Raw genomic sequence first — 108,110 nt, forward strand, 5'->3', positions numbered from 1 at the left:
CAATCATTAATTTATTCTATATGCTTTGTGTGTTTCATTTCAAACATGCATCCATGCCTTTCATGTTTCAAAGCTGACCATCAGAAATGCTGTAATCACATGTGTTTCCAGATAGTTTGCGGTTCTGGACCTTTCATGCATCCGTGTGTCATTCTCTCAAAAATGTACATTTCATCTTCACAGGGTTTTATTAAGCGGTTATGAATGCTGGAGGTAAATAACGACCACGCTGTACATTCACGTCAACTGTCTTGTTTTTGTCCACGTGCCTTCAGAAGTTTACAAATCTGTGATTTGACGAGATTTATAGGCCTAAAATTGTATTATAGCAATACTTTGGACTTGTGTCTGTGAAATAAATTAATATTTAATGTTTTTTTTTGAGAATCAGAATTTTGTCTAACACACACTCACACACACACACAAGCACATTTATACAACATATGTAATGTTTTTGCTTCATCATAAAATAAACAAGTGTCACAGAAGAACAAATAATGGAATAATGGACCTTACTGGTTTGTGTTATTGCGCCCATTAAGAATGGATATTGCAGCACAAACAGAACAAGGAGGACGTGAACTAAGAAAGAAACAGGCTGCCATATTTGTGTGTGTTTAATCAGAAGACAACTCAAATCATACACTCATGACTCTGATATTACCAGCAAACAGCAAGTTTATTCTATGAAGTGTTGCTGGAGTCGAGAGATTTCCATGGATAAAGGCTAATATGGATCTCCTACGTGTCATCTTTAATTTAGACACAAGGGGGCGCAGCAATGATACAGCTGATTTAGTCGATGGCAGTAGTGATGGGAAGGTTTGTCTTCACTTTGCATGTCTGCCTGTGGGCCCTGTCCACTACGATTAAAGGATGATCAAATAAATCTCTTTGGTTCACAAGGTCAACTTCTTTCTGGATAATATCAAAATCACACGGAAGATAAATATATTTCCTGCATCCAAGTTTATTGAATATCAATCTCTCTGATTGGTTGAATTGAACAGATTTTTTAATGTGCAGTAATGTTCTGAGCCTGTCTGGTGGTTTTAGAGAGCAGAGTGTGAAGCGAGCCCTGCAGGTTTAGAGGATTAAGGTTAATCTGACTGGGATGAAAACATCTGCCAGAGGTGGAAATGAACAAAGCACATTTACTTATTCTCTGTTTTCTAATGTGATTTTTGAAGCAGCAGTCACTTTGGTTTGGAATTTACACTTTGTGAAAGTTTACAGTTGGATTTTGAAAGCGTCTCTCTCCTCAGATGGCTTTCGCTTCACTTGTTCAGATGACACAGTGGCTGTTGTGAGGATCAAAGCCGAGGCCTCAGCAGATGTTACCTCTCTGCACTGAGCTCAGGTTCATTATGAAAATGACAAATTGCAGTGTTACCAGCTTTTAGGCTTTTCCACCATCAGCCGTGCCAGAATGTCTGAACCTGAACAGGTTAAACCAGTCAGACGAGAGGCAAAATCACATCCTGCTGCTGCTTTTGTGAAAACAGGACAAATGTGTGCAGAGCTGGTTTTAGAATATTGCTGTGTGCTTTGATGACAGAGCGTATTCACCATTTTATTCTTTGTCAATCCATACAGGGGCCTGCAGTCTGAGAGGCTGGAACACTGAGGTTTTACAGCTCCACTGTCACATATTTCATTGGCTATTCGTTCGTTTTGCTTTGGATACACACCCTTGCGATGAAGCACATGTGGATTTATCACATGTAAACATTGTTATCTCATTATCTTTCAAGGTGACTGAGCTTTCGCCGTCAGGGCCCCTCGGCTTTGGGAGCCATAACAACAGTGTAAACTCCATCAGAGAGGAAGACTGTGACATGGAGTTGACAGCTTGACTTTTTTTTTTGTCAAACATTTGACATGTTTAGCATATGTGGGACACCGTGTGTGAGAGAGAGAGATTGTGGTGTTCTGATGTTTTACGTGTGATAAATTCACATTATATCAGCATGTGACAGTGGCCTGAAGAAATCACATGCAAAAAAAATGTATTTATATGTAAATGACGCACGTGAAATACACCTAATAAATTCACATATACGCACACATGGTTTATCACATTTATTGCTGATATCTATTGTTATAATGTATCATGTTTATCACTGACTGTTTCATGTCTTTTGTTATAAACCCCTTTGTAATGTGACCTTGGTTATTTATTGATAGGTTAATACAGTATAAACATTTTTATTGTCCATTTCAAGACTGATTATAGCAATTAATAATTTTTTTTATCCATTTATTGATGCTTTTTTGTAATGTGTAAAATCATTTTGCAATTACTGTGTTTTTGTCTAATGCTTTCTATCCATTCACATGACACCTGAGGTCCTCCACCTGTCAGTCACACCTCACGTGTAAATGGACTGCATTTATATAACACTGTACAACACGTCAACATTCACCCATTCACATATGCTCACCCATTCAGACTCACTATCTTGCCCAGGACAGTTCGACATACACACCAGAGGGGCCAATGGATGACCTGGTCTGCCTCCAGAACCACATGTGAAAACTTTTTATTTAATTATTGCACGTGTAAACGTTAATGTGTAGTTTTATTGTTATTTCATTCAATTTTTGATTAGGCCCATATATCAGTTTTGGGGAGCCACAACATGCTTGGCTGGGATCTGTACAGACAGGGGCCATCAGCCCATCGTCCCCATCAGTCTCACGTGAAGTTGCTCACTCTGAACACCTTCACGCCTCCATCGATCTTTGCTCATTAGCTGATGATTTCGAGAGTAAACTGAGTCATCGTGTCACAGGTAACAGGACGTGTGATTCAGCAGAACGACACCACCTGCCGCACCCAAGGTGAGACCACATGCGAAACTGCTGCAGAGCTGCAGCCCTCCACAAACACACCTGCACTTTCTAAACCACGCCCACATACCTGCGAGAACCAGGAAATCATTATCAGGACCCGACGAAGGCAAAATCCTCACTACAACTCGGTCCCGTTGAAAGTGTCCTCGTCCTCGGCACCCCTGACGTCCACTCCCGCCTCGGATTCACCTGCTGCGGACACTTGAAGACATCCAGCAGACGGAGTCTCACCTGGTGAGTGGATCGTGTGTCGTTGCGCTGAATGTCGTCATGTTTTCACCGCGCCTCAGCGCTCACTGCCATGTTAGGTCATTATACTGATGCCTACGAGTCACAGCGGGTTATTTTGGCTGCTTAAGGTGAAACATTTCCATCGTGCTCGTGAAGGCAGCAGTCTGCGATCTCCGCTTCAATCTCATCGGTGCTTGTTGGTCAGACGTGAAGCGTGAGGCCTCAGTGCTGCTGTGGCCGCCTGCGTTGTGTTCATGCACACTGGCCTCAGTGGGAATACCGGAGGCTCAGAGTGGGGCTGGGCTGCCATTGTGACTGTTACTATTGTTTGCAAGCCATTGTATTCAGTGTGTGTGTTTACAGGTCAGTAGCCAGTATTTTGGCCTGCTAAATGTAGTTCGGAGGTGTGATTTCTGATTTATTTTGAGTGATTAAAAACAAAAAACCAACTGCAGACATGTTAACTACTTTTGCTGTGTGGCTGACTCATCACACAAATACTGCATTTTTCTATTTCGTAAGACCTGACCTCCTCCATTACATTTCATGGAGTAATAGCTACAGTTCTCCACTACACATATTTGACTGTAGATACACTCTGTTGCCAGTTCTTTAGGTACACTTGGCTTTGACACAGGCTAAATCAGGTCAGCATTAGGCTATGTTGACTACTGCCTTCATGTAAGAGGGTTATAAAGGTAGAACTTTTGTTTTGAACCAACTTAATGTCATTTCAGAGGCACTTTGTGGTGCTGTTGATATTTTATGTGAAGTTTGAATTGTGTTGTCTTTATCTGAGGGGCATTTCTATTATTTGCCCTATCCTAATATACATTCAGTTGTCAGTTTATTAGGTACACCTCGCGAAAATGAATGCAGTCAAATACAGTACAACCATCTTGCAGTAAGTCCTTTCAATAGTGCCCTATTAGAATTCAACTGTATGAACTGTAACACAGATTACTACCGATGAGTCTGCCAGTGCCTTTGTGGGAGTTTATGGGGCAAAGTGGAGATCACTGCAAAGTTTAAAAGATGAATGTGGTTCATGCTGTAGTTCTGAAAATGCAGCAAAGCCAAAAAAAAGAAAAAAAAAAAAAAGAAAAAAAAAAAGCCAAGAAGCTTGGAAACGTGTTGTTCAAATCTTGGAAAGGAAACGACTATGAGTTACTATCATGCATCTGTGCAAATTCAAATTGATGGCACTGCTGTAAAAGGTGTGAATGTCTGAGATTGTGTATGAAAGCATGCAGTGAAAGATTTAAAGGAAGCTACTGATGTGCAGTGGAATGATGTTAGCCACTCTCAATTCAATTTTCATCAGGTTTGATGTTCTTGAGTGTGCAGACTGAAGCAGACTTCTGTATTTATTCAGTAGCTGAGAACAACTCTGGCTGTGTTGAAACGTCTATTAAACACTATTATTGATTTATAAAGTTGTTAATGTCATGTAATGTTTCAGATTTCTCCAAAATGCTCACACAGTTAACATGGTCACCACCTCTCTGAAACAGTTTCAACAGAAATAACCTTTCACACCTTCATGATGGTAGGATTGGTTGCAGAACTGTTGTATTAGACTGCTTTAGTTTTAGCTAGGTGTACCTAATAAAATGGCAACTGAGTCTAAATTGGGCGGAGCTTTTTTTCCATTTCCATTTTTTAACGTGTGGTATGAATCATACTATGATTAGAGCCTTAGAGAGAGTTTTAGAAATGCTCAAGCTCGGCTCCTCCCGTCCACGTGTCGAAGTGCTCCTTGTGCAAGGACCTCAGAAACATCACAAATAATCAGAATCAGCATTAAAAAAACACAGTAGAAATCCAGATCCATGCAAACTCTGCATCAGGTCGTTGTTTGGTGCAAACTGTACTATGTCATATTTTCCTGGTTTCTAGTTTGCCTCTCCAGGTCACTTCATGCTCCCCGATGATCCAGATTATACCTGGGGAGGGCACGTGCACATGCTGATTCTCCCTCCTCTGTCTGTCACTCTCCTCCTCTCTCTCCCCCTCCCTCCCTGCACACTCTCATCACAGATTTGTGAGTGGCATGTGTCCCTCCATCTGGCTCGCACATGCATTGCATATGGGCATTGCATAATGGCCTTGGGCCTTAGTAATGCAGCACTACAGCGCTACTCCAACACGTGGGGGAAGTGACAAGGGGCAGAGAAACAAACCGCTTATGTAAAAGCATTAAGACGACCAAACAACTCCAGCTACATTTGCTTGCCCTGTGGAAAAAAGAAGAAAAAAAATAGAAGGCAGTTCTCAGAGTTCATTAAATACTGAAAACATGCAGCGACAAGGAATTAGCTGGAATAGTGAATCCTTCTCCTTCTTCTTTCATTATTTAAATCTGACCCTTTTTACAAAAGCTCTTGCCGGCAGGTTTGATGCACATTCATGTTATTTGAGCAGATTTGACAGTTTTAAGATGGAGAAAAAACACACCTAACACATAACATCCATATGTTAGTGTTCCAAGCTACAAAATGTCCTGAATTTTTTTTTGTAAACTAAAATAAAGTACTCAATTACGGTACACAAGTACAGTTATATGCTCCATGAATATCATCCAGATTGCTCCCGATGAGTCTGCCGAAGCCTTTGTGGGAGTTTATATGCATGGGGGGAGAGTGGAGATCACTGCAAAGTTCAAAAGATTACAGTGGTTCATGCTGTAGTTCAGAAAAAGCAGCAGCTGCAGAGCCATCAAAGCCAAGAAGCTTAACATGTTGTTCAAATCTTGGAAAGGAAATGACCAAGAGTTACTATCATGCAACCGTTTGTGCAAAGTCAATCGAAGGCACTGCTGGAGACTATCTTGCTGTGTAAAGTTGTTATGGTGAATAAGTTAGCAAATAACTGCCTGCATCCACTTCCAGCAGACACAGAGTAACATTATCACTTGTTTCAGTTAAGTGTGTGTACCCCTGATGAATGTAAGTCCGATATTCAGTCTCCCTGCAGCTCTGTTTCTCTTCACCGACTAATGAGAACCAATATGTGGCTCTTAGCTGCTCAATGCTTGACTTTCTTCACTAGCTAGTGAGACAGTCGCTAACTTCTAACTAACTAGCAATTACAGTCAGTGTGTTTAACTTCCAGGCTTAATTAAATGTGTCCAAGATGTGCGTTGATATCACAAAGGGTTCAATTTTTTCACTGTAACAACTGCTATAGTGGACGTTGATTAGTCGTAAACAACAATAAAAATAAAAATGCACGTGCAGAACAAGTGTGGTTGATGAAAAGAAAAACAGAGAAACTTTAGCAGTCTGTCAGTTGTGGATTGTTGACGCCTTCATTCATCACATACCAGGTGTGTGCAGGTGTCATTGTGTACCTTTGTGTGCTTGTTCATCTCTGCTGTGTTATGTTGTATCCCAGCACATACACAGGCACACTGTGTGGATGCAGTTCGAGCTGGATGAGTGTTCTCTGTGTGATTAATGCAGGGTGTTGGAATATGATAAAACAGCCACTGAGTGTCATGCTGCTGTGTGAAGTCTGCACATCGTAATGGTTTGGCTTCCTCGGTGCTTTCATCCCAGACGAGACTCTTAATCTGGCCTCCTTTGACAAAGACGACACCCAGGGTGAACTTAAAAAACCCCTCTCCTTCTTTTCCTTTGTGCTGTTGTTACCCAACCTCTTCAAAAATAGATGCTTATTACATTTGTGCCTCCCCCGCTGTGCGCCTGGTATTTTTCGGCCACCTTGCAGTGCTGCGGGTTTTCTGCTGCTCGGTGAAATCTGCAGCAGCTCTCATGGCACGACCATTCAGAGCCGTAATCTGCTGGGATATAAATCCTGTCCGGAGTTTGCATTGGCTGGCAGTTCATCAAGCGGCCGTGGAGATTATTTATTTATTTCAAACCTCTCAGGACATGGCGGCCTGCTGTCAGATGGTGACTCTGGGACTACCAGATACAGACATTTAATCCGTGTGGCGGTGTGACATGCACGCAGGGGGTTGAGCTGGGAGTGAAGAATGCATGCAATGCATTATGGAAGTTTGCTAATGACAAACTGTTGAGTGAGTGCAAAAAACGTGTTCAATTGTTAAAAGATGTAAAGATTTTGAAGAGGTCCTTATTAAGTAAGAACAGTGATATTAATGGCTCAGTTTCTGATATAGCTTCTTCCTCTGTACCACAGAGCTCCGTTGTTGTCCAAAAACTATTAAAAACACGGTGAGCCACGCTGTTGCACTGGATGTCATGTTCATATTAGATACTTACTCGAGCGCCAAATGTGTATTAATCCGCAACTAAAAATAGTGCCCTACAAAATACACTCTTTAATCCTGTTTGAGTAACGTTTGTTTAAAACCACAGCGTCCAGCTGTTTGAGGAAATTACCGAGCGTATTTTGAAAAGATGAAATGAGGACAGGAAAGTGAAAGTATTCTTAGATTATTCTGACATAATTGGTCTTTCCTCAGTCATTGGAAATACTCTGATATTTCATGGCACCTCTATGATAATGATATTCTTGACGATATGATAATATGCTGAAAATTATTTTTGGCATAGAACTCACAGTAGCACTGAGCTGCAGGATTTTTGGCTCTCCTCATACCGGATGCTTCTGCTTGAGGTTGTGAAATAAGTTTGTTGTATTGTCCTCGTGTTGTTCGTGTTCTTGCACGTATGCATAGAACTGTGATTTGTTTTACATCAGATCTTTCATGACCGATCCACGTACACAATATTGAAGTTGCACCTCCACCGTGGAGCTGATAGCAATGTTGCTTTCGCTGTCAGCCATGCTTTCAGTCATATTTAAAAATATCCCGGTATTATCCTGAACAGTATGATATGGCACATGCCTAATTGCAGCTTAAATTTCTTTAGTAGTAGTTTTGTCATCCTCCGTAAGGGGTTAGCCCTGGTGGACGGGTGTGTCAGGGTGAATTGGATGGGTCTGCCGGGGTGTAAATGGCGAGAAGACTAAGCCTGGATGGGGGATTATAGGAGGAGGGGGTGGGGAGCATGCATGATCTGTCAGGGCTTAGTACCACAATTATCCCAGCGGCTGCAGCAGCAGCAGCAGCAACAGCAGCAGCAGCAGTGGCGGTGGTGGCAGAGGCTGCGTTTTCATTAGTGTAATGTCCAGAGAAGCTCCAGAATTATGTAAGAGTGACGTGCTGTCATCCCCTCACGGCCCGGCCCTCCGCCTGGCAGGAAGGTGGCCGTTTGTTTTCTTTTTATCCTCCCTCGCTCAGAAAAACCAAAAGGACATCTGTCAGATTCAGCGGTCGAGGACAGCACTCGTAGTAGCCACGCCAGGGGGACCTCGCCACTCCGGGTGCCGAAGCGGTGGCTCGTTGTCATGGAGAAACTGATGCGCTGAGGCGGCAAGAGAGGACAAGTTTGTAGTCTTGACGATGCAGGCGGGGATGACCCAACATGGAGTTGCTGGATTTGCTTGTGGTGTTGCACTTTGTTGGGAGATGAGCGATGGAAGTGTAGCAGCGCTCAGAGCGGTGTGGTGTGTGTGATGCCGTCGCTGAATTAAGAAGATGAAGTTTAAGAAGTTTATCACGATCATGCAGGCGGCCATGGGGATTGTACCGCTGAATAAACGGGAGCTCCTGCCACCCGGCAGGAAACTGTGGAGACCCCCAGGGTGAGTTAGATCACTGCGTGTGTCTGTGTGTCATTACCTCTAACACGCATACAGAGCTTGTGCATAGTAGTAGTAAACTGTGTGATGTAACAACGGCTGCAGCTGTTTACGTCTAACAGACCCATTTGTGAATCCTGATAACGTTTCTGAAATATGGTTATCCTCTCGTGTTTAACTCGGGGAAGCAACAGATGGATTTTGGTGGAATGTAAGAAGTGACCTGTAACATTTCACTGAGACGAGGTTTTGACTTTCTGTCAGTACAATGGAGGTAAATGGTTTTTGGTTCATGGGCCTCACAGCATTGACAAATGACATCACCCGCAGTCTTTCCAGAAACAATGTCCGAGTTATTGTGGATAATCCAGGGTAGTAGAGGCACAAAGCTCAGACACCTACATCTCCAAACCTAAAATAAAAACAAAGCAATCTGCATTGCTACGGACCAGTAGAAGTAAATGAAAAAATAGATTTTTAATGCCCTCATTGGTGGTGGTCCAAAAGAAATTGACTTTTTTTGATCATTAGATCCTTCTGATACATTTGTACATAAAGATTTCAAGAATTTATGGAACTGACTGCTTTGAATATGGGGAGGCACCACATTTTTGAGATTTGAGTTGTGTACTCTGCTGTGTGTTACACCTGGATTATTTTTGTCAGAGGACGTACTTTTTTGCTTCTTGTTTATACAGCATATGTCACAGCCAGACTCATTTTACTGCATATACTGTATTACTTGAGCTCATATGGTTCACGTACATGCTGTAGCTGCATTGACTCACAGCGTACATTTTGTATATTGGGTTGTTGAGATTCATTGTCAATTCAATGATCTTAACTTGATCAAGCCCTGAGGCAGCAAAGCAGCCCCAAACCATGACATTGCCACCGCCATATCTTACAGTAGGTATGAGGTCCTTCTGGACTCTTTGGTTTTCGCCAAGCATGTCTCAGGGTGTTGTGGCCAAACAACTCTCATACCTCCATCTTTGACTCATGTGTCAAGAACACTGTCCTTCCCCAGATAATCATTGGCAAACTTTAGTCTTTTGCTGGGCCGGCCTGGCCTGGACAAGTTGGAAATCTTCTTGATTTGTGTATGATCTTCTGAACAGTTGAACCATTCATTTCAAATAAATAAGATAATTTCTTAAAGCCCTTGCCAGACTTCTCCATGTCTATGACCTTTTCTCTTAGGTCCTCAGAGAACTCCTTGGATTTTAGTATTATGACAGCACTTCAAAAAAAAAGCACCAACCAGACTAGATGTGTCAGGTTGAAATGAGACAGAATAGTCCACTTAAGTCTATAATGATGATCTAATAATTTGCACCTGATCTAGCACACCTGATTTTAATGTTATATCATATACTGTCATGATGGGAGTCCACTGAAAGGCATTAGGCTTTATTGTTGAATTATTGCCCAACTCACAGGCAAATGAGCATTTATAGTAAGTGGCATTAGTTTAATGAATTGCATCACCTGTAAGGCAGGTAAGATGTAATCCTTTATACCTCAGAGTGACTGAGTAGATTCCTAATTACAGCTGAATGAACAGAGGTTTGGTCTCACTAGGATTGGCTATTTACTGAAAATACTCGTGTCAATGCAGCACCTGAGTTTTGGTCCTGAGGTTACCTCTCTTGAGACTGAATTTATAATCTCTAGAAACAGATAAGATTTTGTTATCCGAAACGTTCTGGTTTCTGTTTGTAGTCCAGGTGGTATTGACCAATCCCATTTCAGTGGCCTTAGATTGCAGGCAGATTGGCTGAAATGTAAATCTTGGACTGTTTTTTTTGTTTGTTTGTTTGTTTTTTATTATTATTATTTTTTTGGTAAACTGGCTACTTGAGAAGCAATCCAGTCACAGATGTTTTCTCTCACCCCCAAGTCCATTCTTGTGTCTCAGTTTGCTGATCGGGCTGTAAACGGTGGCTGATACATAGCAGAGGAAGTCTTTGCCCGGATAACCGTTATACAGATATCCAGATGTCCACTGGCTACATGGGAAGCCCCGAAACATTGGCCCAACAGCTATCCTCAGGCTAGAGCTGATGGGTTGAGAGATTGTTGAATTAATCACAGAAAGCCTGCATTACAAACTGTGGGAGTGGACTTTAAAATGTGTTAACCAGGCAAGCAGGGACTAGTTAAGGACACTGTTGAGTTTTAGCATGTAGGATTTGGAGCTTGACTCATACTAGAGACAAAAGGTCACCATAAATTGGCCTCTTGCTGCTTGGATTTTAGCCTTTTTTATATATGTTTCTTATGAATCTGCCAACTTTATAAGAGTGTATTCCAAAATTTCTTGAGTAAACCTTTATGACTTGGAGTGAAAAGAGTTAATCATTGAACTGCTTCAGGTGATACCAAGCCCTTCCTCATTTCACTGAACCTACAAGTCTGTTCTTAAGGAGCCGCAGGTTTAGTCATGTAGAGGCACCACAGTATGTGACAGTCGTCTGAATGGATCGGATACTTCTTTTCTGACTTGCCGCCATGAAGTGGAGAAAGAAAAAAAAGTTGTTTCAGCTCCATGGCAAACACCACATGTTGAGACATGTTTTCAGCAATCAGGTCAGAGATGCTGTTCTTGAAGTGAGACTGCAGATTATAGTATTATAGTCAGTAATATCAGTGTGAGCTTGGGCTGCTTTGGCTTTACTCACAGCCATACATGGATGGCTTAGTTCCAAGAAACGGGGTATTTTATTCACCATTTAAAGCTCAACTTTTTTTCTTATAACCATCGGATAGATTGCCACACGAGTTGGTATACACATGCATGTCCTCAGGAAGAATGGTAGTACCTTTGGAGATCTCTTAAGCACCATTAGCAGGTTTATGATTGTCCAATAATTTGGTTTATGATAAATACCTGGAAAAGTAACGACTTTCACATTAGCTTCAGCTGTACCTTCTGCTTAGTGCTAATGAGTAAATTTCAGCACAATGGTGAACATGTGAAACATTACCTGTTCAAACATCAGGATGTTAACACTGTTAAAATGAGCATGTTAGTCTTGTTTTACGTAACCATTTGGCTCAAAGCATAGCTGTGCTTAATTACAGCCTCACAGAGCTGCTAGCATATAATATTTTATAACATTTCACTCTGTAAGAAAGAGTCTATATTGCTGAATTTGAACTCTAAGGACTTATGAACTTTTCCCATTGATTTCCATACAGTAAGAAAATAAATTGGATGACTCGTGACACCTGCTACAAATGAGTAATACATCCCAGTGATTCAGTCTTTGTCAAAGTTTTAGCATTAAATAGCAGTGAAGTTTCAAGGGCAGATTGATTTGAAAAGTCTGCACTGCAGATTTTCTTGCATTTTCATCCTCTACAAGCATTCATGGAAGCTTTGAGGCAGACGATTCAGAAAGCTTACAGATGTAGTTGTATGGACCTGGCAAGCAGGTGAAATAAAAGTCTGTTGAAAAGCTTGTATTAGTTGACTTGTGTGCCAGCGTAAACGTCTTTGCCCAAACCTGCACTCAGAGTGGAAGGCCAGTGATTCAGTGTTCCTCTTTCATAAAGTCGGGGGACTCACAGGAGACGGATTAGAAAAAAAAGAAGGGTCAAAACTGAAGCAGCAGAGGCTGCGACATCCTCACTTTTAGTCACCAATGGAGCTTCAGCTCCAGAACAAGAACTGAGTAAACTGAACACTGCATCCTATATTTTCCACAATGCAGCTGGTCAGTGTCTTTCCTGAGATGCTTTCTGCCATCTTTCAAACAATTTGTAACTCATCTTTCTCTTAAACATTTATTTGTTTATGTTGAATAGTGCTTAACGCGGTGAGTAGACTAACCTTTATGTGTAACCTTAGCTTTAATAATTATAGAGCTACAATTGAAACATAAGGTCTCAGCATGTATGTATGGGTAATAATACTCGGATCCCATCATCTGCTGCTCTACAGAGTGAATGTACTGAGCTTCGAATGATCTTTCTTTGTGGAACACACTTGTTGGTAAAGCGTGTGTGTGTGTGTGTGTGTGTGTGTGTGTGTGTTTCTCTCTGTGTGCACAGGGACCAGCCTGGCTCTGACCAGACCAGCACTGACCTGCTCAAGTCCAACCGCAAGTTCCGCTGGTCCAGAGAAGCCCAGTACTTGTACCTACGCCGCCTCTCTTCACGCAGCTACTCGGCTATTATGATGGTACGTTGCATACATGATGCATACACTGGAGTTTTTTTAGGGTGATGTAGAGTCTGCTTTGCTGCCGACTTTCTCCACACTGCATGGACCTGTTGACACCCACCTGTGTGTTTTAGGGTTTAAACTCAACATGTCTGCACTCATACTTCACCAGTTTTTAATATGTAAGTGAACATTAGCATACTGTAGACTTTGTAGTTTGAAATCCAGTCACATAGAGGCATGAAGCAGCTTTATTCATGGTGTAAATTCTTTTTGCACACTCTCATAAGTCCATGTAGCTTTGGTGATTTTCATGCTCTTGGTCATGTGTTTCTCCCTGGTTAAAAATTTCACGAATTTTAATCAAACGAAACTCTTTGATTAATTCCGTTACTTGCATCCATTGTTGACTTTTTTTAAGTTAATCCAAAAATAGTTGGTGAACTGCAAACAAAGCTGCCTCTCTCCTGACAGGCTGATGGTTTGGATATCTGAGGTATAGTGAGTCACTCTTTCCCAGACCTCTTTCCGTATTTGAATGCAGCTACGCTTTAGTGACCCCTCCTGTATCCAGGATGATGATTAACCAGAGAGACATGTCGTGTCCCGGAAGCTTCATTGTTTTAATGACTTGGTCACACAAATTATTCAGGCCAGTGAGGCTGTTTTGCATGAGGATGGCCTATTTTAAGGCATATTTCGCATTTTCAGTTTAGGTGAAATGTGGTGATTTTACTTGATTGACCCTAATTTTTTCTGACATTTAGTTGTCATTTCCTCACTCTTAATGCATGGCTGCTCAAAAGTTAAACATTGTGGATAAAGTGTTCTCTTTTTTTCCGGCAGAAAGGCTTTTATCATTTGTTGAAATGGTGGCTGTTGAAAGGAAACGGTTACATTTTATGTGGTATTCGGGATTTTGGACATTTTCGGGGTCAGCTGGCATTCTTATCTGTGATTTGTCTCGTGCTGATAAAATACCAGATAAGGGCAGGCTTGGATGGATTGAGGGGATAGTGTTACACAGACACACACACACACACACACACACACACACGCACGCAGAAACAACAGTAGGTTATTGTGGGACAGCAGCACATGGTTGCCTAGTCGTTCCACACCTTGGCTTCAGCTGCTCACATATAAGAGCCTTACATTTTTCAGTTCTTTAGCTCTCTATGGCTAAACCTCATGAGTCCACATGCATTCGTGTTGTTTTGGTTTAAGGCTGTTTTTGTGGTTTGGGCCCCTTAGTTCCAGCGAAAGTAAACATTAAAGCTTTAGTTCAGTGATAATTTAAACAATAGTGCCCTGCTACTTGGTTGCATTCGTCTGTTGAAGGTCCTTTCCCATTTAAACATGATGATGCTTGATGGTAAAGGCTCATGCACACCTTCAGTTTGTTGTGGACAAGTGGATAGGATCGGCATAAAGAAATGCTTTTCTCAGTTTGGTGTACAAGAATTTGACAGGCCTGCACAGTCTTGACCTCAGCCTCATCCTGTATCTTTTGGATGAACTGCTGCAATGGCTGAATAGGTGGAGAATTACAAGAAAAAGACAAAAAAAATGAAACTTTATTTTTTGCCCTGTCAAAAGGATTTGGTGGTATAGGATGCTTAGGACTATAATGTATGGGTTTCATCTTTTTTGCAATGCTATCTTTAATCTTGTGTTTTTAGTATTCTAAAAACACTAACCTTATATTGTTTATTTTTATTGTTTAAGTATATGCTGTCCAAAAATATGTTTTATACACCCAGAAATGCACTTCCAATGAATGTGCTCAAACGCTTGTTTAAAGTGCATGTCTTCCTCTGGAGTGTGCTCTGCAGTTTGCCATATGAAATGTGTTTTTGTGCTGTCTGTCTGGGAGCCTCACAGCAGGCTCCCTAAAAATCAATGGGAATTTTGGACGGAGCCATTTCAGCGGTATCACAGGTGCTAGCCTCCTCCACACACGTACCTATAATGTTAGCACCGATTCGTTCTTAGTGATAACAAATAAATTTTTGCTCACATTTGAACAAAGTTGAATTTAAAACACGTGGCTTTAGTTTGCTGTCATCCATCGTAATTGTTTTTAAATGTAATCCGCACCTCTGCCCCTGCTCTCAGTTGGTATAATCTGACCAAACTAGCAGTCGTCGGCGCTAATTTTTGCCGTGAATGACTAATCTTAATGCCTTTTGTAGGTGGTGAGGGATATTTAACGTAAAGTAGACGAGACTTTTACAATTTCTTTGCTTCGATACTCTTTCTGTAAAACGGCGGTGTGCGTCCGACCAGAAACATTTCAGTAGTTATAGTTTTTTTTGTTTTAATCTTTAGTACCAGTCCGGGACAGTTCAAAGTGCGTGATGCCAGTTAACGGAGGGGGGCTGCTCTCTCTGAGCAGATATGCGACTCAGTATTTCACCGTAAGTAACCTCCATAGCTTCATTCAAAGTGTTCATAAACACCAAAGATGTCAGATAAGAGCACTGATACACTCCTGTGACAGCCTGTTGATGTAATGCGTCTTGCGAGGAGAAGTTATTCATGACTCCCTGTTGAAGCCTGTTGCATCCTGCTGCACCTGCTCATAGCTGTCAGCTACTTTCATTAATGGTTAGTTTACTTAGTAGAAACACGTTTAAAGTCATTAAATCTTGTTTTTAGACGTTGCTCTAGCTCAGTAACTGTTATTGATATTTCTACTTTTCCTGTATTAGGTCGCCTGGTCTCATTTACAGACCGCTTAACGGTGTTTGTCAAAACAACGTTTGACTTCCCTGCTTTGTTTTTAATTAACGTTATCCGGTTCTAAGAGAAACAGTAAACATTACTGTGGTTCAAAGTACATTACAAAGTACAAACTAGGCTACAAATGTTATCGTAAATGGCTTTATTTTTAAGATGAATGGTGCAAGTTGCTGGTGTGTTGCTCATCTTGTGCCTCGCGGTGTAACTCGGTGGTGTCTCCAGCAGGGGGCACACTTGTTCAAGCTTGCTGTTGTCAGTACACAGAAGCTGTGCTGCAAGAAAGTTTGTTGGGCAGCTTTGACTTGAAAATTATTTACACTAACGTCCTCCTCAAAAAAGTTACAGACTGCTTTCTGACAAATAGATACCAAACAAAAAGTCCAGACTTCATATGTACATCTGGCTGAAGCCAAAGATTTACAGTTGCACAGCTGAAACTGGCATTCTTCCTCTGAGGACTGAAGTTTGGTAGTCATTTATTTCCTTATTGTACATGCTATGACTATTTAAGCATTTTATGTTTTCTTTAATATTTCCATTTACTCGCTGTCTTGTGTTGGTACTGAAGCTAGTACTGAAAAACGTCTGCAGTACCAGCTTTACTTGAGACCTGAGCTCAAACAGTTGGGTAATTGATTAGTTTACAGAGACTTCATTTTGAACAATATGAATGATAAATCATTTGTGTTTTTCAAGGAAAAATAATTAATGTTATCCATTTCCAGCATATTCTATTTGAGAATTTGCTCCTTTTCTCCATTAAATGTTATTGTAACCTTAATATTTTTGGGTTTTGAGTTGTTTGTTGTACAAAAAAGGGCTACAGGTATAACGTTGGCCATATTTTGCCATTTATTGACTAAACGATCGGTGAATTAAAAAAAAATCAGTAGAGTAAATGATAATAGAAAAATAATACACATTTCATTTGCAGCTCTACTGAGTACCAAGACTGAAGATTATTTGGCATAAAAGCTTTTTAATTATAGTATTTGTTATGAACAATGTGGAGAAATGAAAAGCAAAAGAGGAAAAATATGTGAAAATACATTTATACTGTGTACATGCTTTTTCTTTTTTTGATCTTATTCAGTAATTCATCTCAAAATCCCCCAAATTTATCTCTCCACCCACGAGAACCACCAGAGATGAAGAAAACAAATACCAGCAGGGAATTTCAATAATATTTTAATCACAGAGACTTTGTTTGAATCCAGTTGTACATGTCTGTTTTTGAAAAGAGTCGACTCCTTCTCTAAATAATTTGCTCTCAAAGTCACGTCCTGCGAGGATGACCCAGTATTTCAACCTCCCTCCTCATTAGTAGGAAAGTGTTTGTGTTTTGTTACGCAATAGCCAACACTCAGGAGGCTACGACTTATCCGGCAGGCTTCCTGCGAGCATCCGTCACAATCGTATCGCATATTGCAAGGAGACGCTCTGATTAAAACTGCTTTGGCGTCGCTCCAGGCACTTTAATTGGCTGCTTCTGCATCATTTATCTGACTTTCATGAGTTTCTTCTGTCCAAACATGCACGAGTAGTCTCTGCTGCAGGTTTTTGTTTGTTTGTTTTTGGCCTCTCGGGTGGAACGGGATGTCAAATAAACAAAAACAGGAATTAGTGCTTCTTGGTGCTTCTTTTGTTTATCGATACAACACATTTTTCACTCTGGTTGAAAATATATACAATAAACACCTGCCTCAGTCTTCATACACAACCCTGACAATTACTTGGTATCACATTTGAAAGGTGCGATAGTTTTTTCTGCTGTAGCTTGATATTTAGCCTGACAGAGACAGAAACCAGAAATGTGCATTGATGGAAAAAAATTCATTTATGCAGTATTAGAAATTATGATTTTTGATTGAGCCTCCAGATACAACAAGACCATATATAGAAAATAATTGTGCTTTTCAAATTGCTGTCATTTCAAGCCTGCCGTGCTCTGAGGAGAAGTCACTGGTTTCAGGAAAATTGTGCGAGCAGATTCTTTTCCCCCTTGGTTTGATGAGTTTAAGATGAAATCCCTCATGGACATTTCAGAAGGCACTGCCAAAACAACCATCATCTCTCTGTCTTTTCTCTGGAGTCTACAGAGCCGCTGTGTTTGTCCTGTTTTCATTTAGACGGTCCTATCGGCTCTCTGCAGCCTCCCTGCTGCTGCTGCTGGTCATCTGGTTTGCTCTTGTGGGCCAGAAGATCAAAAAAGTGGGTTATGATGGGTGAGCTGCCAGCTCGAGTCGTGCCCCCGTTTCACTAAGCCTGGGCATGAGATGTCAGCGCCACACAGATTTCACTTTCCACTTTAGTTACCAAAAAAAATACCCCCAACAACTTCAAATCCCAGCCATTGTGCTGTCACACACTCCAATTTGCACTCTGCGCACGTTTAGTGTTTGTCTCTGGTGATGTGTGATTCATCTCTGAAACTTTGATGAGTGTCTAATACATCTCAGGGGGCGATCACACATCAAACCCAAAATGTGGAGTGAGATTTGTAGTTATGCGTATGGATGAACACACCGCGTGCCCGTGCAGGAGTTGGTGTGTCTGCATGTTTATACTGTCTGCAGACGGTGGGATTTGTGCTGAATGTAGGCCAGCAGAATCCCTCTTACGTCAAAGGCAGGCAGGCGGGCAGATGCAGGAAGAGAGCTGCTGGTGGTTGTGCAGCTGTGACCATGGAGGAGGCTGTGGCGCACATCAGTCTGCCAGAGCACCGCTGGCGGTGAACAGGGAGAGACGCAGATAGGAAGAGACGGAGAGCGCCAGCGATGAAGACCGTCCTCAGCCTGCACAGGAAATGGGCTCATGCGGTCAAGACCATACGTATCCTTCAGGGACTTGTGAGTGCGATTCTGTACCGTGGTTCAAATTTGATCATATCTGTGGCAAGCTGCTGGACCTGACTAGTCCTGTTCTTTTTTTATAGACTTGAGTGTTTGAGAAATGGGTTAAGTTGAGTTGAGTCAAGTTTGGTTTGGAAATGAGGGATCCAAAATTGGAGAAAAGTGGTGTCAGCTGTTATTAAATGATGACTTGGGATCAAAATGAATGAAGGTGTTTTCAAAGGGAAACAGCTGATGTGAGTAGACAAAGTCAACCCTGATTTAAAGGTACGTGTGTGTAGAGAAGCTGAGGTATGATCAGGGTTTTCGGATTCTGGAAGTCAACTTTCACTTGGTTGTAAATGATGGAATACTTCTGACAAAAGTTAGTTTGTGCTTTATTAGGACTGATTGGATTATTGAATGGTCAGTTAACAGGAAACTAATGACATCAATTAAGGTTGTTAAGTTAAAAAGATAAAAATCTGTTTCATTTTCCCAAATGCAAAGATTTGCTTGTTTTCTCTGTATTATATGATTTCATACCTTTTGAGGTTTTTGACTGTCGTACAACAAAACCAAGTTCAGGACATTGGTTTGGGCTCTGTAATTTCTCACTAGTCTTCACAGATTAACCATGAATAGTTCGTTGAAGCCCCAGACTTGAGGTTTAGCAGGTGTGTATCTCCTGCTTGACTTAGTTAACCTGTTGGTGGTTTCATGGAGAGTCTCTCAGAAGAAGTGCTCTCATCCTGAGTTATTTTAAGTGCTTGTTAAAGAAAGCTAACTTGTGTTTAATGTTCTCATGGATATTTGATAAACCACAGAAGTTTCTAGCTGAACTTGTAAACAGGCCAGCAGAGGCCTGTCATTGTTCTCCTGGGAGCTCCTGGTTGTGTAACGACAGCAAAGGCTAATGAACTGGCTTTGTTGTTACATCACGTAATACATTATTAATCTGTTCAGTGAAATGAAACTACCCATGGTAATCTTCCCTTTCTCTCCACAGAACCCGGTCATGGAGGAGACCGTGTGGGAGCAGTACACCGTGACCCTGCAGAGGGTGAGTCCATCTGTACCGCAGCACACCAGAGCTCATCTCATTTACACTGTTTCCATTTTCACCGTAAATCCAGGCTGTTATACCCGGCGCTTCACAGGGAGGGCATTTAAATGATTAGTTTGACATGTTGCCGTCAGCTAATAGTTCAGAAAGTATAGAGCACCCACATTAGAGATGTGACAGACATTTCCCTGTCTGCTGACTGAGATCCAGAGTAAACCAACTATGTCATTTTTTTATCTACGTCTGTATATAACTATGATGAATGAAGTGGAGCATTTAGCAGCTAAATAGCCACCTTTCCCCTAAGAGCTGGTGAAGAGTGAATCTCTATCGGCCAATGATATGTTTGCTCAATGGCAAATAATAAGGCACCATTTGCTTACAAGTTTGCTGTAGTATCAACTTTATGAGGTGGTAATATATCATATTATATACTTTTTGAGAACAAACCCCCTTTTTCTATTCAGAGTTAGAATTAAAGGGACGTATATTATTTTAAGTTAGAATATATGGCCTACTGATGAAAGAATTGGAGTATTTGTGTGTTTGCTGTATTACAAACTGGATGTCTAGTGACATCTCTAGATAAAATGCTTTATTAAGTTACTGCTACTCTAAACTGAACATTTCCTACAGCTGCACCTTAAAAGCGTTTAACTGGCGAGACACAAGCTGATGTTTATTATGAAGCAGTCACAGGAAATGCAATGTTTGTTAGTGAGATTAGCACTGGCTACTATCATTCATCAAAAATGAGCCTACAAAACAAGACAACAGTCATTTTCGGCAGGCTGCACACCTGCAACTTCTCTGTCTGCAGAGTCCTGCCATGTGCAGCATAGTATCCGATCACTGTTGCTCCCAAAAAAAGGCCAATTATTGCTTGATTTGTTTATTAATATGAGAATAGTTTGTTTTGCTGCCCTCAGAGTCCTTCCATGTTAAAATGGATTTGTATTTACCACCAATAATTATATTTCCAAATCTTTGAAATTCCCACTTAATCAAAGAGGCCATAGTTCTCAAATGTTCAGTATTATCTGAATGTAAGCAGCTATACAAGAGCTTTGCCTAAATAACACGCAGTCTAAAATGGCAAAGTTAAGGATTTAAATCATGAACTATTTGATCAAATAAGTACATAAGATTACAGATCTGACCGCTCAGTGCCAGCTTTTGGTTCTTAACAATTTAAGTTGTCTGCGCTGCTGACACATTGGAGTTAATAGTAGAAATAATCACTAGTTACATTCATGTAACATCTCCGTGATTCACGGCTTTAATGCTTTGTTAAATGTGTCACTTTTCGCCACCAGCCAAGCCAACCAGCTTCTACACTGTGGTTCATGTTAAACACGTGTACGACTGTGTGAGCAGACCAAACCAGTTGAGCTTAGGTAATCATCATGATGAGCTCATTGTCTCGTGCTAAGGTTCACTGAAGCCAGAAAAGCAGATTTAGTGCTGAAAGGTCCTCTGCTGCGGGCTGTGACCCCCGACTCTCCCACTCTCCACAGCCAGCTGTCACACTCCGCTCTGTACATCGACTTTTCATTCCCAGCTACCGTTTGTTAACCGAGCAGCATTTTTAAATATGTCGTCTTTACTGCTGCCTCTGTCTCCCAGAACACCTCTCACCCCGTTTAAGGAAAATTACCATCTGTAAAAGTCTGAGACCTCCGTGATATTCACAATAATATTCATGCCATAAAATAATATTCATCTGTTAATATGCGACATTCAGCCAAATGTTATAGAGGAAATATAAGGTGCATATGGTAATTTTACAACAGACAAGCGGTACCATTACAAAGGACAGCAAAATATAGTGGTATTAGTTACAACAGGCACAAAACAGACAAAATCACAAAATACGCAAGGTAAACAACATTAAGCATCATATACAGCAGACGGGTCAATGAACTGTGGGTTTTAATGTGTTTTCTGTTTGAATGTAAAGCAGCTGAGTTACGCTCAAATAGGTAACACTCAAAATGTGCGCCTGAATAAACAGATAAACTTCTCTTGTTCATAAATATGTGTACTGTACGGTCAGATAACCAAATGCATAATGAAAACAAACATGGAGGATATTAACACAGAGGGAGATGTGAGAGGTGCACTTTGAATCCTGCCGCTGCAAGGCTTGATGTGATAATGTCACACTGCTGTTCATCATTGAAAGTCACATTCAGCAATGAAAAAAGAAGCAGAAATCACAAAACATTGTCAATATTACACAATCACCAGACTTCAAAATAGCAGCACGTGTCATATTTGAATAATCATGCAGTTAAGAGGAAGTGGCAGCAGGTGAGAGTCACTCTCTCACTGGCTTTTTTAGGAAGGCGTCTCACACACACACACACACACACACACACACACACACACTTACACACACATTCACAACCTGTTTCACACCATTGAATCCCATCATCTCTTGCCTCAGCTACTAGTGGAAACAATAACACAGTGGCACATTTCCTTGGATTTTATGGTCTTGCTGTCATTTTGAAAACCCTTTTACAACAGTGTGGTGATTTTCCTGGTTTCACCTTCTCTGTCAAACTGTATGTCTGGGATTTATTTATTTATTTATGTTTTTGCTTTGTTTTTTGGTTGTACATTCTGGCCTCTCGGGCTCATAAAACCTTTTCAAAAGTCTGATCATGTCAAACGTGCTTTGTTGTCAAGTGGAAAACATCAGGAATCGTTGACATTTCGGAGACATCTGACAGCAACGATCTATTTTCCGGTGAATTCATTTCAAGTATTTGATTCCTCATCAAACACAATTCATGTTTGGTAAAGATGTCTTCATGTCTCATCCCACTGTGCTCTGTTTGTTTCTCTGCTCGCACTTTCTCCCTCCCTCTGCCTCCACGGCCATCTGCTAGAGATGGAGGGAAGTGGTGAATTGTAGGGGTTTTTTTTAAGTACAGATGGAAGGGAGGGGATAAAGAGACGGGGTCATCAAATCTCTGACCTAATCTCATCTGGGCAAACTGGAGCAGCGGCAGGTAGAATCATTCAGAGATGAAACCAAAGCAGCGAGGAGCCTTTAAAACATGTGTGTGCATGTTAGCATACACTGCACACTTTTTCCAAGGAGTGATTTTAATTTACAGACACTCACACTCATTCATGCTCAGGACAACATGAAGCCAAGGATTAGAATTGTTGGTAATCGCACACGATACCCAAAGAAGATGGACATGCAGGCGCTGAACTGCTGTACAGTCATACATGATTCCAGTATGTACAACTGTAATCACAATCCAAGTCAAAATCTCTTTAATCGCCATGCACCATACACATATACAGCCATGATAATACAGTGTGAGCCTACATACACCACAGGGATTACAGGACCTCTCTCTCTCCCTCACACACACACACACACACACACACACACACACATACACACACACACACACGCACACACACACACACACACACACACACACACGCACACACACACACACGCACACACACACACAGTGGCTCAGGATAGATGGAGACTCCACATGATTTACATGTTTTCTTCTTCCCTTCTCAGGATCCTAAGATGGGCTTTGGAATCGCAGTGTCAGGGGGAAGGGACAACCCGAATGACGAAAGTGGCGAGACATCCATTGTGGTGTCCGACGTCCTGCAGGGGGGACCTGCTGATGGCTTGTTGTTGTGCGTACTGTTGTTGCTCATAATTTCAGTCATCACTTATACACGACTGTGTCTCTCAGTGAGGACAGATACTGTCTAAAGCATCTTCTGTTTTGACCAAGTCACATCACCTTGCAAATATCTGAACAGAGACAACAAGGTGCTTCAGTTGTCACTTTGGGTTCATATGAAAAGATACAAAGTTAGATCTTTATTTTTGGAAAGTGCATTTACATTTAGCAGCTGGAGAATACCTTGATTAACTAACCTAGCTCACGTCTGTGTGTTCGATTTCAGTGAGAATGACCGAGTGGTGCAGGTGAACGCCATCCCCATGGAGGGGGCCATCCATTCCTTCGCTGTCCAGACCCTCAGGAAGTGTGGCAAAGTAGCAAAAGTTGTAAGTCAAGCTTTTGATTTGCTGTTTGAACCTTTCATATTGGAGAAGTGTTCTTTTAAGTTGCATACTATGTGATTATGATGTGGGTTTGAAATGTAATCACATTTATTGATCCTCCTCTCTCTACTCTAATTTTTTCTATGTCTCTTTAACATTTTCTCTGAAAAAGGCTACAAACGCGGAAAAATAATCTGTAAAATGATGTTTATTGACTTTTTTTATTGACTTCTTTTTTGTTTTCATCGAAAATGTTTTTGTCCCTCTAAACAGACAGTGAAGAGGCCCAGGAAAGTCCCAGTCAATCTGCTGAACCGCCCACCGTCGCCTGATGACAGAGTCTTCAACAATGACTATAATGAAGATTACAACTACGAGCAGGACCGCCGCAGTGTGTACAGCGGGCGGAGTGGAGGCGGGAGGGACCACAGCCTGGAGAGGGAGCGAGGTGGAGGAGGCTATATGGACTCCGGCTACCAAACACGTGAGCGTGACTATGACAGGGACTATGACCGACGGGAACGCGGCAGGAGCATGGAGAGGGACCTGAGCCCGGACCGCCAGCACAGGAGAGACGGCAGCAGAGGTCGCACTTTGGACAGAGAGCGCAGCCCGGATCGTCCCTACAGGAGCGACCACATGCTTGCCCGCGACTTCAGCCCAGACAGAAGGTACCGCAGCGAGCGCGCACTAGACCGAGACCACAGTCCCGATCGGCGCTACCGCAGCGAACGAGCCCTCGACCGGGAGTACAGCCCAGACAGGCGCTACCGCAGCGAGCGAATGCTGGACCGCACCAACAGCCCAGACCTACGCCGCAGACATGACAGCCGCAGCCCGGCTCGAGGCCGCGGGCGTGACCACAGCTTCGAACGAGGACGCGACCGCATTCCCAGTGACCCAAGGAAGTACGACGAGCCACTGAAGCGGAGTGGGAGCAGAGACCGCCTGGACCGCTCACCGTCACCTGCCGCCATGCCCATTCCTCTGCCCCGCCCCGCCAGGGACCTGGAGCCACTGGAGAAACCTGTGAATGTGCTGCTGCTGAAGAACCGACCGAACGAGGGTGAGAAACTAACAAACGCTGTTATCAGTTACTACTGTCAGAATCCACTCTGATCAACAAAATGTGTGCTTGGTACTTTTTGGAACAAGTAATGTTGTTATTAAACGTACTGAAGTCATTTAACACTGAGATTGGTTCATGCCATCATTTCACACTAGGTGACGCCAACTAGAGCACAAAACATTCACTCTAATGAAGACGTGGTGGGAAATGCTGAGCTGACCTTTGATAGAAATTACAGAGTACAGAAATGAATCTCAGTTTAACCTTAAACTAATTAGAGTAGAGTTAGGAATGATAAATGTAGGTAGTATAGCCTGTTTCTGTGTCGGTACTATGCAGAGAAGATCATTTTATTTACCATCTTTTCCAGAGTATGGCCTTCGTCTGGGCAGTCAGCTCTTCATCAAAGAGATGACCAACACTGGACTTGCTAGCAGAGACGGGAACCTGCAGGAAGGAGACATTATATTAAAGGTGAGGTCAAGGTTTAAAAGCTTCATGTCATAATAGGATTGCAAATAATTATCAGTCTCATTACTGATAAATAGAATATTTTAGTTCTGTCAAGAATTCTGAAAACTGCCAATAACAAGTTTCCAGAGGCCTAAGGGATGAAGTCCTCAGGTTCAAGAAGCCTGAATGAAGCAAATATTTTGTGTTTTTACTTTATAAGTGACTCGTTCTATCATTAAAATTGCTTTTGATAACTTTCCCCTTGCTGCTGTGGCCTCTGAGGCTCAACTCAAACGTGTAGTGGCGAGGTTAGTCATTTCGGATGCTCTGAATCTCATCTGAAGAATAAATCAACAGAAGGGAAGATTTGTCACTTGTTTTTATTGAAGTGTCAAGGCTGTCTCACAGTATTTTGGTATGACTACTCTCCCTTTCTCCTTACTGTTTGAATACATAACAGCGCTCATCCTGTTGCATCGTTGCACCTTCTCTCTCTTTCAGATTAACGGCACGGTGACAGAAAACCTGTCTCTCAGCGACGCGGGGAAGCTGATCGAGAAGTCTCGCGGGAAGCTGCAGCTGGTAGTACAGAGAGACAGACGGCAGGTGCTGATCCGCGTCCCTCCAATGGTGGACAGCGACTCGGAGCTCGATGGTGAGAGACACTTGAAACTGAAAAGCAGCAGGTCCTATCCCGTGTAAAGGCAAACCTGGCGAGTGGCCGCCATCATCATCATATATAAACCCACCGCGTGTCAACTTCACGTGAATCAACTGTGGAAATGTTGTTGTTGTTGTTGTTGTACTTGTCCACCAATCCTGTTTTCCCTTCATAAAATAAAAGTTTTACTCACACATCAGTATTTAGTATTATTTGAATATTAAACCTTAATGAATATTTAATGCATATACATATTTTACAAAGCAGTACTAGCACTGTGAGCTAACCACAGATTCACCAAACTGTCATCATTATTCCCCCACCAATGATTACTCACTCCTTTATACCTGTTTTTAATGTCACATGACCAGATGGCATGCTGTGATTGGTCAGGACCAATCTAGATAAGTGGTGTGAGTGGATTGTTCACTGACCAAATGTTTGCGGGGGGGGGGGGGAAATAGCCAGAAGACTTGTGACCCACTTTGTCTGGTTTTGGGACTCTGTGTGTGTGTGTGTGTGTGTGTGTGTGTGTGTGTGTGTGTGTGTGTGTGAGTGAGAGAATGTGTTTGTGCATGTGTGGAAGCGCTCACTCGCCTCAGGCAGGGTGATCTAATCTCCCATCATAATCCTACTATTGGATATGACAGAATTTCATTATGTTAAGGTTGGCACCGCAGCGTCCCCCTCTGTAACGATCTCTGAGAACAATAGGGTCTGATTATGTGCGTGAGTGAGGATTTTCAGCCCTGCGAGATTCAAATCACCTGAAGTGCATCTGCCTCATTTGCTTTGTTGGATGTTGCCATGCTTCATCACACCCCTGCCACGCTAAAGAGCAGCGACAAGCAGTCTCTTTTTCCAAGCATCGAGTTTAAATGTCCTGTTAAGTTTCAGTGTCATGATCAAGATCCTCAGAGCTGCTAATACGTATAGTTAACTGGGTATACTCCAGTTTGTGTTGTGATGTGACCTTCATTTGTGCGGCACCTGTGCGTGCGTGCGTGCGTGCGTGCGTGCGTGTGTGTGTGCCTGTTGCTGCTTCCATGACCTGAGGGCCCTCTGAATCGTATTACAGCTACGTTATGCAATTCAAAGGATACCAGCACATCAAGGAGAAATGAAACATTTTACTCTTTCTCACACATTTTTACTCTTTATTCCCTGAACATGAAAACAGTACAGAACCCGAGGACTGCATAGACAGGTTATGATATTCATCAACCTGGTTGTTTCTGTGTGTTACAGATATTTCTGAGATAGAGTCGTACCGCTCCTATTCTCCGCAGGATGACAGGCGGAGCCACCACTCTGACCTCTCCTCCCACTCCTCCAACGAGAGGCTTAGAGATAAGCCAAGGTAAGATGCCATTAAATACGGAGCCAAAGGAAGGAATTACTTAGCGCACCTTTCTTGTGGTCAGGAACTGCAGAAATTGTAACCGCATCCATCAACGATTAATCCAGCTACTGAGATATCCCCAGTGATTTTATTGTCTGTGTGTTGTTCGATGTAGCAGAAAATCAGGATAATGCAGGATTATGTAGATTTATGCTTCATGAAGCTAAAACAATCCATCACATTAAATCAATGTGGAGGAATTTATCTGCATCCACTAACATTTGACTTGCTTGTACGTTTGTTCTTCGTCAGCCTTGATATTGGTTGACATGACAGAAGCTTTCAGGCGTCGGGTTTGAGGGGTGTTGAGGGGTGACATGCAAGAAAGGTGCCCATGTGTTTTATGGTCACCAGAATGTCCAGTCAGAGATTAGACATATTCTAGTTTGACTCACAGAAAGCAAGCTAAAGGTAGAAGCCTGCTATTGGCCAACCATTTCATATAGTCTCTTCCCTTTCTGCTGTGTACGTGTTACCCCTCATAGTTCTTTTTGCTATGGGTAACAGTAACAACAGCCTTTAAGATAGCAAAGTAAATTTGGATTGTGCATTAAGGCAAGTCTGCATGGTTCTTCTGCTTTGTCTGGCAATGCAAGACGACACTGATTGCTTGAATTTGTGACATCACCAGAGAGGACCCACCCAACAGGCTGGCAAAAATGGGCGCCATGCCAACACCATTCAGAGGTTCTGACAGAGCTGTAGACGACACGCCCCCTTTGCAGGCAGAGAGGGAGGAGCCACGATCAGAAACGCCACCAGGTAAACACCTGTGTCCTTCTGAATATGTAAAGATCTGATCATTCTTCAGTTTTTAATTGATGAAAGTAAACATGTTTTATTATTCTGTTTCTGCAGCACCAGCAGTCACTGTTGCCCCAAAGGTTCACGCTCCTCCCAAGGTGCCAATGAAACCCAGCATAGAGGACCAGGAAGTATATGGGTCAGTATAGCCAATAAATATTCAGGGTTTTTGACCACACATCTTTCTCTCTGGGCTGTTAAGCCATTGAGCCACAGTTAGAGCAGTATATGCCAATTTTCTGTGGCTACGTATAATGAAATTTCACTTTCATCGTCCAGGCCAAACACAGTGATGGTGCGCTTCCAGAAAGGCGACAGCGTGGGTCTGAGGCTGGCGGGGGGGAATGATGTCGGGATCTTCATCGCTGGTGTTCAGGAGGACAGTGCAGCTGAGCAGGAGGGGCTCCGCACAGGAGATCAGATCATGAAGGTGAGACTTCCTTTATTCCATCTACTGGTCATGTATTTAAGTGTGTTGTATTCTAATTTAATGGTTTTTCTTGTCTGTTTTTCAGGTAAACAACGTGGACTTCAGAGGCATGGTGCGTGAGGATGCTGTCCTCTACCTCCTGGAGATTCCCAAAGGAGAAGATGTAACCATTCTTGCTCAAAGCAAACCTGAAGGTACTGTCCTGTATAGATAATGGCTGCTAATAAAGCTAACACAAATATTTATTGTTATTTATTGTTCAGATGTTGAAATGGTGACACTAATCTTGGGCGTCCACCTTGAAATTGTCCTGATTGTGTAGATCTTTTGTGCTGCCTGGTTGAAAATGTGTGTGAAGCATGCATCTTTTAACAGTTTATAGCTTCTGTGCAGCATCCATATTTGAAGCACCATAAACTCATTGGTTCTACTGATAATTAACTGCTATTACATTTCTTCAAAGACTTCACCACATATATTCTATGAGTCTGGACAGACATGGATGTAAACCGCAACTGGATGGTGGAGGCATACAACCGTAGTTGGCAGTAATTCTAATTGTCTATTTATTTTCTGTTTCAGTGTACAAGGACATTTTAGCATCTGGCAGAGGCGACTCCTTCTTCATCAGGACCCACTTTGAGTATGAGAAGGAGGCTCCTCAGAGCCTTCCTTTCACCAGAGGAGAGATCTTCAAAGTGACAGACACACTTTATGATGGCAAACTGGGCAACTGGCTGGCAATCCGCTCTGACAAAGACAACCAGCTGCTGGAGAAAGGAATCATCCCAAACAAGAGCAGGTGTGTGCAGGGGCCGTGGTGGTGGTGGTTATGTATGTAGGGTTAAGTATTAAATTATTTGGTGTAGTATGTGTGTGTCTGTGATGTCACTGTTGGCCATGCTGGCACAAACGCTGGTCATTCACTGGCTTTGGGGCAGCTGAATCATCTGATCAAATCTACAGTCCATAATTACAAGGCTCTGCGTCATCAAGAGTCATTACAAACTGTGCAGTGTGGAAAATTAAAACTTTTAGAAAAAATCTGAGTTGTTTATTAGTCAGGATGCTGACTAAAGCATGTCCTTTCAATTTGTCTCACAGAGCAGAGCAAATGTCCAACGTCCAGAATGCTGCTCGGGCTGCATCAGGCAACGACAGGGGAGACTTCTGGAGGCTGAGAGGTCAAAGGGCGGCAAAGAAGAAAGACTTACGCAAGAGCAGAGAGGACCTGAGCGCAGCTCCAGTCGCCACACGATTCCCCGCCTACGAGAGAGTGGTCTTACGTGAAGGTACCCACAAAAGTTAGCAATTAGCCACTGAGCAGAAATCATTTTGGCCGTCCGGTGTCTTTCCTCTCTGCTTGTGACTGAATTTCTCTCCTGTTTACTGTTTCATTCAGCTGGTTTCAAGAGACCTGTGGTGATATTTGGGCCCATTTCCGATGCAGTGAATGAAAAACTGGCCAACGACATACCGGATGACTTTGTCATCGCCAGTAAGTGCTGACATCATCACCTCCTCATCAAAGCTGTTTTAAATTATACTGAAGCACATTTTGTTTCACAGTGTTATGTAACATAGACAGTGCACATTGTGAATATTTAGGAGATTTTAGGATGACAGATTCTTGCACATTCACCTCATCCTGCTATGTGAATTTCTTTCCTCACTCAGAAACAGAGCCCAAGGATGCAGGAAGTGAGAAATCCTCGGGAGTGGTGAGGCTAAACACCATCAGGCAAATCATTGAACAGGTATGGTACACTGAAAAAAATGCCGCTTCGTGAAAACTCTGTCACATCATCTAACGTTAACCACCTTCTCCTCTTTCCTCAGGACCGTCACGCTCTGCTGGATGTGACTCCCAAAGCTGTGGACACTCTGAACTACACCCAGTGGTATCCCATCGTCATCTTCCTGAACCCAGACAGCAAGCAGGGTGTCAAGACCATGAGGAACCGCCTCGTGCCCGGATCCACCCGCAGCGCACGCAAGTTGTATGAGCAGTCTGTCAAGCTGAGGAAGACCTGCTCACACCTTTTCACCGGTGGGTTTCACTCTGAATTACCCAAATTAGTCAGCTGATGTACGAAAAAGATTTTTACACAAATGTTTTGCATGTGACGATACAACAACGATGATGTTTGCTTATTTGTGCATGTTTAGACAGCATCGACCTGAACTCAGCCAATGATGCATGGTACGGCAGCGTGAAAGATTCCATTCGGGAGCAGCAGGACAGAGCGGTGTGGGTGTGTGAGGGCAAGGTGAGTCTTATTATCTGTGAGGAGGACACACTGCTGCTGTCAGCCATTTTTACATGAGTTTAATTGCCTCCAAGAAAAGACAGTAATGACACAAACTGTGACTGAGCTGTGTGAGGAAAAACACATCCAGCACTGAGTCTGTATTGTCACTTGCTCTCCTCAGTTGGACGGTTCGGAGGAGGACCTGGATCTCCATGATGACCGCATGTCCTACCTGTCGGCAATGAGTTCAGACTACCTGAGCATGGACAGCCGTCTGACCAGCGACTACGAAGACACAGCGGATGAGGGCGGGGCTTATACTGACAACGAGCTGGATGAACCGTTGGACGAGCCCCAACCGGTGTCGGCCATCAGTCGATCATCAGAGCCCGTACTGCCAGATGAGGTGGGAGCGCCCGCTGACACGTCTCCACTAGTGTACAGCATTTAGACTGGATACCTACTAACTCTCTCCACCACTGTGTTTTAAAACTTGCCTCCTGCTCTGTGTGTGTGTGTGTGTGTGTGTGTGTGTGTGTGTGTGTGTGTGTATAGAAGCCTCACCCTGAACCCCGGGCTCGTATGAGGAGGTCAGGGAGCAGAGAGATGCTGAACAGAGAGCCCAGCCCTCCCCCTTCTTTTGTCCCCGAGCCCCCGAAGGTGAGATCCTCCCCCTCCTTCCTCCCTAGAAGCCTCTTCCTCATGTCCCTATATCTAAACTTTCCTGTCGTGGGGACAGAAAGATGCCATATAGATACACCAGAAAAAATATAAAGCAATAAAATGAGGAAGGATGATTAATAATAATAATAATAATAAATCTAGTCAAACATACATCATCTTAATGATAAAGTTAAGCAGATAAACAAATGACAGCATAAATATGAAAATATGCAGAAGGCTCTTACTTAAATCTATTTGAATAAATCCTGAAGCAGACTGATTTGATGTGCATATTTCTTAATAGTCAGTGTGATTTCAGGATTTATTATGAACAATAACAGTAACTGACTGCAGTACTGAGTTCACATGATCTGTTTTCACCTGCTTCCTTTGAGGAATATAAAGATGTTTTTGCACAAAACCCCATTTTTCATTTATCAAAAAGAGGCCAAAGGTCTCAAAAATTTAGAGTAGCTGCCGCACAAAAACGTTGCCAAAATAAAATAGTGTAAAATTGCCAAATTTTGGATTTAAACATGTAAATATCTGATCTGATCAGAACTGAGTCAAACTGATAAAAGCTCAAACAGAATTTCTTCTGTACCAGTTATATTTTTGCCTCGCGTTACCCTTCAGTTGTTCCATGTGAAGGTGAACTTGGTTATTAGTTTGAATCTCTGCGCTGGCCTGTAAGATGCATGAATAAGTGCAGAAGCAGCAAATCACAGGTCTGAATCCACATTTTAATTTGAAGGAGCACAATGCTGAAGCTGTCCAAAGCATCCTGAACAGTCTTCTGTCGTGACAGGTGCGGGTTCAGACTCGGACTGACTCATCACGAAGCTATGACTCACACTCCAGCAGCACCATCAGCAGCGACGCAGTGGGCGGAAACAAGCCGCCTCCCCCTCCGGTGGCCCTGAAGCCCAGCATCGTCCGTCTGAACCAGCCGTCAGAGGAGCAGAGCCCGGAGAGGGAGGAGGAGGACCCCGCCAACAAATCCTTCCTGGGCAAGGTTAGTGTCACCGTTATTTCTTTGTTTATTGCATAAGTACTTCCTATTGTGGCCTGTTAAATCTCACATTTGCCCTTTAAGGAACACTGTAACATTTTTCTTTAGACTTCTTCTCTAATGTTCAACACAGAGGCTTTGACTCAGTTGATGAGTAATTTTTATTCCACTTTCTTCCTCCTTTGCTTTCATTGCTTCTATTTCATAGAAAATGGGTGACCAGGTAACTCAATGTGTGTGCATTCATCTTGCCCTTCTTTTAAATCCGTAATGACTCATCATCCATCCTAATGGTGTTCTTCCATTTTCATTTATTTAATGATCACACTGAAGTGCTTCATGTGACACTTTCATCTGAATCATGCCATGTGGATGTGCAGTATCTGCTCTCAGTCGTCAACACTGGAGCGTCGTTAACATGAATGATTTTCTCTTAGATAAAAGCTTTTGAGAAGATGGACCACCTGGCGCGAGCTCAGAGGATGCTGGAGCTGCAGGAGGCAGAGAGCGCTCGAGTCAGTACTGTTTTTATTCATCAGAGCTCGAAGCAGTGACCCTTCATGTGGACTGTAGCGGCAGAGCAGACCTGTAGACATTAAAAAGATGTTTTAAATGTCTGGATATACAAGCCAAATTCCATTTACAACCTTTAAGGATACAGTCGGCTCACATTTTTAATTGAAAGAGTTATTAGTTGGCCCTTAAACCACAGGCAAACCAAGCACTCTTTCAGTGTAGACGTGGGCATGTGAGCAGTGTTTAAAGTAGACTTTGAAGAATACGAGCTTCTCCTTTAAGCGAACCGAGTCGGAGGAAGCTGCACAAACACTTGTAGCCTCATGGGGTCCGTGTAGAGTTAGCATGTCTTGCGGTGTTTTCTTAAATTTTGTATTAGTTCTGACATATCTGGGTCTGCTCTCCTTCTGTCCACACAGCTGGAAATCGCCCAGAAGCATCCAGACATCTATGCCGTCCCAGTTAAACTGCCAAAACCCAACCTGAACCGTCCTCAGCCAATAGGGTGAGAGCACCACTCTGTCTTTGATGCTCATTTGTTAGGATGTTACAGGTTAAGAGTTTTATGAAAGGAAAAGCTAAACTGCTGTATCATTGCTGTGTGTGCGTGATCAGTTCCAGCTCCAATCCCGAGCAGCAGACTCCCTTCAGGCCACCGTACTCTGAGACCAGAGGACACGAGGACGACGAGGACGAGTACCGCAGGCAGCTGGCCGACCAGACCAAGAGAGGATACTACAATCCTCAGAAATACAAAGACACTGAGCTGTAACCAGGAAGTGACGTCGTCACTGCACATGGCTGGATCCCTCCCATCATTGCTATGAACAGACAGCGTTTGTTGCCTTGGTGACAGCTGATGTAAACTCTCAGAACTTCGTTAGTAGTCCTGGAAAGATGTCAGTTTGAACGCTTCAGCACTGCACATGTGCGACTTCACACAGGTTTGATCTGGGCGAAGAGTATTTGGCTCGTTTACATCACACCTAAAAAGGCTGATTTTTCTGACACACCTGATATTTCACTGTATATATTCTTTTTATGTGTCTGAAGAGGTTTTTTTGTTACAAGTTAGCTTTTAATTTTCCCCTATTACACAAACACGTAGCCCCAGTGTTGGTGTTACCGTTGCAGTTCAGTCACTCAGCTGATTTTCCTCAAAGATAAATACCCTGCGGTTTTTGAAAAACAGGTTGTAAAACTATTTTTTTCCAGTTTCGTTTGAAGGTATTAGCAGAATGCAGAAAGACTCTTCCAACCATCCGTGTGGTCACTCTGTTTCTTATGCATGCAGCCAGAGATGCCAGATTTTTTTGGATCATTTCGTAGGAAGAAGAAAAACCTGAAACGTGTGGTTGTGTGTAACAATCAGAAAACTTTGGAAAGTAACAACATCGAGCAAACAGCTGTTCCAGCAGCCATCTTTGTTTTGGTTAGGAAAGACTCGCGGCTGGGGAAATAGGCTAAAAATCTTGATCTTCTTCGCGCAGCAGATTAAATAACTGTCCATCTGAGGGTTCAAAGAGTCTTTGAGGATTCTGGAAATACCTTCAGAACATCAGTAAGAGCTTTTAAACACAGGCAGGTGTGTATTTATCAGAAAAACAGACGCTTCGCTGTGACTGAAATGTAATGGTGAGGTAGAAGACCTAAACTGGAGCCATGCTGCAACCAAACCATAGATACAGTACTGTAGCCTGTGTACAGTATCCACACAGTTGGCTTCCACATCCTACTCACGAGCAGTTTCGTGCATTTTTTGTGCACTGACAGTGTTGTAACTCTGCATCATGAACTGGCTTGTTTCGGACCAGTGTGTCAGTTTGAGTTATACTCTGTCAGCAGCTGCTCTGACGTCAAATAGGTGTTAGTCTTCCTGTTCTTATCCCTCTCCTGCCAAGTGTTGTCTGATGTATGACTCTACATTCCTGTTTTGTATATACACTACACTGTGTAATATGTGTGCATTCTGGGAAGCAGCATATTTTCAAGTGCCTTGTAGCTCTGATGTTAGCTCAGAAAAAAAAAACTATCCACAGACTTCATAAACTATTACCACCTGCTGTTTTACTGAAATGGACCAAACAACAGAGGGTTAAAAACTGGATCTCTTCACTACATTTTTCTGTATTGTCAACCTTTGGACCGACACACCTATTAACACTGACAACATTCAAGCTGTAGATTGAAGCAGCAAGACAGAAGCACATCGCCTTCATCAAAGAGATAATAGACTTTAACTTGCAGAATTCTGAGATACAGAAAGATCTCATGGCTGCAACATCTGTATCATGATTAAAATATCTGCACCTCATGCAAATTGCAACACAGGGAAGTCAGAATCACATAACGTGTCCTTGGGAATGCAATGCACTTCCATAAAGTAAGGAGGTTTACAGGTGAAGCATTTGTGTTTGAGTCAGCTGGAGCAGATAAATGATGTCACAGATTTCACGTCACAAATGCTCGGATGACGGTGTGAAGAATTATTAAGGCTCCAGTTAGATTTAACAAGTGCAACAGAGTGTAAACCTGACTTTGCTGACGGTTTGTGTGTTTTACTCCCTGCTTTCAGCCAGAGACGATCACATTGTTGTTGCATGTTTTCTTATTGAGCACACGCCGAACTCAGTCAAGTCTTTGTACACGGGAGCGTCTGAAATGTGGTGACGACAATCATGTTTGTTGATCAGTTTCTTTTAAATGTTAGTTTGTGATTTTTTTTTTTTTTTTTTTTTTTTTTTAGTTTGTGATCTCCTTGGTGTCACAGAAAAAAAAGACTCAAATTCAATAAATAAATCTCTTTTTTACAGTTTTTTTTTTTTGTTTTTTAATGTTGCGTCTTCTTGGAAGTTTCAGGTTCTGCTTTTCCTCTTGGGGCAGCAGCACCTGTCACTCATGTCAGACACACCTCATTTTAACAAGCAGAACAATCCACACCGGCGGCTTTTCTTTAGAGTTTATTCAGCAGAATTGTACATGCACTCCCCTTTCACTTGACCACTTCAGTTTCAAAGCTCCCTATCATCTGAGTTGCCCTGACTATTTATAGGTCCAACATGATTAGAGTACATTCAGATATTACAGCTATTTTAACCAAAGGTAATATTTACTCTGTTTGCCACCTAAATATGCACAATAAAACCCACAAGTTCTCTTTGGTCAAACAGAACACGTCACATGAACACTCGGCCTAGTGAGATAATCTGTCCTCTGCTGTCATACTGTAGATGTACATGTTTACATGACAGTGCACTGTACAGATTAAGGCAAGTCAAGTGATATCAAACAGGATGCAGAGAGAAGAAAGCGGTTTAAAACAACTGAAAGATGGAAGGACAGGAGTGAGGAGAGAGTGAGAGACGTGGGGGAAAGAGTGAGAAGTGTGTGTTCAGATGTAGACGGGCTGCTCCTGCGCTGTCAGCAGACGGTACATGGCTGCAGGCATCGTCTTCATGTGGATCTGGAGCAGAAACAAACCCAGTGACGAGAATTTAACACAGTTATTTCCAGTAGTGCAGCTTAAAATGTAACATCTGTCTTGAGTGTGGAGCTAGAGGAAAGGTCACAGGGTCATGACGACAAAAAGGGAGCAGGAGTGTGACCTGAAAATCACAGGGTGTGAAATAATCAGGGCTCCTCTGGAGAGTGTGAATGTCTATGAGGAATCCCAGAAATGTTAGGCTGAGCTCATGAACCAAAATGATGGTTCAGGGTCCAAACTCCCTCTGAATTATCTTCTGGATCAGAAATAGTTTCAATCATAATCTCTATTAAGCTTTGGTCAATGAAACTAAAGACTTCCTGCAGATATTTCAAACTAAAAGCTCAACAGGAAAGGGAGGAATTACATCCTTTGAGAGGCTGTAGCGCCTTTAATGTGAAACATCTGAGCAGGAAGTGTTGAGTTTCATGCAGTAACAAAGGTTTTAGTATTCTAACTTCAGAGAGAGACACTGAGAGCTGCTCCCACCTCTCCCATGGCGTTAGACAAAATCTGAACGATCTTCTCGTGAGGCGTCGCCACGACACTCTGGCTGTTGATCTCGATGATGCGGTGACCGACGCGGACGCCCCCTCTCTCAGCGATGCCTCCCCTCATCAGGCTGCAGATCTGCACACACACGGTTCAAAACACAACTCAGAGGTTCATATTTAATCTAGCAGAGACAGTAACTCTGAGGCTAACCACCTAGCTACTGTTAGCGTGATCTTAACGATCACTGATACAGATCTGTTACTGAGAGACAGACAGCAGGACCACAATTCACCCACCTCTTCTGCATGTGCGTGCGTGCGTGCGTGTGTGTATACTCACGATGCCGTTCTGGACGCTGAAGCCCAGCTGGTATCTGAGGTCCGGCCTGCGGATGAGCACCATGGTGACAGGAGGACACCTGACGATGTTCATCTTGATCCTCGACTGAGACTTGAGACCCTGAGGGAAGACGGAGTCTGGTTAGCAAACATACATTATCCATAAAACACAGGAGACGTGTGATGGATCAAAACTAAGCGGACTTTTTAAAACTGTTTTTATGAGTGCATCGTAGCTGCTACATTTAACCATTATTAAACATGTAAAATGGAAAAATTAGGCAAGAGAATAAAAGACTAACAACTACCAGGATATACTTTAAACATTAATGAAGAACAGAAAAGAGGAAGTGAACCGAGAGCAGCAGCTCACCTTGATGATGCTCTGGCAGGTGCTGAGCGGTAAACCCACCAGACTCGTCCCGTTTATGGTCATGATCTGGTCTCCGATGTTGAGTCGGCCGGACTTCTCAGCCGGCCCAGCGTGCATCATGCTGGCGATGATGACGGTGGGGAGGATGGACCCCCAGCCCGACTCCACTATGACCACACCCAGGATCTCTCCTTTCTGCTTCTCGATGTAAACCTGCAAGGGGACGCGTCCAGCTTTACTTGTTCAGCCTCTCAAAGACGGGCTGAGCTCCACGTCTTTAAACCTCTGCTAGTGAAATACTGCGGTCGTCCCGTCAACGTGAACTTTGAGAGTCTCCCGGGCAACTGCACGAGTCTGAATGATGCGAGATGACAGCAGGCGTTCAGAGCAGCGGGAGGAGGGTCTGAGGTCAGACCAGGTTGAGCGTCTCAAATTCACCTTCATACTTTTTGTTTTTTAACTGAATGACATTTTTCAGTCGCTGTCACACAGCTGTGACTCCAGAAGCAGCTGCTCGCTTGAACCACCGGAAGGAAAGCAAAAGAATAATACACTGGCTCAACTGTGTCCAAACATTCATTATAACATGAACTGAAGGGCTGTGATGCTCGAGAAAAGTTGCAAAAATCATGCAACGCATAAAAACTCAATGGATAGTAAAGTGGAATATTCTATCAAATACCAGCAGAAGTCTAAAATCAACTCAGTTTAAGGATGACAAGTGAATGGAAAACTCCTGTGACTGTGCTGCCACCTGCTGGTTCACTTACGTCTCTGCAGTTCTCTGACTTGGAGAAGTGGATGAGGTCGTCGTTGTACATGTCCTGAGTGTTGAGCAGGTCGCTGTACTCCCTCTGGCTCAGGTCCTCGGGGTCGATGCCGTTGGCCCTGAGAAACTCCTGGTAGGCGACGCTGAAAGACTGACCGATGGACTGAGCGATGAGCTGGGCCTGATAGAGAGAGAGAGAGAGAGAGAGAGAGAGGTGGAGAGAGAGAGACGGGGGGGGACGAGGGCTCGTGATTGACAGTAACATTTATCTTCCCATGGGACAAACTGAGCACAGACCTCATGTTAAAAAGGCTTGTTTACATCCCACTATGACACACACACGCGCGCGCGCACACACACACACACACGCAAACACACACGCATTGCACTACAATACTTGTGAGGACCCTTACCGACACGAAGCATTCCTTACTCATACTCTGCTTATCCTGACCTACACACACTCCGAAGCATGTGTGATGAGTCCTAACATGGTGCAGCACACCCACACAGAGGCAGATCAGCTGACTTTTTGAGGTTTACGCTCGTAATGAATAAAACATTGGAAAGCTTTTTATGTCCCCCATAACTTGGCACTTCTTTCTAGCAATGATCTGTGCTCACAGATCTCAGCAATTAACTTTGTGCATTCTTTGTTATTATTACTGACAGGAATGATGGACAAACCTACAAAATAATACACCAGAATGATCATTTAAATTGCTCTTCCTCTAATGGTCTTCTGCTCCAGGTAGACTGAAATTAACTTTTAACTAACCAACAACAGCTGGGCTCAGTGACAGCATGCATCACCTCTCCTTCACTCTCTAACTCTAATCAATATCCAGGTGATTCCTTGTCCTGGACCTCACTCTGTTCTGAACACACACACACACACATAGAACTCTTCCCTGCTAACTCCCAGCAAGACAACAAATTCCCATCATCCCAGAAATGTCAGAACGTTGCTCTAAATAACACAATAAGATAGCCGGTGACTACAAGCTCCAAAACAGGGTGATTTATATGACAATAGATTTAAGAGTAACAGATTAACGATCAATAACTCACGTCCTCTGACTCGAAGACGTGGCAGATCATCCTGTAGAGCCGTCTGTCATCGTGGTTCAGGGTGGTCTGCTCGGCTGTGTGGTCCAGGTTCTCCTGCGCGCTGCGGGAACGCACCATCTTCCCCCGGGCCATCAGCACCACCATGTTACCAATGTCGGCTATGTAGGAGATCGTCCTCAGCGGCAGGTCCATTAAAGACTCCTGGTGATCCAAACATGGCATGAGGCACTTATCATTCGGTTCTCTGCGGGTCCCTGGTACTAACATGTTAATGTGACGTTACACATGCTATTTAAGGTATTTATTGATACTGTTAGAAAGGGATGCATATTATCCTTTTTGCACCTGAGTGTCTGCATTGAGGACTTTGATCCTCTGCGTGGACATGAACAGGTCGACCTCAGCAGTGGACGGAGCCTCCCCGTCGGGGCTCTGCACAGCCGGAGAGACACGCAAGAAAAGTGAGCACAGGAGGCAACAGGTTGATGAACAGCAGCCAAGGAGAGCAGAGCGAGCGTCACAACTGTCAAAAGCCATCAAATCGAACAGCTACGAATGAGACTCTAATGAAAGCCAAGCACCAACGTCTCACGCAATCTGCATGAGGCATGGGGGAATGAATTCTGAACAATCTGCGCTGACGGTCTCCTCGTCTAACGTTAGCATTCGAGCTCACATTTCCATGACACGTACACAATCACAACACAAACGTACCTTTTTCCTGTTCTTTGCCTGCTTCTGAGCAGCCTGCAGTGATCAGAAAACACAACAGAGGTTCAGAAATCAAGACAACAACACAAGAAAACAGCTTTTTGGATGGACCAACAAAAACCCAATCGCCTCATTCACTGTAGACTGTCTTCATTCCAAATGCCAAATTAAGATACAAAAGGACCTTAAAGGTGTAAGCTTTGTTTGTGTGTGTGTGTGTGTGTGTGTGTGTGTGTGTGTGTGTGTGTGTGGGAGGACAGTGATGTTGCTGTCTATCACATCTGACAACAGCAGGCTGCCAGAGGCCTTCACAGCAAACATTTATCAAAAGTTTCCTCTTCATCAGTGTGACACCATCAACCCCGAAGAAAGACAAGCGACCTCATGTGTTTGTGGCAGACGCCTCATCACGGCTCCAGGTTTGCGTGTCCAAAAGTCGGCTTGTGCCACAGTTTGCTCTCCAAACCCACAGGTTTAACACCCTAACCGGTCTGCTCATCTTCATTAGTGGAGGTGTGATTAAGGTAAAACTAATGGAGATGGCTGTATGTTTGGGTTCCATTAAACCATCTTGGGATCTGTGAAAATGTTGTTTTGTGTACTATTTTTCTGACATTTTATAGACTAATTAGTTAATCAAAACAATAACCTGCAGATCAATCAGTAATGAAAATCATCACTAGCTGTCATTGACCTATACAATGTGAAACTGTGCTTAATAAGCTCTCTGCATGTTTCTACCATTCACTCTCAGGCAAAGACAGTTTCTTTAAGAAAGAGACGCCACTCTGAATCATTTTGAGGTTTGAATAGATAGAGTGGACTGTGTCTTTGTACTCCTTAAAAATACCAACACAATGGGGAGTCTGTTTCCAAATAAATGACCTAACTAGTGGCAGCGTGTTATTTCAGACGGGCAGTTAGCACCTAGCTCTGCAGAGTGATGACAGAGGGGGGTCATGAACGCAGGCTGGAAGCTCTCCAAGCCTTTATCATCACGTCTAAAGTGTTAGTATAAATCAACAAACGAAAAATAAAGTGTACCCACAGAAATCAATGCATAGCCGTTCATATTTACTTCGACTGTAGGTTTGATCGAGATTATTTAATGCCTCCTAATCTCGACACCAGGAGACAACAAACAAATACGAAGGTGGGATCGTTTCATTTCAAATGTTAAAATGTTTCTTAACTACCAGGCTGCGTTGAAAATCAAACTTTTTTTTTTCCAAGGAGTTTATTTAAATTCAAGCATATTTTTAATCTTGAAAGCATGACGCACGAAGTGCTACAACACATCATTTTGCAGTTCCTGTGAGTGACGCAGCAGCAGGTCCCGTTTGCCTCATGTTCCATCTAAAAAAATCTCACTTCTATAAATGGTGGTACTCAGGCCTCTGCTGAAGCTGACACATACTGCTAACGCGTACGTTACTGCGGTCAGAAAATGCTGTTTTGTAAACTGTGTTTTTGTAGAGGCCCTGTGTGACTCTCTCTGAGCCCACAGCGAACACGTCGCTGCTCGCCAGCTCCTCGGGCCACACGTCACATCATCATCACCAGCTCCGATCTGACTCCTGACCTGTGGTGGACGTCACCATATATCACTCTGTTAAGAGCCGTCGTGTCACCTCCAGCGTTTCAGTTGGTTTTATAATCAGCAGGCGTCTCGTGTGATAGTCAGCGTCCGTCTTTCTCTGTCGTCCTGGACCGTCCCGCCTGTGGAGCTCAGGCTGCTGAAGTCAGTGTCTTCCTCATAAAGGATGATTTGTCCATTTGTACAGTTGTCCATTTCACTCTCTGTGTGTTTTCCTTTATGTTGCTGTTTTAGGTTTGTGTTTTTGTCAGTTTGTAAGCTTAAAATTATCAACTTCCTTCTGGGCTATTTCAAAGATGGCCGTTCAAGAATAACATAAAATATAAAATATACACAATATTACTGACAACTTCTTTATCTTCATATTTTCTGAAGTAAATGTGTATGTGTGAGTTTTTTAAACCCTTACACATCCTGTGAGGAATGTTCTTATATTTTTGTTTATCACACCTTTACTCTTATGTTTTTATCACTATCTTGTTATTATTTACAAACAAGTTGTAGTGCTGTGAGAAAATACAGTACTACAGCACTACATAGCAATTTTTTAAGTACTGCAAATACTGACATGCAATTAATCAATTAGATAAATTCTTCATCCGACGTAACAGCGCGCTCCTGAATCCAATCATCAGATGGGTACTGACCCCGATCCTGACCCCATAAAGCGGATCAGGTTCCAGCCAGATGTGACTGATCCACAGTAAATACAGTTTTCTCTTCACACTGATGCATGACGCTACTGTGGTACTAAATCATCACTTCCTGCTCGAGAGACTTCACAATAAAAGCATCTTCCTGTACATAAGCGGGGTAACTGTGTGTGTTCCATCCATAGGTCACTTTGTAATGATGCAATTTCTCAAACCTTCTAAACAGTACAGTTCAAATCTGCACGAGCCTGCACAGGATGTTGGTGTATGAACGCCTCCGCTAGTTATGAACTGCTGTGAAGTTCAAGCTTCATCTTAAAGGCCAATGTTACTCAGCACGCACGGACATTTTTTAATTTGTGAAAAAAAAAAAGAGCTCTGCTATCAGATCAGTACTCTGCATCAGCACTACCTTCAGTCAGATCGGTGCATCCCTAAAAAAGAGACGCCAGCTCACTTAGCCTGTTAGACAGTGAGCCTCCATTCTGTCTTTTCCATTCTAAAAAATAAAATGATTTATGTACCCCCCCCCCCATCATTCTACAGCCTAACTACAGTCTAACCTTCTCCCTCCCTGTAGGTATCTCAGACCTTAAAGGACTGATGTCCTGGAACTGTCAGTCAGCCGTCCAGAAAGCACGGACGGGCTCAACTCCCGTCCTCCTCCCACCTCTGACTTGGCTCGTCTCTCTTAAATGGCAACGTCTTAGCGCTCATCTCTCACGCTCGCACAGTTCTGTGTTTGAAGGCCACGCTGTCACTGCGAGCTATCTTTCCCACTCATTCGCTGACACCACCTGACTCCAACTACATTCACACGGGGAGCGCAAATCTGTTTTTCAGTGCAAAGTCATGACTGTTCTCGTGTGAGCACAAAAACAACCCACATCAAATCATGTGAGATACACATTTCTATGTACTGCTGCGCTGAGTTTAATCGCTGTCATCGAAGTGTTTTTCCTTTGCGTGTCTGAATTCATGCACTGCGACCGGGGCAGAAAGCAGGGTTTACAGTCTCCAGGGCTTCGCAGCCTTGATCAAGAGTTTATGTAACATGCAGTGGAGCTGAGGAGAAAAAGCCAGTGTGACTGCGGATCAGGAGCAGTGATCTGTGGATGATGCATTGAGCAGAAACCCAGGGACTTTTCGCCCGCTGGCTGTGCTGCCTGCCGAGGGTTTCTAACTTTAAAAAGATCCACATATGAAGCGAACCTCGGTTACATCACTGACGATGAGTCCGAATGTGCTAGAAAAATGTATCTCCGTACGAAGGAGCTGTGGATTTGATCTTTGAGTAAGATGTATAGTTCTAGTGTAATTGGAGAAGTTTGTATTTAGAAGTACTGATAAAATTAAGAATTAAATGTGGGCTATTTTCAAATGAGTTAAGCTACTGAGAGTCCGTCTTGTAGGGAATAGTGAGGAACGAATGAGCGATTTCAGGCGCAGTCACATACTGTCCTGTTCTTCCTCCACACTGCAGAATGAAACGAGGGAAGCTGTAGCTGACTCACCCGGACTCTGCTCATGGCCTCCTGGGCCTGCTGCATGCGGGCGCTCTTCGTGGGTGTCCTCTCTGACAGCAGGTGGGTGCAGCCCAGGTAGGTCGCTGCAAAGATGATGCCATCAATAAGGTCTTCGGGGTCACACGGCCCCGGGACTGCACAAACCAAATGCGCTCGTTAGGCACATGTACACACACGCACATACAGTGCATGCCAGCACACAAACATGCTGCACAAAAGTATTCATCTTTATGTCCACAGATGAAAAGAACAGAGAGGGAGCGGAGAATGATATTGATTTCTGTGTGAGCACACTCACCGTCCACAAATGTTGGAAACTGAGGAAGAGACCTGCGGATCTGAGAAGGCAGAGAAAGGAAAAACTCACCATCACCATCCTTCTTATTTCTATTCACATAGTGCAGGTCTCTCCTATCTCATTTAAATTCTGCGACATGTTTATTGCTGTCAGCCTTTCAGCTGCTGGCGGATAAACACCTTGTAAAAATATGCCTGCCTCAATGCCTGAACGCCTTTGCAGGATTTATCATCCGTGTTGCCATGGATTCAGCGAGGGACGCTGTGGTCCGCCACTTGAGCCCAGTTTTTTTTAAGCATGTATTTGTTTACATTTTGGAACATGGACAGCATAATAAGTACACTGAATTAGCTATTACATGTTCCTGTTTGTGTACCCACGGACGTGCAGGCGACTGTCACTGGATTATTCTGCGCATCTTTTTTCTGTATTTCCAGGATGTATGGATGCCTATCTGTGAACTCTCACCTCCTGAACAGACGGCTGCTGTGGAGGCGACAGCGGCTGAACTTGTGGTCGAGGCTGCTGAGCTGGAAGCTGCTGATGGTGTTGTTGATGCTGAATCTGTTGTTGATGCTGATGTTGACGTTGCTGATGCTGATGCTGATGCTGATTCGGCATGTGTGTGTACGGTTGCGGCTTTGTGTATGTCTGCGGCGGCCTTGTGGCGTCCCTCTGCTGTGGGTGGTGTCCTTGGTGGTGATGGTTGTGTTGGGGCTGTTGTTGGTGATAATGTTGAGGATGAAGCGCTCTGGCTGACTCAACTCTCAGGGGACTAACTGGCTCCTGAGCTGGAACTGAGGCGTAGCGGGACGGAGAGTCAGACACTGACTGCGGGGATGAGTGAGGCGAAGACTGAGAAAAGGAAACAGGGTGAAAGGACAGAAAGAAAATTTAGAATCAGCCGACTCCTTATTCTGGCAATACGTTATTCAGGATTCGGGCATTAATCCAAGTAACACAAAATGAAATGAGAGCCAGGGATGTAAATCTTTAGTTTGCTTGCTTCCTGAAAGCAGTGAGATCTAATTTAATCAATGCCAACACAGCAGACTCATATCCTTCAACAACGTCCATCATCAACAGAGTCGTAAAGGTATATTTCACCATTTTGGGAAAGAAACAGAAATTGCACCGAGAAATAACAAAAAGAACTCTGCATATAGCTCTGATATTGTCCCTTTTTAGATTTCTGTTCATGTTGATGCATATTACTCCAATTACTCCAGCTGATCTGCAAAATAAACAACAGCACTTTATATTTCTCTCCCCATTTTTCTGTTCCACCAACATGACAGAACACTGTAAACAGTATATTAAGCAAAAAGCAAATCAAAAACAGAACTTGCTACACTGCTCCCATTCCCACGTTTGCTATTTATTACTTCATGAATAGAAGTGCAACATCTGCTGCAGAGGAATCAAAACTGTTCTGATCAGCCACTTTGAGCTTGAAAAATTGCCATTTTTTATGTAACGCATGAGAAATTTTAACAAGAGCAGATGGCAGCGTTGTGAGTAATTTGCAAGATAGATTTTTTTCAGTAAAAAAACAAACTGAGCATTAATGATGAGTGAAGTCATACTTACATGGCCAGCTGTAGTCGGCAGTGGGTAGACATCCTCTGTTGGGCTGACCTCCTGCCTCATCACCCAAATCGGCTCCACAGGCTTGTCAGGTGTGTAAGGGGAACGTATCGTCTTCGTCTTCACCTCCTCAATCGCCTCCTTAATGTCTTTAATTGCCAGGCTAATGGAGTCCCTTGTACCTTCCTCCCCTTGGGGACCCACCGTGTTCCCCTCTGCCTGGGCCTCACCTGAGCTGCTCTGCCCGGACGAGGGGCTCTTGGCCTGCGTTGCTGCCTGTTTGGGTGCCTGCCTGTGACTTTTGGGAACGGGACTTTGATCGGCGCTGTCCCCTTCACCGTCAGACTGTCCGTCGTAGTGGTGCAGCCGGCAGCCAACAGAGCGGTCAAGAGGGGAGTGATGTGAGCCGCGGTCTCTGCCCTTTCTTGGCGCATAATGGGAGCCCTTGGTGGGGGAGGATGGAACCCCTTTTTGTACATTCTCGTGTCTATGGCTAGTAAAGGGCTCTTGGCGGGACTCCTGCTGGGCCTCATTTGACTCAGTCCTCCAACCAGATTGCCTGCAAGGTTCTCTGTGTAACTCGGGGTAGGAGGTCTTAAGCGGTTCAGGAAAAGAGTTAGGATGGGATTTTGGCTCTGAGTACGACTCATAAACATGCTTGGGGTATGACTTTTGGTGGGACTCTGAATAAAATTCTGCATAGGTTTTTGGATAAGACTCAGAGCAGGAAGTGGAGTGAGAGAGCGAGCATGACTCAGAGCAATCCTCCTCATCATCCTCTTCTTCTTCTTCTTCTTCTTCTTCGTCTTCTTCTTCTTCTTCAGGTAGCATGTCACTATCAGGCAGAGGGCTAAAACTGGTTTCCTCACTGAAATGGTCCAGCTGGGGAAATGGTGGAACGTCAGGAGATGAAGGAGGAGTTGGTGACTGGAGGGGCGGCGGGCTGTGGAGAGGTCCGTCCATACTGAGCGAGGCGGCGCTCTCTGTGTCGGAGCAGAGATCAGTGATTTCACTTCCCTGAGCTGCAATGTCCTCCACTACATCATCCATCACTTCTTCTTGATCCTCCTCCACCCTCTCTGCAAGTTCTTCTGCTTCGTCATCGACCATCATGTCGTCGTGGCTGCAGCTGGAGTGACCTGGGGTTGAATGGGGGTCTCCATCATTTTCCACCTGTTCTTGTTCTTGGTCCTTCTCCTTAACGTCCTCCAGCTCCTCTTCACACTGCACTTTAAGCTCCTGGAGGTCCTCCTCTGCCTCAGCAGGAGCAGTGTGTCGGGGGCGAAGTTGCACGTTATGGGTTGCGGGACCAGGTGAGAGGTGGGTGGGGGTGACAACAGCAACGGGAGTCTGGTGAGGAGATCCCCCGTCCTGTGATTGGTGTGTTACAGCATCATCTGATGGGGGCTGCTGTACCTGCATATCTGCTGGACCCTCTCTCTCATCTGCACCAGGTGAAGAGTCCTGCATCTCTCCGATTGGCTGCCTCTGTCTGTGACCTCTGAGTCTGGGGTTAGGGTCACCATGACGGCGATAACGGGCAACAGCAGGTCGGGGCTGATGGACAGGACGAGGCTCATTGTCTTGACTCTCCCCAACATCCGACCTAGAGGGAGTCACCGCCGGGACCAGACCAGGACTCTGGGCCTGGCTTTGGCCCTGTCCCTGTCCCTGTCCTGATGGGGGCCGGCGGCGATGTCGAGGAGGTCCGCGACCTGTGGGTGGGTGGTGGTGGTGGTGATGAGGGTGATGATGATGGTGATGATGATGATGGGGATTCGGTTCCCCATCCTGGTTGAGCATCTGACATGGCCTCCAGGATCGACGTACAGGAGGATCCCTGGGTGCGTTCCCGTTGGGCTGCCTGCTCCTCGGAGGCACCTTGTGCTCCTCGCCCGCTTCCCCAGACGCCTCTCCCTGATACTTGTGGCTCATGGCCGGGGTGTGATCCGACTCCAATTTTCAGAACATGCTCCTCTGGTCTCCAAGAAAACCCCGCTCATAACACAGCCTGGGAGAGACAGAGACAGGATATGGACAGGAAATCACAAACAGAAGAAGTCCAAGGAAAGGTTTAAGTTTGCATGTAAAACAGAAACCTTGTTAGGGCTGGATGCTGAATGTCTGTACTTTCACAGACTTAAATGTTTCCATAGTACTAAAATGGCACTGAATGGTGGCTCAGCAGATATTTTCTTGAATTCATTCTGTCAATTTTTGACTAGCTCATTTAGGAACAATTCTTTCTCTTTGTTACGACAACTCAGGACTCAACTAAAGACTATTCCAATTATTGATCTGTTCAGTATGGAAAAAAAAAGAAAAATCACTGAATTTGTCATTTATAAAACAAAAATGGGAAACAACACTTAGTGTAAATGTGAGCATTCACTGCTTTTCTTTGTTTTATATGGAGTATCCATATAATACCAGACAAAATGAGCAATTTAAAGCAGAGGTTGACCAATAGTGGATTTTTAATTTTTAATAAATACCTAATAAATTTCTATAATTGTGATGTACAACCCAGCGTGACTGGTGGAGGCTGCTCAGCCATCAGCCACGATCAGATCCAAGTTCCACCAACATCAAGAGTTTGTCAAATGTCCTATTGGCCAAAACAATGAATCAGTCTACCTCTTATATAAAGCTGTGACCTTAGGGTCCGGGATAAGGTCCTGGGATTAGGTCCGTCTTTTTAGGACAACAGAAATTCACTTAAGCTCCACTTATTCAGTATTCACATGACAACTTCTTCCACTGTCCCTATGTGAATGTCAATGTATAAATTAGGAAAGAAATTGTATATATTGAGAAAACAGCTACAAAAGACACAATTCTTTCAGCTAGATCAGGGACAGGCAGTGCAGCGGTGTAGTGGTTAGCACCATCACCTCAAAACAAGAGGTTTCTTACTCAGGGACAGGTGACTACTCTCAATTGCTTGCAGGTGTGAATTTAAGCATTGATGGTTGTCCATCCCTCTGTGTCATTGTGATTATCTGGTGCCCTGTCTCTTGCCCTATGCCGGCCATTCCTGAGAACCTCAAGGACAAGTGGGTATAGCTAAGGGATGGCTGGATAGATCAGGGAGGCACTGGGTTGCAGGCAGGAGGAGCCTGTTGACAGCAGGCTTTTCAACCCACCCTACTGAGTGCGGGCATGGAGATCAGGACTACCCCGTGGTCCATGTTCAACCAACCTTCCACTAAACTGAAAGTACACACACAGAAACAGGAAATACTACAGGGGTGTTCAATTTCAGGCCGGGGACTCCCTGCCTCTATATTGCTAATAGCAAAAACCTAAATCCTCTGGGATTCATCTGGGTGTGCAGTGCATTTTAATCTGCACTACATTCATCCGTCCACCAGCAGCTGGCAGATGGCAAAGGGCAGGAAGAGAGAAAAGGAGGAGGAGGAGGAGGAGGAGGCAGGGCAGAAGGACAAGGAGGGCCATCGCTCTCGTATCAGATAAGACATGACAGAGAGAGATGAATAGGGCAGTGATCTGAATAATAAATGGCCTCTGTGAGAGAGAAGCCCAGTTTTGATATTTATTTAATATGACGAGGCTATCAGGGTATCCATCACTTATCTCTTATCGCAGACTTCATCGCCACTGAGGTCAACAAGCTGAGAAAGGACACAGAACATAATCCTACTAAATATTTCAGGAAAAATAAACTGCTTCCAGAAAAGATCAACAATGGTGACAAATGTACGGTCTGATCTGAGGAAAGAAAAAGTCAAAAGCTTGTTTATGAAGGCCCACATTAAAGCTTAAAAGCATCATGATTGCTACTCCATATGTTTCACTGAAACACGGCTTTCATGAGTTATTTATCTGACCTTAATGATCAGAAGACTCCACTAATGTGTGATGTATGTCTGTGTGAGACTTCTAGATTTTTCTCCTTGAGATTCCTTAACTCAGCTCTGTGCCTGACTGTGCTGAACAACTCAAGTTCTCAAACAGTCTTGACTGGAGTCCAAACCATCACTGTTGTTTTTCTATTGAGATTGTTATAAATGTCTGGCAAACTTGGAGAAATATGCAGGATTATTAATTTTGGAATATTACTTAAAGAACGATTTCTTGCATGGAAGTTACTATACAAATAAAAATATATTAATGATAAACTCACTCCAAACTGTCAACTAGTGCAGCTCCTCTTGGATCAGATTAGATGAAAAGGCAACAGAAGGTTTACTGATGTGTTTGTCATCTTATATGTGCAGATATACAAATTCTAGACCGTTACAATCAGACACGTGGACAGAGAGAAGTCACAGGGGACAAAGGTTAATGTTGATCCTGTAATCTGAGCACAAACCACAACTGCTGGGATGGGAACATGAAGGGAAGCAGCAGGAGCGATGGCAGACTCCCACAGAGAGTTTAGGACTAGATGGCAATGGTTGGGTGATTTGGTGGTGGTGGTGGTGGTGGTGGTGGTGGGGGGGTCAGTCGGAGAGGAAGGTTTTGCCCGGGTCACAGATGGCCCTGGCAGCCCGGCAGTGAAACGAACAGGCCTGCAGAGCTGTGAGCCGAGCACTGCACTTCCATCTGTCAGGCTGCAGTGAAAGCCGCGGGGTGGAGGATTTACTAGCCCATTAACTCACTGATCTTATACTGACAGACAAGCACACACTGACAACAACACACGTGTACTATACGTACTTGCAAGGACCTTCAATAATTACATCGATTCACTGGCCTTAAACTTCCTCCACTTCATGGCTAAAATTAGGGCTTAAAGATTATGAAATGCAAATATCACAATACAACTGAATGAAGGCAGCAACATGTCGCAGGTCTCTGGACAATTTCAATATTCTGTTAATATTTTGGGCTGACTAGACTATTGTTGATTCCAGAAGATATTTAAATCAATTAAAATTTTGAGACACAATTATCAGTTCTGTGTATACAATGTTCTACAACGGTAGAAGCATTCACTGTTCATTTCACTCCCTCTAAACAATCAAAAAACCTCATAAAATGGTCACATTACTAAATATGGACCTGTTTAGTTTGATTTATTGCTTGTTTATCAAGGACCGTGTAAAATTACCAACAGCTGCACCTGAGTTAGCTTCAAGCTGCGCCTCCTGCAGTCCAGGTGAACACAGGAGCCAAACGCAACACTGAGTTTCAAACAGATTCAATGTGACAAATATCCAGGAGCAGTTAAAATGAAAAATCATCCTGCTGAATCTTCCAGATTAAAAACGGATTTTGAAAGCAGGGTTTAAAAATGATCATGGAGGTTTCATCTTAAGCAATAATTTCATTTTCAAAAATGTTACACGACTTCGACAGACTCGAACACTGGGTGGAGCAGCGATAAGAAGATGCAACATTAAAAGGTACACCCACGAAATTTACAGCCCAATGCTGTGGGTGGTGTTTAGCTTCATATCACAACATTGTATTGTACTGACACATTCAATTTTGCACCCAACTCAGGCCCTAATACTGCACTTTATCGAATTTAGCCTTTACTCTGCCCTAAAATCCAAACAAGTGCTGAAACAGTTCGCTGATTGGCTGTTTAATCGACAAGTCAACCAACAGAAAATTAAAAAACAATTTTGATTTACGTAATTCAAGCAAAAATGGTATGCAGTCCTACCTTCTCGGTTCTGCGGATTTGGTGCCTTTTTTGAATTATGTAACAATAAACACCAGAAAACTGATCTTTGTGTTTTGGGCTGCTGGTCAAACAAAACAATTCTGATGTTTAAGATGAATGAATCAGAGAGAAAACAATTAAAAAAATAACTGTCCTCACTTTGGATGATTCTCCTCATCTTTCTATGCTTGAGAGGATGATCCATCCCCTCTCTCTCTCCCACTCACTCACTTACTCACTCACACACACACACACACACACACACACACACACACACACACACACACACACAGCACGCATATGTTCCATGTTAGGATGCATCAATAGTCGTGTTACTTACATTGTGTTTACATGGAGACTACGCCATTGCTCCAGGGGGATTAATCCATGAACAAGTGCCAAACTGGCAACTGCTTTTATTTTGAAGGCTTACTGGCTTCTTAAATCCCCTCCCATGGCCTTGAACGATTTTATTATATTGAAAGGGCAAAAGCCTTCATTTTGGGATTGGTGCTCATTATCAATTTGTGATCAGTCCTACACTCCATCTCTTTGAAACGCATTTCTTAAGGTACAATTCATAAATGATTATCATGTTATTCTGGATCTGATGCAACTCAATCATGGGAATCACATACACGTTGCGTCTCAATGACTGAAACACATCACATGTTTTTGTCAAAAAAAAAAAAAAAAGTGCAGCAAAGTGTCACCTGTCTAAAAGCCTTCCTCCTCTCCTGATGGTCTCGAATAAACCTCCGCAGGTGTCGGATCCGCCATCAGCGAAAACGACTTGAACACAATCTCATCCCTTCTCCCTGCCCCACACCGAACCTGCCTTCCGGACATGACATTTACTCACTTACCTGCATGTCAGAGGAGGACGAGGAGGAGAGGCCCAGGTCCGGGTGCCGCAGTACACATCGTCCCTGTTCCCAATGCTTGCTCGCTTTGCTCGGCTTGGTTTGGCTCGGCTTGTCCCTCCAGACAACTTGCTCGGATTAAAGCGGAGCTCAGCCCCTCCTTCCGCACCGTGACATCAGAGCGGATTAGCGATGCACAAAGCGCCTTTACAAACACTGCTGATGCTGTTCCCGCACACACAAACAGTTCTTTCTCGGCCACGAGTGTAGCCTCATCCCACCTACTCCATCAGCAGCAGCCTGCAGAGTGCTGCTGTGGCTCTGCCCGCCCACTGCAACACCGTTAGCTGGTATGTTTCCTGGGTCTGTCGGTGGCGTCGCTGTTATCTAGCTGTGTAGATCGTTCTGGTTTTAGTAAAACCTCACGAGTTACTACAACACCTGTAAAAGCTGGACAAATGGGATCCGCCAGCCCTTCTTCTTGCTCAGCCATCGTTTTCAGTCTCTGTGAGCTAAGTCTGAATTCTTACTTGTCAGTTAGCTCATAGTTAGGTAGCTCTGATAACAGTTAAGCTAGCTATGAACTGCCCCAGATAAGCTAATGTTAGCTAACAGTAGACTTTTTGCTACCCCCCCCAAAGACGAGTGTTGACTAAATTTTAACAAACCCCACAGGTGTTTTAATAGCATGGTTTGGGTAAATTTCCAGCTTCCTCAAAGACTAAAGTTGAGACAAAAAATATTCCACCTGCTGTTAAAAAAAAAAATAAATAAATAAAAAAAATAAAATAAAAAAACATAAATGACAAACATCAACACCACAGTAATCACTTATACTATTCAAAGACGGCAGCCGGAAGTGACATTTCCTCGTTCTTTAATGAAGAGAAAAGCCACTTATGACTTTTTTTAATAATTCACTATTGAATTTAGAAAATATTTGAAGTCTCTTAAACTTATCTGTAATAAGAAATGTGTACATGTAATTAGCTTCAGGAATTACTGAAATATACTAAGGTCATTATGCCCTATATTTTTTAAAATCAAAATAATGTCTTTTTTTTTTTTTTTTTTTACATTTTATGGCTTAATTTATTATACATACAGAGATTATACTAATTTATATATATATTACAATGTTGACATAGGTCCATTTTCATGTACCTTAAAACCTGAACAGAACATTGTTAATGTTATTAGTAACACCTGTGCTTTTCCTAGTATGACATGTCAAAATGTCTGCTGCCAAAATGGATGTCTTGGCTCTATCGCCTTTGTTCTGTTCCAATAAAGTGTGGGAGTGTATAACCAATGAACACGCTGTTGTCCACACTGGAAATTGTAAAAAACAAACAAAAAAAAAAAATTGAAAGATGAATTTACAGTATGAACCTGACAACCAACTACCTATTACCTAACCTCAGGTGACCATCTTTGGTTAAACCAAAAAGTCATAACTTTGGAAAGAAAACTCTTTACTGTGCAGTCGGTGGAATATTTTTCCTTCAAGCTGGACAGTGGAACCATTGAGGAATCTGTGATAGAGGACACATAGCCCTCTATTTTCTTGAGTTGTCCAATAATTCATAATCCTGAACTGACACCTTGTGCAGGTTTAGGGTTACTCTAAGTTTCAATATTTTAGAATATGTCAAAAAGTTTTTTGCAGGGATCCCACATTCCCACATATTCTTCTTTCATTTTATGAGTGAAAGATGTTAGTTTTATGCCCGTCATGTGATTTACTTTTCACATTTGGACACTTCAAGTCACAGTAGAAAAGGTCATGGAAACGGTCCACAGGTTGTATATACTATACTGAATATGCAGTACAGCATGTGTATTATGTACACTTATGAACTCATAATGATAATTTTTATATAGCCGTATAGATCAGGTGATGTGACATTCAGATCACTAGAATAACTTCATTTTGATGAGATGCTCTTGAACCTATTGATGTTTTATCGTAATCACCATGGATGCTTACGAGGTAATTCATTATGTTAATGAGTACAATAGTTACCGAATATGAATACATTAACATGTCTGCCTCCATCCAACACCTGCTTTGATAAACTAAAATTTCCAAATTAAAATGCAAAGGTATGCACAAATGTTCTCCTCTCTCCTGTCACTTAAGGCCTGGTCCTGCAGATCAACAGGGCCTGTATCTGCACATTATTTAGCCCCTGTAACGTATTCTCACTTAAGTCACGTGAGCCCGTCCACCGGAACAGCCGTTACCGTGACAACAATATGTGACGAAGGATGGTGATGGTGTAGAGTAGTAACCATGGCATCCAATCTGTTATTGCCATCTTTGTAGCCACACATCCCCGATCCCACACAAACAGCCTGTACAATTGTCTAAAATACATGCTGTGGACCTTTGGGTGAAATATGGAGGTGTGTGTGTGACACATTTTAAGCTCTGAGCCAATCAGAATGTTCTCAAAATATAGAGGCCAGCATGCAAAAAGAGGACATCAGTGTGGTTGTGAGGTAACATTATCACTCTGCTGCTGGCATTAACTTGTGTCACGCAGCCTATATTTCATGCTAGTCCGATTCGCTGCTGTTCTATTTCCAGAGAAGGCATCAATAATTTGTGGCCTAGTCTGCATACATGGATGAAGGAAGGCCTATACTGTAGCCTATGTGTTCTGTCACTAGCTGTATGGCATGCAGTGCGCTCGGACTGAACCCATTACTGGAATTAATGCACATTAATGTTTCATCACGGCCTGTTACAGAGTTATCTCCTATCACGCAGAAAACTCATGGCCTCCGTTCAGTTCTGATATGTTCATGAGACAGACTCCATGTCTTACCTGCCTACCTGTGTTTTCAGCCAGTCTGCAGGTGGCGCTCTTCAGCAGGATGGTGTTAGTAACCAAATAACACTTCATTGTTATTATTTGCCTTTATTTATGTAGGGAAGTTTGACTGAGAGCGATGCTTAATGTGAAACAATGTGAAATAAAGCAGTCATCAGGATGAAATAACATTTCATAATATTGATAATATTGAATAATGAGTTTTACAAATGCATGTTTCACAATCTCTTTTTAATATGGAACACATTGGGTCGGCATAGTAAATGACTTATAAGTGATAATGACTGATAAACTGTTACTAATGCTCCCAGCAGATGGAGTAAAATCGCAGCATCTAAGGCAGGTTTGTCCTGCAACAGATTTCTGTCCATGTTCGCCTTCACAGAGAAAAATCAGTTGGAAATATGACAAATAAAACTTGTGAAAAGATCCGTTTCACCCCTGAGAGCAGAGCAGGTTAGGTTTAAAGCTTAAAATTAAGCTTTGTGTAAAGAGCAAACATATTTATATGAAAAATTGAACAATAATAGCTATTCCATGTTGCTTGTTCAGAGTTCAGAGTGTTCAGAGAGACGGTGGTCTGGGACCTTTCCAGAAGATGGGTGGAGAGCCACAGGGGACGCGACCTGCTGAGCCCTCTGGCAGCGAATCACATACTGTTTAAAACACGTCATGACTGTTTCATCATGCAAACAAGAACGTCTGCGTGCACTGCACATGACACATTCTGGCACCCTTCAGTCATGTCTCGGAGCTCTATCGTGTTGTCCACACAGACACAGACAACCAGGAAATCAAACAGATGAACGGTGGAAATTTAAAGCATCAAAAATCAGCTGGAGATGGTTCAGGTCCTCAGTGCTCCCTGAAGAAAGAACACGTATGGCTGAAGTCGGCCTCTCTGGAGATAATCAGGGGAGAAGTGACCTCCCCATCTGGTCTGAAAGTGCTCAGGGCACCTCATTAAAACACTGATAACCAAAGGCAGAGGTCTGACCATGTACAAGACAAGAGCAGAGGGGGAGAAAAAGGCAGAGGGAGGGGAAAGCTGGTCTGACAGATGGATCACAAATGTGGGTGAGAGTGCCCCTTCAAAAAAAAATTACAACAAAGTCTAGTCTTCCATATCTAGCATGCTACATTCTTTCCTTCTCTACCTCTCAAATCCAGTCTCTTATGCAAGAACACTGAAGTGTGCCGTGTGCAGTGCTCATCAAAAAAGCACATTTTTTCCACTTTTTTCCCCACACACTGAGCGAACCAGTCCCGTTCCCAAATCTGAGTGTCATTTTTTTTAAAATCATTAGTCTTTGAGGATCCTGTCTTTGTCATGGCCACACTCAAATTCCCACACAGTCCATTTGCATTTAAATGAAACGGGTGGAAACTACAGGGGATGCCTGCAGACTTCTTCTAGGTGCATATGCAGGATTGAGGCAGACTTGCCTAATGTTCATATTCACAAGTACATATTGCCTAAAAGCTGTTTGAGGCTGAAGCCAGGGCAAATACTTTAGATAGTTGCGAAATGTTTTGACTCTCTGCAGGTTTGTAAAACACAGTTTAGATCATTTGTGTATTCAGGCCTCTCCTTAAACAGTGAAGCACTGTCACACCACTTCCAGATAGGGTCTTAAAAGCACGTTTGAAGGTTTTAAGTACCCCTACATAACCAGCAGGAAAATCACTGAGAGATGAGACCATTTCCATGTCAAAGTCAGGCTTTGTGAATAACCACTGAGACATAGTTTTCTGTCTTTAAGGTCCTGGTGAGGACAGTCTTATTGTTGTGGCTAATGGCAGCCTAATGTCAACCTGAAAGTTAAGGGTTTGGTCCCCAGACGAGCAGGATAAATCCGGACGGGGAGGTGAATGAATGGCATCGGCCTTCTGTCACTGCCATCACTGAGGTGCCCTTGCAGCCCTCTGCAGCTCTTTCATTACTGTTTATCTGTACTCATTTTCTTCCATAACCACCCTCTAATCTCACTTTGTTCTCCCCTCCTCACTTCCTTTTCTCCCCAGCCATCCCTCCTCTCCTTCTGTTCCTCATCTCCCTCACTGGCCTCCCACCAGCTTATCACTCACCTTTCTCCTCCTCCTTCTCTCCCTCTCAGAACTCTCTCCTCCTCTTCCTCCTCCTCCTCCTCCTCCCCCCTGCTCTGTTGTCCAGACACACATGCTTCCCGGCGGAGAGTCTGCAGTGTGCTGCCAGTCTGTGAGCTGGAGAGACACTCAGACGACACACACAAGAGAAACCTTCACAAACCAAACTTTGATCACAACTTTTTGCGTTTTTTCCGACCGTGGATGCAAATATAAGACCTACTTTGGCTTTTCTTACTTCCTCTGAGGGTTGATTTATTTCCACAGAAAGCTGCTGCGATGCTTCCACTCTACCTCTTGACTTTTGCTGGTGAGTACCAGTGCCAGCGTTGGTGCATGAGGGCATGTGTTGGTTAATGCCAGTTGCTGTGATTCATACTTACCATTGCCTCTGGCTTCTCTCTTTTTCTCTCTGTGTGCTCATAGCCACCATCCAGGCTCACAACCAGCTGTTGCCAGGCTCCTGCAACTTTGAATCCAACACCTGCGGATACACGTCAGATCCAGACTTTATGAGCTGGACCCTGCAAAAAGATGGTACTGGGTAGACTTTAACAGATGTCATGTAATTTTGAAAATATTTTTGCCTGAGAGTTTTGTACTAAGTGTAGAGTTTATCGTCTCTTTTAGTAATAGTTATAGGTTTAGCCGTGATGTTGCAGTTGTTTTGATGCTGCCACCAAAGCTGACTGGTGAAAAGAAATTCATCTGGTCTGCATTGATTCCAGCATCTCCAAACATCTGGAGTGAGTGAAATAACAGATTTAGGCATTCTTGCTGGATTGGTAGTGCAGCTGATAGAGTGTGCTGTGCAAACCCATGTCTAACTTATATCAGTCTCTATTTATGGAACGTGATCAAAGCTAGCAGATCAATGCAGATCAGATCATTAAATTACTGGGATGACCTTGTTGTAGAGATAACATAGCTGTTGCTAACTTCTCTGAGCGTCTCATTTTCTGTATCTGTACTGAGTTGTAATACAAAGGATGATGTTTTTGTGGAGAGACCATGCACAAAATGTTGAGGGTCTGGCTGCAGATACATGTGAAGACAGATGTTGCAACTCGCAGCAGGATCCTGTCACACTAATTGTGACATGAGGCGGGGCCTGCTTTAAGAGGTGGAGGTCATGTTGATTTTTGATCCTATCTAAACAAGACCTTTCCCTAAATGTAACTATTTTCACCTAACACACCTAACTCTGGCATGCCTGCTCTGACAGACTTTTGCTGAATGTTGACCAGTACTTGCAAAAAGTTCGGAAGTAGTGGTCTGATTCTACGTGCAAACACTGGCTCAAGGCTACTAACTGAACAGATTTTAAGCATAAACTGTCCAACATTCACATCTCCAAATCCGAGGCACATCAGGCAACCATATTTGGGCAAGAGCCAGAATACAGCTGGTTTTCCAGTGCCAGAACATATCCCAGAGTGCTGACTTACAGTATATGTTAACCAATACCAATAGCTTTAACTTTGTACCTAGTGGTGTAGTGGTAACAAAAGGAGTGGATATAACTTAGCATGAATATGTCTTCCTCTTTGAAGAAACATTTTAACATTTTGGGAAGTACACTTATTTGCTTTCTATCCTAGATTGAGAAGAGAAGATTGGTCATATGCCAAGTCAGGAGGAGATTAACCTATCTCAGCACAGAGGCTGAGAGAAAGGGGATACAGCTAGCACGACCCACCAAAGCTCAAAAACAGGAATGTAAAAAGTTTGTGGTTTTAGGGGGAGCTGCATGCTGGAACTTTTACTTGTCAAACAGCAGCTGAGTGCAGTGACTTTGCAGAGACTTGTAAAAATGAGCTTGCTGACAGAAATTGCAGAAACACCGCAATGAAGTTCTGAGCAGATGGATAAACTGTTGTTCATCTACAAATTGATCCAGCATGTTATTCTCCCTAAAACAACAAAGTGCATTAATTAGTGAGCTTTGGAGGTGATGCTAGGTGTATTTTTGAACTTTGGGCAGAGCCAGGCTAGCTGTTTCCCCCTGCTGATACTCAGTGAGGCTAACAACACCCTGACTTCAGCTCCGTAACCCACAGACACTGTGTGATACCCAGCTGAGGGAGCAGATATAGCCAAGTCACTGGTAGAAGAATCAGCAAAAAACAGCTATTTTCATTATCAATGAATTTATCGCTATTTTTCTGAAGAACCTCTCTCTCATCTACACCCATCTGATCGGTGAGGCAGACTTCCTCTTAGCATGCCACTGCCCCGCTTCTCCAGTAGCTCCTGCATCTGCAGCCAGACCCTGATGGAAAAACTCCTTATTAAGACTCTTTTTTTCCACCATGGTCTTTGCTCATAGGTACTTGTTTGAAAATTGCTCTGCTGCTGCAGCCCGTCTCACTGTTGATCATCCCTTTGGGATACGTCAACGACTTTCTCTTTTCCTGTTTCCATCCTCGTTGCTAATGCCGACGGCTTGTTGGAAAGGTCAGTGTAGTCGGTGCATTAACGGTGTGCTCAGTTGTCCCTCGCTTGCTCTCATCTCTCAGCCCTCCTCGGCCCGTCTGTGGTCGTGTGCAGCGCGGCCGAGGCTGCAAGAGAAGTGAAGTCATGTCAAATATATAAAGCGCTTTTTATGTGCGTTCTTCTTTTCTGAAAATGACCGATTAAACCGAGACAGCACGTCAGTTTGACTGTGTGCCAAGAAAAGGGCTGATTCAGTTTCACTTCGGTCCATTCAGTGTGTAAATACAAACATTTGCAAACAATTGTGGTTTATTGGCAAAAAAAAAAAGAAGAGGAAGAAGAAGAAAAACAGTTTGAGTTGACTGAACTGAAGCTCAGCCCTGGTGTTGGTGTGAGAGTGTGTGTGTGTGTGTATTAGATACACGTGTGTTTGTCAGGATATAGGAGCCCCGGGGCAGCAGGGCATTCCACAGGGACAAATAATAAATGACAGGCGAGTGAGGAGAGCTCAGAGGCCCCTGGAGCAGAAAAGAAGCTAAGCTGAGCTGGATTTTACGTTGCACCGAGTCAAAAGGTCTTGATTTTACAGCCATTCGCATGTTTCTTCCCTACTGCTCTTTCTGCGTAGGAAACAGTAGCATCAGGTGTTTCGTCAGTTTCTCTTCTGGGAGTCGGGACAGACACACAACATGTCACAACAGAGCGTTGTATCTTATCTCATCCAGAATCCAGACGAACAGAAGGCAGAGTGAAACATCTCAAACAATTACTGGATAGACCTCCACTTTTCATATATTGCCATCGTCAGGTCAAAATGTCAGTCACCTGCAAAATCCAGCCTCAGCTGAACTTTGTGCTTATTGCTAATTAGTTGCTAATTAGCAAATGTTAGCACGCTAAACCGCGATGGTGACAATGGCAAACATTAGTTGCTCAATGGTAATATATTAGGATGTAGCCCAAAGCAGCACTGTGCCTGCAGCCTCAAGCATTGCGAGCATGACTGCAGTCTGGTGATACAGCCTGCCTCTGCATCTTTGTGCTCATCACTGTAAGCGTGTCGATGCTCATAAGCCAGCAAGAAGCAACCTGTGACCTTTCTCCATGAATGTATGTGACTTTGTGACAAGCACTTGGTTTGAATCTGTGATGTTGAAGGCAGGTGAAGGTTAAGTGATACACATACGAGGAATCCTAGAAACTACAGTAATAATATTGCCTCCACTGATGTTTATTCACATGCATGGCTTTTTATTTTGTCAGCTCTTTTTTGGCAAATCACTGCAGAGCTTAGAAGGTCGAATCTCACCTGAATTAGCAGTTTACTTTATCCAATTTTGAACTTCTCCCCTTCTTTTGTGTTGCTGGTCATTTGGGAGGCTTGTCACTCTCATCCTGTGGAATAGGATGAAATCTTTTCCTCCCACAAAAACTGGACTTTGATAAAGTTACCAGTGCAAACGCTGTCGTACAGGTGGGTCATATTAGGCCTGTCAGCATCCAAAAACCTTTAGTGTACCAGTATTTGTTATTTGTAAGAAATGGGCATGTTTAGCATGGGTTCACAATATTTAGTCCCTGTACAACAAAATGTTATCCATGAAGTGATATTTTTCCCTGACAGCAGCAATGTTTGCACTGTTTTTCTAACTCCCATACCTTTTTGTCTCAGGCCACTTTGTTGCAGTGGATGCAGTCATGACTGATGACCAGGATGATGAGATGGGTGTAGATGTCAGCCCACAGAGAGAGATGACAGGGGTCCTGCTGAGCCCGGCTCTGGAGCAGGGCGAGTGGAGCTGCCTGAGGCTAGTCTACCAGATCACTGGCTCAGGAAGCCTGGAGGTCCTGCAGCGCACGGAGGGAAAGAGCTTTGACAAGCCGCTGTGGAGCAGCCAGACGCCCTCTGACAGCTGGGTCATCTCAAACATGGACCTGCAGAACAACACCGAGCCTTACAAGGTAAAATGCTTTTTAAAATAGCGTCCAATTTTTGTTTTGAGACGAGACTAGCTAAAGAGCAAATGCCCTCTAATGACATTGTTTAGGTTTATTTCATCCCCTAATATGAAAATGTTGGATGAAACAAACAGCATACTGACAGTTTAACTGGTCTTAGAGCCTTGTGTGATGTTTGTCCAGAGGGTAGTGTTAGAGGAAAGTTTATTCAGTGTCCAAAATGTAAAGGGTTCATCCACTGAGGAGCTTGACTATGCTCATTAAATTTCATGGCTACCTGTGAGTTAGACTTTGATGCCTTTACTGTGGAACTGGGAACAAGCTGGAATTGGAATTGGCTTGATGGTGGCACAACAGAAAAGGTCAGAGGGTCCCCAAAAACATTCCTCATATTCATCATATGGGGAGCATGAATATGATCACTAAGTTTCATGTAAAGTTAAGTTCTGGACATATTATAGGAGAGTGTAGATGTAAACTCACTAAAATCATTAGGAATCATTCACACATCTAAAAAAGGAGTCCGTGAAACAATGAAAGTTTAAAACAAATTATCAAAGTAACAGTTATGCATCACTATGAATCCAGTTTTATACATAAATGAGTATTAGGGCCACATGTGAAAATAAAAACCAGAGATTTAGAAAGCATGTTTGAGAAAGTTGAAATGTTTTGAGATTAAGCCGTAAATCTGAGCAAAAATCATATTTTTATTTCATTTAATATATAGAAAACAGTCAAAGAACACTTACAGAAAGTAATTGAAAGGATACAAGAGCACTGAGTCGCAGCAGTGAGTCGTCGTATCTGCTGACTCTCCATCCCTTTGTAGTTAAAAAAAACAGTGGAGGTGCAGGAAACATTTTCGACATATAGGCTGACACTACACATGCCAGCCCAAATTGAGGCCAGTATGAAGTGTGTGGAGAAACACCCCCGCCTACACCCACCCACATTATCTAAACACCGTGTGGGAAAAGTACAGCACATGTTTATGTTTCAAGCAGAGGCAGAGCTGAATCTGACGGGGTTGTGACCTGTATGATGGTGAGTGGCTCTGTGCCGTGGGCCCCTCAGCGCATGAACATATTTCCTTCCAGACATGGCTGAAAAAAATTATAGGTCACAGGTTGAGACTTCACACTGATTGATAAAATGTTCTGCTATTTACTCTCACTGAACATAAAGCCACCAGCTTTTTCTCGTGGCCATAACTTCTCACAAAAGCGACGGCTCCATTTTGCCGATATCACACGATGAAAATGACCTGCTGCTGTTGTTTTAGTTAAAGCTACTTTATTTTTCCCATCAAGAATGGAGCTGAAGGTAGCATTAATGATGAAAAGCTGCTGGATGGAAAACTGTTTTTAGCCAACAAGATCTGATAAACTACCTGGCAAGCACCCAACAACAGACAAAGTTAGCGACGCTAGCTAGAGAAGAAAGTGGAACATCAAGCAGCTAAAGAGCCAAAGGTTTTCCTCAGGAGACCAAAGCAGAGCTGATGGGATGCATTCAGCAGGTGGACACACACATGACACCAGATGACCGTTAATGATGCTCTGTGTGTGCTGGAGGTTCGTCCTTGCTTACAGCTTTTAACACACAAAAACCATTCATTCATCTAAATAAGTACAATTTACATCATTCTTGATCCCACACACACACACACACACCCACACTTACATGTACAAGCCCTGACCTCCTGTTTTTAACCAAAGTTTCCTCCGTCTTCCTGCGTCGCCTCTTTCTGTGTAAGATATTTTAATGTGAACCTGCTGCTCACCGGACCTCTGACAGTAAATTAGATTTCATGCGTGCACTCGCTCTGACCTTCCTTACATTCACTCACCTCTCTGATGTCATGCCTGTGTCACTCCACATCACGGTTGCAGGGATTTACTGAACATGTGTTGCTGATTAGGTTGTCATCGAGGGTAAACCTGGACAGAGCCCTGGGAGCAGTGTGGCCATCTTTGAGATCCACATAAGCCCCGGATACTGTCTGGGTCAGTTACGTCACACACACATCGCCTGCACATCTTTCTTTAAACAAAAAGAGGAGAAGAATTCACGCATGCATGTCTGGACAGACACCATCTGCCTTTTTTACTCACACCCATAATAGCAGGTGTGTTGCTGATTTCTGACTTTTCTGCATCCAGAGTGTGACTTTGAGGAGTCTCACCTGTGTGGATACAGTAATCAGTGGAACGCCAATGTAAACTGGTATGTTGGAGGAGGCGGGACCCAGCTCCTTCACAACAACGTGCCGAATGACCACACGTACAACAACAAGACAGGTGAGTATTACTCACACAAAGGTGTTTTCATCCACTGACTTAGGACTTTTTTGGACAAAATGAGCAGGTGAATGCTATTTGTGTGAAGCATTTAACCGACTGAATACCCCCCGCATCACCCCTCCCTTTCTTCATGGGCTCGGGAACACTTAGCTTTACACAGCATCCCAACAACAATGGACCTCTCTGGCACAGGGGAATAAGATCCCACTAAGACTTGTTAATAGGATCAATTCACTGTTGGTTTTGATCTTGTCATGGGATTTACTGTCAAGAAGAAACATAAAGAAGATCATCAGCCTGATCTTTTAATTGTTGAGATGAGTGGATGTGGCAGCCATGTCATATATGTTACGGGTAAAGGAGCCCAGTATAATGACCTGAGCTGTCTCTGTGGCTCAGACTTGACGCAAGTCGCAAACATAATTCAGAATGTTCCCAGAACAATCTTTGGCTCCTCCTTTTTACCTTATTATCCAGGATCGTACTCAGATACTATGGCAGGCTCGCCTTTAATGATAGAGGGAGCAGTTTGTCTTCACTGCCATCACAGAAACTGGTCTTCAAACAGCATTTCATTGAATATATTTAAATTTTCAATCAGACATCCAACGTCAGGACATCTCAGTCAAGGTAACTGAGACTGCATTTCACAACCCACCTCACATCTAAACTCCCTCTCAGGTCACTTGATGTACGTGGACTCCATCTATGCCAAGACTTTCAAAGAAGTGGCCAAGCTGGTGTCTCCCATGACGACGGTGCCCATGTCCGGCTGCCTGAGTTTTCAGTACCAGCGAAGCGAGGAGAGAGGCAACCTGTTCTCTGTTTTCACCAGGGACCCGCTGGGTCAGTACCAGGAGCTGTGGAGGGCAGGGACAGAAAACCAGAGTGACTGGAGCAGGACGCTTGGAGAGTGGATACCCGTGCAGGTGGACCTGAAGGCACCGTACTCTGTACAGGTCAGTGTGAACATGTCGTTGCTTTAGGTGCTTTGCATTTGATATTTAGGCAAGGTGGTTTAATTGATGTTGCACATTTGTAACACAGAGGGCATTCAAAGTGAGTAGCTAAAAGCAGCTTCATCCTGTTTTGTTCTGACTTGAATTATTACCAGCTGCCTGCTTCCTACTGATCTAAGCAGGCCAGAAGTGGCCCGACATTATGGAGTGATTTCTAAACTAGCTGCAGCACTTTAAAACCAAATGAAATGTAATCTTCAGAACGGGAGTAACACGCTCAGTTTTTGTTCGAAATTTGGCAGCAATGTTTGGAATGAGCTGATGTTGTCTGATGGTCATTTTGGGGAAGGCCGGACATGAGATTATTACAGTTGTCCACCCTGCTGGAAATGAAGGCACGAGTGAGTCTCTCTAAGTCTTGTCTGGGCAGGAGACCTCTTACTTTTGATTCTCCCAGATTTCTTCGGTTTTAGTAGAGTAGAGCGACAACTTTCTTTCCTTGTTGTTGTCAAATACAATGATCTCCATCTTGTCTAATTAAAAGAAATTTAGAGTAGAAAAAAAAATCACATTTCATGAGTTGGTCACTTCAGCCGTGGAAAGCTTCCTGTGAGCCTTTCTTTTCGTTCCCTCTCGGCCTTGCGGGCAGTGGCACAGGTCTCCTGGTGACCTGTGAAGGGGTTCTGGTGGGCAGGTTTGGATGACTTGCTCTGTTCCATTTCTCTTAAAGACTCTCTTTGCTCCTCATTCTGTTTTTGAAAGATGTGCAGGTCCTTTTTGTCTGCCTTTGAACAGTTCAGCTTGTGCAAAATGAAGGATTGTTCGCGCTGGTACCTCAAAACTGTATTAATGTTGTACATAAATTTAATGTCTGTGTGTGGGCACACGTCTGCATGCACTTAATAGCATGCAGCTTTACATATGAGGGTCTGTCTCCATGTGTCTCTCTGCCTCTCCAGGTGGTCTTTGAAGTGGCTTTTAACAGTCCAAGAGGGGGACGTGTTGCAGTTGATGACATTTCCTTTTCTCCAGAGTTTTGCAGCACAGACACTGGTGAGCTGCAGCCACAGCCGCTCACTGTTCATTCTAAACAGCCTCATTTTAGTGTCAGCATTACCGCAGTCATATTTATAATGTAAAGCTTTCTGAGTGAACATCCAAGATGTTAACTTTTAGGATTTTGAAAGGACTACTAGCTTAGCCATTAGCAGCCCATAGACGCTTAATAGCCATGAGAGCTTTAACAGCTCAGACACTGGGGGTTTTACATGCAGTGAGGATGAAAATGTCAAGTTTGTCCAAAGGGCGGTACTGTCATCCCAAAGTTTCATGCCTAAGCATAAATATGCTCTTCAAATTTCCTATACGTAGCATTTCTATGTAGGATTCATGGTCTGGAGCTTAAAATCTCCTGAACAAATGTGATGTGAATCTTGATACATCTTAGCACTAACACACTAACTAAAACCAGAGACACAAAAGCGTCATCCTGATTCCAGACATCTGTCCCACAGAGCCGACCTTTGACCCCTCCATTGCCAACTGTGACTTTGAGTCAGGTCTGTGCCGCTACACCCAGGACCAGGTGACGGGGTCCTCGTGGAGGAGAGTGTCTGTGAAGCCCAACATATTTAGGAACGGGGACCACACCACAGGGGCAGGTGGGATAAAACATCTGACACTGGATTTCAGAGCATTTCTGATATTTAAATCTGAATTAAAGGGAAACTCAGCTTCGCTTGTGGCTGACGATTACAAGTTTGAAAACAAAAACTTGTAATCACACACACAATAAACACACCTCTGTCGCCTGCTCGTTCCTGTTTGAGGCTCAAAGCTACATTAGCTGCTATTAGCATAATAAACCAAAATCTGTGTAGTGGAGTGAATCGAGTCGAGGTGCGTTGTGGGTAGTGCAGATTTTAACAATGAAGGAGAATGTGTGGAGTAAAGAAGGTGATATCTGTGGTTCTGTTATGTCAGTTTTATTCCCTTTGATTAAAAATTGTCCATCGTGAGTCGGATGAGTTCTCTTTTCTCCAGTTTTTCTGATTTAACACTGACCTGGGGGGAGCTGCTGGGATGCCAGTGGTGCCAAAATCAGAGAAAATAGTTTGAGGACCACTGAACACCTCCTGGACTAGCTTTGTCCCGAGCCAGTGTCCAAAACTGTGCTATCTATCAGTTTTGTCTTTTTTTTCTGGCCTCTTGTGGTCAAAAACAGTGAATTCTGAGGATGTGATACTGTAGAATAAAGCAAGATTCGAGGCTGATAAACGGTCGAAAACTGCCGACATTAAGATCAATGCCAGGTGCGAGTTGTGATGGAAACATTCATAGCAAGCGGATTCAGAGGAAGAGAGAGTTTTGCATGAAAATAAAGGCTGTCTTCTCCTTCCAGGATCTTTCCTGTTGGCTCACTCCCGGCTGAGCCCACGCTCCGGTTATGTTAGCCGCCTGATCGGTCCAACTCTGCCTGGGAACATGAAGTACTGCTTGAGATTTTACTTCTCTCTGAGGGGTGAGTGGCACCCAGAAAGTCTCCGGATGTGTGTTGGTGTTTGCCTCTATGTGTGAATTGGGCTGTGCTTTATTTTACTGACTCACCCACCACAAATAACTCTGGCGGATGCAGGTTTCAACCAGACGGATCGGGCTCTCACAGTTTATCTGCAGCAGGAGCAGCAGAGCAGCCGCCAGGAGAAGATCTGGACCCAGGGGGAGAAGTCCAGAGGAATCTGGATCGCGACAGACGTCACCTTCCAGACATCACAGCCTGCCAAGGTTGGAGCAGAGGAAGTGGAAATATCCCATCAGTCAGAATAACAATGGAGAATCACAAGATATGTGAAATACAAACAAAGGGATAAATAGAGAGGAAATAAAGAAAGAAGGGGGGGAAATAGGAACAAAGGAATAGATAAAGAAATGAATGAGTGAATCGATTAATGATTCTTTCAGAAACTTATAATTAAGGAACTGTTGCGGTGGAAGGTAGGCAGTAAGCTCCACCCCTTCAATGATGTGCACCTATTGATGGCACCTGCACTCGTTAGCGCAGCTGGAACTAATCAGCCGGGCTGCTCTATAAAAGGAGGCTTGTGGCTCTGCTTTAGTTGTGTGTGTGATACCGGAGAGTTAACGCCTTCAGTTGGCTCTCCTGGTTTTGTGTGTGGCATTGATGAATGAGTGCATGAACGGTTTTAAACTGTAGTGATTCTTTCTTTTCCAGAATCCTTTTTAGTGACTCTCAGTTTTTGTTTTTGGGCTCATTTCTTTATTCTTCTATCATTTTGATAGAATTTGTGGGTGTGTGGATAAGTTATTCCCCATCGCCTTTTAGACCCCAAGAGGCCCATTTTGTGTTGAGTGCAGTTTGTTTTTTTTGTTAGTTTCCCCTACCAGCGACCGCCATTAAGTTTGTTTTGAGGGGAAATGTAACAGAACAAACAAGCAAATAAAAAGTGAAATAAACAACAGCATGGATCAGTGGAAAAGAACAAGGGAAGGAAGCAGGAAGTGAAAAGAATGCAGGACGAACAGGCTGAGCAGATGAATTATCACATAAAGAAAGAAATCACTGTTAGTTTTCATAAAAAGCTTCACCCTCTGCCTGTGATCTTCGTTCATTCACTAAACAGCTGCTGACAGAGGACACAGTGTCACCATCACGTGTTGTGCGTGATGAGAATGAATTCATCTGGATGCCAAAGGGCTCAAAGACTCTCCCCGCTCAGGCCTTTTGTTCCTCATTTCACAGACACTGATTGATGATTTCTTTTCTTCCTCACGAGGGATTTCAGAGTCTTGCAGGAACATCAGGGCACAAAATGAGCAACAGCCTCAGCAAAGTGTTTGTGGTTTTGCTTCTATTTCGGGCTGAATCTGTGAATGATTAATGACTGTAAGAAAGCACACAGTCCTCTGGGACGGTGAAGCTGATGAAGACGCCTCTGCTCACTGCTGTCCCCGCTGTTCAGGTGGTTTTCGTCAGCACCTGCAGGAGCTTCTGGGACTGCGGCTCCGTGGCTTTGGATGACATCAGCATGAGCCTCGGAGACTGTGAGTTAACTGCAGGTAAGAACTGACGGATCGATATTTGATGTTCAAGTCGACAGCTGTTTTTCCGTGTGTCACCTGACATTTATTCTCTTGTTGCAGGCTCGTTGTTGTTGTCTCTCCCGGGACACTGTGACTTTGAAGCCGGCCTGTGCGGTTACACTCAGGACAAGCTGAGCGATGGTGCTGACTGGGAGTGGAGAAGAGGACCCACCCCGACCTCGTACACCGGGCCGAGAGGAGACCACACCTCTGGACTCGGTGAGGCTTCCCTGCAGCACCCTGCTTGCCTGTTTTATTGCACACAGAACACGAGCATGCTCAAGGTTAAATTTTTATGCTATAGTGCAAAAATCCACTAAAACATTTGATTGACAGGATACTACCTGTACATGGAGGCGTCGCCCATGCTGCCCGGTCAGAGTGTCCGCCTGCTGTCCCGCCCTCTGAGGGGCTCCAGGGGGCCTCAGTGTCTGCGCTTCTACTACCACATGTACGGCTCAGGAACGGGCCAGCTCAGCGTCCACCTCGGCAAGGACGGAGAGGACGTGTTGCTGTGGCAACGCAGCGGCGAGCAGAGCATCGCCTGGCTGAGGGCCACAGTGGAGTACCGGTGTGACAGCCAGCATCAGGCAAGATGCTCAAAACGTCTCCAAGCTGTTTTATATTTAAAGCCTGAGCAAATAATGATCATTTTCACCAGAGATTATTTTTTCCAAAGCAGAGAACGTTCAATGTGCTTAGCTGCTAAACAACCTAACTGACTAATAGATTAGCAAAATTATTGTTGTTAATTTACTTTGTCAAACACTGACACACACCTATTCCATAATATCTAAGAAAAATACTTTAAAAAAATGTACTTGAGTACATTTACTCTTTACTGTAAATGAGTACAGTTTTTAGGTACTTGACTTGAGCATTTCCATCTTACGCTACATAATACTCATAACCTATTACATTTCCAAGGGAAATACTCTACTGTATAATCCACTACATTTATCAGACGGATCAAGATCGTACATTAAAAAACACATGATAAGATTATAAAATACAGTTTCTGAAGATTAAAGCAATGCTTTTCAACCTTTTTGGCCTGAAACACAATTTTTAAAAATGTGCCTTGATGGACCCACTTTGAGGTCTACAGAGAATTATCCAGCAGTACCCCAAAATATCAAAGATTAGAGAAAAGGTCAACATGTGAGTACGATTTGCTCTCCCTTTCATCATCTCACGACCCCTGAGATTCATCTTGTGACCCTTACAGGCCTTGATGCCACTGTAAAAAACTAGCTAACTGTATATTAAGTATTTAAAGTAGCTCCATTGCTAGCAACTAAAATGCAGTAAAAAGCTGCATCAATTTAATCCACTAATGACATACAGTATATAATAATAATATATCAGTCACATGGGGCATGTTTCTGCAGAATTAGCACTTCTGTTTTTGATATATTGACATTTTGCTGATGATACTTCTGTGCTTTTATTTAATGAATGACTTTTATGTTTTAATGGCATATTTTGACATTGTTGTATCGTACACTTACTTCAGTGAAGGATCTGTCTGTGCTCACAGTAAGACACTGACAGAGAAGAGGTGCCTTTAAGCAAATGTTTCCCTCTTTGTGTCACTGTTTCAGATTGTGTTTGAAGCCACCAGGGGTTCATCAGTGAGGAGTGACATCGCCATTGATGACATTGTCTTGGAAGGCAGACCTTGCCCAGGTAACCAATGAATTTAAGATATTTGAACATACGCCTTAAGATTAAATATCTTGAGGTCTGTAGCAGCTTCCTGATTTCTCTGTGTCCCTGCAGAAATGGAGATCAGGGCCACCGTGGGAACCTCCAATGAGATCGAGTAGAGAGCAAGAGGAGAGCAGCTGTGTCGGATGCATGAACCCCTGGTTTTTGCACATTACAGACTCCTGACTCCTGCATGTCAGTCTGAACATGAAGGAATGTTGGTAAAAGGAAACTTTTCATGTAGTTCTATTTTCACGGAGCAACACATATCAGTTGTGTCATAGTCAGCATTTCTCTCTGCACTGTAGCAACAGAGAGTGTGTTTAACTGTGTTTTTCTTCACATTTATATGCATTAGATTAATGCTCATTGCTCAAATAAAGTGAGAAGGTTATTCAACGTTATTCTGATTTTCCCTTTTTTTGACAGCTAAAATCCTCACGTGTGATGGTTGTGCATGAGAAAGTGCAGCTTCTTCTGAGCCTTTACACTCGCAGTCAGAGACAGAAACAACTTAAAGATTCCTCAGTGAATGATATCTGGACAAATCCCAATCCCGCACTGCTTCCACGTTGCTTCTGCAGGTTTAGCATTTCATCACAAAATCAGACCAATTCTTTCAAATACACTTTATGATCGAAGAGGAAATTTAACTGTAAGTATGAAAACTTCAGCACAAATCAAAAAAGATAAAAGCAATATATTCACATTTATTCAAACCTCATCCATACATACGATACTGTACATTTCAATGAAAAAGAGACTGAGTCTGTAATGTTTCGTTTGGTCCCACAGATGGTCGTTACATAATACACGTGCCGTCTTTCAGGTATTTCATGCTCTCCATCTGCTGCGTCATTGCCAGAACTTCCTGAAAGCCGGTGCTGAGTCCAGACATGTGCTGGAAGTACGCCTCCTTCTCCACCTGGACCGACAGATTATTCACTCCGGCGTCTTTCAGAATGGCCGTCACCTGTGGATCAGGGGAACCACAGAGACAAAATGAATGAAGGAAGATCACAGATCAAACAGCCTTCAGATATGGAGTCTGCGGTGAAACACCCCCATGATTCTACCTGCTGAATGATCCTCTGCTCCACCACATCGGACATGATCTGGAGGTGGATGGTCCCTGCGATCATGTTCGCCGAATGTCTCCAGAAATGAGGGTCTCTGTACGACAACACTCCTTCAATCTTCTCGATCTGAAATGAACATAAGGAAGATGATTTTTTTAATATCTGCTGATGGGGTGATAAGTAGTTAATGATAATGCTCAGGACCTTCCCAGGAGTTAGCTGATCCAGATGGGAGAGATTTGATTGACTCCATTTCAATAGATGCTTTCTAGTGCTCAGTGAAAAAGGCCACCTTTGATGTGTGGGAGTCCTCACCTTTTCCAGTGCGCTGTTCAGGTCCTTCTCATTTTCTGGGGGACTTCGTAGAAGAAGAACCTCGCAGGCGTCCTTCAGCAGAGGGATGACGCTGAGAAAAATGAGCGTGGCAATGAAGAGCGAGCAAATGGGGTCGGCGATCAACCAGCCGAACTGACGGATGAGGATGGTGGAGATGATGACGCCGATGCTGCCCAACGTGTCAGCCAGGACATGGAGGAAAACACCTGGGAGAAAAAGAGCAGGAGGATTTTACGCTGCAGCTTCCTTTCCATGGAGCTCTTTTTTTAGGTCTTCAGCAGAAACACACACCTCTCATGTTAGCGTTCATGCCTCCGCCCCCGGAGCCGTGGGAGTGGCCGTGTCCGCCGTGCCCGTGCCCATGCCCGTGGCTGCCGTGAGAGTGGCCGTGGCCTCCATGGCTGTGCTCGTTGTGGGAGTGGCCGTGGTGCGAGTGACCGTGGTCGTGGGACGAGCAGCTCTTGGCGCCGTGGGAGTGTGCGTGACTGAAAGCGCAGATACCCACCAGGTTGACCAGCAATCCTCCGACAGAGACCGGCTGCAGGAGGCAAACAGCACGGAGAGTTCAGACTGACGGATGTCCAATGACTCGATGAAGGACATAAACATTATGGATGTCCCAAGTCAGTCTTAAAACTCCGTTCCAAAGCCAGTCATCGCATGCTTTAATTGATCACTATCGTCCAATATTTTACCACATGCTCATCAGCTGTGAGCTGGAAACAGATGTTATCCATAACTTAATGCAGCTGGTGAGCCATGTGTTAACAAGCAGCTACAATGACTGTAGTGTGGAAATGACACTTTTCCAAATACCTCGCTTTGCAGAGTAACATTAAAGGAGTGATTTTATGTTCAACTGTCCACTTTTCATGATGTTCAAGTTAAGCCTTTCCTGAAAATGTCTGCAGGACAACTTGGTCTGCTTGACCTGATTACCCTCAACCTATAAGAACACTGTATGTTTAATTTGATATGTTTTGCTTGCTTTCCATTTTGCTCTCTCTCGCCTCTGTCAGTAATGTAAGAAGTGTCTAATATAATACTTGCAGTGTGCAATGTGCAGCTGTTTTATGTCTGAAAATATACTGCAAATATCTTGTGAGGACTTTGTTTTAGCAGATAATTAATATCAAATGACAAAGGTAAAATAAATCAGGACATTCCAAATAAATGTGACTAAAATGCATCAGCAGTTTCAACACTCAGTCACAAGCCTTTTACATCAAGAGGTAGATGCGGTTTACTCACAGTCAGCATGTCTGTGTTTATATTAGGAGGATCCAACACACGGGTGACAGACTCCACAAAGACAAAGAAAGCGATGACCATCAGGAACAGGCCATTGATGAATCCAGAAAGTATTTCAACACGACCATACCTGCCAGAAACAAGAGTCCTTATTTAAACATCCAGCTGAATTTTCAGCGCTTTCAATTATTCCTGTGTCTCCAACACCAAAGCCTTGATGGGCTTTACCCGTAGGAGAAGATCCTGGTAGCTTTCCAGCGGGTCATGAGGGCAGCGAATAAGCCGAGGACCAACGCTGAGCAGTCGAACAGCATGTGGAAGCCATCAGAGATCAGTCCCAGACTGTTGGTCCAAACGCCATAAAAGAGCTCCACAAAGGTGAAAGCCTGAAACATGCAGAGCAACAACACTCACATTCTGGTATTTTTAGATTTAAATCCACAAATTTCCCAGACAAAAACAAATAAAAATAAAGAAATACCCCCCCTAATTATATCCTAGATGTTCTGTACGTACCAAGTTGAGACACAGGAAGTAGAAGATCTGTCTGGAGTCATATTCCTCCAGGATCTGCTTCAGGGAATCTTTGATGAAGCGCGGGAGGGACTGCGACGTATGCTGCAAGGCGTCACCCATGAAGTTATACAAAGGGGTCCCTTCAGGTGAGTAACCCACCAAGGTGCCTTTCTGACCTTTCTTTGACGGAGACGAGAGAATACTGGAGGCTGCAGAGAGAGGGAGATGACAAAAGGGAGGAAGTGAGGCAAAATCAAGGTCGATGTATGAAACGTTAAGTCATCCTGCAGTTACTTACACATGATGAAGAAGACGGCGCTGACGAGCACTCCACCAGAGAGCACGTGCTCTGTGCTGACCTGCTGCGGCGGTTTGCTCATGGAGCGCAGCTGGTCGGTCAGCGGGTGAGTCCAGAAGTTGGCCAGCAGCAGGGCGCTGAGGAAGAGGGCGATGGTGCCATAGCGGGCGCACTTGGGCGTCTCCATTTTTGTGCAGCAGATGGCCTCGACGTAAAACTCCAGGATCATTACGGAGAAGATGATCATCCCGAAAGGAAGGATGAGGGACGACCATGATTCGACTTTACTCTGGTGTTGAGACAGAGTGAAGAAACAGTGAGTGAGGAGGTCAAATAAATCATCTGATGCATAGTTCACATATGGACAGGTATTTTTTAAAAACGGGTTTTCCTCCTTTTCAATGACCTAAAACTGCATTCGTGTGCCTTTGTAAGCTTCAGTTGTGCGAAAGCATAAAACGGGCTACACTGATGATAAGATTTCTCATTATGTCACATAGTCTGTGCACTTACTTCTGTGGTTGCTGAGAGCACTATGACCCAGGGCAGCAGCACCATAGCAGAAACCAAGTTGTCAAGGGCATAGAGGCGTTTTGCACCACCAATTTCCACCGATAGTTTCCTGGAGGCTGTGTGGAAGCCCACCTTCAGAAACAGGGAGACCACCAGCAGCACAACACCACCCTATCAGGGAGAACGTGAAGACAGAGGGAGGATTTAGACAGCAAAACCAATTCTTTACTATACTTACATACGCAGGACTAAATCTTAAATTAAATGTGAGACACGGGCTTTGCTTACTTTGTGATCTGCAACCCCTAAAAATGCGATGGCAGTGTAGAGGAAATGAGTGAGCGCGCTGTCGTGATGTCCCTCAGCTGGTTAGAAGACGAGTCAAGGCAAACGCAGAACGAACAGAGAAATATGATGATGTGCAACACAAACCGATCAGGACTGTGAAAACAGCTGTAAGTGGTCTAAAGGATACGGTGCTCCGCCATCTTGGCCATGAGATCATCGTTGTCAAAGAGGAGAAGGCAGATCACAGCGATGATGAACAGAGCAGCTCCTCTGGTCTGCGTAAAGACAAACCAACAGAAATTAATATTACATGCTTCTTCCAGCTTTACATGAATCCAAAGCAGAATACAAACGTTACAATGACTTTCTTTACAACATCAGGAGTCTCTGCCTCCATCTGACCACGAGATTAACGAACAGCAACAAAAATCTCTCTGGAAATATGAATTCTGTTCTACTTGATGAAGAATTAAAGGATAATTCTGGCTAATTATAAATTCAGTCATATTTTCAGAGTTTTGGCCATCCTTTCCATTGAGTATATGAAGTTATTGCTGAGGTCTGAGTACAAAATGAATACAACAATGTACAATATAAATGGAATATGTTAATTATCTGGGGCATTTCTCGTCATAATCAAAGATTTTCAAACCAGCTGAATTAATGGCCTCCTACCTTCGACGGCCCACCTCCAGAGCTTGTGAACAGAACACCAAGAAGAGCAATGACCACCACATCACTGTGCTCAAAAAGCAATAAGGTCCTGTAAAAGACATGAAGCAGACATCAATCAACAAACAGAGTCTGCGTGAGCACATAGGACATAAACACAGGCGGAATTAACTGCTATGAAAAAACACTCGAACACATATTTACCTTAGAGGTCCACAGAGAGTTAGACCGAAGAAGCCCAGGAGGGATATGACGCAGCTGAAAACAGCATGCTTCAGTAACTTTATCCACTACAAAGAAAACAAATTTGAAGAGGGTTTAACAAACTGCTGTGACAAATGAAGAAGAAATGGCAGCTGAAGTTATGATCCACACAGAAAAGCTTGGAAAACTCTCTTTTTTTTCTAGTAATGACAGAAGAGCTGGATCATCTGTGAGTTGAAGACGAGGAATTCTGACAAACCTGTCTTTTTGAGATGACTTTTCCAGAGGAGAAAGGCTTTTGGAAGAAAAGCAGGATTACAGCACTCCTGAGAAAGAAGAAGGATCACTGTCAGCATTTTATCCTGATCAATGAATAATAATAATACATAACAACAAACACAGGTTTGATTAAATGGGCTGAATGACACCTCAAAAAGTGACAAGCAAATGAGTACTTACCCTAGTTTTAGTATGAAGATGAACTGGACAATGTGGACAACTTTTAAGATATCGTAAGATTCAAAGATCCCGAGAGCCTTGAGGACCTTTGTGACAACCAGTAAAACTAAGTATCTGGTTAACCTGAAGAGGAAAAGGACGAAGAAGATATATCAGTATTAGAGGTGGGCGATACAGAAAAAAAACACCATCCTATTAAAGGATTTTCACACCCACACCCAACTTTTGTACTATTACACTAAATCTGTGCTGAAACAATCCGTCAATTAATCAACATGAACTAAATCATTAACAAAGGTGATCATCACTTGATTAGTTACTTAACAAGCAACAATGTCAAACATTCACTTGTTCCAGCATCTCAAATGTTAACTTTTCTCTCCTTGATATAACTGTAAATTTAATATTATTTGGAGTTGAGACACACCAAGCACCTTACAGACGTCTCCTTGAGCACTGGGTAATTGAGCTGCGTATTTTCACTATTTTAGACTGAACAGCTGATCAGTTCACTGTATACTGAGATCAATGACGAGATTAGCCATAACTCAGATTTAGTTGGTGTTGCTGGACCTGATCACCAAAATCTAACATACACACTAACGGTACATCAACTGTGATTTGACTCAATGACAAGTAAATACAAGTAACCAGCTGGATGAGTTTAACCTAACAGACACGTACCTAGAATTGGGCACTTCGACCATTCCCAGTTTCCCCCCTGAAAGCACGTTGCTGCTGTATTTCTCCTCCATTCCTCCGGTTTTTGTCCAGTTGCAGTATTTATGTCCCCAATACCCTTAACATCACTGTTGCCTGAATAATGAAATCGAACCGCAGCTCATTCACCGGTGAAGTCTATGACCAGGCTTATTCTGGCTCATACTCATTCTTCCGTTTAAACTTAATTAGGTTAATGTGTTTAAATAAACTGTACACAGACTTAAACCTACAATCAGCTGGCAGCCCTCTTAGCCTCTTAGCTAGCTAGCTAACTATCCATCTGGCATGTCAGTTCGAGTTTATCCAAAGTTTCTAGCGACGACACTTCCTCTGAGTCCGGTTTACGTCTAACAAACACATGTAGTCGCTTAGTTAGAGCAAGATAATTGACAATTTTGGATTGAGTTGACCACAATAACAGCTAGAGTCCGTATTGCAAGGATAAAACATCCAAGCTGAGTAAAAAGCCACAGTACTTCCGGACACGGTGAGCATTCCACGTCACGTGCGTTCATTCGGCAGCGTTGCGCCTGCGCAGTCCAGGTTCTGCCTCGACGATGACGATGGGTCACTGAAGGTATTTATCAATCACTGTTAAGTTACTTTAACTATAGTTACTTTGCTCAAATAGCAGCGTATAAGATTTCTGTTTTACCTGATCAGTTCAGCTGCTGAATTCTGTTTCATTTGCTTTCATTGCTCAATGAATTTTCTCAGAAAATTATGAAGAAGAACCATGTTTGGTGCGTTTTCTGTCCATATTCTGATCTGAGCCAAATTATTAACATTATCTTATAGAAAAAAAAGATATTTAGGAATGAAAAACGAGACATTAAATCCAAGTAATGAGATCCTAAGATTTTGACATAAAATTGGAAATGTTGATTAATCTGAAAACTTTCTTGCTCCACCTCCCTCACTTCCATCTCCTTTACATCTTTTCCAAACAGATTTGAATTTGTTATAATAAATCATTAACAACAAAGACAAAAAGAGAATACGATCAACAGATAGAGGCTGTATATGTTTTTATTTCTTACATAGTTTCACAGGAGTTTATAGACATTTTTTTCCAGTATCAATGAAGAGACCTCATCACTCCGACCTCATGTATGGACATAAAGATTTGAAGTCAAAGTTAACCTCTATGACAGGACGAGCATTTTGGTGAGATACTGGCGTTAAAGCTTTCAGGAAAAAAAAAAAAGACAAAAAACATCCTTCTCCTTTTCTTCCTCTTCATCTGTCTTCCATGTATTGTAGATTAGTTTCCTGTATATAATATTTAACATTTTACTACAGTTTACCCCAAAAAACAAAATTGTTCCTGACAACAAGAGCAAGTTTTTATTACCACTAGCAATGTGCTTTTGTCAGAAGAGGGTATGATGTTCTTATGTTATTGTTGGTGGGATAACATCAATAAGACAGATGGCCTCGTTAGTTGTATGAATTGTGAAACACATGAGATTTCAGTGGCATCCGGTGGACAAACTTGCTTTGATTTCTCAGTTACAGCAGAATCTCAGTGAGCTCCACACAGTCCAAGCAGGACGTTCCGATAATGTCCATCAGTGTCTCTCTGAGAAGCAGAGACAAAGATGTGGTCAGCTGAAACACTCTGATACCGCTGTATACTGTCATTTGTCTCTGTACTGAATCAGTGAAGATCGAGTGAAAATGAAAGCTCAAACACATCATAGGAGTGTCATTTTACCAGTATGTGATCCTGTAAGCTGTCGTCATACATGGCCCTGTATTCCTCCAAGATCTTCTTCAGGTCGACCTCAGAGCGGCTCACCAGCACCCTGATCAGTGTCTCCTCACATGTGCCGTGGCCCTGTGAGAACAGATCAGAGCCTCCATTGCTGAACAGGTAGGGAGAGTGAGTGCATGCAAATGGCCTTGCTACTACCACTAGTGTGAACGTATTCCCAAGCAGGCATTTGGAAGACAGTCTCAGATACAATAATTAAGACATCATCTGAGTAGGTAAAAAGACAAAAAAAGGGGTAGAAAGAGATTCATGCACACCTTCATAGCCAGATGCAGCTTCTCAGCAAAGAACGCTGGTTTGTTCCAGGCACATTTTACTAAACGTCAAAGAGACACAAAAACATTAGAGCTGAAAATATGCATCGCCCAGGCACTGATGTGTCTGACAGCTCACAGCGTTTCTGTTTATTCTGTGTTACAGCTCATCCTGTGAAGTCTCATTTTCAGGCTAAAGTAGTCCTTACATGGTGTTACACACTCTCTGATGTCATGGTGTGTGATGCCAGAGAACAGAATGTGCAGATAATAGTGGGTTTAGATCTGTTTTTTCATGCACTCCTCTTCACTTGTGCTTGTTCAGATATTTTTTTCATTTGTGCATTGAAGATTTTTTGTTTTTCAGTGGTTCTTGAACATGACCGTTTTCAAATTTGTTGTGCACACATTGCAAATAATGAGATCCTCCTTACCAATGTCAGTGAGACAGTGTTCAATGTCTCCCCTCAGCTCCATGTCCAGGGCTTTAGGTAATGTCACGTCACTTAAGCATGCGTATTGCTGGAATGCTAGCAGGTAAACAGACACACAACAGGCATTTAAACCTTCATGTGATACAGAAATCTAAAGAAATCTCATATTTATAATTTGAGAAATCAGGCTGACTTTGCTCTGTATTGTTCCCACACTGCTGGGTGTGTTCCAGCAGTTACCTTGAACACTGTGGTTCCACCTGTTTATCCAGGTGTATGTGTTCCCTTTGAAATGAATGTTTTGGCTGTTTCAGCCTCTGATGAGTCAAACCTATCAGCTGAAGCATTCCCACATTTCAAGCACTCACTCTTAGAGAGCTGCGGCCCGCTCCGTGTGGTCAGGATGTCGATGAAGGCAGAAACATTGATTCCTTTGGTATTCTCACCTGCCTCAAACAGAGTCTGCAGGTACAGTTTGGTGATAGTCAGTATTTTTTCTTATTGTCAACAATTGATCGCTCTAACAAGTATTATCTTCTCCCTCTGTCTCATGTTGTCCTAAAACTATTAAAACACATCAATGAGTCACACTGTAGCAGTGGGTGACACGTCCCAACATTACTATGAGCACACACGATGTAGTTTATTTTGACGTTATCTAACACACTCTGTCCTGCTGCTGTACATACTCATTAAATTACCGAATGTGCATTAATCCGCCACTGAAAATACACCCCCGAAAGTACACAATGTATTCCTGTTTATGTAACCTTTGATAAAAGCTACAGCATCCTGTTGTTTTTGGAAATTACAGTGAAGACAAGTAATTCTGGTTTAGTTTTTTTCATGGGATTGACATGGCAGTAAAGCAGATTACTATCCTTCAAAAGCTGATTTTCCTGACCTTACCTCTGCGTCCCTTCGGGCCTTATCCATGTCGACTTCAGTGTCCTCGTCTTTGTTAGTTTTCAACATGGCCAGAAGGGCCGTGGCAAAGTCACCGCTGGTTTCATCCTTAATAACGTCCTCCAGTTCTGTTTCGTACTCTGAGGGAGAAAAAGCATTTCAGCACAAAGATAACAGACTTTGCAAGAACTTAATGGGACAAAGTATGGCTGCAGTGGTTGTGGCTGTTGTTTAGAGGCTTACAGTCCTCATGACTGGGTGATTATAGTGCTGCGCTGTCTAGGAATTCAATGTTGTGCTGCTGCTGGCAATGGAGACACTAAAGAGTATAATTACCTACATAAAACACAAAACCTTTCAGGAACTCAGAGCAAACCTTCTTTGAAGACCTTCTTGATCTCAAGAATCTCTTGGTTTGATCTTGTAGCTAAAATTTCCACCAGGACATCTTCATCTGTGCCCAGACCCTGTTGGGATAAAGTAAATGCTCGGAGTGATGAAATGTAGTTGTTACAGTTGAACTTTTACTGTTAGCCTGTCTGTCATTATTTCCGTCAAGATGCCTTTGAACAAGGCACATACCCTCTGCACTGCCGCAGTGCAGCTGCTCAGTAGACAAACAGATCAAACTGTGGCTGGAATAAAAAGCAGCTTCAAGGTCTAAGTGTGTGTAACTGGTGCTGAAAAAGAGTGGTGGACTCCTGTACACTGTCAGCTCAAAATTCCTTTTCAGCAGTAAATTATGGGCTGACAGTGTGGGACTTCACCACTTTTTTTACTTGGTGTCATTCTCTACTGATGTAGGAAAGAAAACACTAAAGAACAGCAGCTTAGAGAGTGGCATTTGGAAATGCAGAGAGATATTTACCTTTGTGGCCTTCCTGAGCAGGTAGGCATCAAAGTGAGCAGGCATCATGAGCAGAGCCAGAGAGACGTCCTCTAAATCTGACCTGAGAGCAGACTTCAGAGCTTTTTCCAGCTTCTGCAACACACAGGGAGCAGCCGCACAAAGGCATGAGCGCCTGCATATCATTATAAAGACGGCATTTCAGGACAAAAGAGTTGACACAGTGAACTTGCTGGACATTTCATGCTTCAGTATTTAAACAATTATCGACTGAACTTGGCTGTATTGGCTTGTGTTCAGCTTGTTGCCTTCGTGAGAAATCAATAACTCACCTCCTTAGCTGACTGTTCATAAACTACTTTGATCTTCTGCCTCTGCTCATTGCTTCTATTCACCAGGACTGCAACGATCACATCCTCGTCCACTCCTGTGAGGGACAAGTTACAGGCTTTCTTTAAAGCATGAGAGCCCAACCTCCAGGTCAGAAAGATGCAGTGTTGAAAGAAAACTTGTATCTTTCCATCAGCCCATTAAAGTTAGGGAAACCAGAGGAGTCGCTGCATCCAGTTCAAAATGGCTTCAAATGAGGTGTTTCCTGTCATTCATTCAGGAAACACTAACCACATTTTAACTGTTGCAGAGTTCTTCTACTTATGCCATCTGCTACAACATGTAATAGCAATGCAAACATTACAAGCCTGAGCTTATTTTGAGAACACGAGTGAGCACACACACACCTTTATTTTCAATGGCAGACTGAAGGACTGAAGCATCACTGCTGGCATTGAAGTTGGGGTACGGGGCGACTGTTCCGTAATACTTGGGCTTTGGCTTACCCTTCACCTACAACAGCCAGAGACACACACACCATGTAAGCTCAATTCAAAGGTACAGCTTCAGCTTTGGAGATCTGGTACTTACTGTGACGGTGTCATCGTCAGGGTCTCTGTCATGGATGATGTTTTTGAAGAATTTAGCGAAGATGGACATGTTTGCTTGGCTGGTAAGTCAAAATCAGAAATAAAATTGCTGTTGAAGGAAAAGAAAAGAAAAATAGATTAAGAATTAAAGATCACTAAAATATTTCTCCTTCTTCTTCAATGTTTAGACATCCAAAAAAAACCCTCACCTGCACTACCAGAGACGGTCCTCACACCCTCGTCTGTACATCTCAGGTGTTAGTCACACTATTTAACGCACTCTGCAGCGTCTCCACCCATCTTTGTGCAGATGATTTTCAGGCAGGTTTGTTTTCACCTGCAGAGGATCAGCCAATCGTCTGCCTCCTCTCAAAGACACATTCCTGTGAGGTGACAGTCAGACACTTCTGACTGGTTGGGCGACTCTTCTGCACAGACTTGTATTGTAAATTTGTAAGTGCTTCACCCTTTGATCAAACAACTTAGCATTCACACAGACATGCGGGGACCACTGACAACCCAGGTGAAGGGGACTGTATTTTATATTTTAAAGGAGCTGGAGAGGTAAACACTCCTAATTACTGACCTGAGACGACACAACAGCAACAACAACATTGTTTTTTTGCTCAATTACATGACTGAACCTGATGTTCCACATTTTTCTCTTGAACTGAAGGTGCTAAAGGGGAACTCAGCTGATTTCACACATCCGTTTTCAGGTGCACAAATGCATATGTGACAAAAAATTGCATAAAACCGTTTGTGGCTCCAGAGGAAGCTGCACAAAAGCTGATAAATCTCCTTCAATGACATTACTTGAGTCAGCATTGGCTGGGGCTGAAGTCTGAAAATGAAACTAGACTTACCGCCTCATGGTTGTAATTCTGCACTAACCAGTCAAGTTGCATTTACATCCATGTCTGCCCAGACTTAAATATGTAGTGAAGCCTTTGAAGGAATTTAATACAAGAAATAAACACACATGAATATAAACCAAGCTGCTACAAAGATGTTATTAAAAGATTTTAAACTTTATTGCAAAGTCAGAGTCATACCATAAATTACAAGGTCATTGTAAGCGTAAGAGAAAATAAAGCTTGAGGCACAGATAGTTATTGAAAATCAATAATAATTAACGTAACGGAGAGGATGAATGAAAATGCACGGTGCCTGCCCACCTTCAGACCCACCGGGGCAGAAACATTGATCAACAACACAAGGTTCCTCCGTGAATCATCAGTTACTCAAGACAAAACTGACGCTGTTATGGAAACGCACAGTAGGTTAATACACCTGTCATTTTCAAAAATGCTTTGAATTGTTGATGTCAGTCAGGAAATATGAGGCCCTAATGAAGGTCCTTATGACTGAAATGCCAGAATCTCAACACCTTGTTTTTGTGCCCATTAATGTCTCCAGCTGTGAGGGCAACAGACTGTCTGAGGGATGAACACAGCCTGCAGGAATGTGTTTTTTCCACACTGTTATCTTGGAGGGGGCCCTCTCCCACGGCCTCGACCTGGTCCAGCACCTGGACCCGGCATTGCACCGGGTCCTCTCTGCCCTGGTTGCCGGCTGACCGGCCCTCGAGCGTTGGGGTTGGGCGATGCCAGAGCCACATCTTTCTGTAAGTTAACACCTTTACCGGCTGACCCGGGCTTCGTCTTAGTTGGCTTTGTTTCCTCTGGTGTCTTTTCTGCTTCGACGGAGACAGAGAAGAATTAGCTGAATCTCTAGCTTTCACAACCTTAATACCTCAATGAATATATAACATCAGAGCTGTTAGTATTTAACACTATCCAAGAATATCCAGAAGGAACTACATTTTTACAAAATTTTGGATTAGTAATACATACACAGACAGAATTCTTCTTTACGAAAAGTGGAAATTTCACTTCATGCGGCGTGTCTGCTGCACAGGAGTTTACTGACCAGGCTCTGATGGAGGAGCAGGGGGGGCGAGGGATCGGTTCGGCAGCAGGTCCTCCAGGTCTTTCATGACCTGGTTGGTGCTGTTCGTGTTGTTCCTCCGATTCTTCTCTTCATCTCGTGCCTGGACAGACAGAGATGGAGGGAGAGAGAGAGAGAGAGAGAGAGAGAGGGAGAGGTGGTGGGCAGAAAACAGTGGGGAGATGATGTTCTGTGGCAGCAGCCCTCTCCTGGATATCTACAGAATGTGTAGTGTACACTACTTTCATCTCCATTCTCTTCTTACCATCTGCATCTTCTTCTTCAGCTCCATGTTGGAGTTTTGATAGGCTTCAGACACTGAGTTCAGATAGTAGATGGCCAGCCTGTCAAGGAGAAATGAAATGAGCTTTGGAGCCTTTTTAGACACACACTCGACAACATGAGCAATCAGTGTTGCCAGTTTGGTTTGATGTTGAAGTTTTCACTGTGTGTATGTGAGTGTGTGTGTGTGTGTGTGTGTGTGTGTGTGTGTGTGTGTACATGATGTCTGCATCTCCTATACACTCACACCATGAGCAGAACAGCTGGTATGATGAGGCCTGGGTTGGCTGCGTAGCTGAAGAGCGTCCCCATGAAGGCTGGCAGGTCCAGGTCAATCGTCTCCATGATCACATCAAACATTTTCACCTTCCCACTGCAAACATCAGGATATATGTGTGAGCATGCACTGCATGTATCTACTGTGTATGCATGTCTAACTAACTTCTGTTATTTGTGCGTGTGTTGCTACCTGAAGGGTCCGCAGTCAAATGAAGGCGGCAGCGTCATGATGGTGTAGACGACAGGCAACAGACTGAGGAAGAGGATGAGGAGCAGCAGACCCATGTAGAAGTTGTTGGACTTGGAGGCCTTGAAGACTCTCTCGTGGGGGACGTTGGTGGCCATCACAGCCCAACACTGATAGTACATGGAGCTGAGGAGGCGGAGCACGTTGATGCCAACCAGCCCAGGAGCATAAAACGCTCCCATCCTGAAATACACCAGAACACGACATGTAATATGATTGGGTGTTGTGTAACAAACACAAAAAATTAAAGCTTATAAGCAGACAGAAGAGGAAGAGGATAGAATGTAATACACAACAATTAAATGCACAATTTTTCAATCTTGGGTTTGGGATCTTTTGTGGCATGATAATTAGAAAATACAGCATCATTATTGGCTATATATAAACATGTTGTAACCTATTACAACATATAACAACTAATGATGGTCATTCAAAGTGCTGCTGACAGCACAGGCAGAGCGGCTCCACTGCAGCAGAAACTGGCAGTATCACTGATATCATCTATCCACTCAGTGATACTGGATATGCAGGCAGTGACGCACACCCATGCATGTAAACACAGACACAGGAACACACTGGCAACCGAGCATATGCAGTGTACGTGTTAAAATAAAGTTCGTACCAGATCATCCCCTGATTGAAGACCAGTCCGAGCACATTACCACTGATGTCAAACTCTCCGTATGACGGCTGGAAGTGGACAGAGACAGTGATTGCTTGCTCTTTCCTAAAAGCTTTGCTGGTGATACAGTTTGATGTTTCAACATGTCGCACTGGGAACATCACAGGGACAAATGATCACATTAATGATGGCTGAACTCCATTTAGCTGCAGCAGTTTTAGGGTCCTGGTATTGTGCATGCTGTCCTACTGTCACACTGTCATTGCTAACTGGGACATTGAGGCCTTAACCACATGTGTGAATATTTGGAAAAAACATGTGTCCATGATCTACAATACGTCGAACACCAGAGAAGAGCATTTTGAGTGTACATTGTGAGCTTATTTTCCTTTGGCGGTTGTAACTTAAAAATACAAACAATAGTAATTAATTACTTATTTGAAGTTATTTAACACCTTTCTGGTGCAGGCCAGCAATGCCAACCAAATGTAAACTAACCAGTCGTCCACCATTGTTTCTGTTTCAGATGTATGTTTCAGTTATTGGCTTTAGACACACCCAGCATAAAGAATTCAAAGCTGACAAACTTACAAATCCAGCCTCCAGGTCCCAGCACCAGCAGTAGTTGAGGAAGCGAACGATGACAGCTCTAGCAAAGTCACCAATCAGGATGGTCAGGTAGGTAACTTGGATGTCCGACACCGTCAACTTCACAAACTCCTGGAACAGCACCAATCCAGGAATATGAAAAGGGGATTATGGTTTTAACAGCATGACATCTCTCACGCTCTCATTTCACACAGTTTCAAATCATTTGTTAGCCATTTTAGCAGTCTTTACAAGACTGAGACTGCATTTCCCATCAAAAGGTCAGACTCAAGAAATGAATTAATCTTAACATGCAAGTGATAAGATATAATCTTGACCAGGAAGACGGAGGCTTCCTCTGTACAGGTGCTGTCTCCGCTGTCTGAACAACTTTCAGTCACTTGAAAATCACATAATTATTCGGCTTAGTTCATGTACAGGATGAGACTGAAATGCATGTTTCTGTTTATAGCAAAGTAAATCAGTTTTTATCTTCATTACTATGCCGACGGCAGTCTCCCAGCAGGGTCCTCTGATGACATCAGCAGGGTCCATGGGGGGCGGGGTGGCCAAGGTGTCATTGACCAGACGTGAGTAGTTGGCATAGTACTCCTTCATGGCCCAGATGGAGGCGTTCTTGATGTACTCCTCTTCTTCCAGCTACAAGGCACAAAGAAGCCAATCAGTCAACAGTGACACAAGTTTCTGTTCAGCGTACTGAATATAGAAACTATTTTGTTTCCTGAAGGAAATGAGCTTTGTTTTCTCAAGATAACAAAATAATGAACTTTTTATCTTGAGATGACGGCATTTAAAAAAAAGAACTGCAATCACCGCTTGGCTTCTGTACAAAGTAGAGATGTATTGTCTTTTTATGTGAATGTCTAGTGGATCATCCATCAACAGCTAATTGTTTGAGATGGAACCACAAAACAAAACAATGCAGACCAAGACCTTAACTCATACGCTTTCCAAAATAAACATCAGATATTTATGGCTCTACAAAAATTTGATTTTATGCTTGTACTCCCCACAACAGCACAATCTCATTCCTCCTAGTGGCTAAAATGCTCAAAGTCAGGTCAGAAAAGTTTAACTCAAGGCTGGCACAACAGGAAAAGATCTTGGGCATCAAACACAGACCAAAGCGCTCTTTACAAAAAGAGTCCAAAACACCAAGTCTGTGCCAAGATTGTCTGAAGGGTTCAACAAAGTTATCGTCATCAAGTGTATCGGTGGGAATGTGGTCACCATTAGATAACTGACACACCGCTACCCTACCTTGGTGTTGACCTCGTCAAACAGGGCGAACAGAAACGTGTAGAGGTTTCCCAGGAAGAGGGCGAAGATGCGTCCGAGCTGCCACTTGAGGGCAATTCGAGGATGGTAGTCCTCCAGCTCAGCGATGGTCTCAAACAGAGGAGGACACACCAGACCCAGCAGAGACATGATGATCTCCAACTGTCCAAAACAGTCAGTATCATCAATTACAGCTTCACATAACTAACTCTTTCAACACAAGATACAACACCATTTAATTTGCCTACATTTGTCTTTCCATGTTTTTTATATGGTGTTTTTCATATGCTACAAGACATATCGTGAGTGAAAGAAGCAGTCCATGTCTGAGCACGAAACATGGATTCAAACAGGCAGGGTTCCATACATAATGAGGAACCAATCAGATCAGCTTGCAGGGTGGGGCTACGGTGAAACGAGGAGCATCAGAGAAGAAGCTAGGTGTAGCTTCTGACCATCTTTACCTCGTTTTTCTCGTACCAGCTGAGGTCGTCCCTGCTGGCAAACTCCTGAGACCTCTTGACCACAAAGTAGATGAGGTACCCGCTGCCGCCGAGGCTGCAGGTGATCAGGAAGTTTGCCAGGACTCTGAGGAACCTCCGCAGGTGAATGTTCTCATCCTTTTGGTTCTCCTGCTCGTCCACAATAGACTCCTGTTTAGACAAAAAAAAAAAAAACGACCAGAAAGGGGAACATGAAGAGTTGAAAAATACAGTACACGTGTATCTATTTATTGTAAAACTGTTGCCATGGCTACCTTGAAGCTGGTTGTGATGGAGGCATACTTGTTGTCAGCGGTCTCTGCGTTTCCTATGAGGTAATCCCAGCTGGTGAACATCTTCCAGGCAAATGTGAACTCTCCCTCATCTCCGTCTCCACCTCCAACATCAGCGTTCTTGGCCATTCTGAAAAAAGAAAATTATCCCTGCGCTTTGCTTTGTTTTGTCACATTTTTAAACTTCAGTGACTCAATAACTTGTTAGACAGGAAATGAATGAAAAGCAAACGGCCTCCTGAGCTGGATTCTGCTGCAGACTCACGTGCGGATCACGACCATCAGGCTGTAGCCGAAGGTGCCGATCCCCACCATGAGGTAGGACAGAGGCAGCCTGAACTTCAGCAAGCCGATGGTCCTCTGACTGTTGTAGAATCCATAGAACAGGACTGAATATTTGCAGTAGCCCTTAGAAAAGAAGAGGTGCAGTCAGTATTTCCTTTTCCTCACTCACTTTCCTTTAGTGTGAAAACCTGATTATATAAGTTCTCTGAGCTGATTTTCTTTATTTTTGCATATTCTTGGGCATATTTATATGCACAACACAATAAGAATCTTTGGTATATCATCAGATCAGGCCCACATTGAAGTCCATGAGGACAGAGTAGTCCTGAGCAGTGTCCTGCTCTGCTCTGGGTACAGTCTTCCTGGGAATAGACCCGTAGGGAAGGCCCATCAGAACCTGAGGAAGAAAGAAAGGAATTAAATGAGGTAACATTTTATATAAGGACGAATTTATCCTTAAAACTTCCATGCTGATTTGACTTGACTGACTTCACCTCAGGGATGACCACCAATCCAAAGGTGAAGCCAAAAAGGACCAGGTTCATGCCATACATCCATCGCAGGAAGATGAAGTAAGACGCCACAGATGATCCAAAGTGACCTTAGGACACGGAGGAGATCTTTCAACTCAGCATCTGTCCACAAGGAGGTGCTGTTCAGCTGTTAAACACTACAGCTGTGCCGTGCACGAAACCTACTTTCCACCTCTTTGATCTTCCTCTCCCAGGGGATACAGGCTGTTCTGAAATTCTCAAAATCCCTCTGGAACTTGATCCATTTCTGGGATTTAAAAACAAAAGAGGGAAAAGACTGAAAAAAAGACAGAAAAAACACACAAGCAAAAAGCAAAGATAGACAGCTGGATTTTGTGTCTAACCTTTGTCATCATCACTTTGTAGGCATACCACTTCCTGCCTTTTCCTTTGCCCAAAGCTCCTTCAAACTTATCCACAAACTGCTGAGCCTCCCTGTGAAGGAGCAAGGTCACGTGCCCATTAAAATTAGCTGGGATTATGTTTTTCCACATTGGTTTACTTCCAAAGTCACAATAAGGAGACAGCAAAGCTGAATACAACAGTATAACAAAGACACATATTTAATCCATGTGTTTAGGAGGAAGTGCACATTTATAGTTTCAGATGCAAAGTTGTGTCACACGTCATCAAAGTAATTGAAAGCAGAAGTGATCATAGTGATCAAGTGATCATGTTTGTTTTCATCACATAAACATATAAAGTGTGCGTTTTATCATGTGGAATTCATGTTTTCATATTTGCTGTGAGTTTAAGTTTGAACGTTTGAAACAAACATTTAATCCTTTAATTAATTACTTTAATATCAAGGTTTGATATAATGTGGCTCCTTGATTCTGGGCTCAGGAGAAGAACTTGGATGTCAAGGTGGAAACCAGCACAGGTGTGAGAGATTACTTCAGGTGCGTGAGCCTCCGGTGCATCCTCCATGGTTTGTTCCTGATGTTAGCGATCAGTTTCTTCTTCTCCTCCACCTCCTCCATCAGCCGGGCCATCTCTCCCTCTGACATGGACTCCTCATCCTCCTCGTTAGAGTCGGAGTTGGAGTCAGAGGAGCTGGAGGAGAATAGGCAGTTTCATCTTGATGTAAACATCAATGTTACTTTGATGGGTATGTGACTGCGTATGGGTGGTTTTACTTCCCCTGACCTACCTGTCATTCTTCTTCTTCTTCTTCTTCTTCTTGTCCTTGTCGTTGTCCTTGTCTTTACCCTTGTCCTTCCCTTTGGCATCCCCCTTCTTCCCCTTACTGTCCTCCTCCTCCTCCTTCCCTCCTTTCTTTCCTCCTCCCTTCCTTCCCCTCTTTCCTTTCGCCACGTCGCTGTCCTCATCGCTGTCCTGGGCTTTTCCTCCTCTCTTCTTAGCGGCCGCTCCTCCCCTCTTCCTCTTGGGAGCCTCGTCCTCGCTCTCATCCTCATCATCATCGCCACCGCCACGTTTCTTGGCGGGCTTCTTCTTGTTTGCTCCCCTGCCTCTCCTGGGAGCTTCATCCTCCTCCTCATCATCCTCGTTTTCGTCCTCACTGGCTGGTTTCTTTCCCCGGCCTCTTCCCTTTGCGCCCCTTCCAGCTGCCTGCCTCCTGTTTGTTCTCCTCTGGGTGACACCGTCTGCATTAAGACCAAATGAAACCATATTCAGTCCTCTGGTTATTAGATTAGACTCTTAGAGTCAGTTCCATGAAATGCTGTTTTACCCACTCACCATCACTGTCACTCAGATCTGCGTCCATCTCGATCCCAACTGAGGAAGAACATGCAAGACACACAGATAATCAACCACCTCAAAGGGCCACGAGCACCTCCATCCACAGTGACAGCGATCATAACTCTGTTCCACATGACCCATTTTCAAATTCAGTGCAAGAAATTTCACTGTCATTATTATGGAGTCCAACAACTACTGTTTGATAGATGAGTGAAGTCATTTTGTTTAAATAAATGTCTGCTGCTGTTGCTGAATGAGGCAACGCAATGATGACTGAGCCAATGGTGCAATGACGCTCACTTTCAGCATTTTCTGACAGCAGATCAGTTTGAAATATTGCAGACAGTGATGGAACAAGAAGGAGCAGCCACGGTGAGCTTTTAGAAGAAGAGCTACAGGCAGACAGGCGGCACACCTTCAACTCTCTGCAATATAACAAACTCCTTCCACTGTGCCCTGCTGCCTGTTCACAGAAAACACCCAGAGCTTGCCTTTGGTATCATCTCACGAGCAGTGTCCAAATTTAATTCCAGGAAGTCAGCCCAACAGCAGGTGAGGAGCAGCAGAAACAAAAGCAGAACAAGTGATGGTGTCTATATGCTCTGTAACACTTATTAAGTTTCTGCTTGTGAAAATGGGCCAAGAGTCACATGACTGGAGTCCTCGCCTCTGCCAATAAAGTATATAATGTTGTCTTTAAGTAGTGAGTGGTCGTAAAGATCGATGAAGATCAATTTGTGCTCACATGCAAAATCAAATACAGTTGACAGCACAGATTATTCTACAAATTTGTCTGGATTCAGGAACATTTTTGTGTCTTCCAAATGAACCAGCCTGCACATCACACACATCATTACAGCCTGCACAGCTTATATCATTGCAACACACAACAAATGAAGCCTTCATTCCTCTAACCTTCAACTCACCTTCGTCCACATCGTGTTTTCTTGGCATGATGAAGAATAAAAAGCGTCCGTCCTCTGTTTCTTTTGCAGCGTTCACCCGGTCTACCCCCCACAGCCGGCTGGCTCTCCTCTGCTTAGTACCGTGCCAGCACCCAACTCAGGTATCTGACAGTGCCGTCACTATGACGACAGATGCATGTGACCTGCTCTCTCCAGGTGCTCTTGGATAGGCGCAGTAAATTCTGGAAACCAAAGGTGATCCACTACGGCTTAACAAGCACAGAGGCTGCGTTATTCTCCAGGAGCTGAGACATTCATATTTCATTATAACTGCACAGAGGTGGTGAGACGGAGTGCAGCTGTGGGTTCATGTCAGGCCTGTGATGGATCTGTGGACACGAAACAGCATTCAGAGTGGCACTGTTTAGCTCGGCTTGATAATTGCATCCTGCTTTGTTTTTCCTAAATAGCCAAAAGACCACATCATCTAAAGTGCCTCAAGACACTCTCACTCCTCTTGTTATTGGAGAGCACACCTACCACACACACACACACACACACACACACACACACACACAGACAAGAAGACCAGACACCCTTAAAGATTTAATGAAGGTTTAGGTTTCTCTATGCAAGGCTCATTAGGCAAACAGTAACTACCCTGGGATGACCTTGTCGCGGCTGCTCTTTTTGTTTTGCGTTCAATGGAAATGCAGCAGGTACGGTGTCAGCCCACCCGCAGCAGCTGCCTGTGTGTGCAGAGCTGGAAGCCACGCGGAGAAACACATCGAAGCCTCATTAAATAATACAGTAGAGCTCATTTTTCACATCACAAAATGATTCCATTACACGGTTGTCACTTCCCACGTGTGAGTTGTGGATCACACCCTTTTAGCCTTGTACTGGTGCACAGGTGAGTGTGACACATCTGCTGCATTCCTCCACCTGTTCAGAGAGTATGGACACAAGTGGTCCAAATGTTGAGAAAGTGACAGCATAATATTACAGATGCTCCCATAGAGCTAATGGCATAAGTAGTTGAACATATTTAGATCCTCCAGCATGACAGTAAATCTTGATTTTAGTAAGCATAAACACCACAGGCACCAATATAAAGCTTTATGATTAAGTGGACTTCATGTAAAACAATTTTTAAATGCATATTTTAAATGAACTGTATATTAGGCTATAAACAGTATGTGTATGTCTATATGTATAGCATATGCACATGCAGCTACATGTACACGTACATATGTGTGTATTAAGTATGCTTCAGAAGTTTCTGCCCTAAGGTGGAGCACCTTTCCAACATCTCGTGATGGGGTGGAGTCTGAGCACTTCTGTAACCTTCTGCCTATTCGACACACACTTCTCAGCTCAGTGAGTGAGAGAGAAGCCACAGGTTTACATTTGTAGTTTGCAGACATTATATATCCCAATCTGTTCTTTGGAATATGGTCCAGTGGGTCACAGGTGGAGATTAGTGTGTATGGAGTTCTTCTTCCTTTTTCTTTTAAAGCTGTATTAACTGTCTTTCTTTCCTCACTTGGCAGCAAAAAAAAAAAAAAAAGGTGTAAAGGTAGAGCTTTGAACATGTTGTAAACATAACGATGACAAATTTGATCTCCTTTTAATAAGCTGATGTGCAGTGTTGTTGGCAAACAGGTAGCAATTTACATATTCAGCAGATACGGAGCAACATTAGCATTCATTTGAAGATGTATTTCTGGACAAATGGTGAAGGAAATGTTCAATGTTCACGCTGCGTTTAGTTTTTTACATACTTTGGCTCAAAGAACACTGATGAGAGCTGTGAGAGTGAACCAAAACAGCAAAGTTGTGGCCCGCAAAACAAAACAACCAATTAAACGAAGCTGAAACCCTCCACAGGGCAGCACATCTCCATGACTAACCTCTTTCATATTACACATAGTCATTTCATACATTGTTAATATGAACCTGGCTTTAAGGGTTTGCACATGCTGTGCAGGAATCAACAATTTTCTCTTCAAATCAGGACACGTTTGTGGTTGGACACAAAGTTCCAAACACCTGCAGGTCTAAAAGAGCATCAGATGCTTCTAAATCAATATTTCATGCTCGATCAGCATGAAAGATGCATGAGCGATTAAAAGTTAATGCATCAGGTCTAGCAAATGCTGTAATATTACTGCACATCTTTGACAAGTCAACAAAAGTGTGTGTGTGGCACAAGGACTGATAAACAACGTGTGCTTATTAAAAATGCTACTTTTAATTTCAGTCCTGTGAACATGAGCAGCTTTAGATGTTAATATAAGAATGAAAGGCAGGTCTCTTTAAGCTGTTTACATGTGTGACTGCGTTAATAATATTATCTAAATCGTGCTGAGTGTACAATGTTTCAGTTTATTTTAGATTTCAGAGATGATTTAAAGTCAGCCCTTTTAAATGTACAATGTTAGGCTCACATTTGAGCAGTCTTTATAAGAGTAACTTGTATTTCTGTGTTTGTCAATAAGAGTTTCAAAAAAAAACCAAAAAACAAAAAAAACGTACACCCACTCTAAGGTATGTTTATAATACGTTCTTGTTTGGGTTTTGTTTTGATGTTGTGTGTGTTAAATTGGACTGTATATGTCTGTTGTGCCACCTAGTGGCTATCAGCGAAAAGAAAGGAAAGACCAAAAGAGATGACGTGTACCAACCCACAACTGCTGTGGCATAACTGTGTGTTACCAAACAAACAAGGCGTGAAACAGATATCTGGAGGTCACATTGATTTTTCTGAGAATATATTTCACATATTTTTTTTTTCGATTTCTTTATGGTTTCTCGCTGATAACGTGCACCAGATGAGGACAGAAAGCTTCCGAAGCTGCGTGATCTGAAAATTAGAAATGGTATCAAACAAGCGTCAGTGTGATTTTTGGGTTTGTGAAATGATGTTCAGAAAGCTTCAGATTGTGGGGTCGGATCCTACTTCTTTATGTAACCTCACAGCTGAGAATTTGTGCACAGATGATGGTTAGAGTAAAAATGTTTATGAAAGCTGTCTGCAGTCTCTGTTTGATGGGAGCACATTTTCTTGCTAAGTGTACCACTCAGTTCTCCTTGTTTCCTCGGATATCTTACCGTGACTCCAAGGAATCCTGCGACATACATTACAGAGCATTTAAAAATCTACCTAAACCACATCTGGTAGACTTAACATGTGGTTCACCTACACTAAACTAGGCAACAGCCTGCATGTTAACACATCAATTTGTCACTTATCCATCCTGCAGAGGGAGCACCTTTATTTTGAACACACAAGCCAACCTTGGAATTCTGTATTGATTTTGAACAAAATGATTTCACTCTGAGTGCCTGAGAAAGGTTAGCAACCAGAGAGCTACAGCACAAGATAATGGGGATCCCGTCAAGTAAATCAATACGTAAGACAACAGATAAGGCAAAGAAACACTTTGCATGATCGAAGTACAGCGGGCGCACAACAATTTGAAGTGGGCAGGTCTCGAGAATACCGGTGTGAGAGTAAGGTGAGAGGAACATTAGGTCACAATGAGGTTAACTAGAGTTGCTGTAAAATCTCTGGATGGTCAGTGTGCTCTTCAGCAGAGACAAGATTATCTGAGGAACCATTTCTTCTAATCATGGGGGGGTGGGGTGGGGTGGGGGGCTGTTTATGACCCCGTGTGCTGCTCGTGCTGCTGATGAGAGTACATGCGGCACGTGCGTGTATCAAAACATACGGTGCTCATGGCGAGGCGGTGCAGCAGGTGTCATAACGTGACCCGAGGCCACGCTCGCTGCAGCAGATCCCATTTCCCCCGCAGGGACACCGGTCACATGGAGGCACAGAGCTGCTGCAGCTGAACTCACAGACAAAATGCGATGGCATATTAAAATAAAGGGCGGCGAATTCTTGACTTCATATTTGTGAACATCATTTATTTACATCATACAACTTATTCTGTATTATTGGAGGATTACGCGCACTGCAGTATATAAATAAGATGTTTGTACAAACTTGCATAACTAAAGGGTAAAAAACAAAAACTGATCAAGCAGCCAGACCAAAATATGAAGTTATTAATAACCTACAACCACAGGTCTCACTAAGTCACCGCAGCAAACAACCACTTAGCCTCACACGATACTCACACACCTGCCGTCCACATCTACTCCCACAAACACACCCACACACACACACACACGCTTGTGTTTGATACACAGTATGCAACAGGCCAACACTCCCTACGCTGTGAATTTGTCAGCTCACATTAAAAACCGAGGGAAACATTCAATAGTGAAGTAAAAGATGAAAATATTAGTGGAGCTAAACCCTTCCAAAAGGCAAAATTAATACAAGTTTAGGCTACTTGTCATACAACAACACACGGCATACACACCACTTTTCTGGAAAACAACAACAAAAAAAAAAGAGGAAACAAACAAATGTGACTTCAGTGGATGGGTTTCAAGACCTAAGTAGCAGGAAGTCCGTGGGCCTGCCATCCAGATCCCGGGTCCAGAGCGGGTCACAGCATTCAGCCCGAGACCAACAGGACAGAAACAGAAGTACGCTGTCAAACTACGTTGTGTGTGTTGAGTGCCGCACACACAGCCGGAGGGAGGGAATATGAGCCAGCAAGAAAGGGCTAGCAACAAAGTCTCTTCTTCAAAGTCTCTTTGTAATATGTCTGAGTAGCTGTGTGTCAACAGGGGAGAGGGCCAGAGTGGACGAGGTTTCCAGCGGCACAGAGAAGCATTTCAGGTTGATAAAAACTTACCAGGACGCAAAGTCTGACAAGTATGGAGGGTTAAACTCTGACCAAAAAAGAAAAAAAAAAAGACAACATCCATTTTGCTACTCAAGCCAGCAGAGAGCAAGCACGGCTGAGATGACGCCATCAGCCAACAGCAGGAACGGTCTGAGAGTCCAAACGGCCGAGTGTCCGAGAGCTTCCCGGGCGTGGCTAAAGACATCTCAGGGGATCAAGAAACAGACTGGGCAGCCATCAACAGCGTTTTAGAAAAGGGCAATAACTTCTTTTTTCCTCAGCAATCTTCCCTCAGTCACTGATATGGACCCCACCCCCATCCTCACCCTTTGTTCAATACAACCCTCAAAAAGTGTTAAACTCGCACACAAACAAGAATGAAAGCTGAAAATATACATGAACTTTCATGCACTGGGGAGAAAATCCTGAATGTGTAACAAACAAGGGGGAGGAAAAACCAGGTCTTTCAAGAAGAAGGTTGGGCTCAAGTCCGTTTTTTAAAGCCGATTGCTCCCAGTATTCAAAGTCAAACTGAGTGTCCTCTTCATATTCTCTGGATCTTGTCAGCAACAACCACGGGATTCTCTTTGCGAATCTTGTCAGCAGCTTCGGCTTTGTAGTCGTACGGACAGTTATGCTTATCGGAGTAACGGTGAAGTCCACAGAACAGATTCCCACAGCGGCAGTCAAAACCTGGAACACCACAGCAGACGACAGACAGCGTCAACTCAGAAACAAGTGCTCACAGCAGCTAAACATCGCTGACTGTATGCATCCTGGCACACTGCAGAGACACGACGTTCGCCTTAAACACGTCGCTGAGGCTGACGTAATCAGTGAACTGGTGGTTAGAGACAGTTATAGGAAAAGGATTCTGTGTGTTGGACGCAATCAAATATAACATAGCCTTTTACTTTTTAAATGACTGACTAGTAGAGAGATAAATCAATCTTTTGGAGTAAGGACATTCAGACATTAGGCTGAGCTGTGCCTTTTTCAGGGCGTTTTATGCAGGAACTTCCTGTAAAAATGTTTTAATGCTCTGCTAATAGGAACTTTAGCTTCTGGGTAATCTTTCGACTGAACTCATTAACTTCTGAACCAATATTGACACTCGTCTTTCTCTCCTTCTCCTTTGTGGCTCTTTACTTCCCCAGGAAAAAGGCTTCTTTTTTTTTATTACATTTGCTGCAGTAGACTGTGATGGATACGTTTCCCCCCATCAGCTACAGTTCAATCTGTGTCGTTACGTACCTGTAAGGCCAACCTTTTTGCGGCACATAAAGCAGCGATTCTTCTTGGGTTTGGGGGGCTCTGGGGCTTTATAGTCCTCACTGCCAGCAGTGGAGGGATGGGAGGCTGAGAACGTGGGCTGACTCAACACTGGAAACACACAAGAAAAATGCTCTAACTCAGCAAAGTAGTTCTCTTGACAACCTACACAGAGGACACAGCATTATTTAACAGGAATGTGCATAACGAGAGGGACTAAAAACATCCTTGTGTGTGTGAATGGAGGAGGAGAACATGTCAGATTTATGTATGTGTAATTTTAAATTACTGTATTAATGTATACTGGGATACAGTACATTTTCTGGGGTTTAAAGATGTAAGTTGGACAATCCTGTGGATGGAATCTGTCAAGCCAAGGTTCTCTAATGCACTGGTGGACCCACCCTTCAAATCCAGTCCCGCCATAAGGCAGTCCTGCTTGCTGTTTCACAACTTAGTCAAATACAGATAAGAGAACTTAAAGTAAAAGATACCTCTGTAGAAACCTAGTGTGAAATCATATCACTCAACTGTACTGAAGATGTATGACAGTGAAAACAAAAGCTGAACATTAGAATTCTGGCAGGACTGTTGTACCGGCCTTCATCACACTGTACTCAGCTGGCATGCTTGTAACCGTGTTGGTGTGACTCAGTATACATGCTCTGTGGTAAACAGAAGGTTCATGTTTGGTACCCACCCGGCTCTGCGAGCTCTACTTTGCTCCCCGATGCTCCTTTCTCCTCACAGGAGAGACTCATCTCACTCATCTGTTGTGTTACAGAAATGGCTGCCGAAACCCCACTGCGACGGATACATTGGACAAAATCACAAAAAGTTAAATATTTCAGAAGAGTAAATGATATATTCTACATATCCGACTGTCTTTATCCAATGAAGTGGGACATATGATACTAATTGTATTGTTTCAGGTTTAATGGCGCCTCAAGCAGAGTTGTTTACAAGAAGAGTTCACATGAATGTCTCACTGATGTGGTATTTGTGGCATTGCCCTGAGTTCACAAATTATTAATGTTAATGTTTTCTAAAATGCCAGCGCTCATGGAAGTTGATAAGGACTAGCAACAGTGTACTCACGACTCAAACCACTTAGTATTTAGATGTTGAGTTAATATTTTGTACTCAACTTGTCATTTCACCTCACAAGCTTTGTTTTAAGGCAGTGTAATGAACCCTGGTACATCCCCTCACCTGAGAGCCTCGGTGGCAGCAGCCTCTGCAGAAGCGGCGGCCTCAGCAGCCACCTCTGCAGCAGCGACTGCGGCGGCTGCAGCATTATTCAGAGTGGCCTCTAACCTCTGGATGGCAGAAGCCTCAGCTGTGGGGCTACTGCTGCTGCCTGAGGGAGGAAAAATTTCAGTGCAGTCAGACACAGAGGTTTGGGAGTTTTGTCCTATGTGCACATGGAAACAATAGGAAACTGTGACAGACACAGCGGGTCTTACCCACAGCACTCAAAGAGCTGACTCCTCCATTGTTCTGTCTTGACAGGTGCTCCTTGTGGCACACAGAGCACATGCCATTAGTCCTAGGGTTGCCATAGAAACCACAGCCAGTGGGACAGAGCATAGGAACTGGACTCTGATTGGTCTCCTGGGCCATAGCGATGTCTGCCACCTGGTGAAACAAATAAAAGACACACGCTGCTGTGATGAATGTTTGTGTGGGTACAAATCTGACCTGATAAATTAGAAACATACATGATAAATTAAGCTCCAAAATTAATCAGCGTCGGTGGGCGAGTTACTCTGCAAGAAGACAAATCAAGGCTGCTGGGGAAAAAAGAATGAAGCATTTCAGTTTTTCAAAACTATTCGGATGGTTCAGTGGCATTCCATTAGTGCTGAGGGGATCAGCCAATTAGAGCCAATTGGAAACAATTTTCATAAAATTGCCAAACAATGACTGAATCCAGTTTGAGCTTTTACTGGGTGTTCACATTAAAACAGCCCTGCGTTGATACTGCATTCATCATAGTTTGAGATTAGACACCATCTGGAATTTGGGGTGGTGTGATACTGTGATTGAAACAAATGCAGCTGTGTTACAGCCAACGGTCACACCAAAAGTATCAATGCTCAGGTGCTGAATCAGGAACTATTGATTTTCAGCAGATTCAAACAAATAAACAAATATCTGTACTGCACAGCAGAAAACATTGTAATTTCACCCCGGCTGCAGTCTCTTTGTCTCATCTGCACTTAACACACTCACACTACACCAGGTAGCAATTATTAACAGGTTAAATGACAGGTCATTATCACTGTCAGCCATTAACACAAGCTCACATCTGACTTTGGCTTGTTTAGCGGCTGAGCTACTTAATGCGATTACCACAACATGATATGCTACTTTGCACAAGGTCATCCAACAACATTGTACAAGGGCAGACAATCACTGATCACCACTGACACAAGTTTTGTTCCACTTAGTTATTAAGTCAGTAGTCAAGGGGGGAAAGAAAAATCTAGTGGTTTCCATCTTGCCTGAACCACTAAAGGTTCGACATACTATCTGAATGATGGTACAATCTTGTGATTTAAGCCATGATATGTAGGATTGAGTATCTACTGATCAATCTTGGTCCAAAGATGGTGTAGATTCTTGTTGCATTCTCTTGTGAGATGCGGTTTAAAGTCCTTGAAAAGCTAGTCTGTGGACCTGTGGAGTTGAGAATATTTTGTCACACAGATTCAAGACTATTTGGGCAAAACTCTTCTTGATTGCTGCTGTTCAGACAACATTCAACAGTTAAGAACTTTGGCTTTTTCCCCATCATACCTTCTTTGTCAAACAAAGGCCTGTAGGGGAAATCATCTACGTCTAAAAAAACAGAATAATTAGCTAATATTGACATAATTAACACTTGAAGATAGAACTTAGCGTGCATAGGTCACCATCTTCTCTGCCAAAGTTACTCATATTACACAGGGGAACCAAAAACACTGCCAAGTTAAGGTTCTGATAAATTGCATCAGAGGTTTCTCCTCTTCCCAACACTGTCAATACACCACTGCAAGCTGCACCTTCACGTGTGTGCGCGCCTGAACACTGCAGTACTCCATGCAGCTCCAGGCTCACATGGACCTGTGTATGGTGGCTTCTCTCTGTCACACGAGTGCAATGTGACACTGTAATCTCAAAAGGCAAACACACACGCGCACGCACACACACTCACGAGTTACCTCAATACAGTAAGGCTGTGACCACAACTATATATAGACAACCTCAAGAGTCATGCAGACAGAGCTGGTGTCATGCCAAAATGTGTATCTTCCTCAGAATAGATCTCCCCATCGAAGATACCATCAGCGTTCTAACCAGAGGAAGAAAACACATTACGAATACAGATGGCTGCCAAATGCTACACAGTTTTAACCGTGTTGGAATGGGAAGGGGAAAAGCTTCTGATACGAGTGAAAATTCAGCACAACACCTGTAGATCGCACAAAGATTCGAGCACGTTAATCACTGAGACAAAAGACAAAATCACCCACTGACCCCAAGATGAAGGGGGAGCATGCTAACGTCGAACTCGCAACCCGGCTATCATCCCGAGGCTCTTTAGCCCCATTTAAAGTGAGATGTGCTCATTGTAGGTGGTTCAAGCGATCGATATCGTTTATCTCGGCTGCAGTCTTTGGTTGCTTCCTGACAAACACCGGGCCACAGCAGTGTCACTTCTACAAATCCACTGAGTCATGCTAGCAAGCTAATGGCTGCTGCTAGCGTCTTACTTTGAAAAACTATGCTACATGGCACCGGGCAGCTTGAACATTATCAACTCTGAGTTACTTAAGACTTTAGTTAAGACACACGGAAAAACAAAGCGCAGTCCAGCACTAGATTAAGACTAATTACTAGTATGCTAACGATAGTTAGCCACAAGAACTGTGGGAGCAATTTCTCGTGATCTCGCTAATGTTAGCATGTTCGAGGTTAGCTGAAACACAAAACTGTTAGCATTATTGTTGCCTTTGCTTTGTCTGTGCTTTGTTTGTTCCCAGCACACACGAACTGAGTATCTTGACATTAACTTATGACAAAGTGCCTTTGCGAGTGTTACTATATGACATAGGTGCGTGAAATAAATTTATTAAGCAGTCACATCAAATAATGGTAAAACCTGGACAGAGATACCTCACTTGAGCAAGTCTACAGATGCTGATGGTGCTGCTAGCAGATTAACGTTAGCCAAGTTAAATCACTTTACAGTCTTTATTTTTAGTCAGTGGACAGGTCGTTGTTGAAAACAGCAGACATAATAAAGCTGATGTTAGATTTGGTAGATAACATCAGCTGTTATTACATCATGCAAAAGTTGTATTTAACGTTAATTCTTGCAGTTCAGAAAGGAAAGTTTTCAGTGACACGTGCTAACTAGTCGGAATATTTCTTTAATCTTAGCTAGCGATGTACCACTAAAACATTTTTTTTAGCATCCATTTGGGTCGAGGCTAATCACTTTCAGCTTAAGATTTGACTTTAAGATTGTTTATGATTGTGTCTCATTATTCACTTCAGAAACTTCCCAGACAACCACTGGCTGACGACGATTTAACGTTAACCAACGGTAGTTAACTTACCTTCTGTGAGTGAGAAACGCTGGTTTTTCTTAAAACTTTATGGATTGACGGAATAACTAGGTCTATCTCGGAGCTAACTAACTAGGGCCGTCTAGATACGTCAGTGTCTTTCTTTTCAGTCTTCTCAGGCAAAGACTCCACTCTGTCCGGGAGTACCTTCGGCTAATTTCGTTGACGTCCTCTGTCGCTGATTTGTGGTGGCATCTGTTTTGCTTTACGCGATGCGTTTGCGTCCTCTCTTTTTCCGGTGTACGTCACGGAAATTGAGACGCTCTGATTGGAAGACAGGGAGTTTTGGAGCATGGCCACAAAACATTTTAGGCTGTTGCAGATCAGTAAACCTGCTTCATCCACGAAGTAGACAGACCGTCGCTTCGACCCTGTGTTCTCTTAGTTAAAAATCAATGTTCATGTAATCAGGAAGGATCAGCGCAGACGTGCTGTCTGTATATCCAAGAAAACAAGTTTGAGAGGATATGTTGCCTTCATATGCTCCTCGTAAGCTTCACGGCCGAAAGGGATTTCTGTGGGTTCCCAGTTTTGGATTGCGAATCCAGTCTATCTAACCTCGCCCTGTTAGTTATACCTTAACATGTACAGCTCAAACTCATTATCAGAGTATGGGACTGTCGTACCTGTGTAGATTTTTGAACAGGCACAGGTCCAAGGGCCTAAGAGCCTGTTTGAAGTGACTGTGTTCCGTATTTTTTGTCACAAAATCAAGGGGCTCAGGGAAAAGAAGGGATATCCTGGTCCTTTTTTAAAACTGATCATTTAATATTGAGTGGCGTACCTGCTGATACTAAGTTGTTTTCTTCAGTGTTCATTTCTATAGGTACAAGTAGGCTATAGCATGGACCAACAATGCCACACACCGCAGCATGTATAGCCTGGCCTAGTTTGCAGTGCCCATTCCTGGGCCTTTATACAAATACACATTTACGCAGAAAATGAATCCAAAACAGCAATCCGACCTTTTCCATATTTACTCATTTTATTGCTCACAAACACCTTACAAAATGGAGAATAAGAAAACACTGGGAACAGAGGTGTAATGCCTGTGTGTTTGTGCTTGTGTTTTGAGTCAGGGGAACACGCCTTGGTCCGATTGATAACTGCTGATTACAACCTATGCGAACGCAATTAAACTCGAGATTTTTTTCTTTTCTTTTCTTTTCTTTTTTTTTTTACATTAACTCACCATAGTTCTTTATTTTGTTTTTGAGGATGTACACGCGTTCATTAATATATTCATGGGGGAGCAGATTAAAAAATAAGTACGCATTAGAAAGTGGCATAAAAAACCAAGACGAACAGGAAAAGGAAGTGAACAAAAAAAAAAAAAAATCCACTGGTTGTCAGGGGAACGCATTTGAAACAGATGTGCTCAACCAATCAGATGCTCGGAGAATTCAGGGCACAGCGAATCAGCTTGTAGCGAGCGAGGATTTAAACCAGGACGCTTGAACCTAAAAAGTGCACCGCATCATTCTCCATTACGATCCACTGTGGTTTTATCACAGCACATTCCGAAATGGCTCTTCGAGTAACCAGAGTAAGCACTTTAAACTTTATTTCTTTGTTTTATTTATGACTGGAAAGGCGTTTATAACAAATGCGTCTTTATTGAATTTCTAATATTTTATATACCGACAATGTTACATGCTCTCGTACGTCGCTGTGGGTTCTGCTCGCGTGCAACAGTTCTGTAATAGAAATGCGTTCAAGTTAAAAACTCCGAAACCCATTGTATGCTAACAACCCGCAGGGTAACTTTTAACGCTAAATGCTTCAATTTTCCTACAGAATCGCTTGGCTTCTACCAGGACCGACCTCGGCGGAAAGGCCTGCTCGGCGACCGGGCCTTCACTAAAGCCTCGAGCAGCCCTCGGCGAAATCGGAAACATCGCAGCTAACAAAGAAGCACAGAAAAAGGTAAAATGTGATTGAGCTACAGAATTCCGGGGATTTTCCTTGCTTTTTTGTTGGAAATCTCCGGCGGAAGATAAAGTATATATTATGAGGGTCCGATCGTAGCGCTACAATGTAAACGCACTATAGCATGCTTAACTTCTATGTGCTTTGTCGGCTGGCTGATGCACCGACTTAAAGAGCTCTCACTGTATGCATGTTTAGGGCTTTTATGTTTCACAAGTAAAACGATTAGCAGCTGTGCTCAGCGAAGGCCTGATGCCAATGTAGTAGAGAAAATGGTTGTTGTGTAATGTGCAAAAGCACCAGTCCAATGCCAGTGAGATGCCCGTTAATACACGTGCCTTTATTTCCGTAAGTATGGTGCCTTTGACTATATTCTCATCATTTGTTGGCCTCAAAGATACTGTTCAAAGAGTCCAAGGTAATGTCTTTTAAATAATGTTTGGTCTTACCATCAGCTGGCTTCTAAATGAGTCAGCAACTCTTCATATTCAAGTGGTTTAGAGAATGTTCAGTGTGTTTTTTTTTTTTTTTTTTTTTTTGGATCATTGACTTTAACTGTCAAATTTCAGCTCTGACTCGACTAATCTTTTCTTTTAGAATGTAAAGACAGAGCCTGCCAAGAAGACCAAAGTCACCACAAAACCTGTAAAAGCAGCAGTTGTTGAACAACCAAAAAATGTTGTTCCTGTTGACCCAAAGCCTGAGGTGCAGGTGAGTTATATGCCAATGGCTATCTGGCCATTAAGACGCAAATGGCCGCTGGGTGTGGTGCCTCTGTTGCTTCATCTCACATTGGGATTTATACTTCTGCAGGTTCTGCCTGAACCAGCATCCCCTACTCCGATGGAGACTTCAGGCTGTGAGCCCGCTGACCTCTGTCAAGCATTTTCAGATGTCATTCTTCACACTGCTATCAGGGATGTGGATGCAGACGACTACGACAACCCCATGCTCTGCAGTGAATACGTGAAAGACATCTACAAATACCTCCGACAGCTTGAGGTAAGCAAAACCAATTTCTCCTGAGAACATGTGCCCAGTACCCCGACTCTTTGAATTTAATCCAGTTTTCTGTCACTCCAGGTTGAGCAAAACGTCAGGCCCACTTTTCTGCAGGGCCAGGAAGTGACTGGTAACATGCGGGCTATTCTCATAGACTGGCTTGTGCAAGTCAGCCTAAAGTTCCGTCTGCTGCAGGAGACGATGTACATGACCGTGGGAATCATTGACCGCTTTCTTCAGGTTGGCGATTATATCAGCCTTTAGCCCACCAGTCAATTTTTGTATGAAACTCAACACTATAGCTAAAAAGCCCAGGTTTCTACAAACAAGCTGCATGCCACCAGTTTCTAAAACCTTGTGATTTGACCTCCATCAGGACAATCCAGTGCCCAAGAAGCAGCTGCAGCTGGTTGGAGTGACTGCCATGTTCCTTGCTTCCAAATACGAGGAGATGTATCCGCCTGAGATCTCAGACTTTGCCTATGTGACAGACAGGGCCTACACCACCGCTCAGATCAGAGACATGGAGATGACAATTCTCCGGGTGCTCAAATTCCAACTGGGCCGCCCCCTTCCCCTGCAGTTCCTCAGGAGGGCCTCAAAGATTTGTGAGGTTTGTAGAAACATCACAGTCCAGCTGAAATGAAATTTGGTGACCGCTTAGATGGCTTCTTTGTCCTCACCTGTCAGCACTTAACATCAAGTCCTGATTTTGTCTGCACTCAGGTAACTGCTGAGCTACACACCCTGGCAAAATACCTCCTTGAGCTCACCATGGTGGACTATGAGATGGTTCATTTCCCTCCTTCAATGGTGGCAAGTGCTTCTTTGGCTCTTGCCCTCAAGGTCTTAAATGCTGGTGAATGGGTGAGTTTGACTTCATGATCTTTTGTTTTTCTTAACAAGGCCACATGAGATCTTCTTACTCCATATGTACAATTTCTGTACAGCAATCAACACAATGTAATGTGTTGGCAATAACATCAGCATGAGATGGTCTGTAGATCCCAAGTGGCTTCTAGTTGCAAAGAAGTGTTGTGGATTAAAATGAAGAGTATCTCCTTGATCTGGATTACTATACTGTTGTCCAGATAAGAGAATTTCTCTGGACTCTTCTGAACTTGGACAAATGTTCTGATGTCTCCCCAGGATGTGACACTGCAGCACTACATGGATTACACAGCAGAGAGTTTAATTCCTGTGATGGCACACATTGCTAAGAATGTTGTGAAAGTGAACGAAGGGCAGACCAAACACATGGTAAGTGTAGTAAAACTTTGCCACCTGGTGATTTCCCTGAAGTTGCAGACACCTGGTGTGTGCGATTTACTTAAATGGGATCTGTCAACCACAATGAACACAACTGAAGAGCCTTCACTATAAAATGCCTGTAGTTTGATTTCTTCATACTTGTAACACTCAATCTTTTTCTTGTAGGCCGTAAAAGGCAAATACTCGACTTCAAAGCAGATGAGGATCGCCACTATCTCACAGCTCAAATCTTCAGTGGTGAAGGATCTTGCAAAGCAGCTTACCCAGTGAGATGGTTAAATGTTTTGGCGCCATGTGCTGATTTTGTAAAATTGTAACTTAAACTTTTAAACTTTAACAGGGCTGAAGGGTCGGCACACTAAGGACCATGTCAGTGGTTTGCATGTTTAACCAACTGAGATTCGGTTTTAACTGACCATTTCTGATGAATCCGACACAATTGTTCTTAATGTGTGTAATATGACATGTACAGCAATACTTATTTACTTATGCTTTTACTTTTCCAAATGTGCTTTTATCTATTAAATGGTTCTAACCAGACATTTCCTCCTGTAATTAATTTTGATTGCCACTAGAGGCTGCTCTAAGCTTGCAGTTGCTCACCTCAGCACTTTCAGTTCTTTGTACAGTGGGTCATGCTCACTATTTTTTTTTTTTTTTTTTTTTTTTTTTTTTTTTTTTTGGACAATACACATGCCACCCCCTCACAGAAATGGGTTTTCTAAGGTTTTACTTTAACTGTATGTCAGGTTTAGCACTAAAGCTGCAAGGCAACATGCCACAACAGTGAAGCTGAGAGCAAGAAAAGATTATTTGGTTTTGAAGAAAGTCTGCTTTTTCTTAATATTTGTTTGGTATCAACATTGCCTCTATACCTCAAAAAAAACAGAAGTACTCTTAACTGTCCTATAGAACTAGACACAACCAATTTTTAGCTTAAAGTGAGGAAATTTGGGAATTGTTCCAGAGTTTGTCCACCAGAGCAGTTTTCCCAACAGCAAAATTACCCACTCAGTACAGACAGTGGTCACAATTGAGCATACATTAAAATCTGATGTGCCAATACATCGGATTTTTGAAACTCTAAGCAGTGTGAGCCTGAAACACAGTATACAGTGAGCTGTTATCCAGTGTTAAAGATCTCTGCTGGGGCAATGTGGCAAACTTCTAGGCCTTTTTCACAGCAGACATTTTGTCTTGTCACACAAGAAAAAGCACAAGTGTTCCTAATTACATGAACAATGACTCTATTCAAGTGTCTCAGTGAGTTGTTAGTGACCCAGCATAGAAAAATACCAGGGCCCTGAAACTGAAGCAGCTAAATGGAATTCAGACATTAATTTAACTATTTACACCTGTGCTTTTCCTACTGTGGTGTCACAACATCATCCATTAGCAGGAAAGCATTCCTTCAGCGTTGAACGTGCAGGATTTGAGTCTAAATTAAGTATGCTGATTTTCAGTTTACTTATTTGGCAAAAAACATTCTAGCTCAGGAAATGTGTGTAGTGGATGGCCGACCCTTTCAACTGAGTGTCGTGACAGTCGTCAGCATCATCATTTTGAAATACTTGTAAGACATGTAGATCTCATGGAAGCTACAGATGCAAAAGCTCCACAAAACTGCA

At 43.2% G+C, this 108,110-nt stretch overlaps 8 protein-coding genes across 21 annotated transcripts; 3 read left to right on the top strand and 5 right to left on the bottom strand.

Moving 5' to 3' along the window:
• Positions 1 to 8,617: 8,617 nt before the first annotated feature.
• Positions 8,618 to 35,674, top strand: tjp2a (tight junction protein 2a (zona occludens 2)). 7 transcript variants are annotated; one of them, XR_013079212.1, is made up of 26 exons: positions 8,618 to 8,727; positions 12,784 to 12,913; positions 19,481 to 19,534; positions 23,097 to 23,221; positions 23,498 to 23,600; positions 23,871 to 24,663; positions 25,037 to 25,140; positions 25,621 to 25,774; positions 27,029 to 27,140; positions 27,814 to 27,944; positions 28,041 to 28,125; positions 28,266 to 28,416; positions 28,502 to 28,610; positions 28,999 to 29,218; positions 29,521 to 29,708; positions 29,819 to 29,914; positions 30,094 to 30,173; positions 30,256 to 30,466; positions 30,586 to 30,686; positions 30,850 to 31,074; positions 31,224 to 31,328; positions 32,140 to 32,346; positions 32,552 to 32,576; positions 32,781 to 32,858; positions 33,279 to 33,364; positions 33,475 to 35,674. XR_013079212.1 is itself a non-coding variant. In XM_076757989.1 (26 exons), the coding sequence occupies exons 1-26, from the start codon at positions 8,621 to 8,623 to the stop codon at positions 33,629 to 33,631; spliced, it is 3,927 nt and encodes a 1,308-aa protein (XP_076614104.1). In that variant the 5' UTR covers positions 8,619 to 8,620; the 3' UTR covers positions 33,632 to 35,674. The 7 variants fall into 7 exon arrangements, 6 of the variants coding, with proteins under 6 accessions (XP_076614104.1, XP_076614105.1, XP_076614107.1 ...); XM_076757989.1 differs by having other exon boundaries at positions 8,619 to 8,727; positions 32,552 to 32,566; XM_076757990.1 differs by lacking the exon at positions 32,552 to 32,576 and having other exon boundaries at positions 8,619 to 8,727.
• Positions 35,675 to 35,804: 130 nt separating this feature from the next.
• On the bottom strand, positions 35,805 to 52,406 carry LOC143337961 (uncharacterized). Its single transcript, XM_076757996.1, has 13 exons — positions 52,266 to 52,406; positions 45,765 to 47,772; positions 44,643 to 45,029; positions 44,175 to 44,214; positions 43,865 to 44,010; positions 40,104 to 40,136; positions 39,735 to 39,821; positions 39,390 to 39,590; positions 38,320 to 38,499; positions 37,550 to 37,762; positions 37,178 to 37,297; positions 36,833 to 36,973; positions 35,805 to 36,322 (listed from the first exon to the last, which is right to left on the bottom strand). The coding sequence occupies exons 2-13, from the start codon at positions 47,694 to 47,696 to the stop codon at positions 36,251 to 36,253; spliced, it is 3,552 nt and encodes a 1,183-aa protein (XP_076614111.1). The 5' UTR covers positions 47,697 to 47,772; positions 52,266 to 52,406; the 3' UTR covers positions 35,805 to 36,250.
• Positions 52,407 to 52,482: 76 nt separating this feature from the next.
• LOC143337963 (MAM domain-containing protein 2-like) lies at positions 52,483 to 71,078 on the top strand. Of its 7 annotated transcripts, none has more exons than XM_076758003.1 (16): positions 52,483 to 52,612; positions 57,476 to 57,518; positions 57,635 to 57,745; positions 61,317 to 61,606; positions 63,528 to 63,612; positions 63,769 to 63,906; positions 64,591 to 64,868; positions 65,828 to 65,921; positions 66,383 to 66,529; positions 67,270 to 67,389; positions 67,504 to 67,652; positions 68,849 to 68,945; positions 69,030 to 69,188; positions 69,306 to 69,559; positions 70,574 to 70,658; positions 70,752 to 71,078. In XM_076758003.1, the coding sequence occupies exons 2-16, from the start codon at positions 57,488 to 57,490 to the stop codon at positions 70,796 to 70,798; spliced, it is 2,085 nt and encodes a 694-aa protein (XP_076614118.1). In that variant the 5' UTR covers positions 52,483 to 52,612; positions 57,476 to 57,487; the 3' UTR covers positions 70,799 to 71,078. The 7 variants fall into 7 exon arrangements, with proteins under 7 accessions (XP_076614118.1, XP_076614114.1, XP_076614117.1 ...); XM_076757999.1 differs by lacking the exon at positions 52,483 to 52,612 and adding an exon at positions 52,667 to 52,769 and having other exon boundaries at positions 57,128 to 57,518; XM_076758002.1 differs by lacking the exon at positions 52,483 to 52,612 and adding an exon at positions 52,668 to 52,769.
• A 215-nt stretch (positions 71,079 to 71,293) lies between these two features.
• On the bottom strand, positions 71,294 to 77,507 carry slc30a5 (solute carrier family 30 member 5). The gene is made up of 16 exons (XM_076757997.1): positions 76,980 to 77,507; positions 76,296 to 76,418; positions 76,096 to 76,162; positions 75,837 to 75,922; positions 75,636 to 75,723; positions 75,148 to 75,235; positions 74,961 to 75,037; positions 74,673 to 74,843; positions 74,160 to 74,448; positions 73,862 to 74,070; positions 73,574 to 73,731; positions 73,346 to 73,475; positions 72,386 to 72,632; positions 72,074 to 72,300; positions 71,756 to 71,884; positions 71,294 to 71,652 (listed from the first exon to the last, which is right to left on the bottom strand). Exons 1-16 carry the CDS (start codon positions 77,048 to 77,050, stop codon positions 71,482 to 71,484), a joined length of 2,331 nt encoding a protein of 776 aa, XP_076614112.1. The 5' UTR covers positions 77,051 to 77,507; the 3' UTR covers positions 71,294 to 71,481.
• A 523-nt stretch (positions 77,508 to 78,030) lies between these two features.
• LOC143338201 (annexin A1-like) lies at positions 78,031 to 82,444 on the bottom strand. The gene is made up of 12 exons (XM_076758432.1): positions 82,366 to 82,444; positions 82,158 to 82,265; positions 81,974 to 82,079; positions 81,569 to 81,663; positions 81,258 to 81,371; positions 80,766 to 80,856; positions 80,393 to 80,529; positions 79,852 to 79,945; positions 79,484 to 79,579; positions 79,053 to 79,111; positions 78,736 to 78,858; positions 78,031 to 78,600 (listed from the first exon to the last, which is right to left on the bottom strand). Exons 2-12 carry the CDS (start codon positions 82,224 to 82,226, stop codon positions 78,544 to 78,546), a joined length of 1,041 nt encoding a protein of 346 aa, XP_076614547.1. The 5' UTR covers positions 82,227 to 82,265; positions 82,366 to 82,444; the 3' UTR covers positions 78,031 to 78,543.
• Positions 82,445 to 83,591: 1,147 nt separating this feature from the next.
• Positions 83,592 to 91,674, bottom strand: tmc2a (transmembrane channel-like 2a). Of its 2 annotated transcripts, XM_076758467.1 has the most exons (20): positions 91,647 to 91,674; positions 90,714 to 90,756; positions 90,185 to 90,595; positions 89,914 to 90,072; positions 89,361 to 89,451; positions 89,182 to 89,263; positions 88,978 to 89,084; positions 88,782 to 88,880; positions 88,464 to 88,606; positions 88,181 to 88,328; positions 87,888 to 88,076; positions 87,406 to 87,585; positions 86,626 to 86,784; positions 86,128 to 86,256; positions 85,537 to 85,604; positions 84,858 to 85,097; positions 84,636 to 84,761; positions 84,372 to 84,450; positions 84,089 to 84,209; positions 83,592 to 83,855 (listed from the first exon to the last, which is right to left on the bottom strand). In XM_076758467.1, exons 1-20 carry the CDS (start codon positions 91,672 to 91,674, stop codon positions 83,641 to 83,643), a joined length of 2,817 nt encoding a protein of 938 aa, XP_076614582.1. In that variant the 3' UTR covers positions 83,592 to 83,640. The 2 variants fall into 2 exon arrangements, with proteins under 2 accessions (XP_076614582.1, XP_076614581.1); XM_076758466.1 differs by lacking the exon at positions 91,647 to 91,674 and having other exon boundaries at positions 83,592 to 83,852; positions 90,170 to 90,623; positions 90,718 to 90,752.
• Positions 91,675 to 95,537: 3,863 nt separating this feature from the next.
• Positions 95,538 to 102,476, bottom strand: zfand5b (zinc finger, AN1-type domain 5b). Its single transcript, XM_076758816.1, has 6 exons — positions 102,271 to 102,476; positions 99,130 to 99,301; positions 98,876 to 99,023; positions 98,364 to 98,467; positions 97,646 to 97,774; positions 95,538 to 97,084 (listed from the first exon to the last, which is right to left on the bottom strand). The coding sequence occupies exons 2-6, from the start codon at positions 99,284 to 99,286 to the stop codon at positions 96,936 to 96,938; spliced, it is 687 nt and encodes a 228-aa protein (XP_076614931.1). The 5' UTR covers positions 99,287 to 99,301; positions 102,271 to 102,476; the 3' UTR covers positions 95,538 to 96,935.
• A 1,262-nt stretch (positions 102,477 to 103,738) lies between these two features.
• Positions 103,739 to 106,954, top strand: ccnb1 (cyclin B1). The gene is made up of 9 exons (XM_076758247.1): positions 103,739 to 103,825; positions 104,077 to 104,205; positions 104,806 to 104,919; positions 105,022 to 105,210; positions 105,292 to 105,450; positions 105,587 to 105,823; positions 105,937 to 106,077; positions 106,360 to 106,470; positions 106,648 to 106,954. Exons 1-9 carry the CDS (start codon positions 103,805 to 103,807, stop codon positions 106,750 to 106,752), a joined length of 1,206 nt encoding a protein of 401 aa, XP_076614362.1. The 5' UTR covers positions 103,739 to 103,804; the 3' UTR covers positions 106,753 to 106,954.
• Positions 106,955 to 108,110: the final 1,156 nt, after the last annotated feature.

The sequence above is a fragment of the Chaetodon auriga genome, chromosome 19 (assembly GCF_051107435.1).
Source record: "Chaetodon auriga isolate fChaAug3 chromosome 19, fChaAug3.hap1, whole genome shotgun sequence".
Lineage (NCBI taxonomy): Eukaryota > Metazoa > Chordata > Actinopteri > Chaetodontiformes > Chaetodontidae > Chaetodon > Chaetodon auriga.

Bases quoted from the DNA above. Each gene is read 5' to 3' on its own strand.
- tjp2a (XM_076757989.1), top strand. From the start codon at position 8,621: ATGAAGTTTAAGAAGTTTATCACGATCATGCAGGCGGCCATGGGGATT. The intron at 12,914-19,480 runs GTACGTTGCATA...TTCTCTCCACAG, and splicing joins GCTACTCGGCTATTATGATG to AACCCGGTCATGGAGGAGAC. The intron at 25,141-25,620 runs GTGAGGTCAAGG...TCTCTCTTTCAG, and splicing joins AAGGAGACATTATATTAAAG to ATTAACGGCACGGTGACAGA.
- zfand5b (XM_076758816.1), bottom strand. From the start codon at position 99,286: ATGGCCCAGGAGACCAATCAGAGTCCAGTTCCTATGCTCTGTCCCACT. The intron at 97,775-98,363 runs GTGGGTACCAAA...GTGTGTTTCCAG, and splicing joins AGTAGAGCTCGCAGAGCCGG to TGTTGAGTCAGCCCACGTTC. The intron at 97,085-97,645 runs GTACGTAACGAC...GTGGTGTTCCAG, and splicing joins CAAAAAGGTTGGCCTTACAG to GTTTTGACTGCCGCTGTGGG.
- ccnb1 (XM_076758247.1), top strand. From the start codon at position 103,805: ATGGCTCTTCGAGTAACCAGA. The intron at 106,078-106,359 runs GTGAGTTTGACT...ATGTCTCCCCAG, and splicing joins TCTTAAATGCTGGTGAATGG to GATGTGACACTGCAGCACTA. The intron at 106,471-106,647 runs GTAAGTGTAGTA...TTTTTCTTGTAG, and splicing joins AAGGGCAGACCAAACACATG to GCCGTAAAAGGCAAATACTC.
- LOC143337961 (XM_076757996.1), bottom strand. From the start codon at position 47,696: ATGAGCCACAAGTATCAGGGAGAGGCGTCTGGGGAAGCGGGCGAGGAG. The intron at 44,011-44,174 runs GTGAGTGTGCTC...TGGTTTGTGCAG, and splicing joins GTTTCCAACATTTGTGGACG to TCCCGGGGCCGTGTGACCCC. The intron at 39,822-40,103 runs GTACGTTTGTGT...CCGGCTGTGCAG, and splicing joins AGGCAAAGAACAGGAAAAAG to AGCCCCGACGGGGAGGCTCC.
- LOC143337963 (XM_076757998.1), top strand. From the start codon at position 59,521: ATGGTCTTTGCTCATAGGTACTTGTTTGAAAATTGCTCTGCTGCTGCA. The intron at 63,613-63,768 runs GTCAGTTACGTC...TTCTGCATCCAG, and splicing joins AAGCCCCGGATACTGTCTGG to AGTGTGACTTTGAGGAGTCT. The intron at 63,907-64,590 runs GTGAGTATTACT...ACTCCCTCTCAG, and splicing joins CACGTACAACAACAAGACAG to GTCACTTGATGTACGTGGAC.
- tmc2a (XM_076758467.1), bottom strand. From the start codon at position 91,674: ATGCCAAGAAAACACGATGTGGACGAAG. The intron at 88,607-88,781 runs GTGGGCCTGATC...TTCTTTTCTAAG, and splicing joins CTGTCCTCATGGACTTCAAT to GGCTACTGCAAATATTCAGT. The intron at 86,785-87,405 runs GTAGGGTAGCGG...TGTGCCTTGTAG, and splicing joins TTGACGAGGTCAACACCAAG to CTGGAAGAAGAGGAGTACAT.
- LOC143338201 (XM_076758432.1), bottom strand. From the start codon at position 82,226: ATGTCCATCTTCGCTAAATTCTTCAAAAACATCATCCATGACAGAGAC. The intron at 79,112-79,483 runs GTAAGGAGGATC...TTTGACGTTTAG, and splicing joins ACACTGTCTCACTGACATTG to TAAAATGTGCCTGGAACAAA. The intron at 78,601-78,735 runs GTAAAATGACAC...TCTGCTTCTCAG, and splicing joins GCTTACAGGATCACATACTG to AGAGACACTGATGGACATTA.
- slc30a5 (XM_076757997.1), bottom strand. From the start codon at position 77,050: ATGGAGGAGAAATACAGCAGCAACGTGCTTTCAGGGGGGAAACTGGGA. The intron at 76,163-76,295 runs GTAAGTACTCAT...CTTCTTTCTCAG, and splicing joins ATCTTCATACTAAAACTAGG to GAGTGCTGTAATCCTGCTTT. The intron at 74,071-74,159 runs GTAAGTAACTGC...CTCTCTCTGCAG, and splicing joins CGCCGTCTTCTTCATCATGT to CCTCCAGTATTCTCTCGTCT.